We start from the raw sequence: 106,761 nt of genomic DNA on the forward strand, positions 1-106,761 counted from the left end.
CATTCAGGTGGCACAGAGACTGATGAGGTGTGCATGTGCGGGACATATGAAGGCGCCATCAGAAGTAGGAGTGTCAGGATAGGAAGGCCAGGGATTGGGGGACCATGTCCAACACCTCCTGCTCTGTCTCCCTTCCATGCTGGAAGAAGGGTACCTTTCCCATTTGCCCCCACATCTCCCTTGCAGCCTGGATCCCTGGAAGAGCTGTACGAAGTGCTCTGAACATCCTATCCTGATGCTGTTCTTGTCTATCATTTCAAGAAAGCAGTCATCTCTCATCAACTTATTCCAGGAAACAGGTTCCATGGTAAACAAAAAGGCCCAGCTTTCTGAGAGTCTCTGTTTGCAGTGTGTTAGGGTCTTGCTTACGGCTCAGTCCCCCCTGCTGATAACTGTTTTGGCACCCCGGTCTCCGGTTGCATGCAGATGCACCCCCTGAGTGTGCCTTGCTAAGTTAGGAGGGAATTGCACATGGGCAGTTCATGGGAACCATCGGGTACCCAGAGCTGTGCCCAACATGGGAAGAGGAAGCAGAGGACGGTAGAGTAAGGAGAGTTGCGGGCTAAGGGCCAGCAGCAGACCCAGCTGAGGCACACAACAACCCAGGCAAGCTGAACATTTGGCCCCAACTCAATTGGAAATAGTGGTTAGTTGCTAGTATCAGAGACCTGACCATGATACCTTCAGCAAGAGGTTTAATCCTCTCTCACTTAATAGTCTAGAGGGGCTTCAATAGTGGCACCACAACCTCAATAGAGACCAAAATTCCTTGTAGCTTTCTGCTCCACTATCCTAGTTCATTTCTTTTATCCTTCAAGTCTGCCTCATGATCCAACATGGCTGCTGGGAGCTCCAGCCATCACGTTCACATTCCAGGCAACAGGAGGGAGGAATCAAGGAAGGGCCAAAAGAGTATGCACACCCTCTACTTTTTATGCGGCCCTCCCAGAAGTCCCATGTAGCAACTCTACTTACCTCTCAGTGGCCAGAGCCCAGCCACACAGTCGCTCCTGACTACAGAGGAAGCTGTGTTATACAAGAAGACCCTGAGAGTGGTTTGCAGGAAAGGGGAGAGAGATGACCATAAGTGGTAGCTCAGCCTCCCATGTACTGTCCTGAGCAATTCTTCTCTGGCCCCAAACTTGCATGCCCACCTACTGAAAAAATACATCATGAAATACCATACTTGTTGTTACTCAAATACCCCCTAGAGAACATCAAAAGATTGTTTCCAACCACATTATACTATCCTCCTCTGGAGGAGGAGTTCTAGTAAGTTGAGTTTGCTCCCTGTTGCTACACTTCCAAGGATGCTTTAGGTGAACAGCAATGTTTAAACTCTCTTCAAAACCCAGTGTCTGAGAAGTTACCTGGCAGGTGCACTCAGAAGCCTGGCTTTGGCTACAAGACCTAAGCCCTCATCTTACTAATGATACCATCTGTCCAGACCCTTTATCTGTCCAGCAAATATTTGTTGAACATCTAACCAGCCTAAGATATTGTGCTAGATATTGTGGACTCAAGAACCAACACAGTGCTCACAGTCCAGTGGGGCTTCTAGAAGATTCACAGGCACCTATAATGCGTGGTGGGCATGCATATCTGGTGGAAGGCCAGATATGAGGCTTCCTGGCATCATCCTTGACCGTATCTGGGAGTGTCACAGAAGACTTCCACAGACGTGACCTCCAAGTTGAGAGCCAGAGGTCAAGCAGAGGTTACTCAGAGTGTGAAAAATAAAGGAGTCACAAGATCAGAGCATGAAAGATCCTTCTAGCCAGGATGCAGGGAATGAGTTGGATAGGGGCAAGTATAGAGGCAGAGAGACCAATGATGAGGCTGTAGCTTCATCCAGGAGAGCAGAAAGGAGCAGACAGCTGCATGGAGAGAAGGAGAGGAATGCAAGAGCCATTCTGGACGTGGCATCGAGAAAACTTGGTGACGGGTTGATGGGGAAGGTCAGTTTGGGATGACAGCAGGAGGGAAGGGCTCTAAGTGTCCCCAGGGCAGGGGCCCGGGACAGTCTAAGGACAGCACTGCAAGAAATGAGGAGGGAGCAGGAAGATACTGAGCTGAGTTCTGGGCAGGCTGCATTTGGAAGACCCAGGGGGACAACCAGAAGGCAGCCAGACATGTCATTTCGGGCCATGGAAAAGAGATTTGGGGCTCATGGGTATGTCTTGTCCATTTGCCACCCTCAGTGTCACATTTATAAAACAGGACAGCGCTAGGCCGTGTAAGGTGGTCCCTGGGCCACCTTTCTGCCGCATCGTTCTCTATGCCACCAGCTTCCCAGACTTCAGTGCCTCGCCCCAGGGCCAGTGCACCATGTAGGGGCAAAACATGAGGAAGTCAGGCCCAGGGGCCCAGCCCTGGCCTGATTCACCAAATTCTTGTAATCAGTTTAGTTACACAACAAAATTCAGATCAGAGTGAGGATTAGCAGAGGAAGTTTGCAAAGGTGCTTTGAACTTCACAGAGGAAAGCCCCCTCCCCCATTCACACAAAGAAAGCCCGAGGTATTAAAGGTGACATAAACACATTGCCACCTCCTGGCCCCAGGCAGCCGGCTGGGTGATCAGTTGGCATCCCGAATTGCATTCCCCCCCATGGCATTCCATCCGGGTCTCCCAGAGTGGGGGAAATGGATTCTGTCCTCAGCCTGCTGCTCGTGGAATTGCAAACATTCAGGGAGCTGACCCCCCCTAGGCCGCCCTTCTCCAAGATTCCGGAGTGCAGCCCAAAGCTGGTGGGGGGACAAGCACTGCCCTGCCATCTCCCCAGCTCAATGGGAGCCCAGAGCGGAGGGGAAGAAGAGGGGGCAGAGGCGGGAGGCAGAGCAGCCTTCCTCACAGCCTGGTCTGCAGCTCGCAGGTTATTGTTCCCAGATGGAGACTGTCAAAGCCTGTCAGCCTCAGATACACACGGAGAGGACCACATCCGCATTCCTGGAATGTGTAACTGCCCGGCTTCACCTTCTGTGGCCCCCGATTCAATAACATGTCAAGTTCCTTCAGTCTCACCAGAGCTAAAACGCTCTCACCTACGACTCACCGGCTTTGCATTCGGAGCACACATGCACTGAGGCTGTCTAAATATTTAAGCTGGGCGAAGGGGAGGCATATTTCCTCAGAACTGATTACACTGAGTCGTCTGAGCCAAGTGGCTCTCACGTTTTTATGCTGGTTTCGTGATGAGCTTTGGAAGCCAAGGGCCATTGACTGTGCTTATGGGGCCTTGGGGTCAATGATCGTGCATGCTGTCCCCGGGCGTTGGCAGGCTGTGGTACTCGGCGGGGAAGGAACATGACCGCTTGGCTGACTGCTCTTTATTTCAGGGCCTGGCTGTTGGCACCACCTGCCAGAGATGGCTGGAAGGATCCTATACCCTTCATTCCCCATTCAACATACCCAATCTTTCACTCCCCATTCAGCATACCTAATCCGCCATGATAGGAAGCCCACTCCTATCCTGGCATTGTCTCTGAGTTGTGATGTTGCTTCTGCCCTGGAGACCCTTTCCACCGTGAATATATTCACTGACTTACCAGCAACAAATTAGGCTCTTGTTTGAATTATATTGAATCTGCAGCTCACAAGGGTTCCTGGGGGGACAGATGAGGGTACCTGGGGCCCAGGGATGGTAAGTGACTTGTTCAGGATCACACAGCAACGAGTGATAAAACTGGATCTATAATCCTAGACCTTTGACTCTCTATGGATTGAATTGTGTCCCTGGATTGAATTGTGTCCCCAAAAAGAGCTGTTGAAATCGTAACCCCTGGAGCCTATGAATATGACCTTCCCTGGAAATAGAATCTTTACCTTACTTTGGAAATAGAATCAAGTTGAGATGAAGTCATTAGGATGGAGCCTAATTCAATATGACTGGTGTCCTATAAGAGGAGGGGAATGTGGACCGAGCCACACACACAGAGGAAAGAGGGCCATGTGAAGATGAGACAGAGGTCAGAGCTCCGCAGGCACAGGCCAAGGAACACCAAGCTGAAAAGAGCAAGGTAGGGTCCTCCTTTGAGGCTTCTGAGAGAGGGAAGCCCCACCAACACCTAGAATTCACACTTCCAAACTCCAGAACTATGAGAACATACATTTCTGTTGTTTGAAGTCATCCAGTTTATGGTACGTTGCACAGTAGCCCCAGGAAAGCGACACAACATCCGACAGCGTTTCTGAAACAAGAACTGGGTGAAATTCTGGATGAAAATGTCATTCCTTGGAAGCTAATGAGAGATGGCTTGATTATGGGTTTCGGACTTCAGAATACCTATCAGGTTATGTGATCTGTGCAAGGCATCTTTGGCGAAAGACCCACTGCTCTGTGCCGCCTCTTATCCTGACACATGCCCTCCATCAAAGCCCGACGATATGGGCTCCTTATCAGTTTTTAAATGTTAATTTGTGAGTTGATGTAAAATCAGAGGGACTTTCCTTCTAAATCCTTCTCTAAGCTGCTCAGCATGATACTGGTCATTTGCTTTTAAGTGGCCTTCCCATTTGAGGAATTTCAAGGCACTCACCAAACTCTGTGACCCATGGGGAGTGTCCTCTGAGGTTAGGAATTTCTGGTTTACATCTGCCCTCTGACCTCACCCTGTCCTGATGACTCCATTAAACGGAGTCATTTAGTTCAGTGGGTTCAGTAAAGATAAGAGCTAGTATAAAAAAAATACCGTGGCTCGGGCTTAGGGCTGACTGTGGGTTGTGGCTTTGGGTAAATGGATGCTTTCCAATTAACCTTAATGTCTATCCTAATTCTCAAGAGATGGAGATTAGGAGCCAGCAGTTTTCTGAGACTCCATTGGCTGAATCCTTGAGTCTGTAACAATATTGCTTACCAGGCATCCATCGGTGGTTTGGCTCCAAGCATGACTGTGTTCATGACCTAAAAGCCAACAAAACCAATCCAAGAGAACCCTTGAGACTGCTACCATCTGCTAACCTCCCGCACTGGCTGAGGTTGGTTGCCCAAACCCAAATCTCTTGGTTGCATAACTTTGAGAGTGACTGTCTTAATAAACATGTTCTCTTTTCTTGCCTCACTTCTCTTCCCTGAAACTCCCTGTTTACTATGGAATTGCTAGGAATCTAAACACATCAAGGGACAGTTCTCCCTGCCCCTCCAGGCATGAGCTGAACTAAGTGGAACCATACCTTTGCTTTCTTCCCCAACCAATGGGCGGAACAAATTTAAACCTCATGATCAGGCAATGCACATGCAGAAACTCCCCTGTGTTGTTTTAATGTTTCTCCCAAGAAGGACATAATGTTCTTGCATGAGTTTTATCTACCAAAGGCAGGCACCACACTCCAAGAACAATTGGCCTAAGCACTTGGCCACTGCCTAAACCGATTAGGGTACCCTTATACAGTCACAGAAAGTCAGGCTTTGGAAGCAAAGTTAATGACATGGGGAAACATTTACGGTCTTCTATTAAGTGAAAAAGGCTGCTTACACAACACAATGTACAGTATGAAAGCTATTATGTAAAATTATGTATATATCCATAGAAAATCTGAAGAGCTATACTCCAAAATGTAAACACTGACGAAATACCCAGGGCTGTGAATATTCAGTGGCTATTTGTGCAAGACACAGGGCGTCCACTTGTGAGAACAGCAGTGGTGGACATCCTGACACAGCGCTGTGCCTGCTGGGAAGGTCCATCTTTTTCTAATCATGCCTGGCACCAAATATATTGGCAGCAGCCCCGGGGATTATGAGTGAGTCTAAATGTTCTTCTGTATGCTTCTTCATATTTTGCAAGAGTTCTTCCATGAGTATGTGCTACTTTTGTGCCAAGTTTCAAAACATGTAATTCAACCGATTTTGAAAAGATAATTGTTGGACCTATGAGCACTGACTGAATATTTGATGATATTACAGAATTATCTCCAACTATGCTAATAATATTGTCGTTATACTTTTAAAAGACTCGTTCGCTTTTAGAAAATACAAACTGAAATGTATGTAGATGACATGACATGATGTCTGGGTTTATTTCAAAGTAACACGGGAAGTAGTTAAGTGGGTAGGAGTAAAACATTTTAAAAAGTCATGAATTATTCACTGTTAAGGCTGAGTGCTACGTATATGGGGGATTGTAATACTATCCCATTTTTGTATATGTCTTCAATTCCCATAATGTAAAGTTTAAATAAAAACAGAAAACTGGTTTAGGTCATGTGGCTGAGACTACCCTGAAGTTTTCCTTATCTTTGCTTCTGATAGAATCATGCAGGTCCACAGGCTTCCTGCATGTGTCTTCCCATNGTCGGGACACTTGTCACCTAACCACTTCTGCCACAACCGCCCGGATTTGGCAAACTAGTGACATCAGAGCTGAAGACAGGCTAATAGGTTCCATAAACTGGGTTGTGAGCACCTTTACAACAGCCGTCAAATGTTCAACAGGCTTAATTATGCAAAGATTGGTAACCAACAAGTGTTTGTCTCCACTGAGACAAAAATAAGAGGGAAAAGGATTAATTTACAGTGGAAGAAACTGGATTTAGCTGCATGGAAAAACTAAGTACTAGTAAGAAGATGTTAATTACCCATAGGGCTATTGTATGATCTAAGAATGATTTCAGCGGCCACAAATACAGATTTGTCATTAGTTAACAAGTAGTCAACAGTTAGTCCCACTACTTGGGGACTACATTGGATGGTTCTGCAGCCAATGATAATATCAAGAAGCCAGGTGCCTTGTTCCTTGTTTCTGTCTCTGTTTTTTGTTTTCTTTTGTTTTGTTTCTAAGCAGACCTTTTTTTGAACGGTGGGCTTGTTGCCTCATGGTTACAAGATGGCTACAGGACCTCCACACATCACAGTTTTCTGTGACCATGTCCAAAGTCAGGGCACAGAGGGAGGAGACCAAAAATAAACAAATAAGTAAACAAACAAACAAATAAGTGAATAAGGGCATCTGGGTGACTCAGTCAGATAAGCGTCCGACTTTGGCTCAGGTCATGATCTCATAGTCTGTGAGTTTGAGCATCGCATCGGGCTCTGTGCTGACAGAAAGATGCTTCAGTTTCTGTGTCTCTGTGTCTCTCTGTCCCTTCTCATCTCACTCTCTCTCTCTCAAAAATAAACATTAAAAAATCGTTTATTTAAATAATAAATAAATAAATAAATAAATAAATATCTCCTGTATAGCACATTCTTTCTTTTCTTTCTTCTTTCCTTCCTCCCTCTCTCTCTTCTTTTCTTTCTTTCTCTCTCTTTCTCCCTTCTTCCTTTCCCTCCTTCCTTCCTCCTTCCTCCCTCTCTTCCTCCCTTCTTTCTTTCTTTCTTTCTTTCTTTCTTTCTTTCTTTCTTTCTTTCTTTCTTTCTTTCTTTCTTCTTTCTTTCTTTCCCATCTTCAAGGGGATTAGGAAAATGAGTATCTGGCTGTTTAAGGCCTACCAGGAAAGATGGAAAGGACTGAGAGTGGCTGTGTGCAGCCCACCAGCAGTGGCTCCTGTCGCTTGGAGAAAGCAGGTGAGGAGATCTCCAGGCTACCCCCTGGAGGGAGGCACCGCAGGAGGAACAGTGGCTCCCATAGGTAAGGAAGAGAGCTACATAGTGTGTCTTTCCTCATTACTGAAGCAGTTGTTACTCATTCTAGGAAACTGAACAAATGCAGGAAACTGCCTATCACTACATCACCCGAAGAAATGCACTGATAACACGTTAGTGTCACAAGTAGCTTCTTTTTCTTAATTTTTTTAATGTTTTATTTATTTCTGAGAGAGAGAGAGACAGATAGCATGAACAAGGGAGGGCCAGAGAGAGAGGGAGACACAGAATTGGAAGCAGGCTCCAGGCTGAGCTGGCTGTCAGCACAGAGCTCAACGCGGGGCTCAAACCCATGAACCATGAGATCATGACCTGAGGCGAAGTCGGATGCTTAACCGACTGAGCCACCCAGGCGCCCCCACGAGTAGCTTCTAATGGAGCTGGATCTCCTTTATTGGGGGCCTGAAAGCCAAGTAGAGACAAAGAGAGGGTCTTCAGCCGAGGCCTTCCCTGCCTGTCCTAGATCTGTGAGTCGAAGTATAAGTCTCTGTCTTGACTTCTTTTACTCCTCAGGAACAGAGAGATGGGACATGGATAGTTTATCAGTTATGTATTGCTGCGTAACGAACCACCCAAAACATGGTCACTTTCAACAACTCTTCATTAATGCTCGTGATGCTGTGGTTCAGGAATCTGGGCAGGGCTCGGCGAGCTCCTGTCCCAGTACTAGTCATGTTGCAGAGGCTCCGTAGTGGTGTTTATACAGTTCGTTCCACAAGCACCATTATTCCAAGGTTTTGCAACAGCTAGGAGGCCCGCATGCTCTACCAGCCCACTTGGGTTTCTCTGTTACTTCCGTGTCCTTGTCGCTCCCAATTCCTCTCCCTGTGACCCCTCCTGCCTCGCCCCACTGGCCTCCATGTCATTCCCCACACCAGGCCCCCTCCCCTGATGGCAGGCCACTCTCTACGCCCACAGCCCTGCCCCTGGATATTCACACAGCTGACTTCCCATCTCCTCTAAGGCTTCCTCAGATATCACTTCTCCATGGAGTCTACTCTGACCGTCTGCATTCATGTCCTAGGACTACAAATTACCACAACCTGGGGGGTGTAAAGACAGCAGACATCTATTTTCTAACAGTTCGTGGGGCCAGGAGTCCAAAGTCAAGGGGTTGACAGGTGCACGCTGCCTCCACAGGCCCTAGGGGAGGGTCCTTTCTTGTCTGCCAGCTTCTGCTGGCTGCAAACATTCCTTGGCTCGGGGCTGCCAACTTCTGCTTGTGGACTTTCTATCTGTCTGTGTGTCTCAAACTTCCCTGTGCCTTTTCCTTTCCTCCTAAGCACATCTGTCATTGGATTTACGCACCCCCTGGATAATCCAAAATGAACTTATCTCAAGACCTGTGTTGCTTAACTTTCTGTGCCACCTTGTTGGGCTCAGGGATGCTCAGGGAGCTTGTAAAGCATCACTTCTGGGTGCATCCACGAGGTTGTATCTGGAAGAGGTTAGCATTTGAATCGGCGGACTGAATAAAGCAGACGGCCCTTCCCAACACAGGTGGGCATCATCCAATCCACTGGAAGCCTGAATAGAACAAAAGGGCAGAGAGAGGCAGATTTGCTCTCTCTCTGCTTGAGCTAACACATCCGTCTTCTGCCCTTGAACTCCAGTGCTTCAGTACTTAGACACATATCAGGATTTACACCATTGACCCTTGATTCTCAGGCCCTTGGACTCAGACTGAATTACACTACCAGCTTTCCTGGTTCTCCAGCTTGTGGATAGAGATCATGGAACTTCTTGGCCTTTATAACTGCATAACCCAATTCCTACAATAAATCTACTCTCCTCTCTATCTATCCATCCATCTATACTACAGGTTCTGTTTCTTTGGAGAATCCTAATACAAGACCCTTACCTGAATTACATTGGCAAACATGGTCACTTTTTTACCAAATATGGTCACTTTCAGATTCCAGGGGTTAGGACTCAGACATACCTCTTGGGGGAACATTAATCAACCCACTATTCCACCCTATTTAATAATTACAAAATTAGGGGTGCCTGGGTGGCTCAGTTGGTTAAGTGTCTGACTTCATCTCAGGTCATGATCTCACAGTTCATGGGTTCGAGCCCCACATCGGGCTCTGCGCTGACATCTCAAAGCCTGGAGCCTGCTTCAGATTCTGTGTCTCCCTCTCTCTCTCTGCCCCTCCCCCTACCCATGCTCTGTCTCTGTCTCTCTCTCTGTCTCTCTCTCTCAAAAATAAATAAACATGAAAAAAAATTTAAGGGGCGCTTGGGTGGCTTAGTAGGTTAAGTGTCCAACTTCGCCTCAGGTCATGATCTCACAATTCATGAGTTCGAGCCCCACATCAGACTCTGTGCTGACAGCTCAGAGCCTGGAGCCTGCTTCAGATTCTGTGTTTCTCTCTCTCTCTCTCTCTGCCCCTCCCCTGCTCATGCTCTGCCTCCCTCTTCTCTAAAAATAAATACACATTAAAAAAATTTTTTTTATGTTTACAAAATTGTGTGTACACACATGTGGTGCCCCTGATGGCCTTCTCTGTTTTTATTTTCCAGTGTACTTGAAACCTTCTAACATACTATATCATTTGCATGTGGATAAGGTCATGGTTCTTCTCCTCTTGTGCTAGAATGTAATCTCCCACTAAAGTATACGTTTTGTTCATTGATGTAACACATAAATCTAGACCTACGGTAATGTTTGGCACACAGTAGGTGCCCACGAAACTCTTACTGAATAAATGAATGAATGAGTGTCACATGTTATGGGGAACCAGTGGGCTATACAGCTTCTGCATCCAGCCAGGAGCCAATAAACTGTTGAATGAAATGAGATTCAACAGTCGTGAACCCGCCCTTAGGAGAACCCTCGTAGGTCCTCACTGGAAAAGCAAAGTTACCCCCTTCCCAAGCTTACTTATCTAGTTTTTAATTTCTTTTCCTCATCATATTTCCAAATCCCAAGCTGCCCACTTTAAGACTGTAATTCTCTCCTGGTGATTCAGTGTGAAACAGTTTCCAAGCTGGGTGAGCTGAAAATTACTCCCTCCACATAAGAAAAGGTTACACTTCCAGAGAATAAATTCTGGTCTCCTAATAAGGTATAATTAATCACACCAATGAGCCTATTGACCAAAAATAGTTTCCAAAGAGCAACTTAATGCTGGATAATTATAAATCAGAAGGTTTGATGAATCCAAGATACGGCTAGATGAAACATTGATGACCCACTTGGAGCAAATCGAAAATTCCATGGAAAGATAAAGACAGGAATGTGTTCTGTGCCTAGTTTCTAAACTGCTGTCACCCTGAGCAGCCCACTCATGCTCACTCTCATTGTCCTCTATACACTACTCTGGGATACACTCATTTCTTTATTTCCTGAAATGATGCCCTTTAAAACTAAATAAAGTAGTGGGGCGCCTGGGTGGCTTAGTCGGTTGAGCGTCCGACTTTCGCTTAGGTCATGATCTCGCGGTTCGTGGGTTCGAGCCCCGCGTCGGGCTCTGTGCTGACTGCCAGCTCAGAGCCTGGAGCCTGTTTCGGTCTGTGACTCCCTCTCTCTCTGACCCTCCCTTACTCACGCTGTCTCTCTCTCTCTCTCCTAGAAATAAATAAAAATATTTTTTAAAAAACTAAATAAAGTAAAATCAAATCAAATCAAATCAAATCAAATCAAATGACTGGCTGTTAAGACTACAGGGTGGGAGCTTGGGTTTTTGTTTAGCTCTTTCATCTTGCTTCAATTTGGCTTGTTTTTTCCCCCCTCGCCTTCTATAAAGTTTACAGTGCAACTGAAGTCTTTAAATAAAATTTTATTCCTTATTTTGAAGAAAGCAGGAGGAAATGTTTTGAAGGATGTTTAGAAAACGTGGATGAGCAAAAGGAAGAAAGTGTGGGTTTTTTGGTTGTTTGGCCCTGACATCAAGAGTCTCATGCTCTACCGACTGAGCCAGCCAGGCACCCCAGGAGGAAGGTGTTTTAAATTGCCTGTTACCCCACTGCCCGTAGACAGCCGTGGACAATCCCCACACTGCGCCCCCCTCCATCTTTTTGCATCTCATGACCTTCCTCACTTCCTGCCACCTCACTATCTGTTCAGACATTGTAGCCATTTGTGGTGATTTCAAGGTGGCCCGTGCCACAGGACGCAAAGAAGCCAGTGACGACCCACTGATTCTCCCGCCCTTTTCTCTCATGCTGTGTCCTCAACTCCTGGGGCTGCTCCTCCAGGAGAGGCCGTCTTTTGCTTGCATTTGTCTTGTAAGGATGGAATCACAAGCCTCCGGGAAGGGGGTACGGCCCAGGGCCAGAGCTTCACCCTGAAGGGCATTCGGGGTCTCGGTCTGTCTCAGAAGCACTGTGGATATTTAGCTCCAATGACCAACTAATGGAAATAAAATCCAGCCATCACTCAGTCGGCAAATAGTTACTGACTGCCTACCCCATGCCAGTGTCTACATTATCTATTGCGAGCTGGGAGGGTCTCGTTTTGAGTTTCTCATGGTTGCCAGGGGACCGTGGCTGGGCCTGGCGCCGTCCAGACGCCCCTGAGCCGTACCACCAAAGAAAGGCTCCCTCACAGAACAGGAAGTGTGGAGCTCCGTGGGCTTTCCTTCTCTCTTCAGGTAGTGTTTTATCCTCTAGACCTTCTCCACTTGGCTTGGGCTTCACACAGCATGGTGTCCGCCGGGGACTTGCACTTTTTACATAGCAACTGGCTTCCAGAGGTGGAAAGCAGGATGTGCTGGGCTGGGAGAGGCCCATATCCAGAACGGGTGCTGTGTCACTTCTCCCACACTCTTTGAGTGAAAGCTATCACAAGGCCTACCCCGATTCCAAGAGACAGAGAAAGAGACCCTACCTCTGGATGGGAGAGTGGCAAGCCGCCCTGCAGAAGGGGATGTGGGATGGGAAAGATTGTTGCCAACATCGTTGGAAACCATGGTCCGCCACAGGGGAGCGCTGGATAGGGCCGGGGTATAGTGTTGAGGGCGCCTCAGTCCTTAGAGCTGGCATCTAGTAGGCAAGGAAGACATGAGACAAATAACCATGCAATGAAGTACTTCCTTCCATGGTGAAAAGCTACAAGGGAAAAGAACAACAAGAAAGGAAAAAAAATAAAAGGAGTTTGGTCAAGGAATTGTCTCTCTAAAAATGGAGCACATAGACTGAGACCCCAATGGTGAGTAGGAGCTCTCCAGGTCAATAGCACTCACAGCAGAAGGAACAGTGTGTGAGAAATAAGAGTAAGGTTCAAGTGTAGGGGGCAAGCGGGAGATAGGTGCAAAATGAGGTAGAAGAGGTAAGCCAGGGATGGGTTGTGTACGGCCCGAGAGCCCTCATGGAGCAATCTGGGATTCTTTTTCTTGGTCATGGAGCAATCTGGGATTCTTTTTCTTGGTCATGGAGCAATCTGGGATTCTTTTTCTTGGTCATGGAGCAATCTGGGATTCTTTTTCTTGGTCATGGAGCAATCTGGGATTTTTTTTCTTGGTACAAAAGAAAAACATTTGTTTCTTTAGGTTAGATTCAGCTATAAATGACAGAAACTCAAAATAATACTCTGTTAAACTAGGCAAAAATATATCTTTCTCTCACATGTACTAAATTTTGTGTTTCCATCAAAGGGAAGGATGCTTGTCCACAGTTTCAGAGACTAGCGCCTTCTATCTTCCATCGGCCAACCTCAGAACACAGTTTATCCCTTTCTCATGCCTCAACGAGGCTGCTTGAACTCCAGCCATCACATCCACATGGCAGTGGGCAGAAACGGGGAGGGAGGATATGTTTTCTCCCTTTCAGGATACACGTCATTTCCACCAACTCTCACTGGCCAGAACCAAACTTGTCTGTTAGGGAGGCTGGAGAACGGAAGGCGGCTACGTGCCTTGTTAAAATTAGATACTTCGTTATAAAGGGAGACAAAGAATGGGTAAACAGCAGCCTCTGCTATAGTGCCAGAAGCCTTTAAGGAAGGGAATCTTCCTTCCAGGGCCAAGGTGTGTTATAACATAGGACACTGGCTTCATTGTCAAGAGCCCCAAGTTCTAGTATCCCTCCAACACACTTAACTATTCTCTGGGTGACCTTGAAAATTTCCTTAACTTCTCTGGGCCTTCAATTCTACATTTGCAAAAGGGGCGTTATCTTGCCGTCTTGCCCGCATCCTACAAGTATTATGTTAACTAATGAAGTCATAATAACAAAAGGGCTTAGCAGGAGTAAAACTAATCATTTTCAGGGAGGATGTTAATTTTATCCAATCTGTGAACTATTTAAAGGTTTAGAAATAAACAACCCTCTGTCTTTCTGATGTTCATCCTGTAACCTGGCAACCTGTAAGAAATTCTTAAGCCCTTAGAAGTGGAATGATGCTCGCCGCCCTGACATGGACAGAAGTAGGCTTCCACACGGGGCGTCCGTGTGGCTCAGTTGGTTGAGCGTCCGACTTCAGCTCAGGTCATGATCTCGCGGTTCGTGGGTTCGAGCCCCATATCAGGCTCTGTGCCAACAGCTAGCTCAGAGCCTGGAGCCTGTTTTGGATTCTGTGTCTCCCTCTCTCTGACCCTCCCCTGCTCATGCTGTCTCTCTCAGAAATAAATAAAACATTAAAAAAATTAAAAAAAAAAAAAAGAAGTAGGCTTCCTCAGAAATGCCATAGTTAAACCGACCTGCTTCCTGAGCAGAGAGCAGTCATGGGCCTTTGGTCTCAGAGCTCAGATTTCAGAAATAAATGACCAGAATGTAGTTTCCAGTAAAGCTGGACGTGTTCATATGTCACACAGAGAGAAGCAGGGTTTAGGATGAGTCGGTCTCTAAATTCTGGATTAGAGGCAAAGTAGAGACAGAACTAGAGTCCATTTGTTTCCGTTCTGAAGAACAAGAGCCGCCTTCCATTCTCCAGTCTCCCTAATAGACAAGTTTGGTTCTGGCCAGTGAGAGTTGGTGGAAATGATGTGTATCCTGAAAGGGAGAAAACATATCCTCTACCAAATAATATAGTAAGATTAGCTACTGTTGTGAACTGCCTACTAAGCGAAGCAGCAGACTCTGGGCTAAGCTCTTTAAATATTTCTCATTCTCCAAAGAGGTGGGTACCAATCATGCCCCCATTTTCCAGATGAGAAAACTGGGGTCTAAGAGGCCACAGTTAGTATAGGCCAATAGCAGGATCTGTCCCAAGAAGTCTGGCTCTATAACCCTTGAATGCAAACCACTAATTACCCTGCTTCCAACTACCTAAAGTCTTGAGATGCTTCAATTTTAATTCAGCACACACGTCTTGAAGGGCTCTATGTGCCAGGCTCTGGACTGGGTGTTGGTGTTGTATTGAGGAAAAAAAAAAAAGACACAATCCTAACCCTTAAGGAGCTCACAAGTTGGTGAGGAGGTACACCGGGTAAAGTACTGCTGGGCATTCCGAGAGGGTACTGTGTACATTGGAGGAAGGCCTAGCCAAGTCTGGAGGCCATGCAAGAAGCAGTCAGGGAGGGCAGTCTGAAGGAGGCAATACCTAAACTGAGGCTGATGTCTCTGATTCAAATACCCTCAAATGTGTCTGAAATAGTATACATCACACACACACACACACACACACACACACATTACAGCTTTATAATTGCTCCTTTTTGTTCCGCCAGTGTGATCTTCCTAAGCAGCACCATTAGAAAGAATGGCTGGGGTGGGGGGTGGGGGGGGGGCTTTTTTGAAAGCTAGCCCACCTGTTTTATGGCTCAGGTTTCATTTTAGGCTCCAGCAGGTTTTAGAGCAAAAGGCAGCCTTGCATAAGAGTTCGGAGGATGACAGAGGCCAGGCTCACATCTGCTCCTGCCCCGCCCCTATCTGGAGAGCTGGGTCCCTGGTGTGATCTAGGTCATTCTTTCTTCCGCTCACACTTCCTTACCGCGGGCCTGTTATGACCTTCATTCTCATCTTTTATCTCCACAAAAATCGTTTCCATGGAGAACATTTTGTTCTGTTAGAAAATGGAAACCTTGAAACAGAAAAACACTAACACATGTGTTCAATTATCCATTGCTTTTCTGGGGGTCCTCAAATGGAAGGGTCCATGTCCTGCCTCCATGCATCTGAATGTTCTTTCTCTCATTTTTTCTCATAGGGGCAAGGAAAATAAAAAGCCTCGGACTCTGGCCCATTGCAAGGAGGTAGGATCCAGAAAGAGTGCAGCAGCAATGGTGGGGGCAGCCTGGGTCCCTGGTCTTGCCTCCTGAGAGGTGTGGCGTTCCGGATATTCAGCTCGGATTTACTAGATACAAAAGAACATGGCCTTGGCATAGAACTTGTGCTGTGAATGGCAGCAGAGCACAGGCTGTACAGAAGGGGTGTGGTAAGGGCACTTGCTTGGAGGCTGTACTTGCCATTCATGGAGAAAATTTCACAGGTTGCTGTTAGAGATGATGGTAAATTGGATATGATGAGGGAGGAGCTCAAGGCTTCCTTCAAGGCTCGAGGAAAGATAAGGTCAAGGGAGAGAGGGAGGGAAAGGATGAATGGACAGAAGAGAGAGAAAGAAAGAGGAAAGTTAAGAATCAGGGTTTCTAGGGGCGCCTGGGTGGCTCAGTCGGTTAAGCGTCCAACTTTGGCTCAGGTCATGATCTCACAATTCGTGGGTTCGAGCCCTGCGTTGGGCTCTGTGCTGACAGCTCAGAGCCTGGAGCCTGTTTCAGATTCTGTATCTCCCTCTCTCTCTGACCCTCCCCTGCTCATGCTCTTCTCTCTCTCTCTCTCTCTCTCTCTCGGAAATAAATAAAACTTAAAAAAAAAAAATTAAAAAAAAGAATCAGGGTTTCTAAAACCAACTTCTGCCAGAAATTCTTGCCACCATTTGTTAAAGGTCTAAAACCCACATTTCAGGAAAAATTGCCAACATTTACCATTAGGACTAGAACTCCTATGTGCCTTGACAGTGTGACTGAAAGCACCTGAACCTTAGAGAAAAGCAGAAGGTTTTATTTGGTTTCTTTTTGTTTTTAAGTAGGTTTCATGCCCAGTGCGGAGCCCAACGCAGGACCTGAACTGCTAAATCAAGGCCTGGGTTGAGATCAAGAGTCAGATGCTTAACTCTCTGAGCCACCCAGGCTCCTCAAGGTAGAACTTATTTTAAATCCTGATGCTACTGATGCTACTGAGGCCTAGAAAAGGCCTCAGTTTTCCTTGCGAGTAAAATGGGTATGAAAATACCTGAATAGAGGCAAAAATGGCTGGGTCCATGGGTTGCAGGCAGGGGCTCTGAGAGGACCCTAGTGGGCCTTTCCTTCTCTTGCAGGATTGGAAAACCTGATGACCTGGCCCGACGGCTCCATACAGTCACCCCGTGAGGGAGGTCTCCAAGGAACGCAGTTCTAGCTGCGGAAGGGCTGGAGCAGGGTCTGCTGAGGGGAGACTGGCCGGTCCCCGGAGCACAGGAAGAAGTGACACTGTGTAGGTGAAGTGTGGGTGAAGACTGAGCTGTGGTAGGTGACCACCAGTCTTCCAGCTCTGCTCACTGACACTCTCTCGCCCACGGAGTTCTGAAATATTGATTGGTTTTCTACTCTTATCCCTGGGTATAGCCCTGTCATGCTCTGGGAGACAATGTACCTGTCCACGAATTTATGTCGTGTATTCCTGGTGTGGAGCTTTGATGCCATTGTACCCAATGTTTTTCTGAGTCAGTTCTACGCTCAACATGGGGCTCAAACTCACAACTCCAAGACCAAGAGTCACATGCTCTACCAACTGAACCAGCCAGGTACCTTTGTCCCCATTTTTGAAGTTGATGGCATTTATGTTTTTTCTTCAATAGCTGTCCCTTTCTCTTAGGTATGTTGACCTGAGGTGAACTCATGAACTCACTCCCTTGAGCAGGCATTTGGCTCACATTCAAGTTCTCAGAATGAAGCCCTGTTTGCAATAGGGACTGTGTAAACATCTGGGTGTGTGTGCATACATGCACGTGTGCACGCCTGTGCATGTGCATGCATGCATGTGTGTGCATGTGTATGCATGCACCTGTGCATGCATGAATGTGTATCTGTGTGCTATGTGTGTGCGTGTGCATATGTGTGTACGTGCATCTGTGCATACATGAATGTATGTGCATGTATTTGTGTGTGCCCATGCATCTGTGCACACATGAATGTGTGTGCATGTACATGTATGTGTGCATGCATCTGTGCATGCATGAATTATGTGTACGCATGTGTGTGTGTGCATGCATGTGTGTGTGTGTTACCACCCAGCGTGGCACCTTCTGTCAGCTCTTCCACTCTGTTCCCAGCCTCTCTTTTAATAAATGCATCCCAATCCTTTGAAACATTTCATCTTTAAACCCACAAGAATGTTAAGATTCTATCTGGGCTTCAGAAAGTATATATTTAAAAAGTCACTTCAAATTGCATGATCATTAATCTGAGAACATTATCCTTTTTGAATAGTTCAAGTTGTTTCATAAGCAAATCTAAATGTGTCCTTTTCCCTCTCTGTTTAGTAAGTTCACTAATCACTCTGGCATTGTCCTGATTTCTGATGTTAAGAAGCCCCCACAGTACTTCCTTGCATTATGTAGATTTCTGACAGCTCTTAAAATAGCTTGTAATCAGAAAACAAAATGATATTCTCCAAGACAGGCTTTAAAGAATACATTCTTCAGGAATGGCATTAAAAGAGAAACTTACATATGTAAGCAATTGCTTAGGAATCCACTTTAGTACAGTAATTTCTTAATGTGATGACAAGGTCTAAATATGTTTTACTGGTAAAGTTCTTGAAACAACTTATCAAGGAACTTTGTGTTATGGAATGAGATACTTCTCTCCAAGTCAAGAGATCCAAGTGCTCTAAAGAGAAATAGAATGTAATGCTTATTTGGGGAGATAGCTCCAAAAGAAAGAAGTAGAAAAACTAAACCCTACTAAAACTTGGAAAATGTAGTGTGCTTAAGGAAAATGGTTCATTACGGTTGATCTTAATAAAGATATTGTAATACAGTGAAACTACTTTATCTTGGATACAGCTGTAACATTCTGACTTCTTAGAATGCATGCAGTATTTCACAGGAATCTAATCTTTGATTCAGCTATTCAGGTAGGTTTTAGTTTTGTCATAAAATTTGTTAATGTATCATATACATAGAAAAATACATTTTTAGGTTGAGGCAGTGTTTCCTTTAAAAAATAACATTTTTCGGGGCGCCTGGGTGGCTTAGTCGGTTAAGCGTCCGACTTTCGCTTAGGTCATGATCTCGCGGTTCGTGGGTTCGAGCCCCACGTCGGGCTCTGTGCTGACTGCCAGCTCAGAGCCTGGAGNCGCTGTCTCTCTCTCTCTCCTAGAAATAAATAAAAAATATTTTTTAAAAAATTAAAAAAATAAAAAAAATTAAATAAATAAAAAATAACATTTTTCCCATTATGAAATGTTACACACATGCGTGTGCGCACACACACAGTTACCAGAAATGTCTAGAGATAATAAGAATCTCCCATAATCACACCTTTAGGGAGAACCATTATTAACATTCTGATGTCATCCTTCTAGCATAATATATCTTCTCTGCATAAATAATGTAATTTTTAAAAATCAGGGCATCATAACGCATCTACAGCTCTGTATCCTGGTATCTTGTCCCTGTTGTTTCTTCCAAACACATGTTAGGAAGCTTTTTCCACATCGGCATACATTCTTCCAACCATCATCCACGTTGGCTACATCGTCTTCCACTGAATGAATATACCATGATTTTTTTTTTTTTTAAATCAGTTCCCGGCTATGCATTGCTTGTACAAACAATGGTGTAGATAGCCCTTTGGGCGCATCTGTGACTAGTTCTCTGGACTAAAGTGTAGGAATATCTGTAAACTGTTCACATATAAGGCTGAATGGCCCTGCAGAAAAGCTGTACCAATTAATATACCGGGAATGTGTAAGGACGGTGGGGAAGGTGAACATGCACCCTCCGGGTTTGCAGCTTGCCTCTGCCCCCTCCAGTTATGTGATATTCCTCAGACTTCTGGAAAATGGAGGAGATAAACATACGTCGTGTGGCTGTCTTGAGGATCAAATGAGATAAAGTGCTTAGGCCGGCAAACGGCGGCTCATGGTCACCAACAGGAAACCTTGATAACCAGTCTCTTCCACTTGCTGATTCAATTCTCTCAGCAAACACTTGGGCGTGTTCTCTGGATGCCAGGACCCATTCCTGGCACTTGGGGTGCATCCGTGAACAGACAGATGAAGATCATGGCCCTCACGGATCTCAGGTTCTAGTGGGGGGAGGGAGGAACCAGACCATAAACAACATGAAAGCAAACAGACATCTCAACCAAGTTATTGCACAGTGTATCAAGGCAGTGGGCATGCCGTGGGGGAAGCAGCAGAGCGGAGCAAGGATTTCCAGGAATTCAGATGGCTTGGGTTGGAATTTTAAGAAGGGTAATCAGAATAGGCGCCAGTGAGAAGGTGACAGTTGAGGGAAGACTTGAAGGGGGTGTAGGGGTTACAGCGACAGATAACAAGAGAAGGGGCTCTAAGCAAGAGCATGCCTGGAGCCTCCCAGGCAGGTGAGAGGCAGCATGGGTGGAGCCCAGGGCTTGAAGGGGAGGTTGGGAGATGACCTCAGAGAGGTGGCAGGGACACAGACCACGTAGGTCTTGGGGGGACCTGGGGGGTGAGGGGCCATTGCACAGTTCTGAGTACGGGAGTAGCATGATGTTTCACATTGTGTAAAAATCACTCTGGCTGCTGTGTTGAGAATAGACTACAAGGGTCAAGGGTAGAAACAGGGAGCCTGTTAAGGGACCCTTGCAGTGGGAGGTCTTGGTGACCCCACCCAAAGTGGGAGTAGCAAAGGGGACCACAGTGGTCTGACTCTGGACACGTTGTGAAGGTACCACTAGCAGGATTTCTTGAAGGCCATGAATTGAGCGTGGGGTAAGAGAGAAAGGAGTCAGGGATGGATTCCATGGCTTTGACCTGAGCACCTGGAAGGGTGGAATTGCCTTTGAGAGGAGCGAAGGTCAGGAGTTGAGTTGGGGAAGCGTTAAGTCTCAGGAGGCTGCCAGGCCCCCGAGTGTGGATCCTGAGAAGGCAGCCAGATAGATGGAGGTCTGGGAGAGAGGGCAAGAACGAAGATATAAATTCACGAGTCATCAGCATATGCGTGGCAATTTTAAAGCTCCAAGATTAAATAAAGTCTCCAAGGGCATGTATTTAGAAAGAAAAGAGAAAAGGGTCAACGACTGAACCCTGTGGGGGTTCCAACTTTCAAAGATGAGGGCAAGAAGGGAAAACAGCAAAGGGGACTGAGCAAAGGCAAGCACCAAGGTCGGCAGAAAACTAGGACAGTCTGACTGATGTCCTGGAAACCACGTGAGGAAGAAGGAGGAGTTGGGGAGCCTGGGTGGCTCAGTAGGTTGAGTGGCCCACTCTTGATACTGGCTCAGGTTGTGGTCTCCCGGTGATGGGATGGAGCCCTGCTTTGAGCTTTGTATTCACAGCAAGGAGCCTGCTTGGGATTCTGTCTCACTCAATCTCTGCCTCCACTGGCGGTCTCAATCTCTCTCTCTCAAAATAAATAAATAAATAAACATTAAAAAAGAAAACAATGAGAGAGGACTTGGAGACAGTGAGTACAGACAACACTTTTGGGAATTTGGCTCTAAGATACATTCAGAGACTGTCTCTTCCTCCTCATGGTGCATGCTTGGTATCCGGCGCCGCCACCTGGCCATGGTCACTCACGCTGGCCATGACCGCCCTCTACGAGTTCGGGGCTGCAGCCAGACAGCCACCTGCTGCTCAAGGTAGGCGCCCGACTACCCCCCACCCTCTGTGCCACGCCGGGGATCACCCCTGCAACCAGCCGGTCAGCACACAACGCCCAAGCGGGCCACTACCAGCACCAGAGGCAGCAGATGCGGTGCTTGGAGCCATAACAAGAGCCGCCCAAGGAGCTGGGGTCCTTGGCAAAACGTTGTCCTCAGACGAGAACGGAGAGAGGGACTTCACAAGTGTAGACCGAAGAGATGTAGGTCTAGAGCCCAGTATTTGCCCACTACTCACTGCCCCTGCGCCTGCCTCCCACCGTCTCCCACACTACATGGCCCACGGGGGACCTTCTCTTTCCTCTTGAGTCCAAACCCCTAAATGAGATGATGAGGAGACCCCTGGATACCAGACATGGGTGAGGAATCCTGGAGACAAAACCAATTACAGTACATTCCAAGCCCACCAAAGAGAGAGAGAGAGAGAGAGAGAGAGTGAGAGAGCGTCCCCCTGGCTCCGGAGGCCGGCGCACAGCGAGGCCTCCTTAAAGGGCTGACCCCGGAGGGTGTATGGCGAGTGGCTCTCTTCAGCTGGTTGAGGAAGTTTAGAGCTGGTTGAGGAAGTATAATGAAAAGAAGGTGGTGTGTGTGTGTGTGTGTGTGTGTGTGTGTGTGCGCGCGCACACACCGGTTGTTACAGAATGGGAAAGGTGATGGCATGTGGGCAAGTGTATGGAAAGGGTCTTGGAAAGAGAGAAAACTTTCTGATGTAGGAGAGGGGAGAGCTGCTGGAACAGCATCTTGAGTAGGGAAGAGTGAATGGAACGTGGAAAAATCCGTTTGAGATTGAAGCATAGGGAATTCATCTACACTAAGATGTGGCTTCAGGCTCTGGTAAGTGGTAACAGGAGTCTGTGACCACTCTCTTCCCATTGCCGCACCTTCTCACGCATTTACTGAGCATCTACTAATGTCCAGCACTAGGTTGTTCATTAGATCATTTTACCAGCTGCTTATGTTATTGACATGCCTTTACCTCTCCAGAATATTCAGGAATGTTTAGAGGACTTACAGGGTTTCAAGTGGCAGGGGTGATAGTCCCCACGGAAGCCTGAAGGGATAAGCATCTTTCCAAAGCCCTCCTTGACTACGTGGCCCCTTCCTGGGGTCAGGAATTTGAAGCAGTTACCTGATTATCCATCTTTAACGCTGATAGAAGCTCGTGCTAAAAATAGTTGTGTTAAAAATAAAAAGTCCCAGTCTTTGTCTGAATGTTGTCAGCTAAACACCAACATCTACATCTACATATTTAGAGACAACTGCAGAAATACTTGGATATTTGGAAACATCAGAAACCTTGGCATCATTTGGCATTTGCAAAGCTTTATACTCCTTATCTAGGTATTTTGGTTTTGTATAGACAGAGCCAGACACCGTGAATGGTCCATTTCAAATCGAGCCTCTGTCCACAAAGATCTATTTCCATCCTCCTGGAGGCCTTCACTAAAGGAAGACTACAGTGTTCATGGAATCGTGAGAAACAAACTGTCATCACTGTTTGACCTTGATATTGTCCATGAGAATAAACATGCCCTTCCGTTTAGGGGTAAACTCTTTCACCACATTTTCATTTTGTGCTTTAATTCTCATGCTAAGCAATTAACCTATTTTGATTTCTTCTGTTAACTCAAACAATTACGTTCTTCCCCCATCTTCTTTCCGAAGTTTGATGAAATCTTAAACCTGTTGTGGCTGACGTGTACTATTCAGGTTCTTATCAGGCCTCGTGGTTAAGTCAGTGCTGCCTTAGTTGCCTTTGGATAAGGTTACTAGAGTTCGTTAAGAATTGTTGGATAAGATACTGCAGCATAACTGACTGGAGATTAAATCCAACGCACTGCTCAGCCTTCCAAAACACCTGTGATTCTTTGTAGTCAATCAGGTATTAAATTCAGCTTCCTTTATTTATTCAAGGTATCATGATAAAAGATAGGCAGATCTTTTATCTGTTTCTCTTTCTGTCCTTAATAGCACTTTGTAATCTGTTGCCCCATGTTTATACATACTTACTATGTATGAAACGCCCTTCAAATCAAGGAACAGCAAACTTCTCAGCTGCTGGTTTCAGAATCTCTGATACCTCTTTGTCCCTCTGGTATAGTGATGATTCAAGGATGTTTCAATGACTTTCTATATATGGTGAAAAGCCATGTGAGAGAAAATGTTCAGAGGCAGCTAGTGAATCTGCCAGCTTCTTACTCCTTAGTCTGCGGTTCCTACAGTATCTGTTATGGGATGTTAGTTTTGAGAGTCAAAAGTCTATGAGGATGCTCATTGCTGTAACTAAGCCTTTGAATCTCAGAAATGTTATATTCTTTCATCACATAATGTATTGAAAAAAGTAAAATTATAATTATTGACGAGTATGTATAACTTGTTATTAGATAGGGTAACTCTATTCATTGAATCAGATAGGATGCTATGGCAAACCCCAAATGTCTGTGACATAGCATAACAGAAGTTCATTGCTTGCTCTTGGAACAGTTCATTGTAGGTGTCTTGCTCGACCAGTAGCTGTTCGTCCCCATGGTCCTTCAGGAACCTGGGGTCCTTCCGAGTTGTGGTTTCAATAGCCCCTGTTAATTTGGAGTCCTCTGAACCTGGCTACCAGACAGGGGTGGAGGGAAGCATAAAAAAGGCACACCCCATTTCTTAAAGGTCCCAGTTTATTTTTTTTTTAATGTTTACTTATTCTTGAGAGAAAGAAAGACAGAGTATGAGCAGGGGAGGGGCAGAGCAAGAGAGAGAGACACAGAATCTGAAGCTGTCAGCACGGAGCCCCATGCGAGGCTTAAACTCATGAACTGCAAGATCATGACCTGAGCTAAAGTTGGATGCTTAACCAACTGAGCGACCCCAGTACCCCTAAAAGTCTCAGTTTGAAAGTGATACACTCTATTCATATCCCATTGGTGAGAAGTAGCATATGTCCTGATTTGGATGCAAAGGAGGCTGGGAGATGTAGTTTCTGGTTGGGCTGCTGTATACAAGTGATAACTCTAAGCTAAGGAAGGAGTTACATGAGTTTCAGCCACCCATCTCTGCCATACTTGTATAATGTAATTACATTAAAAAGTATATTCCATAATGACTCCTACTACTAACATTTTGAAATATAGCTAACACATACAGTTATACCGTATGTACCATTTTATTAACTAGCTTTTTATTAACAATATATTGAATCATACATCTGTCACATGTATTTTAGAGGTCCATCATTTGTGTGAACAGACCGTGGTTGCAATTAGCAGCCAAAGCATTTTCTGGTGGGTCTCTATGGTAGCTAATATCACAAAGACAGAGTATAAGACTGTGTAGTATAAGAGGGTGACTTCAGGCCATGGGGTCAAGCATATCTGGGCTCATGTCCCAACCTTTGCATTTACTAGCTTGTAATGATAAGGAAGCACTTTCCTTAATCTGTAAAATGAGGATAGGAACTTCTTTTTCTCTCTGTAAAATGAGGATAGTAACTTCTTTTATTAGGTTTCTGGGAAGGTTCATGAAATAATTTACATAAGGCTCTCAAATACTGATGGCTGTATTTACCAAATATTATAAACGACTTTATAAGATTTGTATGTTTTGTACTGAGATATAGTTGACATAACATTCTATCAGTGATATTAGTTTCAGGTGTACAATGTGATGGGTTGATATTTGTGTAAATTGTGAGATGATCACCACAATAAGTCTAGTTAACATCCACACCACATATATTTTTTTTCTTTGTGATAAGAACTTCTATCATCTACTTTTTAGCCACCGTCAAGTACAATACAGTGTTAGTAACTATAGTCACCATGCCGTATACTACGTCCCCAGAACTTATAACTGGAACTTTGTGCCTTTTGACCACCTTCATCCATTTTGCCCACCTCCCCCAACCCCCACACCACCTCCGGCAACCACCAATTTGTTCTCTGCATCTGTGACTTATAAGTTTCATAAGAAAGCTTTTATAGTGTCAGCAGGTTATGGCCTAGTGAAGTGGAGAAACAAGTGAAGCCAATTTTAGACTGTATATGCACCACCTGAGGATCTTCATGCTGATTCAATAGATCTCAAGTGAGGCTATCAATCTGTATTTTTAGCAATTCCCCAGGGCAATCCATATTGTCCAAAATTAAGGAACACTAATATAAAGACTCTATCTAGACAGCCAAAATTGAAGCCAGCAAATTTCAAAGAGTAAAAAGGCAGAAAATTAAGAGAAATAAATAAATGACCACAGAGTCATGAGAGAAGTAAGAGATAAGAGGAACATCTAGACCAGTACCTCAAGGGGCAATTTGGGTGAGACAAATTTTCATCATAGGGGATCATCCCAAACACTGTACATGTTTAGCATCTCTGTCCCCTGCCTGCCTAATATTATGATAATGAAAAATGCCCCACATTTTCCCAAATATCTCTTATGGGAGCAGACCACCCACGGTTGAGGACCACTGAACTAGTTCAAAAGCTTCACCTTTTCAGATGAGGAAGGTGAGTCCCAGAGAGGTGAAGTGACTTGCTATGGTCACACAGCCAACGGGTTGTGTGCTGGGAGTAAACCAAGTATGCTACTTCACACTGAGGGCTATTTCTACCGTGTGACCATATCAGTTTAAAATGCTTTGAACTGCAAGTCAGAAAGTCCAATTTGATCTTGCTTAAATAACAGGGAAATTGATTGGCACACTTTACTGGAAGTCCAGAGGTAGAACCCATTCAAGATTATCTGAATCCTAGGGCTATGATTCTGTTTGCTTGTGGTTTAACTGACTTTGCCTTCCTCTGTGTCAGCTTCATCCTCAACCTGTAACAAGATGCTAGGCAGTTCCCCCGGGCGAGAAGGAGAACAGACTCGACTAGTCACAGAAAAGAGTCAATGACCCAAGCAAACAAAAGGGGTGGCCACTCAAGTGTAGCCTGTCCGCGGGGGCTCAACTGCCAAATAGAATATGTGAGCACACTCAAAGAAAAAAGTCTGGGAACAAGAAAGTAATTAAAAACTAACTGTAGTCCCTGATTGTATTTTCAAAGGCCAATCCAGGAACCTGAGTCAGATGCCACAGCCACACTTCCTTATCTTCTTAGGGCACCTACTCATTCATATTCTGACACTGCTTCAGAATCTTCATGTTTCTCTCTTTCATGGAAGCTTTATTCTCTGTTCTCTTTCCTCCCTTCTCTCCTGCCCTGTCACTCACATGCTTTCTCTCCATGTTGAGTGCCAGAGATCCAGAAATCAACAAGCCAAGACAGGACCCACCGCAAGTTGGAGGTAGGGGAGAAGTTGAACCAACAAAGGCAAGATCATGCCATAGTTAGAGAGGACACCATACCACTAGAAATTGCTTTCGTAGACATTTGATGCTATTTCTCATACAATTGCCACACAGACACACACACACATAAACTCCCTACGGCATCCTTGATTCTTTGCTGATTTGCTTCAGACTTAAGATCCTAGGCAGAAGAGTCCCATTAGCTGAACCCACAGCATATTCCATGTCCTAATGCTAAAGGGCAGAAGAAAGTGTATGTTTGAGACAGGTCTAAGTACTTTCACCTCCTTCTATGTCTAAATTAGAGAGGGTAAATTAAATTAAGGAGAGGATAATGTTTCTAAGAGAGAGCCAGAAATCATCCATGCCTTTATTAGTCTAACATGTAAAATAACTGCAGTTACATGTGGGAATAAACAGGTCCTCGGGTTCTCCCCCAGATCTCTTCCACAACCTTTGACGAGTCCTGTCTGACATCTTCAGATGCCTGTGGCCACAAGGATAGACGTAAGCAGTATCACACCAGGAGGACCCGGGCAAGCAAGGCATTTGGTACATTTAAAACCAAGACACCCACCTTGAGACTTCAGAGTTAAAATTTTTGTGAAATGACTATCTTTGCTCAAGAGCAACATATCTACAGTTCTGAGCATACACTTATGTATTAGACACCTTAACTATGTCTTTGCACTTAATCCTGACTGGAGGGTCAATATCTCCCCTTTGTTTATAAGGAAGTGGAGAGGAGGTCCTTCTCTTACGGGCACACAGCTAGTAAATAACAGAGCCGGGATTCCAAGCTGAGCCCGTCCAGGTGCAAAACCTCAGCCTTGTGCAAGATACCTAGCGGTCAGACTCACAGCCTCGTTCCCTCCCACGCCGCAGCTGTACTAAAGCAAGTCCCTTCTTTCCCTCTTTGAATGTTTGTCTACAGTCCTTTAAACTGCTTTCTTACATAGACTTTCTTCATGGCTGTGAATGCTTCAGTTCTAGAACTAGCTTTCCCTCCAGAATACCCAGGAACATTTCAAAGTCACACTGAGCAGTAGCAAATTCTATTTCCCTCAACAAATTTCTCACGTGGTCATAAAATGATGGTGGACGTTGTCTGTGTGTGTTGGTATTTTATCTCCTAGCTGTGAGCAGTAAGTCAGGAAAACATCAAAGTTTTGTGGGTGACAAAGAATCACCTCTGATCTTCACTTCAAAGACAACCAAACAAAAACACCTTCCCTGCAACACCTTTGAGATTAATGTCAATCAGGTTTTTCCTCAGCTTGTTGATACAAGTATGTGCATTATAATGAATGAAGCTTCTTAGAAAACTATAAACCTCCTCTAAAGTGGCAGTAAAAATGCCTACAGGATATATGCAATGTTTTCCTGATGTATTATAAGAGAATTAGCAAATGGACCCTTTTTACTCCTTAGCTCTGATTGTCTAACACCTGTTTTAAAAGGGTGCCGCCAAGTTTCCATCACAAAAAGAAGTGGTGCTCTTTCTAAGCCCCAAAATCCAAACACCTGACATTCTCTGTAGTGTCTGCAGAACTTTCCTTTCCTTCCTCCCCTCCAGAAGCCACAACTAATTATCTCTCTTCTCTGGAAGACATGTTCAGCTTCACAAAGCCTTTGGGTCTGGGTCTGGGGCCTGTTTGAAATTCTCACTTTGATCTCCCTCTCTTCTGGAACATGGCAACCTGAGGGAGGAGACCTGGGTCCTGGCACACTTCCCAGGTTGCTTTGATGCCTCATGTTGGCATCCCATAGTGATCAGTGCAACTTCAACCACATCACTGACTATACAACCTCATCTATGAGCTCTCACAGCGCCAAGACTGTGTCTGGATCATTTTTGTATCCCAGACATGTAGCCCAGTACCCAACACACAGTGGGTGCCCAGTTAGTGCCTTTTGTCCAATTAAGTGCATGAATGGAAATACAGACCAACCTTCCTGCATACGGCCGCCAACGAGAGTCCCCAGGAGTCTAGGAAAGGAGACCAAGCATGTTGGGGACAGGTCGGCTGGAGCAAGTCTGGGCAGTTGGAGTATGTGATATGGAGAGGTCCGGGGAGTCAGAAGAAGTACACTTATTAGAAAGGAGTGTCTTAGGCACAGGCTAAAGATGACAGAGATGATAATACAGCCATTGTAGAGCCCGGGCCAGAGCTTCAGACACCTGAGGGCTGATATTATTTTCTGTGTAATCGGTGTCCTGATGAACTCTATCCTTTTTAACTCCATCCATCCAGAAGTGTTTGGCTAGGATTTCATATTTCCTTATTATGTGTTTATGTGAGGTCCGGGCTAACGCGACAGCACCCTCATTTGTGGGACAATTGCCAAAGAGCTTCCTCAGTTCTGGACACCCATGGCATCCATGCTGAGTCTGCCCCAGTGTGAGCTGGAAAACACCCCCAGGCTTGACAAGATCATTTGTGAGTAACCGACTATGTTACTGATTGAGGGCATTATGAAATACCTACAAATGGTTTTTAAACATTTTCAGTTTAAATAGCCTGAACTTCATCATTCATTACTCAACAAGTATGTGCCGAGTTTCAACTACATGTTAGCTACTGTGCTAGATCTAATGATATCGCCTCATACAGATCACAGTCATAATTTAAAACAGATGTTGAAATTTTAAAAAGATGTAAAACATTTACATCTTAATTTAAAAAATGTAAAATGTTACACTTTCCCATTCACTCTGCGCTTCAACAGTCATAGAAGAATGTGAGCTAGGCCAAAAGACAGAATAGGTGTTACTTTCAATTTCTTCTGAATTCCAGCACATATTAAAAGGGCAATTTCTATTCTGAGTTACCAAAATGAGGTGAGAGCTGATTTGGAAGAATTTTATGGAGATTATTTTCATTTCTTATGTAAAATTCACCCTGGAGCACAAATAACAAACATTAATATCCACACAGCCAGAAGCATGAAGGAAATATATTAGAGGGATTCGGTTGCAAAAAACAAAATTCACATTAGGTCTTGCAGGTCACCGGTCTCAGGGGTATGGAGGGAGGCTGCGATTCATAGCTCATTTCCTTCTTCAGACTCCGCAATGAGAGAAGGAACTCCTTCTTCCCTGGAGAAGAGTGAGGAAGGGGCCAGAGACAGCCAGGTATGTTATCCTACCGGAAGTACTTTACCTGGAATCTGAAGGAGTGGGGAATCAGGCACTTCCCACACTCGCTCAGTATTGGAAGTAATCAATTCAGTTCCTTGGGATTCTGACCTAGATTCTGTCTTTCAAAAACAAGTAAATCACATGTGTGTCTGACCTAATCACTGCTATAAGGGCTGCCCCCGCCCACACCGAGTAGACCAGTAACAGTCGCCTAGGATAGACACAAGAGTCTTCTGACGAGCTGGGGCTGTGCAAAATCCCCAAGGGTCTGAGTGTTTCCTAGTCTCTTGTACCTTCAGTCCCAGGTCCATCCAGTATTGGGATTGATAGAAAGATCTCACGGGGGTCAGCAATGACTCTAAAACGTCTATTATCACAAAGTTCTCAAACTGGTAAACCCCCATGGATACCACATCCTGACACCCCAACTCTTGACATGATTGCTTTCCAGCAATCCAGCTTTGTTCACCATAAGCTTTAATAATGTGCTTCAGATATTCTTACTCATCTTACTGAAAATAGAGTGCAATTTTGAAAAAAAAAAAAAAAACGAATAGGCCTCCATTTACAAGGTGACTTTTTCACTTCCTTTCTACTGTTTTGATTATCACTTGCAAGATTTATCTTATTCTCCTTTTGTTTGAATTTGGAATCTGGAATGTTGAAGAGCAGCTGATAAAGCACATACTCCAGACTTTAAAGTTTTAGCTTAATATTAACTCATCAGAAAAACACACACACACAAAACTAGCTGATCTTCATTTTTCATGAAAATATGGCAATAAAAATGCATTTGCAGTTACAAAACAGGTCAAGGTCATTTGTGGAGCTTATTAATCCTGCCACTCCTGTGGAAAAGGCTAAAAGCACTGCCTACATTTTGCAAACGGAAAAAAGTAACAGGTTTTGTCTTGCTCTGGGTATAATAGCAAAGCCCGTGGTAGAGCCAGAAATAGAACCTGAAAGCATTCATGTTCCCTTTCTGATATAAAACAGGACTCAACTCAAGCAGTCTCATTAAAATTGTGCTACAGAAGAAGCACGTTGCCTCCTTACTCAATTTTCCTTAATAGAATTAAATAGACCATCTTGGCTGTACTTTCAAGTGGATTCCTAATGCTAATCAGTTTAACTGACCAACCAAATATCATTTATACAGTAAGTTCATAGGACACAATGGATGCATAATAGGCAGCATGTCATCATTGTAAAGAATTCTTTTAAGAAAAAGCAGCACTTAAAATCCAACATAATCAAACACTATAGGACCACAAGCATGATTGTTTAGGGTCAGCTGGTCAACACGCAAGTTTTAATATAGCTGCCTTAATAGAATTCTGGATTTTCAAGGGTTCTAAATTAAATCCCGCAATCGCTTTTAAGAGAAAGCACGTTCCAAGTTTCAGAAACTGAGAATTCCGTGCTGCCATCCTGTGTCCACCATCTGGCCACTGCAGCTATGATTTCTGTTTCATCCCCTAAGTTTGTACGTTTACGTGGAACTTGAGTCCTTGCTGCTGATGTCTGCAGCATGTGCTTAGAAACCTGAATGTGTCCACCAGCCATCTAGAGTGGGACCCACTAGCTATACCCACCAGACTGGGAATAGCATAGTTCTCACAAAATATTAGCAATATGTGGATCCTCAGGACCAAAATGAGGAATTTCATTGTGCCTACTACACCTAGTGGGCAAGTAAAAGGATAACATGAGATCATCTATGCAGCGCAATATACAGAAGGCTAGCTCTTAATATCTTTAACACACTGGCCTGAAACATGCCAGCCTTGCAAACAGCAGTGTTTTATTGACATACATTTATACCACACATTATCAATAAGCATCATCTATGGCCATGTTTCACATGGACTTCAAGCTCTGGCACAGTCTGGCAGCCACCAGCATCTCCTGCCACACCCCCAATGTGCAGCCCAGTTTATATCATGCCTTGTGCTGTATCTCTCTCCATCCCCACCCCTTGGCTTTTTGAGCAGAAGTCACAGCAGGCTTCCTGCATTTCCATGAAAGCATTGAGCTCTTTCCTAGAACACACACTCTGCACACGCATGCCCCTCTATGTGGACTCTACACCCCAGGGGTCTCTCTTTTGCCTCATAAACTTGTCTTCAGTTTTCTGCTTAATCAAAAGCTGAGTCTTTGGCCGCTATTGTGGTTCTTGCTAAGTGCTAATTTTACATTTCTTATGTGATTCTTGTATTCATGTCTATTTTGCCCACCAGGCCCTCCCACCAGAGCGAGGTTCAAGAGTTGGGCCTTTATCTCACTATCTCTGTACTTCCAGGTCTATCACAGTGTTTGGCATATGTTAGGTTCTCAATTCACATGGGTTCTATGAATAAATAAACACATCCGAGTATGAGGCTATGGCTCCCAAGGACTAAACATTTCTCTTCCCACTTTATTTCATAATCACCGCTCCCCTTACCTCTGGCCTTAATTCTATTATGAAAATATGCATTTACTAGGTTTAAATAACTTGGGAAAAATACAATGTACGTTTATTTTTTTATTTTTATTTTATTTTTTTATTTATTTCTAGGAGAGAGAGAGAGAGAGAGAGACAGCGTGAGCAGGGAAGGGTCAGAGAGAGAGGGAGATACAGACTCTGAAGCAGGCTCCAGGCTCTGAGCTGGCAGTCAGCACAGAGCCCGACGCGGGGCCCGAACCCACGAACCACAAGATCACGACCTAAGCGAAAGTCGGACACTTAACCGACTAAGCCACCCAGGCGCCCCCGTTTATTTTTTTAATAGTTTATTGTCAAGTTGGTTTCCATATAACACCCAGTGCTCATCCCCACAAGTGCCCTCCTCCACGCCCATCACCCCCTCCCCCCACCCCCATCAGTCCTCAGTTTGTTCTCAGCATTCAAGAGCCTCTCATGGTTTGCCAATGTAAGCTTAAAAAGAGAGGGAAGAAAAGAGATATCAGTGAGATAAACACAGAAATGGCTGGTGAGTCAACAGTAGCAAGGGGCAGTATGAATAGCGGTCAAACCACTACCGCAGGCTCATTCAGGGGCTGGGAGGAATGACTGGGAAGCTGAAGAGTTTGAAGAACCCTATCCCATCCCCCACAACATTCTTCTTCATAAGCTTCTTCTCGCTAGTGACTTCCACCAGGAGTGTGCACCCCAGAGCAATGGCCCTGTCCATCTTGATCTCCTCTGCATTATCAAATATGGACCAAAATATGCATCATCAAATATCGACCTACTCCTCTGCAGGGTGCCCACCAACCATCACTCCTGAAAGAGCCTTTTATCGTATTTAGACATTTCTGCAGTGAAATATCCTACCAAAGCTGCCCCATACTACCAGTTTTGATGAGTCTCGTTTCTTTGTTTCTTAGAATCAGATAGGGCATTTGTACACAGGAATGACTATTTACTATCTTTAGTTTTTCAAAGTGAGAATAAATACTTCTGTTTTTCTCCTTAGCCTTTGTCACCCTAAAACACGCTGGATGTTTTGTCTTGATTTTTCTTCTCCACTATAACATCTGACTAAGGCTTTTGTTTCATCCACTTAAGGACTGGAAAGGTGCGTGGCACATAGCAGGCACTCAAATGTGATAAAACTGTGGCACAGGACAGAACAGCTCGGGATTTTAGGAGGCTGTATGATCCAGAGCTGTGGCCCCGGTGCTGAGCTGAGGAGAGGTAGCGGCGAAAGCCTCTCCTGGACAGTCCCTGAGGAACGAACGTTGGCCCGAAAGAACCAGATCCACGAGGGTCTTGAGAGACGCCATTCTCCCGCCCCGGCTCCCTCAAGCTCCAAAAAGCGAGTGCTGTTCAACTAGACTAGTCTTCCCGCCTCAGCCAGAGTGGAAAGCGCCCATCGCGGAGACCTTGGGCGCCAATGGCTAGGCACGCCCCTTTCCGCCCCCGCCCTCTCGACGATTGGCTGCTCTCCCTCCTGCCCCGCCCCTGGCCTGCNCCTATCTCCACCCCCTTCCCGAGGATTGGCTGGCAACTTCCCAACCCCGCGCCTCCGGCGGGATCTCCGGTGTTAGCGGGCTTTTATGTCTCACGGAGTCCGGCGGTGAGTGTGGCTCGACACATTGGTNAGCGGCCCGACTTCCACGCGCAGGTACGTCCCGGTCCTGGAGGGCAATGCGGGGAGCTCGGCCACGTCGGGAGCACGTGGCCGATGGCGACCGGGTCCCCACGTGTTTGGTTCTCAGGCCCCTCAACTGGCTGCCCCTTCGCATAGAGGAAATGTACGTTCTGGAGCCGCCCGCCCCCCCCGTCCCCGCAGAAAAGCTGCTTCCGGTGGGTTTTCGGACTTGTCCCAGAAACCGCTGAGATCCAGGGGGTATAGACGGGCGAGCAGAGCAGGGGTCGTAGAGAAGCCTGTGAACAACCCAGGCTGCCCTTTCCTGTGCCCTTTTAAGGTTTATGCGGTGCCTTAAGAGGCTAACACAGAAGGGTAAAGGAAGTCTCCATAAAACCCAGGGAAGAGACTAAAACTCTCTGGATCCTGTCTGGAGTCACAGCTGAACCAGAGGAAATTTTTCTTTGGGTTCAAGCACCCTTGTGATATTTTAATGAGGAGCCTAAGTAACGCCACTTTGAAATTAAGGCCTGGCCTCCATTAATAGCAACCTCGAGCTGCACATAGTCCCAGTTCCAGAAAAAGCCTCAGGTTGCTTAAGGCTGAAGCCACCCTGGGACCATCCTCAGGTCAGTCAATCAAAAGCTAAGAAATATAGGAGTAACATTCCTATAGTCTGAGTCAGGGGCTGAGGACTATCGACAGTTACTTTGTACAAACTAGCAAATCACTCGCCCCTTTCCTGAACCCCACGTGGGCCCTTTGAACTCACCTCATAATTGGTTATTTTTAAAGGATTCTCAAAGGTCATGATTGGGTCCCACCAAAAGTAATGAACACCTCACAGATACTGAATGGTCAACACTGTTACCGTGGGTGCTTTACAATTGTAATTGGTGCTTATGTGATGATTCTATACGTACAACGTGTGCACCGTAACACCTCTGTCCCTTACCCCATAAAATCCCTGCTTGCTATTGTTCGGGGCTTCACCCTGCTGCTGCTGCTGCGCCGGTTGACGGGTGAGCCCCTGCTCTAGCTTGTAATAAAGACCCTTATGTACTTGCATCAGTGTCGGCTCCTTGGTGGTCTCAGGGGACTCACAATTTGGGTGTAACATTTGGTGCATTGGCTGGGAACCCCAAGACCCCCAGGATCCCCAAACCGAAGGGTCAATCGACCGGTAAGAAACTATTTGTTTCTGTTTGTGTAGTTTGTCAATTCCATGTTCTGGTGATCCCGGGTAAATTGTTTCTGGAGGTGGCCAATAACGGTTGGGGTGGACGCGCTGAAGGGCTGTGGCCATGGGGAACCCTGTGAAGACGTTCCAGGGCCCCATCTGTGGAGGGGACTCAGTGCCCCTAATTTCTGTGGAACTTGGTGAGAGACGGAGCAGATCGCTACCGTGAACCGGTGTGAGGCCAGCGTCTTATTTTTCTGTTGGCTAGCCTTCTATATCTGTGTCTCTCTGTGGTTGTCGATTTTCTCTGTTGGTGTCTATTACCTTGTGACTGAGACTGACAGTATGGGACAGACTTCATCCAAACCCCTAGACTTAATGTTAGCCCATTTTGAAGAGGTTAAAAAACGAGCCCATAACCTCTCAGTGATTGTCAGGAAGGGTCCATTTCAAACTTACTGCAGCTCAGAATGGCCCACTTTCAATGTGGGATGGCCATTCGACCGCGACACCTTTCGGAAGGTCGAGGATTCGGTTTTCCGACCCCGAACAGGGCATCCTGACCAAGTCCCATACATCGTGGTTTGGGCCAGTCTGGTTGATGACCCACCCCCTTAGATTAAAAGTTTCTTGCCTCCACAGAAACCTGAGGTCCTGGCGATAACTGAAAAGCACCTGCCCTCCCAGGCTTCAGAGATGCCGAAAAAGGAAACTAAACCCTCTGCACCGCTCTACCCTATCTTACAGGGTGGAACGGAGGAAGAAATAATTTTCCCCCTCCTTATGTATCCCCTCCTTATGTATCCCCTCCACAGAGTCCAGCAGGAGGGGCAAGGGCGCCACCCGAACTACCGGCGCCCTCTGCCCCGCTGGCCCCAGTGGCCATGGGATCGACGGAAATGAGCCCCGCCCGAGGGACCGGACTCTACCGTCCTGCCCCTGAGGGCCACGCCCCCCCCCCAACGATGATGGGGCAACCAGCCCCACCATTACTGGCCCTTCGCCACAAGCGATCTGTACAATTGGAGGTCTCAAAATGCTCCGTTCTCGGAGAATCCCTGCATCCTTATTAATCTATTAGAAACTGTTCTGTTCACTCATCAGCCCACCTGGGATGATTACCAGCAATTGTTGCAGATCCTGTTCACTACTGAGGAGCAGGAAAGAATCCAGTCAGAAGCCAGGAAATTGGTTCCTGGGCCCACTGGAGTTCCCACTACTGACCAGGCTTGAATTGACACTGGGTTTCCCCTGGCATGGCCAGATTGGGCCTACAACATGGCTGAAGGTGAGGAGAGTCTCTTGGTCTACCGCCAGACTCTGTTGGCAGGTCTCAAGGCTGCGGCTCGTAAGCCTACTAACATGGCTAAGGTATATAATGTCAGTCAGGGACCCGAGGAAAGCCCCGCAGCATTCCTTGAGAGAATAATGGAGGCATTCCGCTAGTACACCCTATGGATCCTGAGGCTCAGGCAAACTTGGCTGTGGTGGCCATGGCTTTTATCAATCAGTCTACCCCCGACATTCGGAGAAAACTTCAGAAATTAGATCATCTAGGGGAAAAGAGCCTCCAAGATCTAGTGATCATGGCAGAAAGAGTATACAGCAACAGGGAGAGTGCAGAGGACAAACAGATAAGAGCTGAAAAGAGAAAAAAACCATTAGCTAAGATCCTACTCGCTGCAACTGTGGAACCGGAGGACCGGAAAAGACGCCTCAGGCAGTTGGCTTCAGGAAAAGAAGGTAAGGAGAACTCCCAGCGGCTCAAAGGGCACCCCCGCTTAGGCAAAAATCAGTGTGTCTACTGCAAAGAAGAGGGATACTGGGCCAAAAATTGTCCTGATGTCCGGTGCGCCTACTGCAAACAAAAAGGACATTGGGCTAAAGAATGCCCCAAAAGAAAGTCCAAAACTCCCATTCTAGTAATGAGAGATGACAGCGATTAGGGGAGACAGGGTTCAGCACCCCTCTCCGAACCCAGGGTAACCCTAAAAGTGGAAGGGAAGTCCACCGAGTTCTTAGTGGACACTGGGGCTCAACATTCTGTGCTCCTGCAACCAGCTGGCCCCCTGTCAAACAAAACATCATGGGTCCAGGGGGCCACAGGGATAAAGCAGTATCCATGGACTACCCGAAGAATGATGGACCTTGGTGCGGGCTGGGTATCCCACTCCTTTATGGTCATCCCAGACTACCCATACCCCTTGCTAGGCTGCGATCTGCTGACCAAGCTGGGAGCTCAAATCCATTTTTCAGCTGAGGGAACTAAGGTATTAGACCAGGCTGGGCAACCAATACATGTACTCACTTTGGGGCTGATGGACGAATATCGCCTGCGTGAGGTGCTGCTGACCCCAGATGCAGGGATTCAGCCTTGGCTCCAGCAGTTCCCATCAGCATGGGCTGATGCTGGAGGCATGGGGTTAGCAAAGCATAGGCCCCCGGTGTTCCTGGAACTGAAGCCTGGGGCAGACCTGGCCCGGATCCGCCAATACCCCATGTTCCTGGAAGCCAAAAAGGGCATAACTCCCCATATCAGGCGCCTACTGGACCTAGGAGTTCTGGGGCCATGTCAGTCCGCCTGGAACACGCCTTTGTTACTCATCTGCAAGCCAAATTCTAACGATTACCGGCCTGTACAATATCTGAGAGAGGTCAACAAGCGGGTAATGGACATCCACCCTGTGGTGCCCCACCCCTATACCCTGTTGAGCTCTATTCTGCCTAGCCACAACTGGTACACGGTCCTGGACCTAAAAGAAGCCTTTTTCAGCCTTCCACTAGCTCCCCAGAGCCAAGACCTCTTCGCTTTCGAGTGGCACGACCCTGGCAAAGGAATCAACGGACAGCTAACATGGACTAGACCCCCCCCCCAGGGGTTCAAGAACTCCCCCACCATCTTTGACGAAGCCCTACACGAAGACTTGGGTGAGTTCCGCTCCTAACACCCCCAACTGACTCTTTTGCAGTACGTGGATGATCTGCTTATTGCAGCTGAGAGTCGAGACACCTGCTTGACCAGCACCGAGAGGTTGCTACAAACCCTGGGGGACCTATGATACCGGCCTCTGTCAAAAAGGCCCAGATCTGTAAAGAAGAAGTACAGTACTTGGGCTATATCCTCGAGGGAGGTAAGCGATGGCTGTCACAGGCAATAAGAGAGACTGTCCTAAGAATCCCTACCCCTAGGAATGCCAGACAAGTGCGGGAATTCCTAGGTTCAGCCGGTTTCTGCAGACTCTGGATTCCTGGGTTCGCTGAGATAGCCCGACCTCTGGATGGGGCCACCAAAGGGCAGCCTAACTTCATCTGGGCTGAGGAACATCAGAGGGCTTTTGAGACCATAAAACAGGCCCTCCTGTCAGCACCCGCTTTGGGCCTACCGGACGTGACTAAGCCGTTTCATCTGTTTATAGATGAACACAGAGGAATAGCCAAGGGTGTCCTGACCCAGTGCTTAGGCCCATGGCGCCGCCCTGTGGCCTACCTATCAAAGAAGCTTGTGGCCGCGGGATGGCCCCCATGCCTCCGCATGATAGCAGCAGTAGCTCTTTTGGTTAAGGATGCAGACAAATTGACACTAGGACAAGAGTTAACTATCACCACTCCCCACGCCATCGAGGGAGTCTTAAAACCGCCAGACCAATGGCTCAGCAATGCCCGCATGACACACTATCAAACTTTGTTGCTTAATCCTACCCGAATCATTTTCCAGGCCTCCACAGCCCTAAACCCAGCCACACTGCTGCCGGCTCCGGACTTAGAAGCACCCTTACACGACTGTGCTGAGGTCCTGGCTCAAGTTCATGGGACCCGCTCTGATCTAAGGGACACTCCCACTTCCAGATACAGAAATTACCTGGTTCACAGATGGCAGCAGCTTCCTACAGTAGGGACAAAGGTATGCGGGGGTGGCAGTAGTGTCAATGGAAGAAACCATTTGAGCAGAACCTTTGCCCACTGGAACCTCGGCACAGAAGGCCGAGCTCATAGCCCTAACCAAAGCCTTGACTCTGGGAAAAGACAAAAAATTAAACATATATACAGACAGCTGATACGCTTTTGCTACTGCACAGGTCTATGGGGCCATATACAGAGAAAGGGGACTGCTCACAGCTGAGGGAAAGACCATCAAAAACAAAGAAGAGATCTTGGCCTTACTAAAAGCTTTATGGCTCCCCAAGAAGCTGGCTATTATTCACTGCCCAGGTCACCAAAAAGATAATAATCCAATCTCTAAGGGCAACAACCTAGCAGACCAAGCAGTCAAGCAAGCTGCTCTTAGGGCCAATCATACCCTGGCTGTCACCCTGGTTGACCCTGGAGACCCTCTACTCTCCCTAAAGTCCCCGAATATAGCAAAGAAGATTTACAGTGGATCAAAATCTACCTATGACCCAATACCTAGAAGGATGGTATAAATCAGCAGATGACAAGCTCATCCTCCCTGAAGATCTAGGGATAAGAGCCCTAACCAAGATACACCGTGCCTCCCACATGGGAATCAAAAGAATGCAAGATTTAATTCGCCATGCAAAGATAAAAATCAGAGATGCTAACTCTTAAGATTGAACAGATTGTGGCCGATTGCAAGGCATGCCAACTCACTAACGCCACAAAAAATCCTAACAACCCCGGAACCCGCCTGAGGGGAAAACGACCCGGAGCTTACTGGGAGACAGACTTCACTGAGGTAAAATCAGGACTATGTGGGTACAAATATCTACTAGTGTTTATAGATACTTTTTCAGGATGGAGAGAAGTGTTCCCAACTAAGCATGAGACTGCCCAGATCGTGGCCAAGAAACTCCTAGAAGACATACTTCCCCAGGTATGGCTTTCCTCGGATGATAGGGTCAGACAACGGACCTGCATTTATGTCCAAGGTAAGTCAGAGTTTAGCCAAGGTCCTGGGGATTGATTGGAAATTACATTGTGCGTACAGACCCCAGAGTTCAGGACAGGTAGAAAGGATGAATAGAACCCTAAAAGAGACCTTAACTAAATTTACCTTAGAGACTGGCGGAGACTGGGTGGCTCTCCTTCCCTTTGCACTCTATAGGGTGCTGCACTCTATAGGGTGCGTAACTCCCCATACTAGATGGGATTAACTCCTTTTGAAATCATGTTTGGGATGGCCCCTCCCATCATTCCCAATCTCCAAGCACACGTGATTAACGAGTTTGAAGATCAGCGCCTACTGAATGACTTAAAAAAGATCCAGTAGGTTCATAAACAGGTTTGGCCTAAATTGCATGCCCTCTATGAAACAGGTCCACCACTGGAGCCGCATCACTCCCGCCCCAGTGACTGGGTCTACGTTAAGAGACACCACCAAACAAATTTAGAGCCCAGGTGGAAAGGCCCATACACTGTGCTTCTTACAATGCCAACGGCCCTGAAAGTCGACGAAGTCACCGCGTAGATTCACTACACCCACGCCCGGCCGGCCGACCCATTCGCGATCAAAGAGGACTACCTGGTTCCAAACCCTCAATGGAAGGCCATAAAGAACCCCGAAAACCCATTCAAGCTCAAGCTGCGCCACTCCTGATTTTTACTGCTCTGCTAACTGTATGTAGATCCAGTCTCAGCCCCCATCTCCCCAACCCTCACCAGCCTACCACCGCCAAATGGGTTTTGCGAGGACCCCTAACAACACCTAGGGACTTGGGACGGACAGTTCAAGAACTAACATTAACTGGACCAGCGTCTATTACATTCCCTACCTTTCACCTAGATCTGTGCGTCCTAGGTGCTGGTGTCTGGCCCAGAGGAGATCAACGAAGCCCCAGGGGCTTTACTTCTTGCGGTACTACTTTCGGGTGTGGAAATGACTGTCAGAGCCAGAATCTAAGACAACAGACCTTTTATGTGTGCCCCGAGACTGGTAACTTTGACACCTGCGGAGGCACAGAACAATACTTTTGTGCCTCCTGGGGATGTGAAACTATCGCTCCATGGGTCAAACAACCCAATAATGACTTAATTACCCTCGTTCGGACCAATAACAAAACTAGTCCATTTAATAGAAACCCAATCTCTATTCAACTCACTCCTAGAGGAAAAACAGAAAACTGGTTGGTGGCAAAGATATGGGGCTTTCGACTCTGGCTCTCCGGTAACGACGTAGGCTTCCTATTCTCTATGCAAAAGCAACTAGTACTCCCGCCTCCAGTGGCAATGGGGCCTGTGGCCCTATCGGCTGCAAATCATAAACCTAGAACCACCCCAAGTGTGCCTGCCCGTACTCAGACTGCACCAAGCCTCAGTGCTACTAATTCCCCCCTGGGTGGCCTACCAATCCAGCTCCCGCCCCCAGATCAAGGCCAGTAATCTACTCTATTCTAAACCTTACTTACAGTTTCTTAAATTCCACAAATCTCACCAACACAGACTGCTGGCTTTGTTTAGATCCACGACCACCCTTCTACGTTGGGTGGGCAATTTCTGGGCAAGTATCCAAAGACATAAAAGGCCGCTGTTCCTGGGGACAGTCTCCTGTTTTAACTATACAGGAAGTAACTGGCTCAGGCCTCTGTATCTTAGGAAACGGAGGAACTCTAACAACTTTCCCACACCTCAGTCACTTATGTAATCAGACCATGACTGCTACAGGGTCCTCCTACCTCAAACCCCCTAATGGAGCATGGTTCCCACGTACGTCTGGCCTTACTCCTTGCATCCACCCTCAGATATTAAAGAACGACACCTCATGTGTCGAGTCACCCTCTTTCCACAAGTGTATTACCTACCTGCATCTTCGTTCTTTGAGATCCAACCTGAACAAGAACACTCTCGAGCCAAGCGAGACTTCGGGGTGTCGTCCGCCCTCCTAACCCTTATAGTTAGAACAGGAATAGCGGCTGGGGTCAGAACAGGCACAGCTGCTCTAATACTGAGCAACCAGCAGTTTGACGCTTTGGCCCAAGCCATTAACCTTGATTTAGCCCAACTAGAAAATTCTATTCACCACTTACAAGGTTCCCTAGACTCTTTGACTGAAATGGTGCTACAGAACAGGTGGGAACTAGACTTAATATTATTACACCAAGGAGGCTTATGCCAGGCTTTGGGAGAACAATGTTGTTTTTATGCCAATAATTCGGGAATTGTACGAGACAGTTTAGCTATAGCACGCAAACGTCTACAGGAAAGAGCAAACATAAGAGAACAGAGTCAAAATTGGTATGAAAACATCTTTAACTGGTCCCCCTGGCTCACCACTCTCATTACAGCCTTAGCAGGCCCCCTAGCGCTTCTGCTGCTACTCCTGACTTTAGGACCTTGCATTTTAAATAGATTGCTCGCCTTCATGAGTGAACGCCTGGGGGCAATACCACTCACAGTACTTAGGTCCCAGTACCACCACCCTAATGAATGGGACCCGACAGAAGACCCATGATTGGGCCTTCAAATACACAAGAGAAGGGGGGAATGAGGAGCCTAAATAACACCACTTTGAAATTAAGGCCTCCATTAAGAGCAGCCTCGGGCTGCACGTAGTCCCAGTTCCAGGAAAAGCCTCAGACTGCTCAAGGCTGAAGCCACCCTGGGACCATCCTCAGGTCAGCCAATCAAAAGAAGCTAAGAAATATAGGAGTAACATTCCTATGGTCTGAGTCAGTATCTGGGGATTATAGATAGTTGCTTTATACAAACTAGCAAATCACTCACGCCTTGCCTGAACCCCATGTGGGCCCTTTGAACTCACCTCATAGTTCGTCATTTTCAAAGGATTCTCAAAGGTCATGATTGGGTCCCACCAAAAGTAATGAACACCTCACAGATACTGAATGGTCAACGCTGTTACCGTGGGTGCTGCACAATTGTAACTGGTGCTTATGTGATGATGCTATATATACAACATGTGCACTGTAACACCCCTGTCCCTTACCCCATAAAAACCCTGCTCGCTATTGTTCGGAGCTTCACCCTGCTGCCGCTGCGCCGGTTGACGGGTGAGCCTCTGCTCGAGCTTATAATAAAGACTCTTATGTACTTGCATCGGTGTCGGCTCCTTGGAGGTCTCAGGGGACTTGCGATTCGGGCATAACATTAACACATCTCAGAGCACAAATGGTGAATTCAAAGTTAACCTTAACATTGATGGTACATTTAGTTAAAGTGTTGATTCTTGTCACTGAAGGCGGTAACAACCTATGAGAATGACATAGACTATAAATTGAGCTTAAGGGACTGGCTCAGAAAGGTCAGAAAGCCTCTGGAGCCACACCTCACTGGGTAGAAACAACAGAACCAGAATGCTGAAACTGACCCATTTTTGGTCACCCCATGGCTGCTGACAACTCTAAATCTTCCATTCCTTGTTTGGGTGAACATTATGGGGCCTTGCGTGAACAATACTTAGACTGTTACATAGAAGACCTATTGGAGCATATCATCAACAGGTGAAAAACACATGATCTTCACTTACTAACAGGCCTCACCTCCCTTTCTACCAGGAGATAGAGCATCCATCAAAGTCTTTAGAAGAAAACATGCATTAACACTTCACTGGATGAGGCCTTAGAAAGTACTGCTAACACTGTCCTCAAAGTAAAAGTCTTCCTGGATTCACATGAGACACCAAGCTATATCAAGATCATCACCTCCATGACAATTGGAAGGCCATCCATATGAGTGACCTCAAATTGATGATTTCCAGGCTCCAGAAGCAGAAGACACCATGAAGTAGGTAGCTTTGTCCAAGATCTTGAATCAAGAGTGTTGTCTTCAGGGCACCTAGGTGGCTCAGTTGATTGAGCATCCAACTTTGGATCAGGACAGGATCTCATGGTTCATGGGTTTGAGCACCACATTGGTCTCTGTGCTGACAGCTCAGAGCCTGGACCCTGCTTCAGATTCTCTGTCTCTCTCTCTCTCTCAAAAATAAATAAATATTAAAAAAAAAAAAAGAATGTTGTCTTCATTTATCTTCCCTTGAAGCCTCTCTCCCTGATTTGGAAAATTCTCTGACCTAGAAATTAAAACAAAAACAAACAAACAAAAACCCTCTATTTTATTTATAGAAAGATAGGGTAGAGCTTGCTTGTCTTAATCTTGTCTCCCTCTGTCCCTCCACTATGGGCTCCCTTTCAAACTGTGTCTTGCTTCGGCTAACCCTTGTTGCTTTTTCATCAATTCTAGCACAATCCCAGTACCCACTCACACCCCTCTTCCAAACTCTGGCTACCTTAGCTAATTTATCTGATTGCTGGCTATGTCAACATCTAGATAATGCACAAGAACCTGAATTAGTTTGTTTCTGCCTGTGCAAGTACCTGGTGGACCCAATCTGGACAGTGGATGATGTATAAAAGGGAATGGTATCCACAAACAAGAGGACAAAATAACTCTACTTCCTCCTATGGTAGAGTACCATAGGAGGGTACTCTATGGGAAACTTCTGTGGAAGCCCAAGTTCTATCATTTTCTCAGGTGAGACTTTCAGAGGGAAATTTTTCTCTTTGCATTGAAAACAAAAATGGCACTTCCTAGGTGACATACCAAAATAATACTGTAATCAAACAGTATGGTTTGATTCCACAGATGGCACCTTCAGACCTTCTATAGATGTTGTAAATGAGTCTAAGACTGATTATTATGTTGCAAATGTTTGTGTAGTCACTGGACAATATTCCTGGTTTGCAGGTCACACAAGTGGGACCTGGAACAGCTCGGCTTTTCCCCTAGCTGGTCTGCCCAACACACAAGACTACATATGGATGGACTAAAATTCTGGAATGACCTGGTTAGGTAATGACACATATCTTTATAGCTGCCAGAATCAAACCAAAGGTCTTCCATACCAGATATTTTGCAGCTTATTTTGTTCTTATAGGCTGACAGAGGCACATGGTAAATGGAGATGTGCAGATGCCAACATAACTAATGACAAGGGTCATGATGGATCCCAGATGCCAGCCTGGTGGGTCATACATTCCACTCTGACCTTCTCCATGAACAACTCTGGTCTTCTTATCTTATGTGGTAATAAGTATATAAGGAGTTCCCACCTAGCTGGTCAGGGCCATGTGGACTTGGATATCTGGCCTTCCTTCACCTGGTATCCCACTTTCAATGGTAGCCAAATTACAAATGTGGGCTGTTAATACATAAAGTAGCACCACACAGATGCACCCAAAGAGACATCATAGACCATCCACTGGTTTATCACAACCCTAATTCCTTAAGGACCCTTTTATCAAGTTTAGGAACTTCTGATCTAGAAGAAGCAATTCTAAACATTTCCAAAGTCACTGAACAGGGATTAGCTGCCACTGTGTAGACCTCGGAAGCCCGCCAGTCAAGAGTTAGCAGTTTACTCTCTGCACTCCAAAATCCCCATCTGGATCCACCGGCTGCTCAACAAGGAAGAACATGTACAATCGTTGGCAACCAGTGCTGCCTCTATGTAAATAAATCAAAAGAAGTAGGGTTTCATTTGAACAGTTTGAAGGAATAGATCGACAATCGATGTTGAATGAGGGAATTATCCTTTAATTGGACTGACCTTGTGTCAGGAGCGAGAGACTGGTTCGGTGGACAGTGGGGCCATGTTTGGGTTTGTTCTTGGCTTCATCATTGTTCTAATCTGTGCTGCCGTTCTCAGATCTGTCACCTCCCGAGTTTCTGCCCAAGTGTCCTCTTCACAGCAATACACAGAGCTCCTTGCCTGTGAGACTTCATGTGAGGTTTCAAACAAGGAAATCGGGGACCAGCCCCGCCAGAAGGGCATAAAGACTACTTTAAACTGAGAACATCTGAACAAACAGCAGCTGCAGAAGGAGGCCTACTTCAAACTTCTCTTTGATGAGTAAAGCAGGCCTCTCTGAGAACTCAGCTGTCCTAAACCCCTCCTCAAGGGAGCCTTTTGTAAGGGAGGAGCCTGATTTGGTATCCGGACATCCAAAGAATTGTATAAATAAGTCCTAACTGCACCTTCCATACTTTCCCACCGAAGCCTCAATACCCACTCCCCCATCCCATTAAGCTGATATATAAAACCTTATCCTTGGCTGTTCAGCAACTACCCTTTACAGCATGCTTCCATATACATATATAATAAATGTTGTTCCTATTAATCTGTTAATTGACAGGCCCTCAGCCATTTTTGAACTTGTATGTTTAATAACTGAAGACTTTCCCTGCAGGAGAAAGCTATAAACCATTTAATAGCTGGGCGGATTTGGTGTGCTCTTCTGGTTGCTTGTGTACATTTAATCTCCAGTCTAAAGGGGAAGTGTGTCTGGGGTGAATGGTAGCCATCTGATTTCTCCTGGGCAGCAGCAGGGGGTAGGATTGTAGAGACAGGGCAGCATTTATTTTGTTGAACACGTCATCTGCCCAGTCCTGTGGTGAGGTCCTTATATTTTTCTATTGAATCGTCTCCAGTTTGCAGTTTGAATAAACTCAAAAGGGCAGATAACGTGTTAAAGATTACATCATTACTAAAAACAAAAGCAAAGTGCAGAACAGGGTGTCTGGTGTACTGCCATTCATAAAGCAGAGGAAATAAAGCATACATGTGTACGTATGTGTGGTTACTCGGCTTTGCAAATAGACCACGCAGGAAGGATGAGTCAGAAGCTAATGAAGGTGATTACAGTTAAGGGACATGGGCAGTGAGAGTCTCACCCCCTTTTTGTAAAAGTCGAATATAAACAAACTGATGAACATGTTAGCAAATTGACAACTTTTTCGTATACAGAAAATAAGTCTTACAAGTTACGCAAAATAAGCCAAGTAATTCTGGGTACATCTTAGAAGTGTGTTTATTATTCATAGTAGTGTTATCAAAACATTGAAGAAACAGACTAGTCCAGTGATACAGAGTATAATAACAGTTCCTTTCCTGTGTGTGGCAAGCAAAATGTACTGAACTCTTGGCGTTGAAACTAGAGAAGCCACTAAAAGACAAGCATGCAGGTCTCAGCATTTGGTGTGACATGTGGCTCATAAGGTAGATGCAGGATGCAGGGTTCTATATTAGAGTGTCAGAAGTGGTAAGTCGTTGAGGGAAAATAGTAGGAAAAGAAATCTAGATTCATTCTTCTGTAAAGTGGAGTTAAACAGTAAAGGGTGGGTAGGGCCAGTGCTGCTTACTCACCTTTTTTGGCCACAAAAATGAGTCTATTACTAATTTAATTATAGAGAAGGTTGATAGCTATTGGCCCTTGGGTTCAGTGCATATAGTCACTGCTAAAGAGGTTTAAGACAAGCTAGATTATTTGTTCACATGTGTGCCTGCTGTCTGCTCCGTGCTAGAATGTAAGCTTCGCAAAGACAGGTGTATTTGTGGAATCACAGTGGAGAGGGTTGTGGTGAGATGAAAGAATGCATGCAAAGCCCTCACAGTTGACCATGGGCATTGCTTGACTAAATGTAAGACTGAGTTCACCTGTAGCCAATATGAGTACCTGGCAGCTTTGAACTTTTGCATTGACTTTTGTCAGGTGTCAATTTGAAAACTTTTGAATAAAGTTAATTATAAAAGTTGGAGCTCTTGTTCTGGCTTGCTTTGTTTCCCATCAAGTAGTCAGGTACAGCAGAAACCTCATACATACATGCAAATGTATTTTTGAGCCCTTATTCCGCAATGTCAATGACTAACAAAGTTAGTGAAATGAGAGTGCGGTCATCAGAATGGTAGAAAATGTCTGTTGGAAGGATAGTCATTCAAATAGCATGATTGGTTCTGAGATATGCTAAGCCCCACAATATTAGGTTAGAAGATGAGCTTTCCTGATTCCATATTTAAAGTTTGTAGGGGATGGACAGTCCTAGAAAATAGTTTCAAGTGTACTAATGATGGACACTAAGACATTTTTGATATGTGAAACTTACAGGAAATACATCTTCATTATTCAACAGAACATAATACATTGGTTGGGAAAAGAGTTTATTATTTATTAGCCAACTCAAAAGGCTCACCAGATGTTTTAACAATTCACTGAATTATTTATCCCAACATTTACTGAGACTCAAAGATGCCACAAATAAGTTCTTTTAGAATTGTCTTTTAGAGAGTTGTCTAAAAGATTCTATTGTAATCAATTCTTTTAGATTTAACAGAAATTCTTCGAATGATTGTTATAGTGGCGAATGATTTCAACATCTTAACCTACAAATGGGACTAAGGTGGCTCCCCAAAAGACATTGCTTTTAAGTGCTTTGTTTGCAAATTGATACCATTCTAGAAGTTTTGGAATCCTGAATTAAAAACATCAAAATTGACATATTATGTAAATAGCCTGTTTGTTTTTAAAGTTTAACTGACAAAACTGTAGCATTCAACAATAGATCTTGCCGTTGCAATGATTACTGTGGCTTTTACGTGATGATTTTCTATCTACATGTTTATTAATTGAAATTCTACTGTAAGGAAGATTTATTTCATTTTTGTCAGTATGGACTCTTGGTTTTACATTATTCTTTGGTTGTTATGCAGGACTGTCATTTTTACTGTTGCTCAGATGATCCCAGCTCTGTCCTTTGAGAGCTCTTTGGCTCCCTCATCCTTTTGACATACTCCGATTCTTTGTTTTGTTTAATGTTTAATAACACTTCCTTTCTGGAGCATCAAGATGCTCCAGGCTCATCTCATCTTTTCCTCCCCAGCCTCAGAACCCATCACATTACAAGGAACCATGGTTCCTTTTTCTGATAATGTTATTGAGAAACCAAAAGTGGGGTACAAGGTATGCTCATTGCCACTGCTACTAGAATGTCCACCCTTGATGGACGAAGCTAGAAAATCTGTGTCCATGAACCCATGTATCGGCAGTGGCACCTATGTTTCTATGTCTAGACATAGTAAAATAAATTAGTTCATACTGGTTTCTTCAACTCATCTATGATGTGGAGAACAAAGGCAAAAGAAATATGGAAAAAAATTAAACTTCCTTATAACTTACAGCTCATTGACAAGTACTTGGGACAGGCAGGGTGACCTTCCTCAAGATGCCGAACTGCCTTAATGTCAATACTTCGCTAGAAGGAAAAGGCAACTTTAGCTTGACATTCGCCTGACCTCCAGGATCATGTAAAAATCCCTTTGGAAACTTCGTTTATCTCTACCCAGCCCACCAAGATGTATGTTAGCAACCGTCCTCCATGTATACGGCCCACTGATACACATCTGAAGGGTCTCATGACTCAGGTTTTACTACAGTGATAAATTACCTTCTCCTAACAGCGCCCAGCCCCTCAAGGTCCTGGAAACCTTGCTTGCTAATTCCTTAGAGACTTATGCTATCCCTACCCCCCTCCCAACTTGAAAATGTATAATCAGTCACTTCTCACAACCCCAGTGCAACTCTTTCTGCCCACAGGTCCTGTCCCCTTTAGTAAGACCAACTTTTTGCACCAAAAATTTCTCAAGAATTCTTTCTTGACCACTCAGTCCTGAACCTCTACTTTTCACATCACTCTGTGTATTTTTTTCTGAAACAATGAACTATTTTATAATATATGTATGGACACACACACACACACACACACATGTGTATATCATAAACGAATAGGTATATAACCTCTTTAAAAGTTGATCCATCATTGGAATCTAAATCATCTAAATACAAAATGGAAATGATCAAGAAAACCACTTAAATTACTTAAAAGAAATGAAGTCAGTTCCTCACTCAATTCTACGTTACACAGATGGACTACTGGGGAAGGATTACTTTTTATTCTGATGATTACATTGTGACTTTATAGAAGATAGAATATTTAAATGTAGTCTTAACCAGCACTCCTGCAAAGGAATATTTCAGAGGAAGAGTTGCATTATTACGTTGCAACAATTTTGTAGGATGGAACTTTCAAACCAAGAGATCTGAAAAAACTAAAGATTAAGAGGATTTCTATTGAACATCAAAAAAAATTATAGCACATAGTAAAAACAACTGTGGGTAAACATGTATAATAAAAATAATTGTTAAGGAAAATGTGGATGATTTTCTCTATTTTCCAAACTGAATGTCTTAGGATTTAATGATCTATTTCTGAGGGAGATCTTTGTGGTGACATAATTCTGTGTCTTGATTGTGATGGTGGTTACATGAATCTACACATGACAAAACACAGAAAACCATGGAACACTGGCACACATATACCAATGTTAGTTTTCTTTTTTTTAATATTTATTTTTGAGAGACAGAGCACAAGCTGGGGGCGCGGAGGGCACAGAGAGACAGGAAGACACAGAATCTGAAGCAGGCTCCAGGCTCTGTGCTGTCAGCACAGAGTCTGACTTGGGGCTTCAACCCACGAACTGTGAGATCATGACTTAAGCAGAAGTCAGACACTCAACGAACTAAGCCACCCAGGCATGCCCCAATGTTAATTTTCTGGTTTTGATATTATAGTTTTGTCTACTGGAAGAATGTGGGTGAATATTTTTGTAGCTTTTTGTGAATCTATAATTCAGAGTAAAAAGGTTTTTTTCCCCCAGAGTAAACTTTTGAATGAGAATTTTTTTTTATGTTTTTTATTTATTTCTGAGAGAGAGAGAGAGAGAGAGAGAGACAGCATGAACAGGGGAGGGTCAGAGAGAGAGGGGGATACAGAATCTGAAACAGGCTCCAGTCTCTGAGCTGTCAGCACAGAGCCTGATGCAGGGCTTGAACCCACGAACTGTGAGATCATGACCTGAGCTGAAGTCAGACGCTCAACCGACTGAGCCACCCAGGTGCCCCTTGAATGAGAATTTTAAAATGATCCTTCTGTCCTTTTGTAATCCCGTTTGTTTTCTACATCAAGTTCAGTAATTTCTTAATTATCTGCTGAGTTACTCATCCATTCATTCCACAAACAGTCGTTGAGTACTTACTATGTGCTAGCCATTGTTCTAGGTCTCGGACACATGGCAGTGAACAAGAGAGAGGTAAGGCTTGCATTCGATCAAGAGAGGAAAAACAAAAGATCACACTTCGAAAAAGTAAAAATAAAAACAGTGATGTGACTATGAGTGGCTGGCAGGCTACCTTATACGCAGCAGAGCAATTAAGTGAAATCTCTGACAAACTACTGTCTTTCGGTTATATCGGGATCTTTGCATTCCTTTGCTGGAATTCAGGTTTCCTTACTATAAGATGGGAATGATAATAATAATAAAATCCAGCTTCTTGCTGAATGCCACCAACACGGCATTTCGTGGAGATTGTCCAGGGTGGCCTATGTCTCCTTTGGGCCTCACGCTGGGAAGCTGTTCATGATTGTAGATATAATTGATCAGAACAGGGCTTTGGCTGATGGCCCTCGCTCTCAGGTGAGGAGATAGGCTACGCCTTTCAAGTGCACGCAGCTCACTGACTTCATCCTCAAGTTCCCTCACCAGTGCCTGCCAGAAGTATGTCTGAGGAGCCTGGCAGAAGGCAGATATCAAACATGGGCAGCCGCAAGATAGGCCAAGAAAATTGAAACCAGAGAAAGGAAAGCCAAGATGACAGATTCTGATCATTACAAAGTCACGAAGGCAAAGAAAATGAGGGATTGAATAATCAAGCTTGAAGTTAGGAAGCTACAAAAAGCAACTCTCCTGAAAGCTTCTCCCAAAAAAGCAGTTGCTGCTTAGGGTGCGGCTTCGGCAGCTGCTGCAAGGGTGCCAGCAAAAAAAAAAAAAAAAAAATGGCTGCTGTGGGCAAGAAGGTTCCAACCCAGAATGTTCCTGCCCTGAAAGCTGAAGGCCAGAAGGCGGAGGCTCCAAAGGCTCCAAAGGATCAGAAAGCACCTGCTCTGAAGGCATCTGGCAAGAAAGCATAAAAGCATAAGAGGCTATTATAAACAAGTAATAATAAAAGTTCTTTTTGACAGATAGTAAAAATAAACTCTCTCCCTGGGTTTTTGTGAGATAGTATGAGCTTTGCACACGTGTCGGAAAATGCCTGGCATATAGAGAAATAATTTATAAATATTAGTCTCATTATTACTTTAAACTGGGGTCTCAGATAAGGTTTGGTGGAGGAAGAAAAATTTAAGCTGAGTCCTAAAAGATGAAAAGGGTCCAGCCTTGTGGAGATGAGGGCCAGGAAAAGTATTCCAGGCAGAGGAAAGAGCTGGTACAAAGATTCAAGTGGGACAGTTCAGCCACTGAAACTGAGTAGAAGGTGAGTGATCATGTGCTGTGTAAGCCTGGCTAGAGGTTGTGAGTTTTATTTAAGTGCTTTGGAAAAGCAATGATCCTTTAAAAAAAAAAAAAAAAAAGGTCACTCAGGGAAGGCCTGGGTGGCCCAGACAGTTGAGTGCCCGATTTCTGTTCAGGTCATGATCTGAGGGTTTGTGAGTTGGAGCCCTGCGTCAGGCTCTCTGCTTTCAGCACACAGCCTGTTTCGGATCCTCTATCTCCCTCTTTCTATCTGCCCCCCCGCCCCCCACTTGTGTATGCACTCTCTCTCAAAAATAAACATTTAAAAAGTCATAAGATAAAAATAATTAGAAAGGATCACTCAGCCTGTCTTGCAGGGAAAGGAGTGTTATGAAGGAAAGGGTGAAAGCAGAGAGACCAGCAGGAGGAAGGGTTATTTTGAAGGCCAAGGTAAGAGATTCTATACCCAGGATGGTAGAAGTGGAGATAGAAAGAAGTAAGGGATTAACCTTGTGTCATACTTGATTTATAAACCTCCTGTTTTGCTGTTGTGCTTTCCTTTTCCATTTTATAGATATTTAAAGTTGTAATATATATTCAGATATTCCAGTCCTTTTCTACTGAGTTCTTCAGAGCAGAGAGAAATGAACTTTTCTTCCACAGATGTGTTTCAAAAATTGTCTACTAAGAATTCTCTATGAATTTAAGCTTTTATATTTAATTTCTTATCTATAGACTACATATTTTCAAATTTTGAATCAATTATCAAAATATATTCATTAGTTTTCCTTATCGTTTTGATTTTGAAAAATCATATACAACCAGGTTTTCTGTTTCTCTTTTAAGTTGGAGTTGTGTCTCTTTCTGGATTCTTATTCATTGAAGTAGAATTCGATACCATTGCTCTTTTCAATTTCTCCATAATAGGTTGTAAAACCTGATAATAGCCCTCCTCTCCTCTTCTGGGCATTCTTTTATATTCTACTCCATTTATTTTCTCCTTGTGAATTAAAAAATAAATTTTCTCTTTATATTTAGCCTTCTCTATATATTTAATTAGATTTGCAGGAAAATAAAAACTGCATAATTTACATACATGTATGCAATGATAAATTCAAGAGGGAAAACAGACATAAAAATATTTAGCATCAAGTTTCAGAACTTACTTCCTAAACATACCTGGTCATCCAATATTTATTTATTTTCTGACTCCCTCCATCCTTTATGCCTGTAAACTCACTGTATTTAAGAATATGCTTGATGGGGTACCTGGGTGGCTCAGTTGGTTAAGTGTCGTCCGACTCTTGGTCACCGCTCAGGTCATGATCTCATGGTTCATGAGAACAGTGCTACCTCCCTCAAGCTCTGTGTTGACAGCATGGTGCCTGCTTGGGATTCTCCCTCTCCCTAACTCTCTGCCCCTCCCCTGCTTGTGCTCCTGTTTGCTCTCTCTCTCTCTCTTTCTCTCTCAAAACAAAACAACAACAAAAAATGCTGTAGCTCTCCATCTATTCAATTCCTTTTTCAAAAGACTCCCAGTAACAAAGTTAAAAGCTAGCAGGATACTATGTAGCAGGGACTGTTGTAAGCACTCTACATTTTCAACTTGTAATTTTCCCAACTGTATGCGGTAGGCGCTATTATTATCCCAATGTTACAGATGGATAAACTAAATCACAGAGAGGTTAAGTAATTTCCCAGTTCCTACAGCCACGAAGGGTGGACGCCAAGAATAGCACCAGGCAGACTTGTCTACAGGCCAATCTCTGAAGCATTACCCAATATGGTTTATAACTACACAAATATATATTCCATCTTTTGTTGTTTTAAGTATTTTATATTTTTGTGACTATTACAGATTAGATCTCTTATTTTTCAGCTTTTAAGACTGGTCATACAAGGATCCTATTGACTTTTATCTATTTTTATTGCCACTTACCTATTTTTATATCTCCAGGATATTTTTAAGCTAATTCCTTTGGATTTTCTAAAAATATCACCTACATCACCTAAAAATAATGGTGCTTTTCTCTTTTCATGTTTCATTATATAAACATGGAATTTCCAAAGCAATATGGAATCATCGTGTCAGTGAGAATAAATCTTTAGTCCTGAAGTCAAAGAGGATGTGTCTAGAGTTTCATTATTGGATCAAATTGTCTAAATGTTTTTTAAACTTAGTTGAACACTTATCTTGTCTCAAATAGGAGCAAACATTCCTTTAATTATGAGAGGTAGATCTGGGATTTCCCTCCCATTCAAACTTAAATTATATTGTTAATTAATTAATTAATTAAAGTAGTTTCCACACCCTACATGGGGGTTGAAATCATAACCCTGAGATCAAGAGTTGCATGCTCTACTGACTGAGCCAGACAGGCACCCCTCAAACTTAAATTATGAAGTGAAGTGCTTTGGCTTAGTGGATCTTGAAAATATAAAAATGAATTTAATTCAGCTAAATTGGATTTGAAGGTCTAGGAAACCTAAGTATGATTTAGAGATTATAGGGAAGGGAAACAAGTTTGAGATGAAACCATGTTTACTAATACACTGTTCAGAGCACCAGTGCTCAAGCTTGGCTGCATGTTAGAATCAACTGGTGGATTTACATAAGATACTGATTCCTGGGTCCCATTCCCGGGTAATCTGATATCGTTAGTCTGGAGTGCAGTATGGGCATTGGGAATTTTTAAAAATGTCCCGGGTGATTCTAATGTATGGCCAAGTTTATAACCACAAATTTAGGGGAGACTTTAAACCTATTCCCACTCTGCAAATTCTGGTTATTAGGCTTTTGTAGGCTACTACTAAAATATACCAGTGTATACACCAATTTTCATAGCAGTATTATTCACAGTAATGAGGAGATGGAAACAACCCAGTGACCACTGATGGATGTAAATGGATAAAGAAAATGTGGTGTGTACATACTATGGAAGATTATTCAACCTGGAAAAGGAATGGACGTCTGACAGATACTACCACATGTGTGGACCCAGAAGATATCATGCTGAGTGAAATAAGCCAAACACAGAAAAAGTACTGGAGGATTCCATTTGTGTGACATTCCTAGAACAGATTCACAGAGACAGAAAGTAGAAAAGAGATTCCCGGGGGGTTGGGAGAAGAGTGGATGGGAAGTTATTTTTTAATAGGTACAGAGTTTTAGTTGGGGAAGATGAAAAGTTTCTGGAAGTGGATATTCATGATGGTTGTATGATGTAAAAGTTCCTAATGCTACTGAATTATATACTGAAAACGGTAAAAGTGGTAAAATTTCATGTTATGTATATTTCACAACAATAAGATATTTCAAGCAAAAACGTTGCCAGTGGTGGGATATGAATTTTTTCTAACTAGGCTTAGAGTCTTAATGTTAAGGAATATAATACAAGGTGGTTTAGTGATTGCCTTAATAGAGTTTGTCTGGTGGTACTTCCCATACACACACACCATTTTCAAAGAAGGTTGCCCTTCTACTTTCTTCACAAATGGCTGTCATAAAAACCTGCCCACATGTGCAGACAGGTGGAGGCATGAACTGAAACCAGCAGCAGAGCACTGGGAGGCCTATCGAGTGGAGCCTTTTGAAGCAGAGATCCGAAGTGAGCCTCCTCCATCCTCACACCTGTGATTCACTCCCTCCTGGACTGCTCATGGACACACCGAACAAAACCAAGACCTCAAAAGCACCATTTTTTATTAAGTGAGATATTTATCAAGAGGGAAATAATTTGTATCTGACTTGATAATGCTTTTGGTGTTCCATAGAGGAAGATGAATTGAATGGAAGCATGTCTGATTGCTATCAATTTTCATGAGGTAAATGAGGCCATTTAGAAATGGTCTTGACTGAAAGAAATGGATCACAATATCAGAGAAAGGCTTTGATTCACAGTAGATGTGATGATCTGCTTCAGCAGGAGATATGTGAGCTTTCTTGGCTTGGTGTTCCTATGCGAAATCATCATATCCTAAATCCATGTTGGATGCAAGTAGCAAATTACTAACATTTAGAAAGTATAAAATTTTGAAAAATGCAGTGTCTAGGAGATCTATCATAGATACTTCCTCACCAAACAGAAGATTCTAGAAACTGCACCGTCTAGCAGTGCGTTCCTGGAATGCGGCTAGTGCTACTGTGTGTATGAATTTCCTGCTGTAAGGAAATTACCACAAACGCAAGGACTTAAAACAGTGCGTGTTTATTGTCTTACAGTTTGAAACTGTTTCACTGGGCTAACACTAAGCGGTCTGTAGGGCATGCTTCTTTTGTAGGCTTTAGGGAACAACCCATTTCTTTGCCTCTCCCAGCTTCCAGAGCTTCCTTCTATGCAGTTCTTCCTCCATCTTCAAAGCCAGCAGCGTAACCTCAGCCGGAGTGCGGTTTCCTTCCGTTCTGCCATCCGGTCGCTCTGTGTCTCCTTCTTATAAGGACACCTTTAGAGTGCACTCAGATCAGCCAAGATAATTTCCCCATCTCAAGATCTTCAGTTTAGTCACATTTGCAAAGTCCCTTTTTCTGTATAAAGTAAAGTTCACAGGTTCTGGAGACTAGGATGTGGATATAATTGGAGGCCATTATTCAACCTACCGTATTGAGGAACTGCATTTTGAATGGAGTGAAATTTGAATTTAATTGGCCATGTGGCTAGTGGCTACCATATTGGACCGTACATTTTCAAACTCACAGGAAGTTGTATAGGTCGCACTGCTTTAGAAGGCATCTAAAAGCCAATACCAGTTATAAAATAAATAAGTCACAGAGATGAAAAGTATGGCACAGGGAATATAGTCAATAATATTGTGATAACATTGTGTGGTGACAGATGCTATGTACACTTACCGTGGTGAGCACCGTGTAATGTAGAGAATTGTTGAACCACTGTGTTGTGCACCCCAAACTAATACAACATTGTATGTCACCTACACTTAAATAATTTTAAAAAATGTTTCAAGCTACTCATGACTAAAATGGAAAAGGGGGGGCAGTCCCAGATGCTTTATTTCACAGCCATCTTGAGTTTATTGCTGGGCTGCTCTTCAAAAAAAAAAATCTACATAAGTTTGTCTTTTAGAAATTTGGAGCACATCATCCCATAGATAGGATGAGGAAAACTCCTAGTGATCCTTCACCACTGAGCAAAATTTAACGAGTATTTATGATGGACCTGGCACTGAACTCCAAAAGTAGTTCACAATCTACAGCATAATGGATCTACATTGTGATAACAGGAAGCACTGGGACCATGAGATCAGAAACTGACCTCAGGGAGGTCCAGGAAGGAATTCTGGAGGATGTGAAACCTAGGTAAAGAGATGGCCAAAACAAGAAGATAAGAAAGAACACCGGCAGAGAGAAGGGGGGTGGGAAAGCTATTACCAGGAGACGAGGAAGCGCGCACAGAGGGAAGAGGTTAAGAGAAGGATCTGGAAGGACAGTGGTCCTATATGACTGAATATGTGGGGTCAGAGGGGCAAGGCAGAGACAGGGGCCAAATCTTGTTGGGTCTGGTAGGTCATGATTAGAGTTTGGACTTTATCCCGAGTGTCAATTAGGATTGGTTTCAATGAAGATAACAGAGAGCCAGTGTGAGTGCCTAAAACAAGGCAGATGATCATCTTTACAGGCACCAAGCCTGGTGGGAATGTGCTCCATGAAGCACCTCGGGGCTCAGATTCCTTCCACCTCATTTCTTTGCCATCTCTAATGTATTCATTTGCTAGGGCTGTCATAAGAAAGTCCCACAGGAGGTGCCTGGGTGGCTCAGTCGGTTAAGCATCCGACTTTGGCTCAGGTCATGATCTCATGGTTTGTGGGCTCAAGCCCCACATTGAGCTCTGTGCTGCCAGCTCAGAGCCTGGAGCCTGCTTCAGCCTCCCTCTCTCTCTGGCCCTCCCCTGCTCACGCTGTCTCTCTCTCTCTCAGAAATAAGTATAACAGTAAAAAAATTTAAAAAGAAAAGAAAGTCCCACAAACTGGGTGGCTTAAACAACAGAAATTTATTCTCACCATTCTTGTGGCCAGACATCCAGGAGGAAGGGGCTGACAGGGTTAGTTTCTTCTGAGGGCTGGAAGGAGGAATCTGTTCTAGTCCTCTCCCGCAGCTTCCAGTGGGGTTCTAGAAACCTTTGGCATTCCTTGGTTTGTAGAAGCATCCCTGCCTTCACCTCCATGTTCACATAGTGTTCTCCCTGTGTGTGTATGTCTCTGTGTCCGGATTTCCCCTTGATATAAGTACACCAGTCAGATTAGATTAGGGGACACTTCAGTATGCCCTCATCTTAACCGGTTTACATCTGCAATGACCCTGTCAGATCACATTCCAAATAAGGTCACATTCTAAGATATTGGAGGTTAGGACTTCAACCTATAAATATGGGGGGCAGGGGATGACAGAATTCAACCCATAACACCTCGGATGGGGTCCTTATCCTTATGGCCCAAGAGAGCACTAGAGACCCAGCCACTCGGTTCATAGGCAGAGTCTCCTTGAAGGGCCCTCCTTGTAGGTCCTTTTTTCCACATTGGCTCAGATGTTTGCCCTGGCAGCGCTAACAGATTCTACACCTAAAGAGGACACTGACCATTTGTTGGCAATGCCTCTTCCTCAGACGCAGGGTCAGAGAATAGCTTAGCTGCAGAATGAGGAGGGGAAAGGTTGTTACTTCTCAGATCATTTTAGAAGGAGTTCAGGAAGAAGAAGGGATTTCAGGACACATTCACAAGACCAAGTTGATGGGCAGCGGGGCTCATTTTTCCCAGGTTAGCTCCCTGTACCTCCCCCTCCCTTCTGTAACGTCTGTTCTCCTGTGGGTTGTGGTTATCACGTTTGTCTCCTTTACCAGACAAGGTGTTTCTTGAGAGGGGAACAAAGCCCCTTTGAAGTCTGAAGGGTCTCACAGAGGTGGGAGAGAGGTTAGGGATTCAAAGCTTAAATCTCAGCTCTAGCACTTAAAAGCTGCAGAAATTTGACCCCCCCAACCTTAGCTTTATCATCTGAAAAATGAGGTAACAATATTTACCTTATAGCATTGTTATGATCATTAAAAATAACAAATGCAGGTATGTGAGCTATAATAGAAGCTCAATGGTAACCATTTATTATTCACCATCATCTCTCTCTAGGGCCTCTCTCTCAAGGCACCTCGCAGGTTAGGTACTCAATAAATACTTGTTGCCCCAGTGAAAATGTAGATCACCACTAAAGCCCTGTGCTATACTCAAGTCTGGAAATTGATGACAAATTAAAATAGCCATCACAGGAGGAACCTGAGTGGCTCAGTCAGTTCAGCATCTGACTCTTGATTTTGGCTCAGGTCATGATGTCATGGTTCGTGAGTTCGAGCCCTGCATTGAACTGTCAGCACAGAGCCTGCTTGGGATTCTCTCTCTCTCTCTCTCTCTCTCTCCCCTACCCCGCTCACACATACATTCTCTCTCTTGAAATAAATAAATAAACATTAAAAAACTAAAATAGCCATCACAGTGCTAGAAAACACAATACATCAGAAAAAAAAACAGTTCTCAAATTCAAGCATTGTAGGGGCAAATAAATATACCTACTGTATACCTTACCTACTGTAAGAAGTGACACCAGAAGTACATAATAAGTACATGTGCCTCATTTTTGTGGCATGAGACTTGAATGTCACTGATGGAATAAGCAGGACAAAATGGTTCGAGGAATTCCTTACACACAGGAGCCAGATCTGAGGGAGCCTTCTATGGCAGGTCAGACAGCAACCTCTCTCAAACACAGTTAGTGACAGCCCAGAAAAGACCTCTGAAGGAGAATTAAGTGTGACCTTGGACCGGAACAGATAGTAAACTACATGTAAGGGCACTCCAGCAGGAATCTTATCATGTGATTTGGGGCTGCATATTTTATGGTGTCTCATCAGAGGAAATGTCTCCCAAAGCATGTTTTCATTGCTAAGAGTGCAAGGTCAAAAGAGTTGGGTGATTTGCTTACATGTGGGAAGATGTGTTTTGCGTTTCTAAACTGATTTTACACAAATATTTTTTGAAGAGCAGCCCAGCAATAAACTCAAAATGGCCTGTAGCTGTGATAGGAAGGATCTGGTATTGGCCTCTAAATGTCTTCCAAAGCCGTGCTGTCAACAGGACCTCCCATGGGGGTGGAAATGTTCTGTATCTGTGCTGTCCAGTTTGGTGGTCACTAGCTACATGGCTATTTAGATTCAATTTTAATTAAATTAAAAATTCACTCCAGTGATACATACTATCAAGGGTAATCATACAGCAAATAGTAATGAAGACTGTGTGGCATTGATGCAAAGGTAGACAAAGCAAATCTATCAAACACAATAGCATTGCCAAGTAGGCCGATTCATATATGGCCACCTGATTTAGACAGTGCAAATGGGGAAAATGGTCTTTTTAAATCACGTGTTGGATTAATTGGATATCCACATGCAAAAAAAAAAAAGGCATCTGGATCCACTTCTACAGCCCATCATTTAAACAGTCAATTCCAAATGGTTTACTGTTCTTAATGGGCAAATTAAAATAGTAAAATTTTTAGAAGAAAACAGAAGAGAAATCTTAATAACCTGGAGTAAGCAAAGACTTCTTAAATCAGAAACACTTAACATAGAAGTCAACAAATTAGAATATTGAAATTAAGAACTTATTTTTTTCTCAAAAGCTTCATTCACTAAAAGAATGAAAAGAAACCCAGAATGGAAGAAGATATTTGCAACACATATACCTGACAAAGGATGCATACAAAAAAAATCTCTTCTACATCAACAGATTGTGGTATATTCATCCAGTGAAATATCACTCAGCAATGAAAAGAAATAGGTGGCTGACACATGTAAAAATATGGAATCAGAAATACAGTATGCTGAGTGAAAGCAGGCTTACTCAAAAGAGCACCCACTGTTTAATTCCAGGATTATGCACTTTTGAAACACATAAAGCTATACAGTGGAGAACAAATCAGAATGGGGGGGGGGTGTCCCCAGGAAAGTGGAAATGAAGATGGACTGGGAAGAGGTATAGAACTCAAGATTCACTTGTTCAAAAATCATCAAATATACAATAAAGATTTGTGGATTTAATTTCCTGTAAGTTGTACATCAAAAGAAACCTTAGACATTGAATTTTAGTAATATACAGGCTAAAGTATTTTTTTAATGTTTGTTTATTTTTGAGAGACAGAAAGAGAGAGCATGAGCAGGGGAAGGGCAGAGAGAGAAGGAGACACAGAATCTGAAGCAGGCCCCACTCAGAGCCCGACGCGGGGCTCAGACGCAAGAACCAGAGATCATGACCTGAGCCGAAGTCGGCCGCTTAACCAACTGAGCTACCCAGGTGCCCCAACAGGCTAAAGTATTTAGAGGACATGAATTGCTATCTGCAATTTACTTTGAAATGCAACAACATTCAGATGGATAAAGGATAGAAAAGTAATAAAGCATGTTTTATAAAATGTTATTCATAGACTCTATATGGTATGTTTATGTATGTTTACTACAAAATTCTTTATACTTTGCTAAATATTTGAAAATGTTTATAATCAAATGTTAGGAAAAATACAAATAAAAAAGACAGCTCACAAAAATGGGCAAAATTTTAACAGACACTTCATAAATTTGTAAACAACTAATAAACATGTGAAAAGGTGCTCAACCTTATTAATCATCAGGGACATGCACATTAAAATCACATGAGACGTGATTATCACCCACCAAAATTGCCAAAATGAAAAAAGATGGAAAATACCAAGTGTTGATGGGAGTGTGGAAAAACTAGAACTGTCATATTTTTCTGATAGGAATGTAATTGGTGTACTTTGGAAAACTTTAAAAATATCTAAATTTGAATATGGCACAACCTATGACCCAACAATTCCATTTCTCGGTACAGATCCAAGAGAAATGCATTCATCATGTTCATCAAAAGATTTCTATTACAATGTTCATAGCAGCAATATTTTTAATAGCTGCAAAATATACACTATTTCACTGGATACACTAGATCCACTATTGACTGGATAAATTGTGGTGTATTCGCACAGTGAAATGCAATATGGCATCCTCATGAACAAACTATAAGTGTACTCAACGTATGGATGAAGCTGATGAACATATAAGTGAATTAGTTAAAGAAACTACACATCAAAGATTATGTGCTATAATGGTCCCCTTTATATAATTACAAACACAAGGATACTACTCTACTTACTACTTAAAATTCTAAGGATAGTGGATAACTCTGGGGTAGGAAGGAAGTGGTTAGTGATTAGAAAGAAACACTTTTGGGATGCTGGTTATGTTCTGTTTTTATGATCCATTTGTGAAATTTCAGCAGGCTGCGCATATACGATTTGTGTACTTACTATAGGTATGTAATATTTCAATACAAAGCAGCTTCTGTCAGAACCTGAGAGCAATACAGGGCCACAGAAGGACTGACATTTGAGAGACTCGAGAAGGATTTGAGACATGATTAGACTTGCATTAGAGAATTTAATCCTTGGCTTTGTAGAGGATAGCAAGGAGAGGAGCTAAGGGGGTGTTTGTACACGTAATCCAGGCAAGCAATTATGAAGGCGTGATTTAAAGTAGGGCAATAGGGCTGACAAGGACAGTAACAGTATCTACTTCATTGGGGGCTATTTTGATGACTTAATGAAAAGCACTTAATGGGTTTAGTTAGTTCTAAATTAAAAAAAAAATAACTCAATGCTTTATACCTTGCTCTATTCCGATTAGACAGGGAAATATCTTTTATATATATATATATATTTATTTATTTCTAGGAGAGAGAGAAAGAGACAGCGTGAGCAGGGGAGGGTCAGAGAGAGAGGGAGTCACAGACTGAAACAGGCTCCAGGCTCTGAGCTGGCAGTCAGCACAGAGCCCGACGCGGGGCTCGAACCCACGAACCGCGAGATCATGACCTAAGCGAAAGTCGGACGCTTAACCGACTAAGCCACCCAGGCGCCCCAAGACAGGGAAATATCTTAATTGGTCCATGCAACCTCGCCTTCTTTCAAGCACAGGTAAAATCACCTCCCTGCCTAAGACCGGATAAGTGGAACACAGAGTAAATGGCCGAGGTCAGGAGTACCACAGAACATGTCAGCACCTGAGCAAGACCCGTTCCGATGGTGCCACAGGTAAAGGCGTAGGACTATTCGGGGGACTGAGCTCCAGCGCCAGGAGCCCAGCACAACTGTGGGCGTTTCCCCTTCCGCTCCCTACCCACTCAGCTCAGAGGTGGAGCCACTGAAGGGGGCGGGCATTCGGGCCGAGGGGTTGGAGTTGGGGCCAGAAAAGATGCCAATGGGACGCGAGCTTTCCCATGTTTAACCAATTGAACGCGCTCCGGACCGCCCCCGTCCGCTGACTGCCACAACGCGCCTCCCAGTCTTCTCGCCGCTTGCGGGCGCGGGTCTTGTGTCTCGCGAGAGTTCCGAACATCGTCTCGCGGCGGTGTTTTACCAAGAGGTCTCGTTGCTCCGACACCTGGAGGCGTGTGCCGGGTCCAGACTGGGTGGAGGGCTGTTGTGGTGCAGTGGGGACGGCCAGGGACCTTGACGAGTTGCAGGCTGGGAGCTCCGTCTCCTCCGACGCTGGAGGTGCCGCGCCCGAGGCCCAGGTGAGGCGCGGCCCGGGCACTGGGGGCTCGCTCCGCAGGAGCCGCGATGGGCTGGCAGAGATGCTCTGCTGCCACTTGGGAGAAGGACCCCGTGGTAGGAAGGCGACACCTGATTGCGCCCTGCCTGGTACTGACTCTCACTCCACCTGTGTTGAAGGGTTTGCAACCTTGAAAGGGACGTTTGGACTAAGAATAGAACTTGTTCTATCGCTAACACACTTTTTAGTTCGTGGCACTCACGTAGGTGTCCCAGCCCGTTTTTAACACGTGCTTATTCTGCTAGTTTACAGAGTTTAAGCGGAGTCACATTTTGAACTTCGTTTCTGATGAACGTAAACTAGCCCTGTTCACCTCCTGAAAAGGTAACGCAGATTCCTCCAGCAAAGGAGCATGTCAGTATGTTTTGAATTCTTGCGCGTGTCAAAACCGACAAAACTGTCTGTGTTTTCACCGAAGGAAAGGCACTGCCGAAAAAGTAGGGAGCCTGGGAAGAGGGGGAGGCAAAAAAGTATTGGGAAGCAAATACTTAACCCTGTAGATACCTGAATTTTCACCTCCCGGTGTGAAAGTTTGTAGAAAATAAGTGTTGGCGAGGATATGGAGAAACTGGATCCCCCGTGCATTGCTGGTGGGCGTGTAAAAATGGTGTAGCTGCTGTGGAAAACAGTTTGATGATTTCTCGAAAAATTAAACACAGTTACCATATGATCCTGCAATTCTACTTCTTAGTATATAACCCAGAAAATTGAGAGCAGACACTCAATTACTGGTACACCCATGTAACATAGTACCATGCATACATAGTTACTGTGTATCATAGTAACATTGCTTCAATAGCCTAAGGGTGGAAACAACCCAAATAAATGTAGAGATGAATAGATAAACAAAATGTGGTATATATTTAACAACCTTTAAAAAGAGTAATACCTGCTACAAAGTAGGAGAACCTTGGAAACATACTAAGTGAAATAAGCCAGATACACAGACAAATACTGTATGATTTCACTGATATAAGGTACTCAGTATAGTCAAATTCATAGAGACAAAAAAGTAGCATAGAGGTCGAGGGAGAGGAGAGAATGGGGAGTTACTGTTTAATAGGTAGAGAATTTCTGTTTGGAATGATGGAAACGTTCTGGAAATGTGATGGTTACACAACACTGGGAATGTAAGGAACACCTCTGAATTATACACTTAAAAATGATTTATGGTATGTCTATTTCACCACACAAACAAAAAGGAAAACTCATCAAATACAATCTAAATTTGCCACCAATCATTGGATACTCTTGTTTTAATTTTAGTTCCAGTATTTGCGTTGTACACACATACTTCGTGAAAACCTTTTCAAATTTTGATTTGAGAACTAAATGGAAGAAATTCATGTTCAAAGCTTACAGGATGGTGTTCTTCAGTGTATGCGTGTTTGTTTTAAACTCTGAATACACTAGGTAGTATGCACAGGATGAATATAGGTAACAGTATTTAAATGATAGAATTCCTAAACACTCAACTGCATATATTGTATTATACAGACTGGAGACAACAGCATCGATTCTCTTGTTATGTATTTGGAAATAAACTATTTTGGTATCTTACATTTGGCCTCCCTATCAATCAATATCATTAGAAAACCATAATTTCAGGATGCCTGGGTGCCTCAGTCCGTTAAGTGTCTGACTCTTGGTTTTGGCTCAGGTCATGATGTTATGGTCATGAGATCAAGCCCACTTTGGGCCCTGGGCTGAGCATGGAGCCTCCTTAAGATTCTCCGCCCCCCTCTCTCTCCTCCTCCCTCTCTCTCCTCCTTTCCCTCTCTACCTCCCCCTCTCCTCCTCTCCCTCCCTCCCTCTGCACCTCTTCCATGCTCATGGTCTCCCTCAAAATAGATAAGTAAACTTTAAAAAGCCCCATAATTTCACCCTAGCTCTTTCTAAACATACAGCCAAGACACATGGCATCTTCTATACTGTTATTAGGATGGATTTTACCTTAGGGTTGTTTTTTTGGGGGGAGGTGGGGAGGGTAAATGCTCCCTGCACATAAAATTCATGTATTTCAAATATCATTTTCTTAGCCATTTGACAAGTAAGCAAATGCTGATTTATTTTCTCCCTTTTTGTATATATATGGGAAAATAAAAGGCATTCAAGCTGAGATGGTATATATGAGGCTGAAACCTTCATCCACTCCTCCAAAGATTGTTTGCTCTCTTCTGTTTTGACTGTTTTTCATGTGTGGCTTGTGAATCACAGGAGGAGTGACTGTTGCCCAGATGCCCAGATGCAACATGTTGTGAGTACATGTGAATAGAATTACTCTTTTTTCCACCATCAAAGTGAGTGACTGTTATTTAGACCGTTATTTAATATAAGTGTGAATTCATATTAAGTTTTGTGTAAAGTCAAATAAATCTGCCAGTGAGACACTTGAGATGTTAAAAGTAGTTTATGGTGAAGAAGTAATGTCAAGAGCAAGAGTTTTTGACTGGCACAAAAGGTTTAAAGAAGGCAGAGATGATATCCATGGTGACATGAAAAGTGGCTGTCCAGTTATGCACAGAACACATGAAAACATGAAGAGGGTCAGAAACTGGCTGGGCTCAAATAGCCGAAAGGTTAAATTTAGACCAAGAAACAGATTCGTGCTGACAGAAAACTTGCATGTGAGCAAAGCTTCTAGGAGGATCATATCTCATTCTGTTGTGGTTCGAGATCCTGCAGAGGCCAGACAAAAACAGAGCTGTACATGAACCTGACACTTGGCTATACATTCAGGGCACAATTGCACAGTTTAGTTTCACTGGTCTTGGAATAACTTCTTTCTGAGTCTAAAGTGAGCTGAGCTTTTCCAAACGTGTTCCATTGGCTTTGTAGGTACATGATTTGAGCAGTCAAACCTGTAGAGTTGAGTGTGACAAAGTAGAGAGCATTGAGCCTAGAGGTTTATTAGGAATCTGGCAAACTGTTATCATAGTACCAAAATTTCTACCTTGGTTTTTCAGGGTGAGCTCATTTGAATAGTCAGTAGGTTACCTAGAGTCTGGGCAGTTAAGCAAACTTCCAACAGGGAGCTAGACATCATTGTTACTCTGTACAGAAACACTTCATTTTATTATTATTATTTTAATGTTTATTTTTGAGAGAGAGTGTGTGTGAGCAGGGGAGGGGCAAAGAGAGAATGGGGGACAGAGGATCCAAAGCAGGATCTGCATTGACAGCAGTGAGCCCGATGCAGGACTTGAATTCACAAACCATGAGATCATGATCTGAACTGAAGTCGGATGCTTAACTGACTGAGCCACCCACGCACCCCTTTATGGAAATATTTCAACAGCAGTAAGAAAAGAATGGCCATCTTTAGGAAAAAATATTCACACTTGTAAAAATGAAACTTCTTGTAGTAGGAGATTGAGGTCGGATGTTGGAAAGAGGTATTCAAGTATGTCAGCAAGAACTAAACAGAAGAGGCTGTAAGGAATAGTGGGCAGCTTTAGTAAAAATATACTCTTCCCTTCCACTCCCCCCCACCCCCAAATCAGGACCTGATTTTGATCAAAAGCCCACAAAACTTTCTATTCTTTATGTAATCTAAATTTCAGTTTTAAATGGATGCTTACATATAAACTGTGTGGGTCTGGAATTTGGTATGAAGGGTAGACAAATAGAGTTCAATTTTGTTCCTTACATCTTTCACCAGAAGAATGAGTTACCGTGCTCTGAGTTTTGAAAGGCATTATGGCAATTAGCAACGTGTGAATAACAACATACACAGTCTTTTCATCAACAACAAGGAGCTGAGTTCTGACCTCACAGTCTCCACGTGTACTACTGATTGAGTTGTGGTGGTCATAGTCTAAGCTTCGGGTCTAGTAAGCATTCATCAAAGGGAAGGCATGATCTTGAATATTCAGTTGGCCACCAATAACGTTAAATACATTATGGTCAAGTCCAGTGGTAGTTTTGCTGAAATGGTAATAAAAAAGCATTGGTAATCCATGTCAGAATGAGATACAAAGCAATAGGTGAAAAATGATTTCACATAAAAGAAATTTTGGGGGCGCCTGGGTGGCTTAGTCGGTTGAGCATCCGACTTTCGCTTGGGTCATGATCTCGCGGTTCGTGGGTTCGAGCCCCGCGTCGGGCTCTGTGCTGACTGCCGGCTCGGAGCCTGGAGCCTGTTTCAGTCTGTGACTCCCTCTCTCTCTCTGATCCTCCCCTGCTCACCCTGTCTCTCTCTCTGCTAGAAATAAATAAAAACATTTAAAAAAAAAAGAAATTTTGATAAACCTAGAAAACGACTTTAGTTATTTTTGTCCACTAACATTCGCATTTTGGTTTAAGGAGCTAGTTGAATCATGTGCCATTCCTTCCTGTAAGAAGAAATTTTGAGTACAACAGATAGGAATTGCTCATTCAGAAACTTGTGTTTTTGCCCCACTCTCCTTCCCAGTCTCCAGTAGGATACTGTCATCATTCAGTATTGGTATCATTGCAACTTAGACACACCGAAGTTGCAATGTACAGGACTTAAGTGAACGCCCTATGGCAGTGACTCTGAAAAGACTAAGTTTTATTAGTTATGCTGTTAAGGTTTTTTGTTGCTGTTTTAAAAGACTCCTAGAAATTCAAATTTTGTGGAACATGAGCCAAAACTAATTGAGGCTGTTACAGAAAAATTGTCTCATTTTAATGGTCTGTATATTCCCTCTGGGACACTGCTGGTCAAAGCTGTATGGCCCACAAGGCAAAAATTATAATTAGAATGATGTTTTTCATATTGTCTTAATTTGTTTTTATTACTGACTTTTTATAGCTTCATCTTTGGAGGTGCTTTGTACTATGTAAATGAAATTTACTGAAAGTGTACATAAATAACTGATGTCCCAATAAACCATAAATTGATTTTTTAATAATAGTGTTGATCATCTGTGTTGTCTTATGAGGCACTTGCTAATCCTCCATATTTTACCCACATGCTCATGTGGCTTATGATTTAAATCTAAATAACGTTTAACTTCATTGCTATACGTCTGAAATTTAAAAAAAAAAAATCAACTAATGGATAGAGAAGATCTACCCCCCTGACCTGCAGGCCCATAAGGCACTAAAAACAAAAAAACACAGCACTGGAGGCAGTGTGGTGAGGGTACAGCTCCAGCTAGATTTGTGATCCGAAGCTTTCCATCTAAAGTATTAGTTACCAGAGGCTCGTTACTGCAACCAATTACTACAAACTAGGTGGCTTACAACAACAGAAACTTATTCTGTCAGTTCCAAAGCCCAGAAATCAGTTTCACTGGGTCAAATCAAGTCTATGCTCTCAGGGTAGGTCTGTTCCTCGAGTCTCCCAGTTTCTGGCGGCCCAGCCTGAAGTTGTATCTACATCATCAAGGCCAAAATCAAATCTTTTTTTTTTTTTATTTATTTTTGAGAGAGAGAGAGCAGGGGAGGGGCAGAGAGAGAGGGAGACACAGAATCCAAAGCAGATTCCAGGGTCTGCGCTGTCAGCACAGAGCCTGATGTGGGGCTTTAAGGGGCTTGAACTCACAAAGCGGGAGATCATGACCTGAGCCGAAGTCTGACGCTCAACTGACTGAACCACCCAGATTCCCCAATCTTTCTCTACTTGTCTTCACACAGCCTCCTCCTCTGAGCATGGAATTTCCTTCTGCCTCCCTCTTACAAAGGCATTTGTGATTAGATTTAGGGCTCACAGAGATTATCCAGGATAATCTTCCCATCTCAAGATTCCTAATCTAATCACATCTGCAAATCACCTTTTCCAAAGAAGCTACCATTTACAGGTTTGCAGTTAGGGCTTGATTATCTTTGAGAGTCATTATTCAGCCCACGGTACCCTGTAGAACACCTTATAACCTCTAGTACAGTGCTGCCTATGAAACTTTCTGTAGTAATGGCTGTGTTCTCCACCTGTTTCTAGTAGCTTCTAGCCCCATGTGACTTCCGAGCATTTGAAATGTGGCTAACACAACTGAGGAGCTGAATTTTTCAGTTTTGATTTAAATGTAAATAGCTCCATGTGACTAATGGCCATCACACTGGACAGTGCAGTTCTAGTATCTGTAGTTCTAAATACTCTGTGGCACCTTAAAAAAAAAACTGAGTTCCCTGTTTTCCCGCACCGTTTCACTGCCTGGCTTAAGACTGCTTCTATTTTTCAGCTGCTATTGTTTAGTCTAGTGGACTTCAAGCTTTTTAGCATCAAAATCCTTCCTACCAAAAAAAAAAAAAAATTATTTGGAAAACCAGAGCGTAAAGAGGCTGCGCTGGCTCAGGCTTGGTAGTGGGGAGAGCAAGGAGGACCCATGCGGACCCGGGGTCTCCAGCCGTTCACTCGCCCAGGTAACTCTGAGGGGCAAGGAGCCACCATTAGTGGTCCTGGTGTCATTTGTGACACCAACGGGTTGTCCCTGGGAGCTGTCTGCCAGGGCCCTCAGTCAGACTTTAACACTTGCGGCTCGACCCCAGCTTTAGACAGGAGCTAGCGCAGCTGTTCCCCGGGCCCTCCTCCCTGGGCCTCTGTTGCGGTTAACGTCTCGCGCATCCCGTGCTCTGCCGGAACGTGCTGCCCTGTTTAAAGCTCTGGGACTCAGGTTTTCCTTTCCCTTCCCCTGCCTAGCATTTGACGTTGCCTCCCACGGGCCTTCTGTTCTCCTGAGACCTTCCCCACCCCCCCGCACCCTCCCCATTGCTACCAGGCAGCAAGCAAGCGTCGCAGGGCTTTACACCGGAGCGCTATCAAGGGATCGGCTGCAACCATATGCTCGGGTTTTGTCCGATTTGTGCTCCGATGCGCTCACCTAGAGCAGTACTTGACCTAACACACGTGCTCTATTATTTACTGAATGAAAATCAAAGCCAGCATTTTATTTTTTTAGTGTTTGAGAGCGAGTGACCATGGGGGAGGAGCAGAAACTGAAGCAGGCTCTGCACTGTCAGCTCAGAGCCCAACCTGGGGCTCAATCTCACACGCTGTGAAGTTGCGACATGAGCTGAAACCAATATGGCGGGAACCAAGATGGACTTTACCTGTAACAGTCCAGAGCCAGCAGCCTGTGGGGCAGGGGTATACAAGGAACCACAAAATGTACCTCTGAGTATGACAAGACTATTGCAAGATGCTGTAGAATTCCAGAGCCAGAACACTCATGGCCACAGAAAAGCTGGACGGGAGTATGGTGGTAAGGAGCATTCCTAGGTAAACGTTAAGGCATTCTAAGACAGGAGAGGCCGGAAAGTTGCCATTTTAGAATAGTCTCAAATACTCACTGTCGCTGCATGCAAGTGGTCATGAAACCCTCCCCTTAAGGTCACTTCGCTGCAGTTTCACTTGGAGTTCCCCCAAACTTTTACATGCTCTGCTCAGGACCTTTCACTGGTTTCCACTCTGCCTGAAATGTTCTTCACCCACACCCACACCCCCATCTCCCTCAGGTCTGTCATCAGCACTCCCCAGCCAGCCCTGAGCTTATAAATGTCCTCCATTCACAGTGCAAATACACTTCCTATTCCCCCAACACTCCCCCCCCCCCTTTTTTCCCGGCTAGCAATTATGGTCTAACACAGTTAAGTAAATTACCTGTAAGTCACAAGGCTGGGTTTTACCATGAAATCGGGAATATTTAAAAATGTAGTTTAGATAGAAAGGCTGCAACAGTGTTATGAAATAAGCATGAAGAGGGACTCCAAGGTGGGAGTGCCTGGGTGGCTCCGTGGGCTGAGCTTCAACTCTTGATTTCTGCCCAGGGCTGTGGGATCAGGCCCCACAAGGGCTCCAAACGAAGCATGGAAACTGCTGGAGAATCTCTCAAAAAATAAGTAAATAAATAAGAGTGACTCCAAGGTGAGTATTAGTTATCTTTATTTAAAACGTCTGGAAAATGAGGTACCTGCAGACAATCAGAGCTGATCAGCAAGAACTAGCGGTCCTAGGCTCTGTTGCTCTCGCTACCCTGTCTCATTTCTTCCCCCAAACTCCCCCATCACCTGTCATACTTTCATGTTCTAACCATCTAGCACCACTGTGCCCTTCAAATCCCTGTTCACAGCTGTTATGCTCATTCATCAGAACCACCTAACGTGCTGACAGATACTCGCTTTGTGCCAAATCGTGGGTTCACCGGGATTAAATGCTATGAAGACCTTATGTTCTTCACAGCTCTAACCGTGGTCTCCCCTGACCAGACTGGCCTCGTCTGTTTCAGCATTTCTACTGTGACGCTACAACATTAAATGCCCAGAGAGGGAAGTTAACTTTCTAAGAGGTCACAGAGCCAGGAAGTTACAGGAGGATTCACGTTCAGGGCTCCACACGTGACAGGACCCTGAGTCGGTACCTGACCTGCAGTTGCTTGACTGTAAAACGAGAGGCCGGCGTCAACTTCACAAAGTTGTAAGAACTAACCGACAAGATGAGAAATCGAACACCTGCTGTGCTGCCCTGTCGCTGCCAGCACTGGACACGTGGTTAAATATGTGACCTCATTAGAGGCATGTGTATGTTATAAACTGCAGAGTTGGTGTAAGTCAGTTAAAATACCAGCATCAGAGTACTCCAGCATCTGTGGCTCATACCTGTAGTTTTCCACCTATAAAAAAGAAAACATTTTTAAATATGCCTTTCAACAGAAAGCAAAATTGAGGTACATTCTTTTCAGTTTGTCTCAAAGGATGTCTAGAAAAAAGCCCTGTATACACTGTCCTATCGCCTGGGTTTCCCCACCTTTAAAAATAAGCTGCTTCTGAGGCACTTGGGTGGCTGAGATGGTTAAGCATGGGACTCTAGATCTGGGCTCAGCATGATCTCACGCTGTGGAAGTGAGCCCCACTTCTGGCTTTGTGCTGGCGGCAGGGAGCCTGCTTGGGATTCTCTCGGTCTCTCTCAAAATAAATAATTATAAAAAAAAAAACCCACCTCTGAAGGTATCATCAAAACAAGGTTAAGTTTAAATTTACCACTGTGCTATATTAACTCTATGAAAATATCACAAGCGTGCTCAAACTTAAAGAAAACTGTCCTCTGGTTCAGCTGTGACTCCAGACAGGATCCAGAGAGGAGTTTTAGTCTCTTCCCTGGGTTTTATGGAGACTTCCTTTACCCTTCTGTGTTAGCCTCTTAAGGCACCGCGTCAGCCTTAAAAGGGCACAGGAAAGGGCGGCCTGGGTTTTTTTTTTACAGGCTTCTGTACGACCCCTGCTCTCCTCGCCCGTCTATACCCCCTGGATCTCAGCGGTTCTGGGCCAAATCCGAGAACTCAACCAAGCAGCCGTTCTGCATGGGGTGGGGCGCTCGGGAACGTACATTCCCTCAGTGCGAAGGGGCAGCCAACTGGGGGCCTGAGAACCAAACACGTGAGGACCCGGTCGCCATCGGCCACGTGCTCCGGGCCGAGCTCCCCGCATTGCCCTCCAGGACCGGGAAGTACCTGCGCGTGGGAATCAGGCCGCTGCTGCCCCGCACACGTCGGAGAAGGACTCCGCAGGCCCCGGGCTGGGCTCCNGCCCTTCCGCGGTGGGAGGACGCGCTAGGCCTGCGCGCAGCACTTCTCGGAAGCTCTGGAATCTGAGCGCCTCCCCTTGGCCCTAGAGGACCTGGTGCTCGCCGGCGCCGTCTTCCTCAGGGCCCCTCTGGAGGGTTCGTGGTGACTCTAGGGCTGCTCCACGACCCAGAGGTGCCCTTTCCTACAACCGCCCCAGTCCAGTATGCGTTTAGAGTCTCTCCTGCTAACCTGGCAGCTTAAAGAGAAGCCGGAGCTTGTCTCTGACCAGGCTCACCCAACGGCCCCTCCTAAACCTGAAACGCCCACTGTTCCTTCATTCATTAACCGCGTTCAACCAGCAGACTTCAGTCGGCAAGGGCAAGGGGTCCGGGAGCGCCATAAACCTTCCCTAGTGACAGACTCAAACTTGACAAGCAAGGGGAATAAAATCGGAGTATATGCTACAATGAGAACTTGTATTACAGGCCTAAGAGTTCATCATCCGTTATCAAATTTAGTCCTCAAAATATCTTTTATCAGCCCCACATTTTAAGTGGAGAAACTGACGCATTGAGTAACTTTCCAAGGTGACGGAGGAGCTAGCAAGTGGTGGATCCGGGATTCCAACCCAAAAAGTCTGGAAGTCTAGCCCCTCAAAACACTCTACGTCACTGCCTTTCCACAGGTGTGTAAGGTGGGGCGGGAAGGGAAACAACGTGGCATCTACATTTGACCGGCTGAACAAGATAGGCCATCTCCCACGTGGTTGGGGGTCTACAGGCGCAAAGAAGAGCTTGCGGTAGAACCGAAAGGCACCCTACCCGTTTAAGGACCCCAGGGTGTAAATGGGATTTAAGGATGGAGCGGAGCGGTCTGAGATGTGGGTGGCTCAGGGCCATAGCAAGCCTGACCCCCGGCTAGAATGCATATTATATGCTAAGAACAATGGAAAGCTGTTCAGGCAGATTTTAGGGCTGGAAATGATCTGATCTGATGGAGGGTGTGCTGTGAGAGTCCTTAAGTTGCTTTGGGGGAGGAGAAGAAATAGGGTACATTTTATTAATAAATCCTGGCAGCCAGCCCCTACTTGGTAGCTATTCAAAAGATGAATGTAAAATGGGTTAAAGTGGCAGAGGGAACACCAGTTTGCTGTCCCTTTACCTTTCTTGTCTCAGATTCTTCTAAGTACGTCTCTGGTTTTGAATCTGTTCTTGTTCTAGTCCTTTTGGGTAGCTGAGAGATGTTAACCTTGCCTTCCATTATGCCAATGAATGTGGACAAGTTGCCTGATAAGAATCTGAGGACAGAGAAGAAAATCTCGGGAAAGAGACCAATGTAGGAATCCAGTGGCGACCTAGTGGCAGTAGTTGTACCTTATGTCTTCCTCCTGAACCAGGTGATAAAAACTGAAAGAGGTTATGAGATCATTACAACTAGTGTTTAACTTGAACTCAGGGAGAAACCCACCTCAGTCTGAAGGCTTCGCACAACCCTGGCCCAAAGGACAACTGCAGTTCATTGGAAAAGGCAAAACCATTCATTTTGTGTAGAGGAAAAATGTCTTCTCAACTATTAAAAAAATTCTTAATTAAAATTAATATAGAGATGGCAGATTAAAATGAACTCATTGTATAAATTCAGGGTAATCTGTATTTGGTATTAAAAATGCTTCTAATTCAGTTTAAAGAAAATGGAATCGGGACGCCTGGGTGGCTTAGTCGGTTAAACGTCCAACTTTCGCTTAGGTCATGATCTCGCGGTTCGTGGGTTCGAGCCCCGCGTCGGGCTCTGTGCTGACTGCCAGCTCAGAGCCTGGAGCCAATTTCAGAGTCTGTGTCTCCCTCTCTCTCTGACCCTCCCCTGCTCACGCTGTCTCTCTCTCTCTCTCTCTGTCTCTCCTAGAAATAAATAAAAATATTAAAAAAAAGAAAAAGAAAATGGAATCAATTGGCTTTATCACCAGATGTGATTGTTTGAGAGAAATTTGTCCAATCTGAGAGAATTTAGCTTGACCCAGAAGACCAGGGATCAGGTGGAAAAGCACAGGAGACCTGATGGGCCCATACTGTCTTCATATTTCCCCAAACACTCCCTTCAATAAACAGGTCTATCTCCCCTAGTTCCCCACAAGTCCCTGTCCCTGAGCTCCAGGCTCCGTTCCTGTCAGCCTGCCACAGCCTCACAAGCTATCCATTATTTGGGGGGGTTTTCCCCCTCCCTTTCTCTTCTCTCGCTTCTTCTGCCTGGCTCTTAGCTTCTCTCTGCATATATACTCTATCTCTTCCAACCTGAATAAACCTTCCCTCCTTCGAATGTCCCCCAGTCCTGAGATGCCACAGTCTCCTCCCCTGCCTCACAGGCCTTCGGAAAGACCAGGCCAACACAGGTCTTCAGCCTTGTTCAGCCTCGGCCTTCTGTAGCCCTCGGGTCCATAGAGTCTGACTTTCCTCTTCCCAGTTTCCCTGACGCTGCTTTCCAAGGTAACCAGTGACCTCTCAGTGACCAAATCCTCTGCTCCGCATCTCCTCCAGCCTCTCTGTGGCATGGGACATAGCCAGCCACTCCCTCCTTGATTCCCCTTCCCTCTGGTTTCTGGGTCTCCACTCTTCCCTGCTTTTCTTTCTATGCCGGTGACCTTTCCTCTCCCTCTTTTGTCCTGCCCTTTCTGGCGACATTCTTTCCCAAAGCTCCTCCCTTTGTGTTCTTTGCTCTTGCTGACCAACCTCCCAGGAATGACAGTAATAAAAGTCATTACTGGAGTGTCAGACACTTTACACACGCCATCTCTAATTCATAAGCCAATTCTGCAAGGGAGATAACGAGAATAATATTAGTATCACTGAATGAGCACTTACGAACCAGTCATAGTGTTTAGTCTCTTACATAAAAATATCATTATCATCACTTTAGAGATCATAAACTGAGACCAAGAAAGCCTGAGTGATTTTCTGAGACTGCACAACGGTGGCAGAGCTAGGATCCCTATGCCGACTCCCAGCCTGCCTGCCGTCCCCCCCCCCACCGCCCCCCATGCAGAGGCCATCCCTCAGCCAAGCCCACTCTCCCTGGCTTCAGCTACCAAATACCCACAAGCCCTGCGCACATCCTCATCTTGAGGACCCAGAGACACCACAGATCGGCTGGTCTCAAGCAGAGTTCATTCTCTTCTTCCAGCCCCATACTTTTATGTCCTCTTGATGAATAACAGTTCCTTAGCCCAGCGGTCCAGGATTCAGCTCAGATGACTTCCTCTCTCTGCCTCCTCTCCAATTCTCAGCACCCTGCTTCCTCACCTCCTTTTATTCGGTCAGTTCTTTCTGTAGACCATCCCATGAGTCTTCCCTCTCATACCGACTCCCTGTTAAACTTTAGTTCTAGCTTACGTCCTCTACTTTCTGGCCCACGGCAGCAGCCTCCACCCAGCCTCCCTGCCTCCAGTCTTCCCTCCCCTAGTACAACCTCCACACTGCTGTCGTTTCCACTGGAAATCCTTAAATGGCTCTGCACTGCCTCCAGGATCAAGATCATTGACCTGTCTTTCTACCTCCCCCCTCCCCACACACCTATTATGATCCAGCCGTACTGAACTATTTGTAGTTCCCTGAATGCTCTGTCCAGCACTGTTCCGTACAGCTGTCTGTGATAACGGAAACGTTCTGTACCTGAGTGGCTATGAAAACTTGAAATGTGAATAGTACAACAAAGGAATGGTGTTAAATTTTTATTCACTTTCAATTAATTTATTTTTAAATGTTTTTACTTATTTTTAAGAGAGAGAAAGCGTGCACCTATGTGAATGAGGGAGGGGTGGGGGGGGCAAGAAGATCTGAATCAGGCTCTGCAGTGCTATCAGAGAGCTCAGTGCGGGCCTCAAACTCACGAACTGTGAGATCATGACCTGAGCCAAGTCAGATGTTTAACAGACCACCCAGGCACCCCTACTTTTAACCAGTTTGAATTTCTTTAACGTTTATTTATTTTTGAGAGACAGAAAGAGACAGAGCGCTAGTGGGGGAGGGGCAGAGAGAGAGACAGAATCTGAAGCAGGCTTCAGGCTGTCAGCATAGAGCCCAATGGGGGGCTGGAACCCACGAACCTTGAGATCATGACCTGACCTGAAGTTGGATGCTTAACCAACTGAGCCACCCAGGCACCCCTAACTAATCTAAATAGTCATATGTGACTGGTAGATACCATACTGCATAGCATAGCAATTTATTTCTCAAAGGTGTCCCGCACAGTGGACATCACCTGAAAACCTGTCTGAAGTAAAGGATCTAAAAAAAAAAAAAACCCAAAAAACAAAAAACAGATCTCAAGCCCCATCCCTGACCTGCTGATTCATAATCTGCCTTTCAACCAATGTAATTTATATGCACATTGAAGTTTCAGGGAGCACTGCTCTAAGAGCTCTCGCTTCCTTGCCTTTGTACATGCGGTTTTCTTTTTCCGGACTGCCCATCACCTCTCCTCCTTTGTTCCTTAACTCCTATTTGTCCCTCAAGACTCAGCATCTACAAGCACAACATATTCTTAGTATGGTTATCTGGAGGACAGAGGGTGGTGGGGAGCAGTGAGAAGGAGAGAGAAAATGTGTATGATAAAACTACACGTATCTTGTAATCCCAAGTATCTATATATCTGTATTTACCCCCATATATACACATATTATATATGTCTGTGTATCGACATGAAAAGATGGTTACTATTAGTGGTGCTTCTCTCAAGATGGTGGGGTTTCATGTATTTTTTCTTTTTTTTAAAATATTTCTGAGGTATCATTCAAGTTCTTTACAATGAGTATATATTATTTATAATCAGAATATAAAATAATAATCATGGGGCACCTGGGTAGTTCAGTTGGTTGAGCGTCTAACTCGTGGTTTTGGCTCAGGTCATGATACCACAGTTCTCGAGTTCAAGCTCTGCACGGGGCTCTGTGCTGGCAGCTATAAGCCTGCTTGGGATTCTCTCTTTCTCTTTCTGCCCCTCCCTCATTCATTCTCTCTTTCTCTCTCTCTCTCTCTCTGACACACACACACACAAATAAGTATTAAAATATTGTTTAGAAAATAAAATAATAATCATTTTCACTACAGAAAATAAAAGAAAGCCTATTTTACCCCTCTATAGATATTTGTATAAACATGATATCAGAATAAAGTACAGCTGAACCTTGAATAACATGGGGGTTAGAGGCACTGACCCCAGCATTGTCAAAAATCTGCATATAACTTTTGACTTTCCAAAACGTAACCGCTAAAAGCCTACTGTTGACTGTAAGCCTTACTGAAAACATGAATAGTCAATTAACACAATTTTGTATATGTTTAATATATATTCTTAAAATAAGCTAGAGAAAAATGTTACTAAGAAAATCATAAGGAAGAGAAATACATGAACAGTCACAGCAGCACACTGTATTTATTATAAAAAGCCACACAAAAACACGGTCCAAACCTGTGTGGGTGAAGGGACACCTGTGTAGGGCTTTTCAAAAGGCGAGCTGACACCTTCCACAGTTAGAGATGCTCACGTGATTAACGGCTGGGAGCAGCCCGGGCACTGGCGAGCACTCACTGAAATCAGATGAGGAAAAAAACATCATGACCTCCCTTGTGATGTCTTTGCTGTTCTCACTCATGTCTACCCTTGTGGCCCCAAGAGACATGATCCTAACAGAGTGATGACAGCTACTCCATCCCCTGCCTGGGTTCCTCCCTATGGCTGGCAGACTCAAAGCAGGGTCAGGTATATGGAGAGGGTCACCTAGAATCATTACAGGCATCTGCGGAGGCATTTGGGCACCTTGGGTGGTGGCATTTAGCTGGTCTTAGGCATCACGGATTTGCTCTATTTAGAACCCATGTCTTTGTACATTGGCTATTGCATTCCATTCTTTTCTAAGTTTTGGCGATGTTTTCTTCACTGAAAAAAGTGTGACAGTTACCTATAGAGGTTATTTTAAATTCGTGGCAAAATGTGTTTTGCTGAGCTATTGGATGCAAGTTCTACAAGGCTCAGTGGGAGCCGCTGTGGAAATCAGTGGGGTCCAGTCATAGAGCAGGGCCACAAAAAGCCACCAGCGCAGAGGCGGCAACCTAGCCTGGGGCCAAAACATTCCACACAGCAATTAACCTGCAAAAATACAGAATACTGTGAAATTTGATGAAGCAGCAAGGTGAAGGTGGCATTGTTTAGATTAGAGAGACACCTATTCAGGGTATTTATGCAAGCATTCATTTGATTCTAAATAAAGATTAGAAGAAAATGTATATTCTTTATCTTGGAGCAAACGTGGCTCATCTAAGCGAATGACACCATTTTATATCAGCCTTTGTAACGCGAACGATCATATTTATAAGTCTGTACCCATTTATCAATCTCCCTGCTGTCAGCACGCATCTGGCCATGTAGTGGTGGCTCCGGAGATGTAACATGATTGGATGCCAGATGGAGCCAGACTTCACGAGGCCTGAAGCTCAGACAACTTGAGCAGTCCTTCTTAGGTAAAAGACTGTGAAAACATCCCCCTTGTGTGCATTGGACAGAAATATGCAAACATGTGAACACACTGTAGGGCCCCCCCCCCCCCNCTCCAGTAGCTTCATTCTAAATTGGCCTGTGCTGCTCGGATGGGTGAGAAAAGATAAGCTCTGGCTCTCCTTCAATACCATCCCAAGCGCGGCAAAGCTAGGGAGAAAATTCCACGTTTCAACGTTCATACTGCAAGGCCTTCTTGCTGAATCATCAGAATAATGGCCAGCGTTCATTGCACACTCATTATCATGTGCCGGGCACTGTTCTATATTGTCTCCTTGAATCCTCATACTAACACTGAGAAATAGGTAACGTTATGATTTCATTTTATACATGTAGAAACTGAGACCCAGACAGGTAACAACGTGCCCCAGAAGATGCACCGACCGTGTACTCAAAGGCAAGTAGAGGCGGCGAGAACTGATTTCCAGCTTTTGAATTCCTGCCGCAGTGCTCTTTCTGCCTGACTCTAGAGCTGGTGGAAGAAAGCAGGGTCTAGGTCACCACGCTGAGATTGACCATGTGACCCCGGCTCTAGGAAGAGCTTGGTAAGAACGGGCAGGTCCGTAAGGGACCAGATAGGTCACTAGAGGGTGGACCCAGTTAGCGGAACTGGGCAGAAGATCTCAGCTAAGTTTGGAGGGCAGGTGTGGAGAAGCTTGGTTTTGAGCCCCAGGAATGTCTCCTGTGCAAAATGAGATTGGTTTTAGAGACTCTGAAAAGATGAGTCAACCTGCAAAAAGATTCCCTGAGAGCCACAACCTCAAACATAAAAATGGTCACTTGCCTGTACTCTCTGAACGGCCACCAAGCTCTCTGGGTAAAAAAGCTGCCGGGAATGACTGCGGAACAGTCTGACACTGCTTTTCTCCGCCCTGTTTGGGATGGAATGTACCTCACATGCTCTTTTTTCCTGTCTTGCACGTGCTCACAAACACACACACACACACACGTGCGCGTGCACACACATACACATTAATCTCAGACCATCTCTGAAGGCATGTTTTTGGTTTTCCAATGTAGGAAAATCCTAATAATATACCCAAAGCCTTCTGAGTCTTGCCCTCTCCATTCCTGACGTTTCGTGGTAAACCCCAGCTTGTTCACAGGTGATAAATGTCGGAAGGGAGCCAGACATCCACATATAAAGGAAGAAGGAAGTAGTACCTGTTAAAACTGAAATGGTGTTAACCAAGTACTTGAAAACAACTTGTGTTTATTTATAATATTTTTTATCTGCTTTTGTATTTATTTCTAATTTATTCTTTCTTTCTTGTTTATACCCCCATTTTAGTCCAAAGAGGACTTGAATGTCATTTACAAGAATACATTGCAATGAGATTAAAACAAAACAAAACAAAACAGTGAGGAAATTGTAGTGCAGGGACTAGTAGACAAAATATACCCATGAGGCTCTGTACACTTGCTGGAAGAAGGCCAAAAATTTTGCTCTGAACTGTCTGGCAGATGATGCAAAAATCAGAAAACGGAAACAATTCACTCAAGAGAAACACAAATATTCCCAAAAGAATTTCCTCTGCGGGTCTTCATTAAAGAGGGCACTGAAATCAGCATCCTCAGTATCAATAATGTGAGAAGAATGTTTATAATCTTCCAAATTCTCACATGTCCAAGATTTTTGATGTCCAGGCAGAGTGTTTCCTAGTCAATGTGTTTTTTTTCCCCCCAAATCCTAATTAACCCGTGGCAAGAGGGTTATCAGTCAGGCCAGATGGCATTTGAGAATATGGGATTCTGATTATGAAGCCCATAGGCCACCCTCCCCTGGAATACTAACATCAGAGGCTGAAGACACATGGTATGTTCCCACACGAAACCTACAATCCTTTGGGTTAATCCCCTGGTCAAAGATTCAGCCTTAAGTTATATATATAACTTTATATAATATTAAGTTATATATGCATGTGTGAGTGTATATACAGTGGCAGGCAGATCTTTGAGGCACGTAAATGTCTCTAGTAAGATTGTAAGAGTAAAATTCAGTTCTGAAGCAACAGATCACCATAAGAAGTCTTACACAATGAAATGTTGAGCCCAACACACCAGACACAAGTCGATCCTGATGTGAAATTAATTTGTTGCTTAAAGTATCAACTGAATCGTTAGTTAACAATATCTTCATCGTCTTAGAACTTCAAGAGGCTTCCGAGGAATTTGAATAGTTATTTTCTTTTTAAAAAATGGCCAAGGAACTTTGAGCCCAGTGCCTTTCTATGTTGCCCGTTCATTTCTCTGAATTCCAGGTAGTATTCAAATTCTCCCTTTGGGCTTTTCCTGCTGGAAAGCTCAGAATGAAAGACCTACCTCTAGTATTTGCCCTTCAGTTTCATCCTGACACTGTAGTATGTAATCATACAACTGAAGTTTTTGGAATCAAAACAAATGAAGATAATCAAGAAACCCTGAGTTCCTTTATTCTTAACTTTTTATCATGAAAATATCCAACTAGGCACAAAAATAAAATTCAACACATCCCTGTATATTTATTTTTCAGGCCACAACTATCAACCAAAGCCATTCATTTTGCAGACTGTTTTGCCAAATTATTTTAAAGAAAACCCAGATATCATGTTATTTCACCCCTAAATATTTCAGTATTTATCTCAAAAGAAAAGACATAATCATACCTAACAATGCCAGTATGATTGCTAAGAAAAGAAACAAGAATTCCAATCTATGTTCAACTTTCCCAATTGCCTAAAATTGTCTATTTTACAGTTTGTTTGGATCAAGTCCACACAAGGTCTACTTACTGTATTTTTGGTTACATTCTGTTTCTTTTAAAAAAGCCTCTTTTAGTCAAGAAAAAAAATGCCCTTTTTCTTTGCAACACCTTTGTCAAATGACAAAACCGAAACAATTTAGTTACAAGTTTGATGTCCTTTGTTCAAGGGAAAACAGTCCATGGTTTGGGGGAGTACAATGCCTCACAAGCAGTTGGACACTCTTCCCGAAGGATTTTGGGCAAAAGTGAGTTTTAGAGAGCCTTAGAAGTGGCAGTAGAAACAGGGCAGGATTGGCTAGGAAGCCTGAGATTTTAAATAAGACTAGCAGGTCCCATTTTCTAGGACAAGGTAAGCTGACTAAGCCTGAGTTGGAGGGTTATGACTGGCATACGTTAGGTTTCTTTGACAGGTGCTTCCTGTAAGTGCAGGTTGACCTAGGTTTTGATTCATAAGGACGGCCAGGCCCCTGGGGTGGCTTCCGTTCTGTGAGTCCTGATATAGGAACTAACTTTGTCAACTTCAGCTTTTCTATTAACAGTTTTTGAGATCTAATTCAGAGATCATAGCATTCACCCCTTTGAGGTGCACAATTCAGTGGGTTTAGTATCTGCATACACTTGGGCAATCATCACCATTATTTGATTCCAGAAAAGAAACCGAGCCATTAGCAGTCACTCACCATTCTCCCTCCCCATATCTTCTGGAACCACTACTCTACTCTCTGTCTCCGTGGATCTGCCTGTATAGGACACTGAATTACACAACATGAGGTCTCTGGTGTCTGGCTTTTTTTACTTAGCATAATGTTTTCAACGCCCAACAGACAAGAATACTGCTAGACAGTGCTGGACTCCTTTATCCCTTTTGACGGCTGTATTGATCGGATATACCGTGTTCTAAAATGTATTTATCAGCCAGTGGCTATGCCTTTGACTTTTTGAAGAAACCAGGCCAGTTGTCTAGCAGAGTGCTCTCCATGCTGGCTCACTGCCTCCTCCTGATGCTGGTTCACGTGTATCTCTATCCTCTGTTTTTCTCCTAGACTTGAGAGCAACCCCCATTCTGGAACGTTTGCTTGTTGAATTGGGTGTGGAAGAGCCACCTGGCACACTTGCTTCAAGAAGCAGAAATCTAAGCCCCAGTAGCAGCAGTGTCTCACTCAGTAGACTCGAGAGGGGGCCCAGGGTTCTGTTATCTTTTAACACACCGGTTGATTCTGATGAGTCCTACCAGAACCCATTCTGAGACTCTCTGCTGTGTGTCTATCCTTAGAACTTGGCTTTAATGACACTAGCTATTTCACAGGAAACCCATAAAAGCAACTGGTAGGTCATTGGCTGAGATTTTTTAAGAAATAAAGTTGGAGATACTATAGAATTCCTCAGTATTCTATAGTATAACCTCAGAACACCCTAGGTTAATATCCAAGCTGATGTCTGGTGGGTTGGAGGATAGGCATTTGGAGGAATCCTGGCCGAGAATTGTGCTGTGGGTGTTAATTAGCCGCCCTGAGTGAGTGAGCTGCCAAATGTAAAGGCAATGAGAGCCAGGCAGCCTTTCAGAATTAAAGTACTGCACACATCTTTACAGTATTGAGTGCAAAATTTACAAGTGTGCCTAGATAATTGGAGTACTTTTTGGTTCAGGAGTTTTTAATTCTTAATCTGAAGCCATTTTCTTTTTGGCGACCAAGATGAAAGTCCCTTGCAGATATCGCAAGGCAGCTCTCCTTCTGCTCTAGAAATAAGCTGCGACAAAGCACAAAACTTTTTGCTTCTACTCTTTTCATTATCTAGAGTATTTTACACCCAAAACTCCTGAGTGGGAAGAGTTGTTTTCCCTTAACTTAATGATGAGTTTTCTTTCACTTAATAGATGAGTGATGCTTTTATGGGTCTTTTAATGGTTCTCTAGCCGTCAAAGCAGCAAATGGAATTCCATTTACTCTCTTCGTCTCATTAAGCTATTACAGAAGAGGGTAATGTGGCTGAGGAAAAAATGCTGGTGCTTTTCTGGGCCGTGAGAGGAAAAAAAATGGATTTCTGAATTTGAAAACTGAGCTTTGATTTTCAAATGCCCTTCTAAGAGTGTTTACAGGGGAGTTATCATTAGAAAGGAATGTTAATTCCTGAATAATAATAACCTCTGCTTCTTGACCTAGTAGCCTGACTTGTAAGGGGTGAGTGCCTACATCAAGAGTCTATTTTAAAAGCTTTTTATTGTGGAAAATTTCAAGGATACCCTCAAATACGGAGAAGAATATTGTAAAGCTCCACATATCCAGCATCAAGCTTCCATGGTTAGCCATGTTTTGCCAATTTCAGTTCACTCACCCAAGTGGATTTAGGTTTACTCAAGCATTTTCAGGAAAAGCCCACACATTGTGTCATTTTACTTGTAAAAACTTCAGTATGCATTTCTAATCAATAAAAACATTCTTTTTTAGAAAAATGTTTATTTATTTTGAGGGAAAGAGTGTAAGCAGGGGAGGGACAGAAAGAGAGGGAGACACAGAATCTGAAGCAGGCTCCAGGCTCTGAGCTGTCAGCACAGAGCCTGACACAGGGCTCGAACTCACAAACCTGAGTAAGATCGTGACCTTAGCAGAGGTCGGAAGGTCAACCAACTGAGACACCCAGGCGCCCCTTGATAAAAACATTCTGGAATGTAATTATATGCTACTTCTGCACCTAACAATAGTCTTTTTTTTTTTTTATCATCTAATACCAGGTCCATATTCAGATTTCCCCTATTGTCTCTGATCAGTCTTTTTACCATTAGCTTCTTCTAATCAGAATCCAAACATGATCCATTTGGTTATGTCTTTAAGTCTCTTTTATTTTATAACAACCCTCTTTCCTTACCTGGCTACTGATTTGTTATAGAAATTGAGTGACTTGTCCTGTAAAATGACAGCACATTCTGGATTTGTCTTCTTTCTTCCCTTTGGTGTCACTTGGTTCTTTATTTCCTATAAACTGGCTAGATGAGATGTGAGCTGAATGTTGGGGGCAAGAAAACGTCATACTTCCTAGTGCATCACATCATGCGGCACATAATGGCACAGTTGTGCCATTTTTCTAGGCTTCCTTAGTGGGTTCGGATGGTGTCCATGTGATTCCTCCATTGCAGAATCAACCATCTGCAATGTCTTTAGCTCCCACTTAGGTTCATTCCCTAAACTCTCTATCCCATTAATAGCTATAAAATAGTGATTAGAAATTGCTAACAAATAATTTCTTCTGCATTTCATTAGCTGGACTTCTATAAAGAACAACTTTCTCTCAAAAACTATTCATTTATCCACCCCNTTCCTTTATTTTTCAAATTTCAAAGTAATACAACTTCTAATAATAACAAGGAGATTTCATACGCTTATGAATTCAGGATTCCTACCTGTTTTACATTTCTTCAAAAGTAAGTTTTTCAATTGTTGCTGGGGATGGAATCCTGAAATGTTGGCATCAGCTTTCTAAGATCGCTTTCCTTAAGGTCTGGCCCCAGACATACCTCCATCAGAGCCCCCTGGGGCATTATGTAAATACCTGGTGCCCACCATGACCTACTGGGCTTGAGTCTTTGTGAATAAACTCTGGAATCTGCATTCCTAAAGAACTCCTCTAGGGATTTCTAAGATGGCTTTAGGGAGCACCTCCTCAGAGCCTGGGACCATGCATCAAAGTGGGTACACATCTAAGCGGTTACCCCAAACTAAGATCATGAGCTTAACCACTTGATGATTCAAGAGAAGGGAGGGCGGATAAACCAGGTCCTCCAAGGAGGGCTCAGCAGACAAGAGTAGTGGTGGGCAGTGCTGCCTCCGTGCACGGCTTTATCTTGGTTGAGACAATCTGGGTTCCGGCTACACCTTGTTATTATTAGAACTCTGGGAAAACTTCCATAACCATAAATCCTGTACAGTGTGGTTCTACATGGCATTGAGCTAATTTTTCCTGGGGATTCCCATGGACTGCTACTGTTCACATCCATGGCCTCAGATCCTACACAGCTGCTGTCCACCGGGTTCCAGAGAGTCTCCCTGCACGATTCATGTCATCTCATCAGGTAACACAGTTCCTCATCCATTAGGACATGGAGTGCCGTTCATATTTGAAGTATCAACTAGCACTGTCCTCATACGTTCTATTTTTGGATGGCTCATCTCCTCTAGGGAACTCACTTCCAATATTTTATTAAAGTCCCCCAGAGCCTGACATTTTAAGCAAAACATTTGTTTAGTTGGTTTTCCATAAAAGTGATGATCCATTTTTGTAAGTTCATTTGCCTTGATTTATTGACTATCAAACAGCGTTGTTGAACGCCCTGACTCACAGGGGGAAATACAGATGTTTGAAAGAAGAAACAAACTTGCCTATCTGTCAATTGAATTCTTTGCAGATTGGAGACAAGTAAAACACATCCCTCAGCACTTTTCTGCCCTTATACTTGGGGAGAGAGAATGGGAATCAGGGTCCCGGAGTGCAGTGGAAGTCCCAGATCTCTCTCTCTGAATAAAATCCCACTGTATGCCGGGAAGCTCTGTATTGTGCCAATATCCTGCCAGCAGAAAGGGCGTGGCCAAGGCCAGGGTTGAGTAACCCTGCAGGGAACCAGAATTCCATGCAGCCTGTTCGGAGACTCTTGCAGTTGCTGCCCCTGTCTGGCATTGTTGCCTCCAGGCAGAATCCCGGGGTTGAGACTGTTTGATTAGGGCAGGCATCTTAAACTCAAATGCCTCAGGAGGCCAGGAAGGTAACGTAAAGGAGTGAAGAGACTTGGATAGGAGACCAGTGGGTTACAGAGTCTTGTCCCTGCTGAAGCAGGTTACTCCATTCCATTTCTTCTGGTTGTGGCAGGAATGTGGACCCTGAGTGGCTAGAGCTTTTGACATTTCAAGAGAAGCCAATAATCTGAATTTAAAAAAAATTTTTTTAATGTGTTAATTATTTTTGAGAGAGAGGAAGAGACAGGGTGCAAGAGGAGGAGGAGCAGAGAGAGAGAGGGAGACAAAGAATCCAAAGCAGGCTCCAGGCTCTGAGCTGTCAGCACAGAGTCCAGCGCGGGGCTCAAACTCACGAACCGTGAGATCATGACCCGAGCTGAAGTCAGATGCTTAACTGACTGAGCCACCCAGGTGCGCCAATAATCCGAATTTTATTCCCCAGATCAAGATGAGTAAAAGTTAAGAGTCTAAAGCCGGTTTGCCGATGCCATTAGCAGAGACATAAACCATAAATCTTAGAGGGATAAATCAGCTATAGTCTGGTCAGTAGCCAGAAGCTAGAATTTTGCAGTCCTGTGTCATTTGTCATCTAGAAACTCTGGATGCATGCTTATGATCAGTGCAGAGCCACGACTCAACGTTCGCACTCTACTGATTGCGGGTCAGGGGTGACCTCTTCCCACAACAAAGCTGTGGTTCCACAGCTATCTCCCACTTTTTGAATCCTTATAGGAAGACGGAGCTGAGTATGTATGTGGATTGCTTTATTAAAACTCGAAGGCTTGACTTGCAGGAAGAGAAGGTAGTGGGAATTTAGCCAGCCTGCTTTGCTTGTTCTGAAGAGTGAGAGCCAGATAGCATGTTCTGCTGGGATTAGATTTCAGTGTCAAGTTGTCTTCTGATTAGTCAGAAAGAGAAAGCATGACTATATAATTACTGCCTACGGACTGTTCAAAAGAAACAACAGGTCCAAAATGGAGTTGCTACCATTAAGCCCCACCAAGACTTAATACCTTAATACTTACTGCATTTTTGGCCTCTCCTAGGAGTAGAATTTAAAACGCATCAGTCCGGAATTTCCTGATCAGCATTAGTGAGGTAATCTGCCTAAGACCCCCTGTTCTTCTCCCTGAGGGAAGGTGACCTTGCCTGAAACAATCTTTTTTTTCTTTTGCAAATAACTGTCTAGTCCTGCCCTATTTGTGTGTATGACAGCCTTCCATTTTCTACACCTCCTTAGAACACCCTTCTAAGGGACACTGCCCGATTCAGGAAACATTGAATAACTCCAATTAGATCTTTTAATTTACTAGGTTGAATTTTTATTCTTTAACAGATTTGGTGGCAGGGGTGGGACTGAAGAGAACTGGCAGATTTGGGAACAAGAAACACAGGCATGGTACCTGCAGACCCTTTGAGTTCTCCGCCTGTTTCCAAGGGCTATTGGGAAGTTCTCTATTCTGGTCTCCTTTCTCTTTGCATTGAGCTCCTGATCTAACTGACTTTCCACAGTTCCCTATTTGATTGGAAACCCTAGCCCTTGGTTCTATCCCTTGACTCCACACTGAGACCTCTGGTGGCAGCTGTCTGGAATCAGTCCGCAGTCCTGTTTGGGAGCTGCTGGTTCAAATCTTGCCCCAGTCCCTAGATTCCATATGTGAAACTGTTGGTGGTTACCAACCAAAGTTGAACTGGGTCCGGGATCAGACTGGGTCCAATTTGGGCTAGAATGGGGTCCAGTGGGAGGCCCTAGGTGAATATTACACAAGGGCTAGTGGTAATGGGAATCTGAGAAGTCAATAAAGTTGGTGGGCACAGATCCAGCATGTAAAGGTGGTTAGAGCATGTGTTACCTCAAGGACTCCCATTAGGCCCTCTTTGGTATTAGTTTGGCTCCAGGAAATCCAAAGACCTAGCTAAATTAAGAAGTGGAATCCTTGGAGTGCCTGGGTGGCTCAGTTGGTTAAGCATCTGACTTTGGCTTAGTTCATGATCTCATGGTTTGTCAGTTCAAGCCCTGCTTCGGGCTCTGCGCTGACAGCTCAGAGCCTGGAGCCTGCTTTGGATTCTGTGCCTCCCTGTCTCTCTGCCTATCCCCTGCTTGCACTCTGTCTCTGTCTCTCTCAAAAATAAACATTACAAAAAAAAAGAATATTTAAACAAAAAAAAAAAAAAAAAGAAAGAAAGAAAGAAAGAAAGAAATTAGATCCTTAAGGGGCACCTAGGTGGCTCAGTTGGTTAAGCTTCTGGCTCTTGATCTTGGCTCAGATCATGATCCCACAGTTCATGAGACAGAGCTCTGCACCAGACTCTGCACTGTCAGAAATGCCTGCTTGGGATTTTCCCTCCCTCTTTCTCTCTCTGCCCCTTCTCTCCTCTCAAAATAAATGAATAAACTTAAACAAAATAAAAAAAAGAAGTGGGATCCTTTAAATCCAAAGAGTTGAGGGCACCAGCTTCTGGGACACCCACTAATTTTATGTTTAAGAACTATAATCCTGGAAGCTGCACCTATCTAGCAAAATGGCAAAACTTCACTAAAGATAACCTAGAATTACAATGGCCACTACGGGGAACATCCCCATTAGACAAGGTCGCTCACTGAAGAAACACACTTGAGAGCAGGAGATCCCAAGTTGAACAAATAGAATGGGACGCTTACTTTAATGGTGGGCAGAAGCTTTCAAAAGGCTTTAAGATTCCAAAGTAGCTTCATTAAAAGACTTGTTACAAAGGCTAATAAAAAAATTGAAGACACAAGAGGCATCTTACACAAAAAGATAATAAGACTAATGTGACCCACATTTTTTTCACCTGAGTGCCCACATTTCACTAATTGTCTGACCTACCCTTCCATTCTGAAGAGATTATCAGACAGTTACCTTTTAATATAAAACTTTGAGGGGTGCCTGGGTGGCTCAGTTGGTTGAGTGTCCGACTTCAGCTCAGGTCATGATCTCATGGTCTTTGGGTTCGAGCCCCACGTCAGGCTCTGTGCTGACAGCTCAGAGCCTGGAGCCTGCTTTGGATTCTGTGTCTCCCTCTCTCTCTGCCCCTCCCCTGCTCACTCTCTGTCTCTGTCTCTCATAATAAAATAAAGACATAAAAAAATAAAAAATAAAATGAAATAAAACTTTGAGGTTGCAGGTGAATCACCTCAGGTACCCTTCACCCCTTGGCCAAAGACTGAACTAAAGGGCCATAGTTAAAGAATGTCCTAAACCTAGGGAGGAATCCCAAAAGTTTTTTTGAAGTATTTAGGGTCATTTTCAGGGTCTATGATCTGAAGTCACCAGATCTTCATTAGCTCGTACGCATGTCAGTAGGACCTGGTAAAGTCCAAATATGGATGCAGGAAGCAAGATGGCAAAACGCCAAAAATGATATTTGAGATCTTTGGTCTGATCTCAGGGCCCAGCAAAAGCTCATAAAAGAGCAGCTGAACTTTTACAAGCCACTCCTAGAGTCTTCTCTGTCCCTCCTCATTGGCCTGTTATACAGACTCGCAAACAAAAAAAACCCCGATGAATCTCTGGCCGACTTTGAAGCCTGTGTGTAGCTCTTTCTCTATGGCTTTCAGGTTGCATGCAATAAACAAGGTCACCCCGCCTGTTGGCTGCTCTCTTTGTACATGGATTATCTCTTGAGATTAGTGGATCGATAAAAAGGATGGGAGGCCACTAGTCTAACTGAACTCGTGACTATAGCTGAGTATTTTGAAAGGACCCTGGAGCAAGATCATAAACAAAAATCTGCCAACCTATTAGCTTTACAGCTCCAAGGCCAGAGACCCAAACAACACCTGGGCTTCCAGCACTGCACCTTCCTAGGGGTCCATTATCAAACCTCCGGTCCAAAGATTGGTGTCTCAACTGTAATCAACTGTGGCATTGGGAAAGAGGTCGTCCTCAATGGTCCCATGCAAATTCTCCTCAAAGGCCCTCATACTTGCCTTCAAAGGGGAGCTCCTCACACAGCTGAAGGACTCTCAGGGGTTCTCTGCTAAACTATTACTAGGAATTCCCTTAAATAGGGATATTCAAGGGATAGGAATAAAATAGGAATTTTCAAGGGAAAACTAATGTTAAAATTAATAAGAAACCCTGCCAAAATTTAAAAGGTACCGGAGTTATGCGTTCTACCTTAAATCTCACCCTCAAAGCAAAAAGGAGGTTTCCATAGTTGGGGGAGGGGGTGTCTAATAAAGTTCGGAGAGAATTTTTATCTCAACCAGTACAAATGATTCGGGGACCTTTTACTGAACAACATTCCTTTTTGCTGTGTCAATCAGTTCCAATCAATCTTGTAGGTAGGGCTCTCCTTTCTAAATTAAAAGGGCTAATACGGGGCGCCTGGGTGGCTTAGTCGGTTGGGCATCCGACTTTCGCTTGGGTCATGATCTCACGGTTCGTGGGTTCGAGCCCCGCGTCGGGCTCTGTGCTGACTGCCAGCTCAGAGCCTGGAGCCTATTTCAGAGTCTGTATCTCCGTCTCTCTCTGACCGTCCCCTGCTCACGCTGTCTCTCTCTCTCTCTCCTAGAAATAAATAAAACATTTAAAAAATAAATAAAAGGGCTAATACATTTTGCCTTCAATGGAGACTTCACCTTAGAATTTCCCGACCCACCTGTATTTGATTTTTTATGTTCCTTATAGTCTGTCCTTGACACAGGAGAGGAAGAATTCCAACAAAAGTCCCTGAATTTAATGGAGGAGCCCGAAAATCTGTGGGCTATTTCTGATACTGACAATGGAAGAATAAGAAGTACAGGACCCATAATGATTTAGACAGATATAAATAACACTCCCCCTACGTTGTTGCAATGTCCCTTCAGGCATGAGGCCATCCAAGGCCTCACCCCACCTAGTAGCTGATCTAACTGCCCAAGGGCTAATCACTCCCTGTACTCGTCACTATAGATCTTGTCCATTCTAAAACCCAAGGGACAGAGAGGGCAATTTGTTCAGGATTTGAGAGCTACGAATACGATGGTCATTCCCGGTTTCCTAGTTGTCCCAAACCCGAACACCCTCGTGTCCCAAGTTCCACCTGACTCGGTTCACTGCTGCTTTGTGGGCACGATGTCTCTGGAGATACCATCAGCCAGTATCTATTTGCCTTTACTTGAAACTATCAACACTGGACCGGGGTAGTTATGAAAGGTTCACCGAGACCCCTTCTTATTTCTCTCAAGTAACTTCACTGAGCTCTGAGCACCCTCCAGTTCCCCTGGGAAACAGCCTTTTATAGTATGCAAATAGCCTTTTTGCTGTGCCTGGTTACAAACGAGGGATCCTCTATTTATTTGCTGCAACAGTTAGCTGAAAAGGGACAGCAAGTCTCTAAGGAAAAATTACAACGATCTCTAGACGTTGTTCAGTACCCAGGTCATGATCTAAGGTCCGAAGGAATTCAGTGGTCTCCAAAAGAATTAAGCCAGTTCAGGGATTTCTTAGACTCACACATAAGTGACAGCTTTGTGGCTTTATCGCAGACTATGGGTTCCCAATTATCCCCTTTTGACTTCTCCAACTCCATAAACCTACTAAAATTTCAGTCCCTGAATCCTTTGCTTGGAAAGACAAACACGAGCAGATTTTTACAAGACTAAAACAAGCTCTGTAAGAACCGCCTGCCTCAGGGCCGCCTACCTGTCCAAAACCTTTCACCTTATTTGTGCAAGGAGGGGATACTCATGTCCTGGGAATGCTCACGCACAGACCAAGTTAATAACGTAGGCCTGCCACCTACGACAGCATATGGCGCGGTTTGGTTGCTGGCGCCTGTCCCCACGGACTTATAGCCACAGCAGTTAGGTGAGTGGAAGCCTGCGCAGGTCTGACCCTGCGGAACGATGTTGACTTGGAAACTTTGTCCACAGTCTTCCGCACTCTGCACTGACTCAACATTTCTCTGCAAGTAGGCAGCCTTCCTGAGGTCCTTCTGCTTTGACCACCTAGACCACATCTTATACGTTGCTCTGTTACTACGTCTATCTGATGAAGGTAAGCCCCCTGACAGAGGTCCGTGCTCCTGTTTTGTGACACCTCATCCTGACTTATGAGACACCCCTTTAATCCTGATCTAATCTTGCTTACTGATGGGTCATACCGTAGAGGTGAAAAAGGACATTTCCACGCAGGTTGTGCTGTTTTTCCTCAATACAACCGACTAGAAAGCGGTAACCTCTCACACGCTGAATCCACCCAACGAGCAGAGCTCCACGCCTCGCCTGAGCACACCAGTTATCAGGACAAACTGCTAATGTTGATACCAATAGCTGGTGTGCCTTTGGAGTCTTCCATGATTTTAGAATGTTCTGGAGACAAAGGGGTTTTCTTACATCCTCCGGGACTCCAATCAAAAATGGGCAAACCATAAATAATCTTCTTAATGCTGGCTCTTCTGCCATTCTCTTACCTTCTCAAATCGCCGTTATCAAAATTGAGGCTCACCCTGAAAGCCCGGAGTATCAGGGAACGCCCTGGCTGGCTCTCACTCAAAGGCAGAAGCAACTGGATGTACACATCGTGGCACATGGGATGAAGTCCATTCTGCTTCTGCGACAAATGGCTTCGTGTTGCCAAAGTTTTGCCATCCCGAGGTCCTGGTAACATGGCAACAGTCTGCTCCTGAATCAGAGAAATGAAGATGGGTAGACGATGGCTATGAATTAAACAAACAGTTGGGAGCTAAACCTAACCCCATTTTTCGGTTTCTGTATTCCTTCACCCACCTTAGGGCATTTGGGATGACTCAAGTTATAAACTGATATTGGTAGGGACACTTCTGTAAGACTGCAAAAACAGTCTACCAGCAATGTCTGACCTGCCACGGCCAGAATCCTGGCAAGATATTTTTGTCTCCAGAAGCCTCAGCCCTCCTTCCTCTGGACTCTGAGCATCAGCTGTTCTTCATTCAACTGCTACCTGGTGTGGGTTATTAATACGTTGTTATTGCATGTGTATTTTGCAGGTGTGCAGAAGCCATCCCCCTCCCACAGGCTGATGCCCTCACTGTGGCAAAGAAATTGTTGGAAAATGTATTTCCCATTTGGGTTATGCCTTCTATAATCTCCAGTGATCAAGGCACCCACTCTACTGGGTAAACCATAAGAGCCTTAATGAATACCCTGCAGACTTCTTGGGATGGCCACTGTCCTTATCCCCCTCAGTCATTGGGCAAGGTTGAGAAAACTAGTGGATCAGTAAATGTAAAATATCTAAACTTGCAGAAACCACTGGATTTCCATGGCCTACTGTATTGTCTTTGGTCTTGCTGACTGTTCATGGCACTCCCTTTGGGAAAGTCATTGGCAGACCAGTATCTGTTGGTATACAACCTTCTGCCGAAGAGATACAACTTTCCAGCTAGTCTGCCTAGCTTCAGTAAGTCTTATGCTTGTCTTATGTTTACGTATATCATCAACAGATTAAAGAAGCTTTCCTGGATCCCATTTCAAGGGATCCTGTTGTTCATAGTCTAGACCCTTTGGACTGGGTATTCTGGAAATGTCATCAGAGGAAGACAACCTCATTATGCCTCATTGGAAAGGACCCTACAAAGTGCTCCCAACCACACATTACTGCAAAACAAGAGCACATTGGGCCTTGGGTATATGTCTCACCAATAAAGAAGGCTCCACCTGACATCAGGCCCTGGGCAGATGATGCAGACCTACAAAATGAACTGACAAGGAAGAGAGGTAGCTGATAAGGAGGTAGACTTCACCCAAGATGCTGGGTCAAGATTTTATACTTTAACTAAACATGAAGCCCTTTCTCCTTTTTCTTTTCTTTACTCTGGCATTGGCATGGAGAGATTATACCCTCATTCATACCTCCCCCCTCCCCAGGCCATTTCTAAGGGGGTAAACTCTCCGACTGCACGATTTGTCATGATGCAAGAGATCCTCTCTGTGACCAATTTGTCTTCAATTCCCAATGTCAATGTAAACTATGCCTGATACCTTCTCCACCTAGAAGTATGTACCCAATTAGACACATTTACCTATGTGAGTCTTAGCACATTTGGACCCTATGTTCCCATGATTATCTAGACCCTATGTTCCCATGATTACCTAGACCAGATTTGCCCCTGCCTACCCTGAGATCTCACCAGCAGCACCCATCTTCGTAAGGCAGGGTGACTTTTTATTTCAGGCTTGGAGATTTTCTTCCTACACATGCTAAAAACGTGACTGACTCCTGGGTTAGGAGTAAATACAAATAGGAAAATGATTAGAAACTTCTCCTTAACTCCTGGACACACTGCAGATGATGTTGCTAAGACACTACTAGCTGCCGCGCCAAGACCCTTAGACTCTCTGGCCAAAGCTGCTCTGAGCAAGGTGTCTATGCTGTAGCCAACACAGCGTGCTGTGCCTGGATTAACACTTCTGTGGGAGCTACAACTCTGTTATGTAAAATTACTGGGCAAGCCACATGGCTTAAAAGGGGGATTTCTTTGGTGGGGTTATTCTTTGATTGGTTTGGTCTTGGGGACCATGGCTCTGAAGTGCACTCCAAATGTTGGGACTTATCCTGCTTAGAGGTATAATAATCTCCCTGGTGCACTGCATTCTGCAGAAAGCTTTCCATGTGTGTTTGCAGCCACTAACCGCCAGGGAAATGATCTCCCTAACACTGGGATGACAAAAAAGGAACAAAAAAAATGACCCGATGAAAAATGGCGAGCCTGAAGTCATGACTGAGTACCACAGAGTCGGCAAAACCCAGGATGAACGAATGCTTCGAGAACTAGAGTGGCCACTGAGAGAGGTGCCAATGCCTTAAATTTTGATCTCATTTCTCGGTGAGGTTGAGAGTTGGATCAAAAGTTGGGAAATATTAGAAAGAAACAACAGGCCCTAAATGGAGTCACTGGTGTTAAGATGCACCAAGACTTCATGTCTAACCTAACTGGTGTTTCAGCCTCTCTTGGTTTTAAACTCAGTCTGCAATTTCCTGATCAGCACTGGTGAGGTGATCTGCCTAAGAGCCCCCTGCCAGAAACAACCCTTCCTTTTCTTTTGCTGGGAACTTCCTTGTCAACCAGAACAACCTTGGTTCTGCCTATCAAAGCCTTCTGTTTTATACAACTCCTCGGAGTACCCTTCTGTTTGGTGGATGGGATGTGAATCTTCAAAAAAGCCACAGAGATCTTCCAACTTACTCTGCTGAATTTTGTTCTTTCACAAGACATACTGGTCTTTTTCATGGTTAACTTAGTGCACCTACAAAATGAATCTGAACTTTGGGAAGTTAAATTTAGTTTATTTTTATTCTTTTATTTTATTTTATTTTTTAAATTTATTTTTGAGACAGAGAGAGACAGAGCATAAGTGGGGGAGGGACAAAGAGAGAGGGAGACACAGAATCTGAAACAGGCTCCAGGTTCTGAGCTGTCCGCACAGAACCTGATGCAGGGCTTGAACCCACAAACCATGAGATCATGACCTGAGCTGAAGTCGGACGCTTAACCGAATGAGCCAAATTTAGTGCCCCAAATTTAGTTTATTTTTAAAAAATTTTTAATGTTCATTTATTTTTGAGACAGAGCATGAGTGGGGGAGGGGTAGAGAGAGAAGGAGACACAGAATCTGAAGCCTGCTGTCAGCACAGAGCCCGACATGGGGCTGGAACCCACAAACTGTGAGATTATGACCTGAGCCGAAGTTGGACACTTAACTGACTGAGCCGTCTAGGTGCCCCTAAATTTAGTTTAAAGAGAAAATTTAGATTTCAGAAAGTACATTATATAAAAATTCTAGGTATCCTATAAAAGGCTAAGGGTGTATGGACTAGAATTCTACTTCTGGCTCTGTCTGCAACTGGTCTAGGTCTTGATCATTTAACTTTTCATGGCTTTAAGTGAAATGAATTAGATGAACCTAACTGTAATATTCAGTTATTCTGCCACTTATACTTTGTTTCAAAAAAACTGGCTGTTTTTCTCTTATTGCTTATAGTCATTGACTATTCATTTCTCTACCTGTTTTCTTTCAAGAAGATGTTAGATGAATCCTTTTGTTTGCTGGATAGTTCAGATGGAGATGTCACGTGTCAATATTATTGTTTTTGCATTACGTGGGACATGGACTGATTGTTGAGATGAGCCTAAATAAAAGGAAACAGGATAATGTGCACTTATTACCAAAAATATTTTGGTATATATAGTTCTTACTGTTCTGCTATAAAAGGAAACAGAATTCGTGTTTATGAAAATACAGTACTTTAAGGCACCTGCCTGGCTCAGTGGGTGGAGCATACAACTCTTGATCTCAGGGTTGTGAGTTCAAGCTCCATGTTGGGTGTACAGATTACTTAAAAATAATAGTATCTTTTATAAAATATGTTTATTTGTTTACTTTGAAAAAGAGAGAGAGAACACGAGCAGGGAGTAGGAGGGAGGGAGGAAGGGAGGGAGGGAGAGAGAGACAGAATCCCAAGCAGCCTCCATGCTGTCAGCTGTCAGTGTAGAGCCCAACACAGGGCTCGGTCTCATAACCTTAGCTGATATTGAGAGTTGGATGCTCAATTGACTGAGCCACCCAGGCACCCCCCAAAAATAATAAAATCTTTAAAAAGATAAAATAAAATATAGTACATTAATACCACAATGACAGGGGTGCCTGGGTGGCTCAGTTGGTTGAGTGTCCGACTTCGGCTCAGGTCATGATCTCATGGTTCGTGGATTCAAGCCCTGTGTAGGGCTCTGTGCTGACAGCTCAGAGCCTGGAACCTGCTTCAGATTCTGGGTCTCCCTCTCTCTCTTGCCCTCCCCTGCTCGCACTGTTTCTCTCTCTCAGAAATAAATAAGACATTTTAAAAAATACCACAATGACATACAGCTATATAAACACACATATATATGTAACTACATAAATATATATACATAATTATTTAAATATGTGTATACATGGATATATATGTGTGTGTATATACACACACAGACACAGACACACACCAAAATGGCTGAGGTTAAAAAGCTAATACTAAATATGGGGAGGATATGGGGCAACCGGAACTCAGACATCTGATAGTGGGAGTGTCACTGTGAACATTTTAAAACTGTGTTTGGCATTATCTCCCCAGGTTGAATATGTGCATGCTCTATGACTGAGTACCTTGTGCCTAAGTATAAGCCTAGCAGAAATGTGTACCTATGGACTTCAAAGAGCATATATAAGAATGTTCATAGAAGCATTTTTGGTAATAGCTTCAAGCTAAACAACACACCCAAACATCTGCCAGTATTGAATTTGTAAACAGATTGTGATAGCTTCAGCGATGGAATACTATACACCAATGAAAACTAACAAACCACAGCTTTTCTGAGCAAAATGGCTGAATCTCATAAATGCTTAATGTTGTGCAAAAGTTACATACTGCATGATTTTATTTATATAAGCACACATAAATAAAAGACCGAGGCGACATTAAGTTATGGTGTTAGAAGTCATGGTAGGGCTTACTCTTAGTGAAGAGAGGTCAGTGATCTGGAGAAATGTGGGGGAAGGCTTCAAGGATGCTGGTAATGTTCTATTCCTTCACCTAGGTGCTGGCTACACAGATATGTCTGCTTTGTGACAATTCACTTAAGATTTACGCACCTTTCTGAATGTATATCTTAATTAAAAATATTAAAAACAAAAATTGGATGCTCTGTGCTTAGTCAAAATAACAATAGCTCTTTAAAAAGTTATAATAATCTATATGAATCAATAATAACTGTTCCTGAAATTCATTATTTTATAACACCAACTTTGACCAAATGGCTCATAATTAACACCCCTCTTTAGCAAAAAAAAAAAAAAAGTAAGCGACCTTGAATTGTCCTTATTTAAAAAAAAAAGTACACAACATACACATACCAATGCATGTAGTGTGCCTAAAATTAAAACATCTACAGTATCGTTGCGGAGGTGCAAACTGAACCAGAATAATGACAAAACAGCATAAACCATTTGTAATTATTTAAATGAAGTAGAACTCTTGAAACTTTTGAATCTATTGGGTTAGTTCATGCAAATTTTGATGGGTTTATTCAATGAATACAGCATTCTAAGCCAGGCAGTTGCTCACAGCCTTCCTCTTTGGGACCATCCTGATGGTGAGTGATGGATAGGATGTGTGTAGTGTTTTACAAGGTACACAGCATCCCATCCACCACCATGCTGCTCACGTGGCTTTGTCAGTGGCACCCTTAATCTGGCCATCTGACTCTGATTTCTAAGAAGGAATGTAAGAGTACAGCCTTAACCCCTGACTGGGGACAAAGCTGTCCACTGAGAGAGTTCAGGATGGTGGTATCTTGTTTTCAATGGCTGCCAACTCTCTAGAAGGACAGGAGCAAAGAGAATTACGGGTACTGCCCCTTGAAAGCAAGCTCGTTCCAGACGCCACATGTGAATCCCTGCCCTCCCACCAGATGGCGGTGTCGGTGGGGTTTGTTAAAGCTACGGAAGTGCTCACATACAGGCTGCTAGGACATGCTATTTTGGCAAAAAGACCTATGTTCCCTTTATTGAAAATAGTGTTTATGAACATGGAAGGGATGTAAATGCCTCCAATGAAGCCCTGTTCTGAGTCTGCTCAGGCTATAGAACAACAATTCACCTTACTTCTAGAGTCCATACTTGGACTTCTTCCAGTCTTCTTTCAAACACGTTCAATCATAGCCCTATTCAACAATTTATTGAGCACCTATTATGTCTCTTACTGTTCTGAGGGATGTGGTGGTGAACAAAGCAGTGAAAACCGCTTAACAGTGATGGAGCCTATATTACTCCCCACTTTACTGAGAAGATGGGGGTTATTTCATGTTAATTTCCTCAACCTAATGGATGGACTTCCTCTTTTCCAAAACCCTAGGGCTCCTGATCTGCCCCTCTACCCTTTTAATAACTCTCTTCATCAAGCTTCACTGCTGGGTTCACCAGCCCCTCATTTTTTTGATGACAAACATACACAGGGTCTCCCCAGACTAATACTCATGATAAAAGGGACACATAATATGATCAAACCTTTCCACTGATTCTCTTGCCTCCCTTAAGCTGCTGAGATATCTCCTTATTTTATTACCAAATCTCTCTAGAAAATCTCATTTCTAAGGGAGGCTCATTTGCTTCAACTTCTTTACTGCTCACTTACCTTCCAAACACTGCTTTCTCCATACCCAAAGAAAGCAGTCAGTTTAGATCAGAACGTGGATAAAAGAAAAAACCACCAGGAATGCAGGATGGTGAGTAAAAACGTTCTGATCAAGTGAGCCAAGTGTTTCAGGTAAAATAATGACCTGCTAATTATCTGAGAGCCTCCTGTTGTGTGCCTGGCATTGTGTCAGGAATGTTTGGTTTCTAGAGAAATACAAAGAGTGACCTTTGATGAAAACTTACCAAGGAAGACGAGGCTGAGAAAGTTTCCTCTGGAAGTAAGTTTGAGCTGAGTTTTGGGGAATGGGTGGACCTGAAACCAAAAGAAGAATAATTGGCTGAGGGAGGGTTGAGGGGAGCCATGAGCCTGAGGGCTTGGAAGCATGAAATGGGGACGATGCGCTAGTTTGGTTTAAACTTTGGCAGGAGGGGGCAGAGCCACATTAGGAAGATCCTTGCCAACCAGGCAGAGCCACTCATTAAAGGTACTTTTTTTTTTATATTTTTATTTATTTCTAGGAGAGAGAGAGAGACAGCGTGAGCAGGGGAGGGTCAGAGAGAGAGGGAGTCACAGACTGAAACAGGCTCCAGGCTCTGAGCTGGCAGTCAGCACAGAGCCCGACGCGGGGCTCGAACCCACGAACCGGGAGATCATGACCTAAGTGAAAGTCGGACGCTTAACCGACTAAGCCACCCAGGCGCCCCCTCATTAAAGGTACTTTTGAGCTCTTCAATCTTCTACTATCCCATCTCTCTTTCCCTTCGAAGCCAAATGTCTTTATCTTCTTCTTCCCTTTCACTCACCACCTGGTTCCAACATGTGTTCTCTCCTAACCATTCCTTACAGGCTGCCCCTGAGACAATTCAAAGGACTCCTGAGTAACAGGCTCTGTTGAAATAATACTAAAATGAATCAGGGCACATTACTTAACACTCTCTGGGCCTCAGTTTTCCCTAAAATGGGGATTATAATATTGCCTTCCTTAAAGGGTTTGGCAGAAGGATTAAATACATCTTAAAGCCTTGCTCAAGAATTGAACAGTGTTATTATTATTATTTATCTTCTTTGATTACTGAGCTCTATCTGATGCATTTGAGTCCTCCCGCCATCTTGCAATACTCTTTGGCTTTTGCCACGTTGCACATTTATTTCTCTCCCTCTACCACTTTATAAGCTTTGTATTAGTCTCTTTTGGGTCCTCTTCCTCCACCTGATCCTTCTGTGGCAGAGCCCTTCATGACATTCCCCCTGTCTATTCTCACTCTAGATGCTCTCCCTACCCAATTTCACCCATAAATGCATGTCCTGCATTATCTTCTAGGTATTAATTACTTTTAGATATATCTCCTCCAGTTCAGGCACTTCTTCTGAGCCCCAGATTTGTACTTGATATAACTATTCGGTTTTTCATGGTTACCTGCGAAACCAATGTCACTTCTTCCCAAGCGCCTACCTCTGAACCTTCTCCATCAGCATTCCCTAACGTAAAAACTGGCATTCTTTTTCATCCTAGTCAGAAGCTTGGGAATCATCTTTGACTCATCCTTGTCTCTCATCCCAGTCCATCACCAAATTCAGCTGACTACCTCCAAAAAGAGTCTTCAATCTGTCCACTTCTCTTTTTCTACTGCTGCTACTTACGTAGACTCAGGCTACCAACAAATTTCTCACCAAAGATTTCTTTTTTCTTCCTTCCTTCCTTCATTTCTTAAGTTTATTTATTTTGAGAGAGAGAGCATGAGCAGAGGAGGGGCAAGGAGAGAGAGGGAGAGAGAGAATCCCAAGCAGGCTCTGGGCTCTCGGCACAGAGCCCGCAGCTGGGTTCAGTCTCACAAACCCTGAGATCATGACCTGAGCCAAAATCAAGAGTCAGATGCTTAACCAACTGAGCCACCCAGGTGCCCCTTGCCACAGATTTCTAGTTAGCCTCACAAAGAGAGCTTTTGCTCTCCTTCAACCCTTTCCCCAGATGGCAGCCAGCTTTCTTTCAGTCAATCAAAATGTATAAGCAAGTTGCAATCTAATCATGTTCCGCCCTAGGTTAAAAATCCATCCATGGAGTTTTCAATTGGCACTTCAAAATAAGCCAATTGTTCCGAAGGCTTAGGGAATCTTAACCACCCGTAAATACACTCATGATCTACGACGTAGTTTCCCTCTCGTAGGAACTCTACATCGATGTTCACTACGAAGTTAGCAGGTCCTTATGTTATACTAATTGCATGCAAAAAGCAGCAAAAACATCCATAAACAGTGCCAGTGAATGAGCACCGCATTGGAAATTAAGCGGTGCAAACACTGTGACTGCCTTCTTTTATCCTAGGATCACCAGTGGCTCACACGGCTTCTGGCACAAGGTATGTGCTTTAGTAAATGGTTGTCTGATACATGGTGAACCAGGAGAAAGGCTGCCCTGAAGCTCCTCACAGAATTGAAATACAATCCACAGAAACCACTCCGATTGCAAACCCTCCAGCCGGCAAAATATTTTCCCCACGGACAGGGAGAGCCAAATGTTTACTAGCATTTGCATATCAAATGAGCTGCAGTAACCTATTTGGCAATGAGAAAAAAAAAGAAAGGAAGGAATGTGCCAGGCACAGTGCCTGAGACCGGATGAGGCTTTTACAAATGTACAGGATGAACTTCTGCCCCTCCAGAAGCTTCCAGGCCCCTCAGAGAGGGGCAACTGCCCCCAAATTTAATATTCACTCTTTTGACTCTTCCAATGGATAAGAAAGATTGTGTCTTTCTTTAGGTGTGAAACAGTGAATTAAAACAGGTCTGTCTCTCAGTCCCTTTATGTCTGATGAGGATTGGGAATTGGATGTTAATCAAATAATCCCGTGTACGATAATGACAGCTATCTTACACAGTGGTTAGTATGTGCCAGGTGTATTTTGAGTACTCTACATAAGTTAATGCAGTCACATTCTATGAGGGAAACTCTCATCACCTCCATTTTATAGAGACAGAAATTGCAGCAGAGAAAGGTGAAGAAACTTGCCCAAGGTCATACACCTGGTCCAGGCAGTCTGGATTCAAGGTTCATTTTTTTAATTCACCCACTCTACTGCCTCCATCCTGTGTGCTATAGAGCAAAGACATATTTACAAATATGAGGTCCATGAAGGGAAGATGGATGGTGCTATAAGAACATCCAACAGGACATCTCAATTCTTCTGGGCTTATCCGAAGGCTGAGTAGTGGTTTTTTTTTTTTTAATTTTTAAATTTTATTTTTAGAAAAAGAGAACATGCGAGAGGGCAGAGGGGTAGAGGGAAAGACAGATCCCAAGTAGGCTCCAAGCCCACTTGGGGCTTGATCCCATGATCCTGAGATCATGACCTGAGCCACAATCCGGAGTGGGAGGCTCAACTGAGCCACCCAGGCACCCCTGGGGCTCAGTAGTGCTAACCGTGCAAAAAGGGGAAGTAGGAGAGGGGAAGACATGAAACTGGTGACAACGAAGGGGAGACGATGGAACCATCTGGATTTAGTGTGGTTAGTTGGTAGTGGCGGTGGGCGGAGGGAAGGGATCCGGAAAGCCTTATGGAGGAGGCAGATCTGAACGAAGACCTTGAAATATTGGTTTAATTTGTAGAGAAGAGAGGAAAAGGAAACACGAATTCAGATTGAAACTAATTAATTTGGGGGACAGGAAGACACTGGTTTTTAGGATTCTTTCAATTGCGAATAGCACTCAATTTAAACTGGCCAAAGAAAACAAGCCCGAGTTGCTGAGAAGTCCAGACTATAGATCTAATAGCAAGTAGATAAATGATGTTGTTAGGACCTCTCTTCCATTCTTCAGATCCATTTTTTTCTATGTTGGCTTCAATCGCAGGCCTGGAAATATGGAACCTCTAGATTTTATCTTATCAGTTCAGCCAACTCAGGAAGGGGAGTACTTATTTCTCCAAAGGCCCAGCGTTGACTCTCATTGGCTCAGCATATATTACATTCCCCTTGTTGAACCAATCACTGTGGCTGGGCCATGAGGTGCTCTCATTGGCCAGGCCTGGATCATGTGCTTTCCTCTTGAAACTTAGGTTCTGAAAATGAGAAACGTCCCTACTTTGTAGAGCAGGGGCCTCTACCATCTGGTGTGACTGCCTCCCTCAAATTTACTTAGACCGTTTCGGGCTAACTCTGTATCTCATCCTTCGATTTGCCTATTTTCCGGTTTTAACTCCATACCTTCATGTTGGCGGGCCTATATGTGAAATGCTTTTCCTCGAAGTTCTCTCATTAATTTGTCAACATTTTTATGACTTTACCTCTATCACCTCCAAATGTCTCCTCACTGAGTGAAGCTGAAGTTAGGATTCTTCTTCAACTGATGCCTTTTCCAATTTAGACCTGTGAACACTAACCTTGTGGTAGTGTAAAAATATATTTAATTATTCATGAGTCTGACAAGGTCTGTGGTGTTCATTGACCTGCTGTGTATGTAATTCACTGCCTGAGTTTCAATCTGGGTGTTTGTCTGTATTGAACACTTCAGTTTTAGGCTGTAGGCTGTTAAAAGGCATGCAAAAGATCCTTGGAACTTGCTGATATAGCACTCGGTAACCGTATGATGTTCAGTTTTCACTAGGTCATTGGTTGTTTTCAGTCCTCTGGACTTTGCAATCCACTGTGCCGATGTTGGCAGAAATACTGAACTCTAGTATGGTATAAGATTTCCATATCATTTAAGGCTTTGGATAATGCCTTTAGAATGGAATGTCTGTGAAACTGAGAACTTAGGCCTGAGTTCTAGCCTCAAGTGTGCTCCTTGAACTTGTTTTGTGACTTTCTTCAAGCCTTCAAACCTCTCTAGGCCTTTTTCCCACGTTGGAAAAAAAACAAGCTGGCCATATTGGGGGTCTTGTGGTCCTCTTCTCTCCCACAGTGCCCTGACCTGCTTCATCTGTGACGTGGGGGTGACACCACAGTGACCCTCTGTGGGTATTTTACCCACCTGCATGAGGCAATCATCATCATCTGATAGGTATGGTGGTGACTGAAGGCTGTGACTGTAAAGAACGTCATGACGTCTTACAAGGGCAAGAAATCATGGTGAGCTACTGTCATCATCAGGATCTGTTTGGAAAGAAGATGCTGCCAGAATGACTTAACATACGCAGGGATATTATTCCTTAAATCCACTGAAATATACAGAGCTGGGGGGCGGGGGGAGGGACGCCTGGGTGGCACAGCTGGTTAAGCATCTGACTCTTCATCTGGGCTCAGGTCATGATCTCACCAGTTTTGAGTGCGAGCCGGACACTGCGCTGACGGTGTGGAAGCCGCTGGGGATTCTGTCTCTCCTCCTCTCTGCCCTTCCCTCTCTTTCTCTCTCCAAATAAATAAATAAATAAATACACTTAAAAATAAAAGAACTATAAAGAGCCAACATGATCCCAGAGAACTTCACTCAGCAGTTGTCGGTGTTCTATTTCCACCCCAGGTCCCAGAGATACCAGCAACCAGTGGCTCTCCTCCCTGACACGAATAACACTACATTAATAATGGAGGATCGGGGCGCCTGGGTGGCTCAGTAGGTTAAGCTTCCGACTTCCGCTCACATCAGGATCTCCCGGTTCGTGGGTTCGAGCCCTCCATCGGGCTCTGTGCTGTCAGCTCAGAGCCTGGAGCCTGTTTCAGATTCTGTGTCTCCCTCTCTCTCTGACCCTCCCCTGCTCACGCTCTCTCTCAGAAATAAATAAAACTTGAAAAAAAAAATAATGGAGGATAGGAGGCATGATATTTTGCCAGTATGTCAGACTTGGTTAGCAAAAATTTACCTTCAATTATATTAGTTTCTCTTCTAATTCAATTTGTCATTAAATACATCGGCTTCAGAATTACCACGGGTTCCACTTGCATTAACTTCTCTGCGGAAAGCACTGGACTGCAACTCTGTACAACTGTTTCACACATTCGGAAACCCGCTCCTCCACTTGAGGCGAACAAATGGGCAAAACGATGTAGATTCGCGTTTGGAGCCAGAAGCCACGACCTTTCATGCAGGAAACGACCCGGCGCAGTTACCGAAACCTGAGGCTGGGTGCCCGAGGGAGGTCTCTTTCTCCTGAAGATGCGGAAAAGTTTGGTCCCATTCTTTCCGATTCAAACCGCTCCTGGGGCAGTCTCCCGTCCTCGCCCAGCCCCGAGACTTTTTTTTTGTACCTGCTCCAGTCACAAGCTGCCCGAGCGCGCCCCTTGCTGGCCTCCGCCCAGCCCCGGATTCTCGTCCCCTCGCGGCGCCTTTTACCAGGCGGCCGGCCCGCTGGGGCCGCGGCTTTCCGACGCCCCATGACCTGACCCCG

At 44.3% G+C, this 106,761-nt stretch overlaps 2 long non-coding RNA genes, 2 other non-coding genes and 1 pseudogene across 5 annotated transcripts; 2 read left to right on the forward strand and 3 right to left on the reverse strand.

Moving 5' to 3' along the window:
- The first annotated feature begins 34,195 nt into the window (after nt 1–34,195).
- LOC144226426 (small nucleolar RNA SNORA26) lies at nt 34,196–34,312 on the forward strand. The gene has a single exon (XR_013333638.1). It is a non-coding gene; the product is annotated as a small nucleolar RNA SNORA26 (small nucleolar RNA).
- Nucleotides 34,313–43,737: 9,425 nt separating this feature from the next.
- Nucleotides 43,738–51,815, forward strand: LOC144226353 (large ribosomal subunit protein eL14 pseudogene; annotated as a pseudogene).
- A 19,827-nt stretch (nt 51,816–71,642) lies between these two features.
- Nucleotides 71,643–73,300, reverse strand: LOC144226329 (uncharacterized). The gene is made up of 2 exons (XR_013333608.1): nt 73,224–73,300; nt 71,643–72,386 (listed from the first exon to the last, which is right to left on the reverse strand). It is a non-coding gene; the product is annotated as an uncharacterized LOC144226329 (long non-coding RNA).
- LOC144226425 (small nucleolar RNA SNORA26) lies at nt 72,825–72,944 on the reverse strand. The gene has a single exon (XR_013333637.1). It is a non-coding gene; the product is annotated as a small nucleolar RNA SNORA26 (small nucleolar RNA).
- Nucleotides 73,301–78,682: 5,382 nt separating the features above from the next.
- On the reverse strand, nt 78,683–100,758 carry LOC144226330 (uncharacterized). 2 transcript variants are annotated; one of them, XR_013333610.1, is made up of 4 exons: nt 100,687–100,752; nt 97,281–97,405; nt 93,708–93,919; nt 78,683–78,856 (listed from the first exon to the last, which is right to left on the reverse strand). It is a non-coding gene; the product is annotated as an uncharacterized LOC144226330 (long non-coding RNA). The 2 variants fall into 2 exon arrangements; XR_013333609.1 differs by lacking the exon at nt 97,281–97,405 and having other exon boundaries at nt 100,687–100,758.
- Nucleotides 100,759–106,761: the final 6,003 nt, after the last annotated feature.

The sequence above is a fragment of the Crocuta crocuta genome, unplaced genomic scaffold (genome assembly GCF_008692635.1).
Source record: "Crocuta crocuta isolate KB4526 unplaced genomic scaffold, BGI_CrCroc_1.0 scaffold282, whole genome shotgun sequence".
Lineage (NCBI taxonomy): Eukaryota > Metazoa > Chordata > Mammalia > Carnivora > Hyaenidae > Crocuta > Crocuta crocuta.